Here is a 125,000-nt window from a genome sequence, read left to right as displayed (position 1 = left end):
CCCTCTCTCTCTCTGTGTCTCTCTCTCCCTCTCTCTCTTTCTCCCCCTCCATCCTTCTCACTATCTCTCTGTCTTTATAAAAAAAAAAGCGGGGGGGGGAGGAGGGAGAAAAAAAAGAGAAAAAAATGGACTTATTTATTTTAAAAGGAAAAGCTATAAACGTTTTTTACTATGAATGTCAATGACCATGACCAACTGAGGGGATATTTTGAGAACGACTGAAGAATCTGAAGACATAGTTAAAATTGGAAGCTATGCTGTTTATTGGACACTACAACTTTGAACCTTGACTTCTCCAGTTCCTTCACCTGTGAAATGGATAATTTATAAGGCCAGTCCAACAGTAGCTGTCTTTTGTGATCCTGGGGGACTTGGGAAGATGAGTTATTTTTTTCATGTGTCTGTGACCAGTCCCCCAGCGCTCAGCCCACCCCAGCTGTTTCTAAAGCTCTGGAGGATGAACCAGACATATGTTTCTTTGTTCCAAATTCTTTGTGTTTCATGAGACGTTTTTCTCTGACAGACAGGCTTGTTTCTATGAGCTGGGAGTTTTTTTTTTTCTTTCTTGCATAGCCATTTGTCTGTTCATGGTGGCAGTTACAAAAAACAGGTTTGTTGCATTTTGAAAATCACAATATGTCATCCTTTATTGAAAAGGTGGAGAAGTGGTTTAGACACTGAAATGAAAAGTAAATCTATGCAAGATTGAAACAAAAAGAGATACCTGTTGTTTAAACCCTGCTGTTCTTTTCTTTAATAGGAGCAGATGTCTTTAAGAAGTTCTGTTTATATTAACATATTAAATATTCTTTTATTTTGTTCCAGGTTTTCCATTTTGAATAGTATGCCTTAAAAAAAAAAACAACTAGAATGTTAGAAATGGATGGAACCTGGGGGTGGGCATCCATTTTATCTGTGTTTTGGGATGGGGTGTTTAAAATAAAAGCTTATTCTGAAATCACAGCATCAGAAATTTGCTGAAAATCTTCTACTACAGAACCAGTCAAATACATAGTATAACAACCCAGTGCATGATTACCAGAAATCTATTGTTTACATTTCTAAAACTGGGGGGGGATCTTTCTTCCCAGGAACTAGGGAAGTACGGAGTGCTTTTCTACAATGCCTGCTTCATGATCGTTCCAACTCTTATTATTAGTATCTCTACTGGAGACTTTCAACAGGTAAGCTGGTGAGAGTGTTCCCTTCTTAGCTTCGTAGCCTATAAAAGTCCTAGTATTAAACTTTTGGGGCTCAACTTTAATAAAAGTGTAAAGGTATTTAGGATTACCAGGTGAGTTCACAAAAGCAAGATGTTTGAAGTATCCAGTAATACTTGTGACATTTTTCGTTGGCATTTATCTTTAGACACTTGGGAAAGAGCAGGAGATACTCACAAATCCTCTGCATTAACAGCTTTTTAGATAACAACAGTAAAAATCTGAGTCTGGGTTTTGCTCTCTCCTTTTGCTTATATGGGAACCCTGGGATAGGCATTTAGAATATTTTAGTAGTTTTATAAAAAATAAATTTACATATGGTAACTTACAGTTTAAAAAATGTTTTTATTTTATTTTGTTTTGCTTTGTTTTTGTTTTCTTTGGGTAGATGGATATCCAGAAGTGGATTTTCTAGGTCATATGCTAGTTCCATTTTATTACCTTTTTTTTTTTTTTTTTTTGCCTCCAGGGTTATTGCTAGGGCTCAGTGCCTGCATAGTACCCAGTATCTTGTATATAGCTGTGCTATTGGTTGCTTCTGATCTGCTTGGTCTAGGCTTTTGAGAGAGTCCGCATATCAAATACACAGCCTATATATTAAAAAGACTCAGTCTGTGTTTTAAAAACTTCGAGACATACAATTAATTTCCCCCCTCTCATATTAATTAACTAGTGATTTATATGACTACACTTTACTAGGAGTGTACATAAACACCATTCCCACCACCAAAAAACTGTGTCACATCCCACCCACCCAACCCCACCCCCCACCGGCCCAGGAAGCCGCATGTCTACAAGGGCACAGTTTTTAACTTACTTCCTAAGAAAAGTCATAGTGAGAACTGTCCTCCACTCTAATCTCAGTGATTACACCAAGCCCCACTGATAATTTTTTAAATTTATTTTGCCTGGCAAAAAATATCACTAAGAAGAACAGTTTTCAGCTACCACTGATCAGTTTTGAACCAATCCACTATCAGCAATAAATATTTATATTATTTAAAATATTTAAATTGCTTTTTAAAATGCTATCAGCACAGTCTCATACACATTTGTAACTGTAAGAAAAGGCCTTTTGGGAGTCGGGCGGTAGCGCAGCGGTTAAGGGCAGGTGGCGCAAAACACAAGGACAGGCATAAGGATCTCGGTTCAAGCCCCCGGCTCCCCACCTGCAGGGGAGTCGCTTCACAAGTGGTGAAGCAGGTCTGCAGGTGTCTATCTTTCTCTCTCCCTGTCTCCCCCTCCTCTCTCCATTTCTCTCTGACCTATCCAACAACGAAGGCATCAATAACAACAACAATAATGACTACAACAATAAAAAACAACAAGGGCAAAAACAAAGGGAAAATAAATAAATAAATATTAAAAAAAAAAGAAATGGCCTTTTATAAAACAACAGATAATTAGTAATGTTATAAAATTGAGTGTATTTCAATTTATAGTCATTGTGTGATAAGAAATGTCAAATGATATGGTATACTTAGTATAATCAGTAATAAAAATGCTCTGTAGTGAAAACAATGATATATTTTACTGCTAACTTGCTTCAGTTCAATAAATCAGGACAAACTTCTTTGGTTGGCCAGTTTTAAACATGACAGGACCCGTTTTAAACTGTGAACCAAATGCAATAAGGAAGCAAATATATGTAATTGGGTGTGGTAGCCTGCAATATAACATTGTACTTTATTTGCCAAGTTTGACTCCATTGTACTAAAGGTTCATTGATTTGTTAGAGCAAAATGTTATTTTTTTTCTTGCAAATGGAAGCAGTACTTTAATGAATTCTTCTTTTCTGGTTGACTGAAGAGGGTCAAAGATTGTGGTAAAACTGGTATGTATGACTTTCAGCTCTGGTGGATCATTCTTGGCCTTCAGAATTACATAGTCTACAGATCTAATTCTATCTCTTAGCTATGAAGTCAGTGATACCACTTCCTTTTGTGAACGAGGCCCTAAGCAGTAGATTAACTTTCTTAGTAATTGAAATCATTGCAGTTAAGTTCAAAGTACAAAGTATATTATAATTGATAACTAGGAATAAATAATGGGGAATTTTTTTCCAGTGAAGAAAATCTGTAAATGAACAATGAAAATGATTCATATGCCAACATATTTTTACAACCTTATTGTTGTTTATCTTTATTTCCTGGCTTAAATGTCATGCTTCATTGTGAAAGTACTGCCAGTGCAGTCTTACCATTTTTAAAGAAACAGAGTTGAACTAAAAGTCTTTAAAAATGTAGGCTACCAAGTACTATTATAAAAAAAAAAATAATGATGGAGTCGGGCTGTAGTGCAGCGGGTTAAGCGCAGGTGGCGCAAAGCATAAGGACCGGCATAAGGATCCCGGTTCGAACCCCGGCTCCCCACCTGCAGGGGAGTCACTTCACAGGCGGTGAAGCAGGTCTGCAGGTGTCTGTCTTTCTCTCCTCCTCTCTGTCTTCCCCTCCTCTCTCCATTTCTCTCTGTCCTATCCAACAATGACAACAACAATAATAATAACTACAACAATAAAAAAAACAAGGGCAACAAAAGGGAATAAATAAATAATAAAATAAATATTAAAAAAAAGAAAAAGAAATAATGAAATGCTCTGTAGGTGTCTATCTTAATCTCCCCTCTATGTTCCCTTCCTCTTTCAATTTCTGTCTGTCCTAAAAAAAAAAAAAGATGAACAGAAGAAGCAATGGATTTGCAGTGTAGGCCCCAAGCTCCAGGAGGCAAAAAGAAACAAAGAAAGAAACAAAGAAAGAAAGAGAGAAAGAAAGGAATGCTATGTATCAAAACCTATTGTAAACCATTAGCCCTCTCCTCCCAATAAAATAGAAGAAATTTGCTTTATTTCTGAGAATGTGTCTCCAGTGTTGAGTCAAAGAAATTGGCTTAAAGTGAAATTTTATTAATCTAACCATTACTTTTCCTTCGTTTTCATTATAGGCTATTGAGTTCAACCAGTGGAAGAATGTTCTATTTATCATACAGTTTCTTCTTTCCTGTTTTTTGGGGTAAGAAAACACATATAAGTAAGCAGAAACTTTGCTGTAGACAAGTAAAATCACTAGACATAGTTTATTCTGTCAGAATTTCTTTGTGCTTCTCCAGCTTCCTCTGCTAATTATCCCTGTATCAGAGGAGCAGAGTCGGACATAGGCCATCTGGAAATGCAGCCTGAAACACCAGGAACAAGGACAAAACACCTTTATTTTTTGTCCATTTTGTGTTAGTGATTTACAAGACTATGAGAAAATAGGGGTATATTTTCACACCACTCCCACCACCAAAAGTTCTGTTTTCTCCCACCTCCACCCCCCAGTGACAACCACCACAGTTCTCCTGAAGTCTTAGAGATGGGTTGACTACTTTTTTTTTTCAAAGTTCATGTTTTTCAATTCTCTATATTCCGCATATGAGTGAAACCATTTGATAATTGTCCCTCACTTCCTTGCTTATTTTACTAGGCATAATCACCTCCAGTTCCACCCATTTTGTCCTGAAGGACACAATATTATCTTTTTAAATTGCTGAGTAATACTCCATTGAGTTTATGTCCCATCACTTCTTTATCCAGTCATCTGCCAATGGGCATTTAGGTTGTTTCCATATTTTGGCCACTGTGAATAATGCAGCTGTGAACATGGGAGTGCGTATGTCCCTTTGGATTAGTGTTTTCATGTCTTTTGGATAAATGCTGAAGAGTGGTATTGCTGGATCATAAGGTAACTCCTTTTACTTCTGAAGTCGTATTTATATTATTTCTATTTCAAAATATGTTGCTTATTCACTGCTTGTGAAGCGACTCCCCTGCAGGTGGGGAGCCGGGGGCTCGAACCTGGATTCTTACGCAGGTTCTTGTGCTTTGCGCCACCTGCACTTAACCCGCTGCACTATTGCCCAACTCCCAGAACAGATTTCTTTTCTAAATGAACATATTTTACTAATTTTTCACACTTAAATAATTTTCATTGTAAATATCAAGTAATATAAAAATATAAAAACTGTGGGCTGGGTGGTGGCTCACCCAGTTAAGTTTACATAGTACTAAGCACAAGGACCTGTGCAAGGATCTGGGTTTGAGCCCTCAGCTTCCCACTTGCAAGGGGATGGGGGTGGAGCTTCACAAGCAGCGAAGCAGGTCTGCAGATGTCTGTCTTTCTGTCTACCTATCTCCCCTCCTCTCTGTCCTTCCTATTCAATAAAAGCGGGAATAAATGGCCGCCAGGAGCAGTGGATTTGTAGTGCGGGCAATGAGCCCCAGGAATAACCCTGGACACATTAAATACGTAATAAATAAAACAAAAAATATAAAAACAGGAAATTCTACCTATAATCTCACCTCTTAGAGGAAGCCATTATTAATACTGTTGTATATACTTTCAGATTTTGCCCCCAATTTATGGGGTATACAGATCCTGGTTTGAGTCCCCGGTTCCTTACCTGTGTGTGGGGGGTCCGCTTCACAATCGGTGAAGCAAGTCTGCAGGTGTCTGTCTCCCCTCCTCTCTCCATTTCTCTCTGTCCTATCTGACAACATCAATGGCAACAATAACGACAACAACAAGGGCAACAAAATGGAAAAAATAGCCTCCAGGAGCAGTGGATTAGTGGTTTACAGTACAGCTGTTGACACAGGAAACACTTTCTTATCTCCCTGTGATAGGTATCTGCAAAGCACTGTCATCCCTGACTTAGGCCCTTTTATACTATTCTGCACAAGGACCCCAACACTCCCTCCAGTCCTTTCTTTCCCCAGAGTCCTTTGCTTTGGTGCAGTACACTACCCCTGTCCAAGTTTCACTTTGTCTTTTCCCTTTTTGTCTTTGTTTCTTAAATTCCACCAACGAGTGAGACCATCCAACATTCATCACTTAACAAGATTCTTTAAGTCCTGTCCAAAATGAGTCAAAGGAGATGATTTCATCATTTTAAGAGCCGTGTGGTATTCGGTTGTGTACATATGCTACAACTTTATTAGCCACTATCTGTTGTTGGGATTTTGAAATGTATGTTTTTTTTTTTTTTAATTATTTCACTGTTTTTTCACTAACTTACCTATTCATCCCTAACATTTTCTCATTGGTGGTCTTTGTTTTTTTTTTATATTTTTATTTATTATTGGATGGAGACAGAGAAATTGAGAGGGATGAGGGAGATAGAGAGGAAGAGAGACAGAGAGAGACAGGCAGCCCTGCTTCACCACTTGTGCAACTTTCCCCCTGCAGGTGGGGACCAGGGGCTTGAACCAACATACTGTAATGTGAACTTTAAGCAGGTGCACCACTACCTGGCCCCCTCATTAGTGATCTTTGTGATTGTACTACATTTCAGTTCTTTTTAAAATTTAAAAAAAAATATTTATTTCCTTTTGTTGCCCTTGTGGTTTTATTGTTGTCATCGTTGATGTCATTGTTGTTGGATAGGACAGAGAGAAATGGATATAGGAGGGGAAGACAGAGAAGAAGAGAAAAAGATAGACACCTGCAGACCTGCTTCACTGCTTATGAAGCGACTCCCCTGCAGGTGTGGAGCCGGGGCTCGAACCGGGGTCCTTATGCTAGTCCTTGAACTTTGCACCACCTGTGCTTAACCCGCTGTGCTACAGCTCAACTCCCATACATTTCAGTTCTTTAAATGTTATAAACATAATTGATGATTTTAATATCTGCAGCCACTTGAGAAAATAGGCAATTTGTAACTGTCACTCTGACTTGCTTTCTTGCATGTGGCTGGTGATTGTAAACATAGTGTTTAATCTTACTAAGTCTTGTGCGTTGAAATTGGGAATTTAAGAAATTTCCATTCAGGGAAATTGATTTTGCTCCTGCTGGTAGCCAATTAGTATACACTCTCCCAGAATCTGCACAGTCTCAGGCTTTTCTGAGGCCTGGGCTCAGTGTGCTAGTGTCTTGTTCCAGTTGGAGTCTGGCCCAAGGCTGCTACCAGATGGTGCAGATCTGTTAGTTTCTACCCTGAGGTGACCCATCCTGTTGCTGCAGTCTGCTCTTGTGAATTCTGCCTGCCCTGATTCTTCATCACTCTGTCTCTCAAAGGTAGGGGATTTGGGTGACCTCTTGTGCTTCTTTGAAAACCCACAGTGTCATAAAAAGTGTCCACCAGAAGGGTCAGCTATGTAGCTATCCTCAGAAGCGTTCAGAATGAGTCGGGCGGTAGCATAGTAGGTTGAGCACAGATGGCACGAAGTGCAAGGACTGGCGTAAGGATCCCGGTTTGAGCCCCTGGATCCTTATCTGCAGGGGAGTCGCTTCACAGGCGGTGAAGCAGGTCTGCAGGTGTCTATCTTTCTCTCCCCCTCTCTGTCTTCCCCTCCTCTCTCCATTTCTTTCTGTCCTACCCAACGACAACGACGACAATAAAAAAAAACAAGGGCAACGAAAGTGAATAAATAAACAAAAGAAGCGTTCATTTAGTAAATTACTTGTAGTTTCTTTTTTAAACTTCTTTATTGAGAAATTAATGTTTTACATCTGACAGTAAATACAGTAGTTTGTACATGCATAACATTTCTCAGTTTTCCATATAACAATACAACCCCACTAGGTCCTCTGTCATCCTTCTTGGACATGTATTCCCCCCACCCCAGAGTCTTTTACTTTGGTGCAATATACCAATTCCAGTTCAGGTTCTACTTGTGTTTGCTCTTCTGATCTTGTGTTTCAACTTCTGTGTGAGAGTGAGATCATCCATATTCATCCTTCTTTTTCTGACTTATTTCACTTAACATCAGTTTTTCAAGGTCCATCCAAGATTGGCTGAAAATGGTGAAGTCACCATTTTTTATAGCTGAGTAGTATTCCATTGTGTATGTATACCATAACTTGCTCAGCCACTCATCTGTTGTTGGTTTGCTTCCAGGTTTTGGCTATTACAAATTGTGCTGCCAAGAACATATGTGTACACAGATCTTTTTGGATGGGTGTGTTGGGTTCCTTAGGATAGATCCCCAGGAGAGGAATTGCAGGGTCATACGGTAGGTCCATTTCTAGCCTTCTGAGAATTCTCCAGACTGTTCTCCATAGAGGTTGGACCAATTTACATTCCCACCAACAGTGCAGGAGGGTTCCTTTGACCCCACACCCTCTCCATCATTTGCTGCTGTTACCTTTTCTGATGTATGACATTCTCACAGGAGTGAAGTGGTATTTCATAGTTGTCTTTATTTGCATTTCTCTGACAGTCAAAGACTTGGAGCATTTTTTCATGTGTTTCTCAGCCTTTTGGAAGTTTTCTGTGGTGAATATTCTGTCCAAGTCCTCTCCTCATTTTTCGTTTCTTGTTGTTGAGTTTGGCAAGCTCTTTATATATTCTGGTTATTAGCCTCTTGTCTGATGTATGGCATGTAAAGCTCTTTTCCCATTCTGTGAGGGGTTTCTTGGTTTGGGTAGTGGTTTCTTTTGCTGTGCTTCTTAAGTTGATGTAATCCCATAGGTTTAAGCTTGCCTTAGTCTTCTTTGTAATTGGATTCATTTAATTGAAGATGTCTTTAAAATTTATGTGGAAAAAAGTTCTGCCAATATTTCCCTCTAAGAATCTAATAGTTTCTGGTCTAACATCCAAGTCCTTGATCCACTTGGAATTTACTTTTCTATTTGGTGAAATATAGTTGTTCAGTTACATTCTTCTGTATGTTTCAATCCATTTTTTGTTGAAGAGACTCTGCTTTCCCCATTTAATTGTCTAGGCAGCTTTGTCAAAGATTAGATGTCCATAGGTGTGGAGGCTTACTTCTGGGCTCTCAGTTCTATTCCACTGGTCAGTGTGTCTACTCATGTTCCAGTACCGGCAGTTTTGATTACAATGGCCCTATAATACAATTTGAGATTTGGGAGTGTGATGCCTCCAGTTCTGTTCTTTCTTCTCAAGATTATTTTGGCAATTCTAGGTCTTTTCTGGTTCTAGATAAACATTTGTTCTGTTCTCCTAAAAAATGTGGTTGGGATCCTGATGGGGATAGCATTAAATTTGTATATGGCTCTGGGTAGTATATTCATTTTGAGGATGTTAATTCTTTCAACCCATGAACATGGAATATCTTTCCACTTCTTTGTGTCTTTTTCAATTTCCTTGAGTAGTGACTCATAATTTTCAGTATACAAGTCTTTCACTTCTTTGGATAGGTTTATTCCTACATGCTTTCTTGATTTTATTGCTATAGTAAAAGGAATTGATTTCTGGATTTCAACTTCTTCTAACTTAGTGTTTGCATAGAGGAATGCCACTGACTTTTGAATGTTAATTTTGTATCCTGACACCTTACTGTATTGCCTGATGATTTAAAAAAGCTTCTTGCTGGATTCCTTAGTTTTTTCTATGTATACTATCATGTCATGTGCAAATAGGGAGAGTTTGATTTCTTCTCTTCCAATCTGTATCCCTTTAATTCCTTGTTCCTGCCTGATTGCTATGGCAAGAACTTCCAACACTATGTTGAATAGTAATGGTGTTAGTGGGCATCTCTGTCTAGTACCTGATCTGAGGGGAAATGCTTCCAGTTTCTCATATTGAGTATGGTGTTGGCTGTAGGTTTGCTATATAGAGACTCCACTATCTACAGGAATTTTACATCTATTCACATTTTTGTAGTGTTTTGATCGTAAAGGGATATGGTATTTTGTCAAAGGCTTTCTCTGCATCTATTGATATGACCATGTGGTTTTTGGTCTTGCTTTTGTTGATGTGGTGGATCACATTGATTGATTTACGTATATTAAACCAATCTTGCATGCCTGAGATAAACCCCACTTGGTCATGATGAACAATCTTTTTAATATATTGCTGTATCTGATTGGCTAGAATTTTGTTCAATATTTTTGCATCTATGTTCATCAGAGATATTGGTCTGTAGTTTTCTTTTTTGGTTGTGTCCCTGTCTGCTTTTGGTATCAGGGTGATGTTGGCTTCATAGAAGCTGGAAGGGAGTATTCCAGTGTCTTCAATCTTCTGGAAGACTTTTAAAAGTAGAGGTATTAGTTCTTCTTTGAAGGTTTTGTAGAATTCATTTGTAAAACCATCTGGTCTAGGACTTTTATTTTTGGGGAGATTTTTGATAACTGTTTCAATTTTATTAGCTGTGATGGGCCTGTTCATGTTGTGTACTTCCTCTTTACTTAGTTTTGGAAGTTGGTAGGTATCTAGGAAATCGTCCATTTCTTCCAGGTTCTTTAGCTTGGTGGCATATAGTTGCTCATAGAAGCCTCACCATGATATGTTGAATTTCTGCAGTGTCTGTTGTGATAATTCCTTTTTCATTTAGTATCCAATTTATTTGGGTCTTCTCCCTTTTTTGTTTTGTGAGTCTGGCTAAAGGTTTGTCGATTTTGTTCACTCTTTTGAAGAACCAACATTTACTTTCATTGGTCTTTTGTATGGCATTCTTATTTTCAATGTTATTTATTTCTGCCCTAACTTTAGTGATTTCTGTCCTTCTGGTTGCTTTAGGGTTCCTTTGTTCTTCTTCTTCTAGGTCTTTAAGATGTGCAATCAGACTGTTTATTTGTGCTTTTTCTTGTTTCCTAATGTGTGCTTGTATGGCTATGAACTTCCCCCATAGTACTGCCTTAGCTGTGTCCCAAATATTTTGATAGTTTGTGTCTTCATTTTCATTGAACTTTTGAAACATTTTGATTTTTTTCTTGATTTCCTCTTTGACCCAGTAGTTGTAAAGTAGTGTACTGTTGAGCTTCCACATTTTGGGACTATTACTAATCTTTTGTTGATTGTAAGTGTTAATTTAATTCCACTGTGGTCTGAGAAGATGCTTAGGATGATTTCAATGCTTTTGAATTTGCTTATGCTGTCCTTATGACCTAACATATGGTCTATCCTTAAGAATGTCCCATGTGGTCTTGAGTAAAATGAATATCCCAGTTTATTGGGTGAATGACTCAGAAAATGTCCAATATTTCTAGTTTATTTATCTCCTGATTTATCTCCCTCATATCTTTATTGATTTTCTGCCTGGATGATCTGTCAAGTTGAGAGAGTGGGTTGTTGAAGTCCCCTACTATGACTGTGTTGCTGTTAATATATTGCTGTAGCTCTTTCAGTAGATGTTTGATGTATTTAGATGGCTTCACATTGGGTGCATGGATGTTAATATTTGTTAAGTCCTCTTGATTGACTGATCCACTGAACATTAAGTAGTGTCTATTCCTATCTTTTTAAATTTTATTTATTTTAAAGTCTATCATGTCAGATATGAGAATAGCTGTTCCTGCCCTTTTTTGTGGGCCATTGGCTTGTATGATAGTTTTCTATCCTTCCACTTTGAGTCTGTGTTTGTCTTATTGAATTAGGTGGGTTTCCTGTAGACAGCATATTGTTGGGTTGTGTTTTCTGATCCATCTTCCTACTCTGTGCCTTTTAATAGGTGAATTCAGGCCATTGACATTTATTGATATCAAAGATTAAAGATATTTTAATGCCATTCTTGTAGTTTTTAGAGTGTTCTGATATATGGCATATTTATGGTGGTCTGACTGTTTCTAGGTGACCTTTCAGAACTTCTTTCAGGGCAGGCTTGGTGATAGTTCATTCTTTCAACTGTTGCTTGTCTGAGAAAGTTTTTATGCCTCCATCTAGTCTGAATGACAATCTAGCAGGATACAGTAGTCCTTGTTGAAAGCCTTACTCATTGAGCACTCAGATATCTTGCCATTCTCTTCTGGCCTGTAGTGTTTGTGTTTAGAAGTCTGCTGTTATTCTTATGGGTTTTTCTCTGTAGGTGACTTTTTTTTTTTCTTGCAGCCTTCAGGATCCTTTCTGTATCCTTATTCCTTTCCATTTTAAATATGATGTGTCTTGGTGTCTTTAAGTCTGGGTTAATTCTGTTTGGGACCCTCTGAGCTTCTTGAACCTTTATGTCTCTTATGTTGTCTAGACTAGAGATGTTCTCAGCTATTATGTCCTGAAGAATGCTTTCTTCCCCCTCCCTCTCTTTCTTCCTCTGGTAAGCCAATGATGAGTATATTATTTCTTTTGAAGTCATCCCATAGGTCTCTGTTGTTGTTTTCTGTATCTCCTAATCTCTTTTTGAGATCTCTTACTTCTTTTTTAGTTGTTACTAATTCGTCCTTGATCTTGCTTATTCTGTCTTCAGCTCATTTATTCTATTCTTTCTCCCCTTTACTATTTCCTGAAGAACATCTATTTTGTTACCCTCTTCTGATACTGTTTTAGCTTGTTGAGTTAGTTGTGTTCTTAGCTCAGTTATTTCAGCTTTCAGCTCTCTAATAACCTTGAGATAATTAGTGTTTTATTCCAGGGTCTCATTTGTTGTTTCTGCCTTTTTGATGACAGTTCTTTCAAACTCTTTACGCACTCCTGTGTTTGGATGTTGACCTCATTATTTTGTACTTCAACCTTTGGGGGGCTTTTAGCTGGACTGTTGTCCTGGTTCATTTCTCCGATATTTCTTCTTGTTGGTTTAACCATTTTATATATTATATTATATATTATGAGAGTTCCCTCTCTCAGTACTTCTTAAATTACTGATCACTCTTGCCTGGATTGACTTGCATCTAAGTAAGGCAATTAAAGGGTTAACAGTTCTGGAAATTGATGGTTGTTTCAATATTATTTTAATCCCTGAGTTTGAGCTCAGTGGCTTAAAAGCCTCTTTTGTTCTTTTTCTTTCCTGTAAGATATGGGAGCCTGTGGGCTTTTAAATATAAGTAGGCTTCTTAGCTTAATCACTGACTCCTGACCAAGATATAAAGCAGGGTGGGGCAGAGATAATCCAGTGGTTATGCAAAGAGACTTTCATAGCCCCACCACTAGGCCACTGAGGTAAAGATCTTCTCCTAAGTTTCCTGGTTAGTTCTCTGTCCCCTGGTGCCAGTACAGGGCCTCCCCTCTGCTGCTCCATATTCTGAGGACAGTAGCAATGGAGACTCACAGTTTCATTTGGTGAGTCTCAGGTGAGTCCTCTCCTCCCTTCAGCCATTCCCTTGTTGGTGAAACAGACTGGAGGTGGTGTCTCAACTGGTAACTGCTGGACTGTTACCAGCCACTTAATCTCTCCCTAGTCTTCTCTTTATCCATGAGCCACACATGTTTGTATTCACTGGTGATTTGGTGGGTTCCAGAAATCGTTCTAGTCCTGTTTTGTTGCGGTCCCAGGTGGTCTTCTTTGGTATTCCTCAACTACATGTAGTTTCATAACAAAACCCTAACAGCTTACTTCACAAGGAAGTGGAATATATCCCAAAAGGGACACCTTCATTTAACTGAGGTTAAAGTACACTTTACCTACACTGCATTTGGGGTTTGTAAGGTTCTTTAGTAACAGTTTAAGAACTACTGGATCTTAAGACAATCTTGTGTAATTTATTCTGTGTGGAATAGTAAGGCAGGAATTATTATCATGAACTACAAAAAACCAATAATTCCATGATTATGCCTCATAAGGAAATACTTAAATGTGTGCAACTATTTTCTTATGTTGAAAAGACTTTGAAAGCTTAAAGCATGATAAATTATCACTACTAAAATGATTTGTCCACACTGAGATATGGTGTGTACAAAATGCCTTAATTTTTAAGAAGCCAATGTGTCTGATAATAAAATATGTTACAAAAAATTAAAACCAACTGTGCTTCTGGCATGATGGAATCATAGAATTAAATCAGTGGTTTCATTCACATGGAATGCTATTATTAAAATGATTCCACACCATTCTTAAAAACTCAAGGCTGAGGGTCGGTTAAGCGCACATGACTCAAAGTGTAGGGACCAGCATAAGGATTTCGGTTCAGGCCCCCGGCTCCACACCTGCAGGGGAGTCACTTCACAATCGGTGAAGCAAGTCTATAAGTGTCTATCTTTCTCTCCCCGTCTCTGTCTTCCCCTCCTCTCTCCATTTCTTTCTGTTCTATCCGACAACAATGACATCAATAACAACAACAATAATAACCACACAATGATAAAAAACAACAAGGACAACAAAAAGGGAAAAAAAAAAAGCTTCCAGGAGGAGTGGATTTGTGGTGCAGGCACCAAGCCCCAGCAATAACCCTGGAGGCAAAGAAACTCCAGAAAACAAAACAAAACAAAAATCCCTCAAGGCTAAGCAAAGGTCTGTAGCATCATGGTTATGCAAAGAGATTCTCATGTCTGAAGCTCCAAGTTCCCAGGTTTAGACCTCTACAACACCATAAGTCATAGCTGAGGAGTGCTCTGGTAAAATAAATAAACAAGGGGTCGGGTGGTAGTGCAGTGTGTTAGGCACATGTGTCGTGATGCGCAAGGATTGGCAGAAAGATCCTGGTTTGAGCCCCCGGCTCCCCACCTGCAGGGGGTCCGCTTCACATGCGGTAAAGCAGGTCTGCAGGTATCTCTCTGTCCCCCTCTATCTTCATGTCCTTTCTCAATTCCTCTCTGTCCTATCTAATAAAAAAAGAATAGGAAAGAATAAAAAGGAAAAAATGGCCACCAGAGTGGTGGATTCATAGTGCCAGCATCAAACACCAGCATTAACCCTGGTGGCAAATAAAAAAAAAAAGCCAGAACACCACTCTGTTACTTGTGCTGCTGGGTGTTGAACTGGGAGTCTCAGGCATGCAAGTCCAGTGTTCTACCAGCTGAGCCATTTCCCCAGCCACTTACTTGCACTTTGACATTTAACCAGTCTACAAAAAGAAACATTCTACACAGGAAATCAAGAATGATGCCTCTCCTCTCCGCAGTGAGATAGGTGGACCTGGATGTGAACGGTCACTCTGAGACTTGCCAGTCAGAAGCTGCACCCTATCTTTATCCCACTTCACTCATTTTCTTTTTCCTTTTTAATAATATGCTTCTTAGAAAATGATTGCCTTTTTGATAAAGCTTCCTAATCTATTATTTTATCAAGCCACAGTGAGGTTACAAAGGCATAGTAATTATACATAGGTAAGTAAAAACGATGAAAACATGAATATTTCAGGTTTCACACTATCCAGGGAAGCCATTTTGCTAACCCACATTATTTATTTATTTATATTTACCTTATTTTCAGTTGTGGTAAAATGTATATAGCATGACATTTATACTTATAATCTCTCTCCCTCTCTCTCTCTCTCTTTCTCTCTCTCCCTCTCTCTCTTGTTAGGGCTTTCCTGCTCCAGGGCAACATTTTCAGATAGAAAGAGAAGGAAACAGAGACAAAGGAAGAGAGAAAAATGCCACTGCACTGAAGCTCCCCTGAGTGTGATGGGAGCTGGTCTTGCATCTTAATGATTTTTTTTTTTTGCCTCCAGGGTTATTGCTGGGGCTCGGTGCCTGCACTACGAATCCACTGCTCCTGGAGGCTATTTTTCCCCCTTTTGTTGCCCATGTTGTTTATTGTTGTTGTTGTTATTGCTGTTGGATAGAACAGAGAGAAATTGAGAGAGGATGGGAATACAGAGGGCGAGAGAAAGATAGACACCTGCAGACCTGCTTCACCACTTGTGAAACGACCCTCCTGCAGGTGGGGAGCCGGGGCTCCAACTGGGATTTTTGAGCCGGTCCTTGTGCTTTGAGCCATGTGCACTTAACTCGCTGTGCTACCGCCCGGCCCCTTACATTTTAAAGATTTTTAAATGTACAGTTCAGTATGATTGTTGTGCAATCATAACTACTATCCATCTCCAGAGTTCTGTTCTTTTCCATTTACCCTCTCCCCCTCCCTTTTTATCCTGTAATATTAAAACTTTATGTCCATTAAAAGATAAGTTCCTATCCCTGTCGTATGCTTTACATTGGTTTGTTCTAGCCCTCCCCCGCCAAGAGAATTGGATCAGTCCAGTTAATTTCGCGGCCCGCTTGGCCCCGCCCCAAGGAACCCCGAGAGAGGGTGACGAAGAATTTGCTGCACTGTGTACTCTTCAACTATGGAACTCTCTCTTACTCTGTAACTCTGAAACTCTCGAACTCAGGAACCCTCTCTCGGGGTTCCTTGGGGCGGGGCCAAGTGGGCCGTGAAATTAACTGGACTGATCCAATTCTCTTGGCGAGGGAGGGCTAGAACAAACCAATGTAAAGCATACGACATATCCCCATCCCCTGGAAACTACCATTTTACTTATGTCTCTATGATTTTGAATACTCCAGGTTCTTCATATAAGTGGAATGTGTTTTGAAGAAAAAAGTGAACTGAATCTAGTGGTTTTAAATTGACTCCCTCTGGGGCCACCTAATGGTGATGTGAAGAAGTACATACAGGCTTTCTGTTGGCACAGAAAGGGCTGGTTCTGCCACAGAACCCATCTGTTACTAATGGAGGTTGTTGGAGAAACAGGCCTGGGCATTGTGTGTGTGTGGGGGGGGTGGGGGGTGGGGAATGGAGAGAGTCCCTCCTCCCCCTCAGTTAAGTTTGTGAGTGAGTGTCCTAGTCGTCCACATTTTGATGGGACGACTTGGGTTGTAGAAACAAGGTTATCTTGGGAGTTGGGTAGTAGTGCAGCGGCTTAAGTGCACGTGGCGCAAAGCACCAGGACCAGCATAAGGATCCAGGTTCGAGCTCAGACTCCCCACTTAGGGGAGTCCCTTCACAGGTGATGAAGCAGGTCTGGAGGTGACTATCTTTCTCTCCCCCTCTCTGTCTTCTCCTCCTCTCTCCATTTCTCTGTCCTATCCAACAACAACAACAACAATAATAACTATAACAGTAAAACAACAAGGGCAACCAAAGGGAAGAAAGAAAGAAGGAAAGAGAGAAAGAAAGAAAGAAATCTGATAATTGTGGATATGGGCCAAGGTAGTGCCACTGATACATGTAGGATTATATAGATTAGATTATGTGAATAGATTTCTGTGTGAATAGATTTCTGGAGTTTAAGCAAAAACAAACAAAAAGCCAAAAAGAACGCTAATGATTTGGGGCAGCTTAAGGATACAAGCAACTTTAATAAACCTTTAAGAACTTTGCTGTGTCATTGAAACTGGGTTGGACACTACTTCTCTGAGCTGTAATCTTCTTTATTTAACTGTACTTTGAGCACCATCAGGATAGATGTGGTAGAGTATGTGATTTTTAGACTCAGGATGACAGAGGAAGCATTTAGTAACATCAAGCCGTTTTTTTTTTTTCATTTTTTGTAGGAATAGAATTATATCTCCCCAGAGCTCCAAATTGATATTGAATTTATTAAATTTGTGGAAAATTAAAACAAATGTAATGTAATTCATACATTTAATGTAGTGTAAATTCATACATTTCTCTTTTTTAAATTTTTTTTTGCCTCCAGAGTTATCACTGGAGTTCGGTGCCTGCACTGTGAATCCACTGCTCCTGGAGGTCATTTTTCCCATTTTGTTGCCCTTGTTGTTGTTGTTGTTGCCATTGTCTCTCTCTCTCTTTTTTTTTTTTTAGATAGGACAGAGAAATCAAGAGGGGAGGAGAAGACAGAGGGGGAGAGAAAGACACCTGCAGACCTGCCTCACCGCTTGTGAAGTGATCCCCCTGCAGGTGGGGAGCTGGGGCTCAAACCGGGATTCTTACTCCAGTCCTTGTGCTTCATGCCATGTGCGCTTAACTCACTGCGCTACCGCCCTGCCTCCATATATTTGCTTTTTAAATAAATAGTGATTTTTGTATAAGTGAAAGAACATTTACTTTCATTCTATGGTAATGGCATATTAACTCATTTTAAAAATTCTCCTAAGCACTACTGTACTTTTGTTTAATTTACAATTTAGTGAACTAAAATATTTTAAACATAAACTTCATTTATAAATGTGACTGGCCTGTTTCTTATCTCCAGAAATTCCAAGCCCTAATGACTCCCTGGGAAAAGATAATGAGTTCTGTTTCGTATACATGAGCTACTCTGAAATTTGATTTATCTAACTCAGAACTGTGTGACAAATCAGCTTCTTTCAAACACTCAAATACTTTATAGTGACTCATATTCTCTTACTGCTTTCAATACAAAATCCCAAGTCTAACACCAATTTCGTCTTTTGAATTAAACAACAAAGCCAAGGTGTTGGGTTTCATAATTTGTCAAGTTGTTGTGCCTATTTTAGTAAAATAAACTCATTTTTCTGAAATTTACAGAATTTAAGTTTGTAATTGGTGTAATTCTCCAGCATAAAAGCTTGTTCTTTGCTATAGCTGGTAATATAAACACACACGCGCACACACACACACATACACATGCACACACAAAAACAAACAAAAACCAAAAATGGTTAGGCCAAAAGCAGTTACTTTACTGAAGATATGTGATCCTGATTTTGTTACTAGTCAGAGATTTGAACCAAGACTGGAGACTGTGTTATCAGTCTAGTTAAGATCCAGGGACACAGACCAAATTCTTTCACGGACTCCAGTTCACTCTGCACTGTTAGTGGGGGAATACAAGCTCTCACCTTCTTGGAAAAAAATCTTAACTCTCAGCCTGTTTCAACGAATCTCTGATTTGGATGGATGGAACTTTGTACTCTGCTTACTGCAGATCATTTTCTTCAGTTGATTGAAATAGACACATTCCTTTCCTGTCGATTGAATTCGACATTCTTTTCTGTGTGCTTATATCTTCTTGTCTGGTGCTTGGTCACAATTCTATAGTAGTCATTGTATTGTTAAGTAAATGATATTATGTCCTGGTTAGTGGAGACTATCTGCTGAGTGCTTGGGTTAACTTTGGTCATTTGCACAGGTATCTTGTTGGCATGCGACATTCAGTCTCCTTGCTCAAAGCAATAGCTTAGCTGGAATTATCCTTTTCTTTTTCTTCTTTTTATTATCTATATATTGAGTAGAGACAGCCAGACATCGAAAGGGAAGGGGGTGGTAGAGAGGGAGAAGGACAGAGAGACAACTGCAGCAACACTGCTTCACCACTCAACAAAGCTTTCTCCTGCAGGTTGGAACCAGGGGCTCGAACCCTGGTTCCTGCTCATTGTAACATGTGTGCTTAACTAGGTGTGCCACTACATGGCTCCTGTTATTTCCTTTCGGCGTTGCTGTTGAATCATCTGTGAAGCTTTGTCAGACACAGGTCTGGGGTCCTATTTCAAACCAATTGATGAAGCACTTTTTTTCCAAGTAATTGAACTTTGGTGGTGGGTGTGGTGTAGAACCATACTCTATAATCTTACAGTCTTGTAACCCACTATTAATCACACATTAAAACAAAAAAAAAGGATACCAGGTGGAACCATTATACAGAAGACAATAACCACTGTTGTCACATACTTTTTTTTTTTGCCTCCAGAGTTATCGCTGGGGCTTGGTGCCTGCATTACAAATCCACTGCTCCTGGAGGCCATTTTTTCCCCCATTGGATAGGACAGAGAAATGGAGAGAGGAGGGAGAGGTGGGGGGAGGGAGATAAACACCTACAGACTTGCTTTACTGCTTGTGAAGCGACCCCCTCAACGTGCAAATGAGGAGCCGGGGACCTGAACTGGGATCCTTGCACGTGTCCTTGTGCTTCATTTTTTGTGCTCTTAACCTGGTGCAATACCGCCGAGCTCCCACTTACCGTTCAGTGAAAAACTTTGGGTCATTGAAAAGGTTGAATTGTTGTTACCTCTGCTTTTGAAAAGAGTTAAGGAAAATGCATAAACAAAATGAAAAGGACACTTAAAATAGACAGTTTGACTAAAGCATCATTGACCATTTTTCTGTAATAAATTAGACTTAACAGGGAAGTGATTTAAGATCTAAGTGTATACTATGAACTATGTATAGTGTCCTTTCCCCCCTTTGTCTTACTGTTTCTTTAATTAAAAAATATATATTTATTATTAAATAGAGACAGAGAGGAATTGAAAGGGGAGCAGAAAGGAAAGAAGGAGAGAGACAGACACCTGAAACTCTACTTCACCGCTTGTGAAGCTTTCCCCCTGCAGGTTGGGACCAGGGGCTTGAACCTGGGTCCTTGTGCACTATAATATGTGCACTTAACCAGGTGCGCCACCACCTGCCCTACTTTGTCATACTGGTCTTGCCCAGGACAGTAAGACACACTGTTTGTTTCCTTGCTCAGGTTTCTGTTGATGTATGCCACTGTTTTGTGCAGCTATTACAATTCAGCCCTGACGACAGCAGTGGTTGGAGCCATCAAGGTAAGTGGATGAACTGTGAACTAGGGAGCTGAGTTGGAATCTATTAATTTTTTTTATGGGAGTCAGGCGATAGATAGTGCAGTGGTTAAGCGCACATGGCACAAAGTGCTAGGACTGGACTAAGGATCCCGGTTCGAGCCCCCGGCTCCCCACCTGCAGAGGAGTTGCTTCACAGGTGGTGAAGCAGGTCTGCAGGTATCTTTCTCTCCCCTTCTCTGTCTTCCCCTCCTCTCTCCATTTCTCTCTGTCCAACAACAACAACATCAATAACAATAGCAACAATAAACCCAAAAAACAAGGGCAACAAAAGGGAAAAGAAATAAATATTAAAAAAATTTTTATTAGTGATTTAATATTGATTAATAAAATTATGAGATCACAAGGGTATAATGCCACACTATTCCTACTACCAGAGTTCTGTGTCCCTATACCCTCCACTGGAAACTGCTGTCATTCTCCCAAGGTCACAGATATGGGTTGACTATTATTTCTATAACTATCTATATTTTTATAAATTTGCCCATTTTTTCTATAGTCCTGCCTTCTCCTCATCTCTAAGTCACACCTACACCTGTTACTACTTCCGAATGTCCTTCCTTTTTTTCCTCTTCTCTCTGAGTCCTGATGGAATTGGGGTACAGAGCCTGCTGGTCATTGTTCCCCTCTGGGAACATGTGGGAGGATGCCTGCTTTGACATGTATGTATGTGGCCCACCCCTGGCACAGCACATGGAGTATTATGACACTGGAGGAATTTCCTGTGCTGTGCTGTGTCTCTGTCTGAAAGAGCTCCAGTGATGGCCAATAAAAAAAATTTTAAAAAGTTCTCCTCGGAGGTATAGCTCAGCGGTGCAGTACTTAACTACAAAAAAAGTTCTCCTACTTCCTCTCCACAAGAAAGGAAATCTGATGCTGGGGAGATGGCACAATGGCTATGCAAAAAACCTTTAATGCCTGAGATTTCAAGCTCCTAGGTTCAATCCCCAACACCACCATAAGCCAGAGGTAGTATTCTAGTGCTTCTGTGTTTTTCTCTCTATATCTCTTTCACTAACATAAAATAAATTAAAATATTTAATCCATCACACACACCCAACCAAAAAGATATGTGTACACCTATATTCATAGCACAATTTGTAATAGCCAAAACCTGGAAGCAACCCCGGTGTCCACCAACAGATGAGTGACTGAGAAAGTTGTGGTCTATATACACAATGGAATACTACTCAGCTATTAGGAATAACAAACCCACCTTCTCTGACCCATCTTGGATGGAACTAGAAGGAATTATGTTAAGTGAGATAAGTCAGGAAGACAAAGACAAGTATGGGATGATCCCATTCATAAACAGAAGTGGAGCAAGAAGAACAGAAAGGGAAACTCAAAGCAGAATCTGACTGAGTATGGAGTAGGGCACCAAAGTTAAAAAAAAAAAAATCTCTGGGTGGAGGGTGAGGGTGGATGCTCAGCTTCACTGTGGGGATGAGGGGGGAATAGTGTTAATAGACACTCCTATTAACTTATAGTCTTCCAAATCACTATTTAATCAGCATGAGAGGGGAAAAGTGGATTGAATGTCTCAAATTTCTTGATGTATACACCACAGTTCTGAGTATATTCCTCCAATCGAAGCACTTAAGACTTCAAATTAAAAAAAAAATTTTTTTTTAAAGAATATCCTTGGAAGGACTGTTTTAATCTGTGTATAGTTGAGCCTCGGACAATGCAGAGATTAGGGGACCTGGCCCCCTTATAATACAAAATCTGGGCATTACAGTTAAACTTCCATATTCATGGGTTCCACATTTTTGGAGTCCAACAGCTGTAATCCATGTTTGGTTGACTCTGTGCGCTATAGACATCTACATGAAAGTGGACCTGTACAGTTCAAACTTCAAGTTCAACCAGACATGCTCAGTTATAAGAGAAAAGAAATTGTGGATTGGTATATACATATGGCTCTTGTTCATGCATGGACTCATACACACACTTAGGGAAGGAGCGTTCTGAATCTCTTCTACACTTGTATGATTTGGGGATTCTCATGAATTCCTGGAGTGAGGAGCAACTTCCTGCTTCTCAATAGACCTGACCTGGGCTGCTTAGGAACCTTCTAGAATATCTTGGGAAAAGTACTGGTTGGCATTTATTATATGTGTCTAATCTGGTCAAATTTAGGATTGATGGGATTAAAGTTCATTACCCAATAATGATACAGAGATGGGACTTAGTGAACTGATTGTAACCCAGTTTGGATATCTTTTTCCCGTGCAGTAACTGAAAAAGGTTATGAACAATTCCATGTTTTGTGATGGCCATCCCATAGTTTTACTACATTCTTTTCTAAAGCCATATGCAGTATCTTATTTATTCAGCATTCTGGGGAAACACCTACAAATTACAAATCTCTGTAAAGTTAAACATTTAATTCAAAATTTTTACCTGTATCTATTTCCCCTCTAAATAGTTTATTCATTCATTTTTTTTTTCATTCACTTAGAGAGACAGTGAAAGTCAGAGAGAAGCACCACAGCACTGAAGCTTCCGTCTGTCCGGTGTAATAGCATCTTCCTTACTGGGCTGGGGCCTCAAACCCGGGCAGCAAATACCAAGGCACACACCCTACCCAGTGAGCTTTTTCCTCTGACCCCTTCAATGCTTAACTTTAAAAATGAACAATCTTCTCCCTTTTTCTGCAGAATGTATCTGTTGCCTACATTGGGATGTTAGTTGGTGGAGACTATATTTTCTCTGTGTTAAACTTTATCGGATTAAATATTTGGTAAGTGGGATTTTTTTTTTTCGAGGGAACTTGTTTTAGTAAAATAAGAATTTTAAACTGTATGATTAAGGTGTTTCAAATGAAAGAGCAGGAGGTGTTTTGACATCACTATGTCTAAGATCAGTTTTCCTTCAATCACTCAGTTCATCTATTTTTTTTAAAATCGTTTTTATATTTATTTATTCCCTTTTGTTCTTGTTGGTTTTTTTTATTGTAGTTATTGATGACATTGTTGTTGGATAGGACAGAGAGAAATGGAGAGAGGAGGGGAAGACAGAGAGGGGGAGAAAAAGATAGACACCTGCAGACCTGCTTCATCACCTGTGAATCGACTCCTCTGCAGGTGGGAAGCCGGGGGCTCGAACCAGCATCCTTATGCCTGTCCTTGCGCTTTGCATCACCTGCTGTTAACCCGCTGCGCTACCGCCGCACTCCCCAGTTCACCTATTTTTATGACATCTTTCTCACGTGGATCACGGGATGTGTGGAATAGAAATTCAATGGGGCAGAAATGTGAATTTAGTTCTTGTGACTTCCTCACACAAAAGTCCCCAGTTACCAGTTAACCTCTTGTTAAGTGGGCCTCCTTAGGATTTTTTTTTTCTTTTTTTAGATTTTTTTTTTTTTTTTTGGTCTTTAGGGTTATCGCTGTGGCTTGGTGCTGGCACTACGAATCGACTGCACCTGCAGCCATTCCCCCCCCCCCCATTTTATTGGATAGGGCAGAAGGAAATTGGGGTGGGGGGAGGAACTAGAGAGGGAGAGAGACAGAGACTCCTGCAGACCTGCCTCACCTCTCATGAAGTGTCCCCCCTGCAGGTGGGAAAATGGGAGCTTGAACCTGGATCTTTGCGCGGGACCTTGGGATTCGTACTACGTGCGCCTAACCGGGTGCGCCAGTGCCCAGCCCCCAGCCTCATGAGGCTTTTTCTCCATCAAAGGATCTTGGATGGATTAACTAAAACACTTTTTTTTTTCTTTTACTAAGATACTTTTGGGAGCCTTTGGAAGGTCCCAGATATGGGATGCTATTTTAGAACAGTGGTATAGAGTTTATAACTAATATCCAATCTTTCTCTCCCCCTCTCTGTCTTCCCCTCCTCTCTCCATTTCTCTCTGTCCTAACAACGAGGACATTAATAACAACAATAGTAACTACTACAATAATAAAAAAACAAGGGCAACAAAAGGAAAAATAAATAACTATAAAAAAAAATTCAAGGAGTCCGGCGGTAGTGCAGCGGGTTAAGCACACGTGACGCGAAATGCAAGGACCAGCAGAAGGATGCCGGTTCAAGCCCTGGGCTTCCCACCTGCAGGGGAGTCGTTTCACAGGCGTTTCTCTCCTCCTCTCTGTCTTCTCCTCCTCTCTCCATTTCTCTCTGTCCTAACAATGACGACATTAATAACAACAACAATAATAACTACTACAATAATAAAAAACAACAAGGGCAACAAAAGGGAAAACAAGTAAATATAAAAAAAAATATTCAGATTCTTGAGGTCCAGGTTGTAGTGCAGTGTATAAAGCGCTGAGCTCTGGAGCATGAGGTCCTGAGTTCAATCTTTGGCAGCTCAGGTACCAGAGTGATATCTGGCTCTCTTTCCTCCTAATTCTCATTAATAGGTAAATAAAATCTGAAAAAAAAAGGTTCTTATTTATCTCCAAGGTTCTGTACTGTACTAGACTTGATCTTTTTCCTGCCCCCAAAGACTTGTAAATCAGAGGGATAATTGTCAAGTAATCTATAAACTTGGCAGAGAAAAGTTGAACTGAGTATGTTTATGTGTCCAGAACTGCTGGTGGCATCACTTACAAATTTACTTAAATTTTCTTTAAATAAAATTCCCTTCATTTATTTATTTATTTTTATTTTCCCTTTTGTTGCCCTTGTTTTTATTATTGTTGTAGTTATTATTGTTATTGATGTCATCATTGTTGGATAGGACAGAGAGAAATGGAGAGGAGGGGAAGACAGAGAGGGGGAGAGAAAGATAAACACCTGCAGACCTGCTTCACCACCTGTGGCACCTGCAGACGGGTAGCCGGGTACTCGAACCAGGATCCTTACTCTGGTCCTTGCACTTCGCGTCACGTGTGCTTAACCCACTGCGCTACCACCCGACTCCCAAAAAATTTTTTTAAATTGAAGTAACATTGCATTATAACATTATATAAATTTCAGGTGTGTATCACTGTAAATCAATGTGTGTGTTATACTTTGCAAATTCACTACTTAAAATCCAATTACATCCTTAACTATACGATTCCTTTTAGCTGATTTATCTGCCTCCTTGGCCCCTTCCCATATGGTAACTATTAATTCGGTCTTATAGTCTAAAAGTTTGTTTACTTGTTCATTTTTTGTTGTGTTTGTGGGTGAGATCATACTGTGTGCTTCTTTCTCTAAACATAACAACCAGTTCACCCATGTTGTTACAAATGACAGAATTTGACCTTTTTATAATAGCTGGGTAGTGTTTCATTGTGGGGAGAATTGACTTCCTTTCCCTTTTATTTCTCCTTTTAGCATGGTAGGAGGCCTAAGATACTCATTTTTAACTTTAAGCGGTCACTTAAAACCGAAACAACCTGTGGACATAGAAAACCTCCCTCTGGATTTGAAGAGCTAGAATCTGGAGCTAAATTGTGGACTGGCTTGCAGATTGGGGCTGGGGGCAGCGGGGGAGAAGGCATCCCCAGACTGCAGCGGGGGAGAGGGCATCTCCAGACTAGAAATGTGAAGCTGGACATTTGGGATGTGGAACACCTACTCTCCTGGTTAAAGCACAAATATGATGACTGAAAAAACTCAAAGAGAATCTACCTACCTCACATGCCACCATACATGAGCCATAGTAGGCCCTGAGAACTGTATCTGGGCAAAGCCTTACCTACAGAAATGAATTTTTTCCCTCTAACTAAGCCATTGGGCAAAGGGGTTTCCTTTCCTCCTCTCCCTTCCCTTCACCTCCCCTCCCTTTCCTTCCCCTCCCCCCTCCTCCTCTCCTCCTTTTCCCTCCCCCCTCCCTCCTTCCTTTCTCTTTCCCTCCGCCCTCCTTCCCTTCCCCCTCCTGCTTCTCTCCTCCCTTCCCTTCCTCCTCCTCCCTCTTCTCCCCTCCCCTTTCATTCCCATCCCTCCCCTCTTCTTCCTCTCCCTTCTCCTACCCTTCTCTTTTCTCCTTCCTTCCTTCCTTCTGTCCTTTTATCACTACCAGATATATCAGTGGTGTTTGATGTCTCTGCTATGAATCAGTTGTTCCTGGTGTCCATTATTTTCCTTTAAAAATTTTAATTTTGGGGGAGTCGGCGGTAGCATGGAGGGTTAAGCGCACATGGCGCTAAGCATAAGGACCGGCATAAGGATCCTGGTTCCAGCCCCAGGCTCCCCACCTGCAGGGGGGTTGCTTCACGAGCAGTGTCTGTCTGCAGGTGTCTATCTTTCTCTCTCCCTTTCTGTCTTCCCCTCCTCTCTCCATTTCTCTCTGTCCTATTCAACAACAACAAGAAGAATAAAACAAGAGCGACTAAAGGGAATAAATAAGTAAATAAATATTAAAAGAAAAGAAAAGAAAAGAAAGGCAGAGTGGAGGGGCTGGCTAGAAAACCTAATGGTTGTGAAAAAAAATTAATTTTGGTATGACAAATTGAGAGGGAGAGAGGAAGAGACACACCTGCAGCACTGCTTCACGGATCACGAAGCTTCCCCCTCAGCAGGTTGGGACTGGGGCCTCGAACCTGGATTCTTGCTCATGGTAATGTGTGTACACAACCCAGAGGGCCAATGCCCACCCCTTAAAGGGATTCTTTTCAAGGGCGGAAGCCCCATGGCTTGGTCACACATCCACAGATCTGTCTGTGCTGCTATTTGCAGACACTACGTGTGCTGCTGCTGCTGCCCTGTGAAGTACTTTTCGATTGGTACTGTGGTCCTGATTTCAGGTCCAGCAAAGTGCCGTTTGGAATATTTGTTTTAGTTTAAGCAGACATATTTTTCTCTTCATGAAATAAACCAATGAACTGCAGTTTGTCAGCTCTGATTTGCTTTTACATGTTAATAGCTTTGCCTAATTATTAAAGTAAAATAAAAAATAATTTTTTGTGTGCCTTGTGCCGTGATGCTATTGTTACCAGGCAGAAAAACTGTAAGTGATTTCACTCTACCTTGAAGGATCCTGTTCCCTGGAGAAGATAGCATAGTGGTTATGCAAAAGATTTTCATGCCTAAAGCTCTTAAGTCCCAGGTTCAATTCCCTGTACCACCATAAGCCAGAGCTGTGAGTGCTCTGGTTAAAAAAAAAAAAAAAAAAGTCACATAGGCTCCTAAGCTGAATATGGGCCCCAGATCACATCAAATTGATGAGGTTTACAGTCAACAATATTTATACACCTTTCCCATATTTGGGAGCTACTCTTTTCCCTAATCCAACTTTTTGGTCCTTTTTCCAGCCATGACATCATATCCCCAGACAATAACTTGGATCCACTTGCATATCAGATGTCAGGCTCAGGAAAAAAAAAATCAAACAAACAAAAAGAAAAAAAAAAACTAGTATAGTCATGGGCTCTTTGGAATATAAATAAAATAGGACTACTAACTATCTACAAAATGGAGGATTCCCCCCCCCTTTCATCTGCACTGTTGCAGCCTTTAGGTTCACGATTAGTCAATAATTTGTTTGGCTCTATATGTTAAATCTTTTTTCAGCCACCAGGTTCCAGATGCTAACATGATACCAATCGGACTTCCCTGAGCAGACAACCCACCAGTGTGTCCTGGAGCTCCAATTCCTCAGAACCCCGTCCCACTAGGGAAAGAGAGAGGCAGGCTGGGAGTATGGATCAACCTGTCAATGCTCATGTTCAGTGGGGAAGCAATTACAGAAGCCAGGCCTTCCACCTTCTGCATCCCACAATGACCTTGGGTCCATATTCCCAGAGGGATAAAGAATAGGAAAGCTATCAGGGGAGGGGATGGGATATAGGGTTTTCTGATGGTGGGAATTGTGTGGAGTTGTATCCCTTGTATCCTATGGTTTTTGTCAGTGTTTCCTTTTTATAAATAAAAATAACAAAGAATGACATTAAAGTTAGAACAGGAAAGAAAAACCTCAACAATCTCTTGGGTTGAGAAAAAAAATCACAAAAGTATATAAATACCATTAACTCAATGAAAAAAGTACTTCTGGGCTGAGAATAGGTGCTTGTTGCCTCTCTCAGGTTTGCTCAGGCAGCTTTGAAATGCCAGTTGCACGGGCTTTGGCCACAGATGCATCTGTTTCTAGTCTTGCCTGATCTCCCAGACCGAGAGGTGTGGAGGAGGGGCCCTGAGTGGAAGGGGTTGCTGTCTCTGTCAAGAAATGGGGGCTGGGGGGGGGGGGGGGGGGTCGGGCGGTGGCGCAGCGGGTTAAGCGCATGTGGCGCAAAGCGCAGGGACCAGAGTAAGGATCCCGGTTTGAGCCCCCTGCTCCCCACCTGCAGGGGAGTCGCTTCACAGGCGGTGAAGCAGGTCTGCAGGTGTCTGTCTTTCTCTCCCCCTCTCTGTCTTCCCCTCCACTCTCCATTTCTCTCTGTCCTATCCAACAACGAACAACATCAACAATGGCAATAATAATAACCACAACGAGGCTACAACAACAAGGGCAACAAAAAAGGGGGAAAATGGCCTCCAGGAGCGGTGGATTCATGGTGCAGGCACTGAGCCCAGCAATAACCCTGGAGGGAAAAGAAAAAAAAAAGAAATGGGGGCTGGGGTCTGGGTGGTGGTGCACCCTGATAAGCGCACATAGTACTATGTGCAAGGACCTGGGTTCAAGCCCCCGGCTCCCCACCTGAGGTGGGGGGGCGCTTCACAAGCGGGGAAGCAGATCTGCAGGTTCCTTTCTCTTCCCCTCTCTGTCTCCCCTCCCCTCTCAATCTCTCTCTGTCTTATTGACAAGTGTAGACTTTCTCCCAGTTGTTAAAGCATTGAGTGTCATTGGTTGGATCCAAACCACTATTATGTTTATGGGATCTGACCTCAAACTGGGGAGGAAATAGACCTAAGGTATAAGTAGGTCTAACTTAATCTTAAATTTTACTTTATTTACTTGTTTGATGATTCTAATGAAGGTTGTCATAGAGACAATAATTTTCCTTTAGTTGATATATATATATTTTGCCAGTACATCTCTTGGCCAACTGCATATAGTGTTTCTTCTAAAGATTATCAAGGAGGTAACAAAAAAAAAAAAGGAGGTAACATTAGTGCTATTGCTGTCAAAAAGAGATAGGCGACAAATCTTACTTATTTCTTTTGTTGAGCAGACAGAATGATTAAGGAAAGGGAGGTAGGGGGTATGAGAGGAGGTGTCTCGGCCTAAGTAGTAAATATTTGATTAGTCAGTTTATAGAGCCTTCTTTGGTCTTTCTTGCTTTCTTTTTTCTTTACTTTTCTTTTTTAAATTTTTTAATATTTATTTTCCCTTTTGTTGCCCTTGTTGTTGTAATTATTATTGCTGTTGTTATTGATGTCATCATTGTTGGATAGGACAGAGAGAAATGGAGAGAGGAGGGGAAGACAGAGAGGGGGAGAGAAAGACGGACACCTGCAGACCTGCTTCACCGCCTGTGAAGCGACTCCCCTGCAGGTGGGGAGCTGGGGGCTCGAACTGGGATCCTTACGCTGGTCCTTGTGCTTGGCGTCACGTGCGCTTAACCTGCTGCACTATCTCCTGACTCCTTTTTTTTTTCTTTCTTTCTTTCTATCTTTCTTTCTTATTTCTTTACTAGGGAATTAATGTTTTACATTCGACAGTAAATACAATAGTTTGTACATGTACCACTAGGCCCTCTGTCATCCTTTTTGGAATCTTTAGGTCTTTCTACTTGCTTGCTGAGCTTATTAGGTCTAAGTCTAATCAAGCAGACTATCAAGCAGACTATTAAGACTTTTACTTTAGGATATATAGTTGTCCCTAATTTATGGATACAACTGCACATGTGCCCTGTCCATCTAGGGTCTATAACTTTATTAGAGAATGTGCTATGGGAAGTGGTACTAGTTTGTCCCATGTGTTAGAAAAGGTCTCACTATGTTAGTGGAGCTGGAAAGTTAACATCTCAGGCTTGGCATCTTTGGGTACAATCCAAACAAAAAGACAGTCATAGTATAACATGGCATGGCACATTGATTTAGTTGAGATTAGCAGAGGTAGTATCACAGGGTAGGGGATCAAGAGGAGAGGCATCAAGAAATCCAAGCAAAGTCCCAGAGGTTCCAGGATTGGGATTTTAAAGAGAATAGGGAAGGTTCCTTGCAGTCTTTGAGTCTAAGAAGGCAAAAGATAATTATTATTATAACCAGTTACTTGGGACATTGACTGACTTTGAAAATCCCATAGTTATGATTTACTGTATTGAGGTACCTTTTCAAGTAAACTAAACAATAGATAAAACTCCTGTAACTTCTGAATCCTATTTAAAATTGAGGAAAGAAACTGAACATACATGTCTCTAAGATATGCTAATGGCCAAGAAGCCCGCACATCTACTATGGTATTTTTTTTATATGTATAGTTTACAACTAAAATTTTCTATTTTTAAGAAAACAGAAATATGTCAATGTTATCATCTTGCTTTCTGCCTTACTCCCACAACTGGTTCAGCCTCTAAAAATGGGAAGGATTTCAAGATCTATATCTATTTTATAAGGAAAGTAATAGAGGTTGGGGTCTGGGTGGTATCTCACCCAGTAGTGGGCACATATTAACATGTGAAGATCTGGGTTCAAGCCCCTGGTTCCCACCTGCAAAGGGGAAACGTCACAAGTGGTGGAGCAGTGCTACAGGTGTCCCTCTCCTCTCCTCTCCTCTCCTCTCCTCTCCTCTCCTCTCCTCTCCTCTCCTCTCCTCTCCTCTCCTCTCCTCTCCTCCCCCTCTCCTCCCCTTCTCTTCTCTCTCCTCTCCTGTCTCCTCTCCTTTACTCTATCTCCTCTCCTCTCCTCTCCCTCCTCTGCTCTCTTCTCTCCTTTCCCCTACTCTTCTCTCTCTCTCTCCACCTTTTTTCTCTTCCTTTCTTTGACCCTTTATTTTTTTGTTAAAAAGGCCACTGCTTTACAGGACCTTGCCTCAGTGCGGAACAACAATGGTAGGAACTGCCCTATTCTCCAAAAGGAGGCTGGGTCAACATACTCTGCCACTTGAAGACCAGTTCTGAAATGCACTCATCAGTGCAGCCTAGAATGTTCCTAGCTATGACCATGGAATGCAAGTTTAGACCTACAGGGATGCAGAGGTTCTTATGCTTAATATGGGTCCCAGATCAGATCAATGGGGGTTACAGTTAATGGTATTTATATACTTTCCCCATATTTGGGAGCTACTCTCTTCCCTGATATAGCTTTCTAGTCTTATTTCCAACTCTGACACCATCTCCCCAGACAATACCTTTAGCTCACCTGCATGTTAGCTGTTCATCCCAGGCAAAAATTAGTAAAGTCGTGGGCCCCTTAGAATATACCTAAAATAGACCTACTAGCTTTTTCCAAAATGGAGACCCCAAAATCTCATCTGCAATATTCTTACCTTTAGATTCCTGATTATTAAACAGTTTCTATCCTGCTGCTCAAGGAAGACTGGTCCTGAAATGAGCATACCTAGAATATTCCCAGCTGTGACCATGAACTGCAAGTTCAGCCTGACAGAGATTCAGAGGTTACACAGGTTCCTGTGCTAAATAGGAATCCATACAGATTCTAGGTCAGATCTGAGGGTAATCAGTTAATTGTATTTGTATACTTTCTTAAACTTTGGGAGCTATTCTCTGCCTTAATTCAGCTTTCTAGCTCTATTTTCAACTCTGACACCATCTCCCCAGATAGTATTTTTAGTCCACCTCCATGTTAGCTCTCAAACTCAGGCAAAAATTACTAAAATCATAGAACATAGATCTCTTAGCAGCTTTTTTTTTTCTACTCAAAGACCTCTAATTTTATCTGCTCTATGCTTACTTTTTTGGTTCCTATTTATTAAATAATTTGTCCTCCTTTATGTCTTACTGCCTTTCATCTACCAATTTGCAGATGCTACTATGATTCCATTCTGACTTCCCTGGGCAGACAACCTCACCAATGAGTCCCGAAGTCTTATCTCTCCAGAGCTCCTCATTTTGTGTGTGTGCTTATTTTTATTCTCAGAAATTGCTAAAGAAAGATCATTCTGCCCCCTCCCCATCATCTTAGGGTAGCATCACTCTAAGACAACTTTTTCCCCCCAAAGAGAACAAGACAGAGTGAGCACAGCACCAAAGTGCACCCTTGCAGTATCTCTAATATGTGGTGGACTAGGTGGCTTGAATCTGGTGCATGGTAAAGCAGGACTCCCCCTCCCTCGACCCTCACACACCCAGGTTAGCTACCTACATAGCCTTCATAGCCAGATTGCCTGGTTTGGGTTATTTATTTTCTTGCCAGTTACCAAACTGTCTCAGACTCTGTGAAAACTATTGTGATTATCAGAGGAGGGGACATGGAATAATGGGGGAAGGTGGTGGGGCATAGGAACTCTGGTGATGGGTGTGGTCAGTTGTACACACACAAACAGGCATGAAATGATACTCCTGAAATCTTGTAATTTTTTTTGCCTCCAGGGTTATTGCTGGGGCTCAGTGCCTGCACCATGAATCCACTGCTCCTGGAGGCCATTTTCCCCCCTTTTGTTGCCATTGTTGTAGCCTTGTTGTGGTTATTATTGTTGATATCGCCGTTGTTGGATAGGACAGAGAGAAATGGAGAGAGGAGGGGAAGACAGAGAGGGGGAGAGAAAGACAGACACCTGCAGACCCATTTCACCGCCTGTGAAGTGACTCCTGTGCAGGTGGGGAGTGTGTGGGGGGCTCAAACCTGGATCCTTACAGGTCCTTGTGCTTTGCGACATGTGCTTCGCTACTGCCCAACCCCCCAAATCTTGTTATTTTGCAAATGAAATTTTAATTAGTAATAATAAAATTACTACAAAATAATTATGCTAATATAAGTTCCACACTGCACCCACCACCAAGTTCTGTACCGCACTCTCCTACCTCGTATAGTTCTCAAAATGTCTTAGAAACTGTCGGCTTCTGTATTTGTATTTTGCAAGTTTATGTGCATCAGTTCTAGGTCTCACATATGAGTGAAACCATCTGGTTGTTGTCTTTCATCTCTTTACTTGTTTCACGAATTTTCTTTCTTTTTTCTTTTTGGTTGTAAGCCTCTTTACACTTGTGTAAAAAATAGTATGCTTCCATGTATGGTCAGCAGATGGCGCCCTAAGAGCGCCATAGTAGTCCACCTAATGGGGTTGAAATTTGTCATTTCTGCTGTGCCTCTGAAGAGCCAGATTCCCAAGGTTTGATGGTGAAGGGCTCTCCAATCTGAATATAGCTTGATTGAAGGTGATGGATGCGGAGAAGTGGCATGTAAGGTGATGCTGAACACCAAGGAGGCTGAGAATGAGAAGTATTCCAGTGTTCTAGGTGTCTCTATTATTACTATTATTATTATTATTATTAGCCTCCAGGGTTATTGCTGGGGCTCGGTGCCGGCACCACGAATCCACTGCTCCTGGATGCTATTTTTTTCTCCATTTGTTGCCCTTGTTGTTTAACCGTTGTTGTGGTTATTATTATTATTATTGTTATTGCTGTTGTTGCTGGATAGAACAGAGAGAAATGGGGAGAGGAGGGGAAGACAGAGAGGAGGAGAGAAAGACAGACATACGCAGACCTGCTTCACCATCGTGAATCGATCCCCCTGCAGGTGGGGAGCCGGGGGCTCGAACTGGGATCCTTACCCCGTCCTTGTACTACGCGCCATGTGCACTTAACCGGTGGCGCTACCGCCAGAACCCCGCCTTCAAGATGTTCTTTGACCTTTGTTGTTGGCATTATCTCCTGAATCTGGTACTTGGTTTGGGTGCACATCTGGGCTTGGCCTTACCTGGTGTAATGTGCTTCTTCAACGTGTTACTAGATCTTATTCATATCCACTTTTCATTCTCCTCTGCTCTCCACTGCCAGTGGTGATGGGGAGAGGCCACTGTGCACTAGGTTACCGAGTTCCAGTCACAGTTTCTCTACATAGTCCCAATCCTTTCTCCAACCACCACCAGATAGATACATGTTGCAATTAAACAAATTAATTTCTCAGTTTTTAGCTCATGGTCTAATTCTCCCATAGGTGTTGCTTTTAGTCTGTGAGATATAGATTTTTTTAAAAAATTAATTTGTTGCTTTATATTCCTGGCTGTATCATCTTAATGAAAAATTTTAATGTGGGCCCAGTCCAGGTTGCCCTTGTTAGAGTGCAGATGCTACAATGCTCAAGGGCCTAGATTCAAGTTGCTGGTCCTCTCTTGCAGGGAAGAAGCTTCTCAAGTGGTGAAACAATGCTGTAGGTGTCTTTCTTTTTTTTTATGTTCTTCTTTAAAAAATTTTTTTAAAAATCTTTATTTATTTATTGGATAGAGACAGCCAGAAATTTCGAGGGGAGGGGGTGATAGGAAGAGAGAAAGACAGAGATAACTGCAGCCCTGCTTCACCACTCACAAAGCTTTCCCCTTGCAGATGGGGACCAGGGGCTTGAACCTGGGTCCTTGAGCACTGTAACATGTGCGCTCAACCAGGTGCGCCACCACCCGGCCCCCAGGTGTCTTTCTTTCCCCCCCCTTCTCTCTTATTTTCTATCTCTCTGCAAAATAAATAAATTAAAAAATTTTAAGTAAAAACTGGGAAATTTTACATTAGAAACTGGATGTTGGGTGGGGGGATAGGTAGTATAATGGTTATGCAAAGAGAGTCTCTGCTTGAGGCTCCAGGTTCAATCCCCCACACCACCATAAACCAGAGCTGATCAGTGCTCTGATAAAAAAAAAAGAAACAAACAAATAAGCAACAACAAACAAACAAACAAAAACTCCAAAAAGCTGGATGTTTGGTATAACTTAACAATGTACTGGCTAGACAGAATATCCAGACAGCAATAATCGTATGTAACTGAGGTTAAGTGGATTATTTCTGCTTTTTTCCAAGTTCTCCATCATCTTCTATGATGTTTTTGATGCTGTGACTGAATATCTGTCTTTATTTATCTGTGTGTTTGCAGTATGTTTTTCTAAAGTGTTATTTTTTTCTTTTTAAAAAAATATTTATTGATTGCTTTATTTATTCCCTTTTGTTGCCCTTGTAGTTATTGTTGTCATCGTTGGATAGGACAGAGAGAAATGGAGAGAGGAGGGGAAGACAGAGAGGTGAGATAAAAAGAGACACCTGCAGACCTGCTTCACTGCCTGTGAAGCGACTCCCCTGCAGGTGGGGAGCCGGGGGCTCAAACCCGGATCCTTCCGCTGACCCTTCCGCTTTGGGCCACATGCACTTAACCTGTTGTGCTACCGCCCGACTCCCTCCTATTTATTTCTTAACAACACACACACAGAGAAATAGAACACCACTCTGGCATGTGTGATGCCAGGGACTGAAGTGGGGATCTCTTGCTTGTAAATCTAGCACTCTATCCACTACACCATGAACACGATAATGGCTTTCTCAAGGTTAGGGCCTTAGTCTTGGCAACAGTTAATGTGAGTGAAGTTGAAATAGTTCTTTCTTCTGGAAGTTATTTTTTCAACATTGTTTATTTTTCCCCCTTTATACACATCTGCTCCAGGTAGATGTTTTGGGTCTTCTCTCATAAATAAATCAACTTGATTGTGTATGTTCTTAGGATGAGGATTCCAACACGGAAAGCCTTTACGTTGTCTTTTACTTCCGTCTCTGATCTTTGCTAGCCCATGTTTCTGGAAGTTCTCCCTCACAGTGTATTGTTTTCCTGTGTGCTGGGTTATTTTTGCTTCTTGCGTCTCATTTTTGCCTGGCAAATTTTCCATGATGCTTCCTAATGCAGTTATGATTCTCCACAGAAAATCTGCATTTCTTCCTTCCAAGTGATCAGAGGGACAATCAATTTAAGCTAAACTCTTGACTTGGATTTAATAATATAGATATATTTATTTTTACTGGAGGCAAGTTAGTGGTTTACAGTATGGTTGTTAACATATGGGCACATTAATACCCTATGACCTTTTCACACTTTCCCATCTCCGCCTTCCCCAATATCTTTTGCTCTGATGCAGTACACCTGGCTAAGGACAAGGTTCACTTTCCCTATGTTTTTCTTTCCTGGTTTGTTTCTTAAGTGACTTGAACTTTTATTTATTTATTTATTTTTATTGCCATTAGACTTTTCGCTGGGGCTCGAAGCCTGCAAAACAAATCCACTGCTCCTGCTGATCATCCCCCCCCTTTTTCTTTCTATTTTATTTGATAGTCCAGAGGGAAATTGAGAAGAGGAATATATATATATGGAGAGAGAGAGAGAGAGAAAATAGACATCTGCAGACCTGCTTCACTGCTTGTGGAGCTTTCCTCCAGCATATGGGGACTGGGGGTTTAAACCCAAGTACTTGCACATAGAAACATGTGCTCTTAGCCTGGATGATCTGACTACATCAAGTTGAAAAGCTTCTGTATAGCAAAGGGAGCCATCAACAAAACAAAACAAAACAAAACAAAACAAAACAAAACAAAACAAAACAACAGAAAAAGACACCCTGCAGAATGGGAGATGATCTTTATACAACATGTATCAGTGAAAGGACATATAGAGAACTCATTAAATTCAGTAGCAACAAATACTACTGCTGCTACTGCTACTACTACTGCTACTACTACTGCTACAGCTACTGCTACTATTGCTACTGCTGCTACTACTGCTGCTACTACTGCTACTACTACTGATACAGCTATTGCTACTACTGCTACTGCTGCTACTACAGCTATTGCTACTGCTGCTACTGCTACTACTACTGCTACTACTACTACTACTGCTACAGCTACTGCTACTATTGCTACTGCTGCTACTACTGCTACTGCTGCTACTGCTGCTACTACTGCTACTACTACTACTGATACAGCTATTGATACTACTGCTACTGCTGCTACTACAGCTATTGCTACTGCTGCTACTGCTACTACTACTACTACTACTGCTACTGCTGTTACTACTGCTACTACTACTGCTACTACTGCTACTGCTGCTACTACTGCTACTGCTGCTACTACTGCTACTACTGCTACAGCTATTACTACTGCTGCTACTACTGCTACTACTGCTACTACTGCTACAGCTATTGCTACTGCTGCTACTACTGCTACTGCTGCTACTACTACTGTTGCTACTACTACTGCTGCTACTACTACTGCTGCTACTACTGCTACTACTGCTGCTACTACTGCTACTGCTGCTACTACTACTACTACTACTGCTGCTACTACTACTACTGCTGCTTCTACTGCTGCTGTTGCTGCTATTGATACTACTGCTCCTACTACCACTGTTATTGCTATTGCTACTGTTAGTACTAATAATAAACAATCTCATTAAAAATGTGGTGAGGCTGCCAATGCCCATGTCTAGTGGAGAAGCAATTATAAAAGATTGAACTTTCACCTTCTGCACCCCCAAAAGATTTTTGGTCCATACCTCAGAGGCGGAGAAATGTTAGGGGAAGATGACTAGAAGTTTCCATCAGGACCCAGAGAAAAAAGAGGAGAAAAGGTAGGACACTTGGAAGTAGCAATAAGTGTAGGTGTGACTCAGAAAGAAAGAAAAAAAAATGGACGTGGTGGCCAGGCAGTGGTGCACCTGGTTAAGTGCACACAGTACAGTGTGCAAGGACCCAGGTTCAAACCCTTGGTCCCTAACTGCAGGGGGAAAGCTTCATGAGTGGTAAAACAGGGCTGCAAGTGTCTCTTTCCCTCTCTATCTTCCCCTCCCCTCTAAATCTAATAAATAAATAAGTAAAATATTTTTAAAAAAGAAAAAAAGGGCAAATATATAATAGTCAATCCATATCTGTGACCTTGGGAGAAATACTGCAGTTTCCAATGGAGGGAATGGGGACACAGACCTCTAGTGGTGGCAACAGTGTGGAATTATACCCCTGTGATATTATAATTTTGTCAGTCAACATTAAGTCACTAGTAAAAAATAATAGAAAAAAATGACATGAGGACATGGACAGAATCCTTACCAAAGAGGAGATCCAGAGAACGAACAGATATGTGAAACAGTTCCCCAAGTTACTGATTATCAGAGAAATGCAAATAAAAATAAAGAACTACTTTATACTTGTAAGAATGTGATACATGAACTATATTGAAACAACAATAAATATATTAACTATATTGAAACAAAAGTTTCTGTCAGTAAGGATGTGGGGAAAAGGGACATTTCTACACTACTGGTGTGTGTGGGGATGTAAATGGGTCCAACCCTTGTGGAAAATAGAAGATTTCTCAGAACACTAGAAATGAACTTACCCTCTGGCCCATCAATTTCTGGGAATTTATCCAAAGGAAACAAAAACACCTATCCAAAGAGATATATCATATCTATGTTCATAGCAGCACAATTCATAATAGCCCAAACTTAGAAGCAACTCAGATGCCCAACAACAGAGGAGTGACTGAGAAACTTGTGGTATATATACACAGTGGAATACCATGCAGCTGTTGAAAATGATGAAGTTGGACTGGAGAGACAGCATAATGATTATGTAAAAAATTTTCATGCCTGAGGCTCTGAGGTCCCAGGTTCAATCCCCAGCACAACCCTGAGTCAGAGTTGAGCAGTGCTCAGGCCTCTGTATTTTTCTTTCTGTAGCTCTCATCAAAATAAATAAATATATTTTTCTAAAGTGATGAAGTCAGTTCTTTTGCCTTATCTTGGATGGAACTTGAAGGAGTTACGATGAGCAAGATCAGCCCAAAAGAAGATCCATACTAAATGATGAATCTGAAGAAATGGAACTGAAGAAATGGGAACAAAACAGGAAAACATAAAACAAAACTTGGACTGGGTAAGGGAGGCATAGAGCCCCCATCCCCAATAATCCTAGTGGCAGTAAATAAAATAACAATTTCTACACAAAGCAAAACTTGAACTGGTTATGGTATACCACCAAAGCAAAGGACTCTGGGGAAGAAGGAAAAGAGGGTGAGAAAACTTTGGGGCTGTTGGATGTTGATGAACAAGGGACCTAAGTTGTAGGTTAGAGCATTCTGCAGAGAAATTTCACAGAGAGATAAGGGTCTGTCCCTAGGGGTCAACAACTGTTTTGTAAACCACTGACCCTCCAATAAAAAATTATAAAGAAAGAAGGTTGTGGAATATTGGAATATTATCCAAGCCTCACCAGTTAAAGCTGAGACATCCACGGAAGCACTGCAACCTCAGGTAGGTGCTCAGAGTTTGGTGGTTGTGGTGAGAAGGGGTGCGGGAGTGAAACCAAACACAGCAGTTAAGAGCTTTGGCCATTTCCCTTCTCTGCGTAGTGAAGGCAATTGCACACAGTACTTACTGGCTGTGTGAAAGGAGGAAACTATGAATTTTTAATTGATGACCTCTGGGGTGTTAGTTTACTGAACTACAGGTAAGGATGCAAGACATTTCTGAGCAAAAGCAATCTGGTCTGTTGCCAAACTTAAGGCGGACATACATAAAGGAAATTTGCAGCAATTGGCGACTGAATGGTAAATTGTTACCTGCTTCTCTGAACACAGCAGCCGCCAAGCAGCAACCCCCTAAGGCTTGGTTTCAGAAGGAAATCATACAGAGAAACTATATATACACACCACACAGCTCAAGGAAATAACAAGAAACAGAATCATAGACCCCATCCACACCCCACCCCATAAACAAAGTGAAGCCAAGTGATTACAACAATAGCACCACCTACTGGCCAGAAGGAAGGACATTCAGAAGTAGTAACAGGTGTAGGTGTGACTTAGAAAGGAAGAGAAGGCAGGACTATAGGAAAAAAAATGGGCAAATATTTGTAAATATAGAAATAACAGTCAACTCATATCTGTGACCTTGGGAGAACTACTGCAGTTTCCAATGGAGGGGATGGGGACACAACTCTGGTGGTGGGAACTGTGTGGACTTATACCCCGGTAATCTTATAATTTTGTAAACCAATATTAAGTCACTAATAAAAATCTAATACAAAACTTAAAAAAAATAAAATTCATGATTTAAAAGTCAACTTAAAAAAAAAGAATTTAAGGAAGTTGGGCGGTAGCGCAGCGGGCTAAGCACACATGGCGCAAAGCGCGAGGACCTGGTGTAAGGATCCGGGTTGGAGCCCCGGCTCCCCACCTGCAGGGGGTGCAGCAGCGGTGAAGCAGGTCTGCAGGTGTCTATCTTTCTCTCCCTCTCTTTGTCTTCCCCTTCTCTCTACATTTCTCTGACCTATCCAACAACGACAACAATAACAACTACAACAATAAAACAACAAGGGTAACAAAAGGGGATAAATAAATATTTAAAAAAAGAATATAAACCCTTAGTTTGTCCCAGATAGCCTTGAATGTATATCTATGAAAATCCTCATGCATATGTAATTAAATTTCCTTTTTCCTGTTAAAAGTATTAAAAATAGAATATTAAATTTTAAAATATTCATATGTGATATATCAGGGGGTGATTCACTGTCTTACCATAAGTGAAGCCTTAGGTCCAACTCATGTCGCCACATGAGAGCACTATGCCCAAGGGACTCCATAATTCTAATGAAGGTTGTCATAGAGACAATATTTTTTCTTTTGTTGATATATACTTTTTGCCAGTACATCTCTTGGCCATCTGTATACAGTGTTTCTTTTTAAAATATTTATTTATTAAATATTTTAATATTTATTTATTTTCCTTTTTGTTGCCCTTGTTGTTTATCATTATTGTTGTTATTGCTGTCATTGTTGTTGGATAGGACAAAGAGAAATGGAGAGAGGAGGGAAAGACAGAGAGGGGTAGAGAAAAATAGACACCTGCAGACCTGCTTAAGTCTTATTTATTTATTAATGAGAAAGATAGGAGGAGCAAGAGAAAGAACCATACATCACTCTGGTACATGTACTGCTGGGGATCGAACTCATAACCTAATGTTTGAGAGTCCAGTGCTTTATCCACTGCACTACCTCCCAGACCACTATAGTGTTTCTTCTTCTTTTTCTTTTTTTTTATTTAAGAAAGTATTAATTAACAAAACCATAGAGTAGGAGGGGTACAATTCCACACAATTCCCACCACCCATTCTCCATATCCCACCCTGATAGCTTTCCCATTCTCTATCCCTCTGGGAGCATGGACCCAGGGTCATTGTGGGTTGCAGAAGGTAGAAGGTCTGGCTTCTGTAATTGCTTCCCCGCTGAACATGGGCGTTGACTAGTCGGTCCATACTCCCAGTCTGCCTCTCTCTTTCCCTAGAAGGGTGGGTCTCTGGGGAAGCGGAGCTCCAGGACACATTGGTGGGGTCTTCAGTCCAGGGAAGCCTGACCGGCATCCTGATGACATCTGGAACCTGAAAAGAGAGTTACCATACGAAGCCAAACAAGTTGTTGAGCATATAGTGTTTCTTCTAAAGAGTATCAAGGAGGTAACATTTATGCTCCTGCTGTCAGAAGAAATAGGAGAAAAATCTTTTTTTAAAAATTTTTTAAATATTTATTTATTTTCCCTTTTGTTGTCCTTGTTTTTTATTATCGTTATAGTTATTATTGTTGTTGCTATCGATGTTGTCATTGTTACATAGGACAGAGAGAAATGGAGAGAGGAGGGGAAGACAGAGAGGGGGAGAGAAAGACACCTGCAGACCTGCTTCACCGCCCGTGAAGCGACTCCCCTGCTGGTTGGAGCCCCCTGAAGGCTCCAACCAACATCCTTAAGCTGGTCCTTGCGCTTCTCGCCACCTGTGCTTAACCCGCTGTGCTACCACCAGACTCCCAAGACAAATCTTACTTATTTCTTTTGTGTAGTTAGTTGAGTAGATAGAGTGATTAAGGGTGGGGTAGTGCTATTATCTCTCTTTCTCCGCCTCCCTCTCCCTCTCCTTCTTCCCATCCTCTCTTTAACAATATAAATGAAGCCTGACTTTGTTCCCTGGCATTGCATAAACAAACACGTATCTATATCTATACATCTCTGAGGCTGAGGGAAATTTCAATGCAGATGAAATATTTGTTGCTAAGTTGTAACACTAATATTATATTATTCTTTTCCCCCATTTTTATTGGGGGGTTTAATGATTTACAGTGCAGTCATTGACATTTCATTATGCACCAGGACCCCAAAGTTTCTTCTGCCCCTCCTTCTCCCTCCTTCTCCCTCCTTCTCCCTCCTTCTCCCTCCTTCTCCCTCCTTCTCCCTCCTTCTCCCTCCTTCTCCCTCCTTCTCCCTCCTTCTCCCTCCTTCTCCCTCCTTCTCCCTCCTTCTCCCTCCTTCCTCAGAGTCCTTTGCTTTGGTGCAATACACTTATCAATCCACATTTCACTTGTGTTCTCCTTCGCTGTCCCTGTTTATTAAGTGGATGAGGAAGGTATGTGTATAGAAAATGTGGATGGGCAGGAGATACTAGCAGTTGAAGCTGTATTATGAGTAAATAGGGCTTCATTAAATTATGCTTTCTATATATTGATATATTTTTGATATAGAAATTATTTTAAAAAATATTTATTCCCTTTCTTGTTGCCCTTGTTGTAATTATTATTGTTGTTGATGCCATTGTTGGGTAGGACAGAGAGAAATGGAGAGAGGAGGGGAAGGCAGAGAGGGAGGAGAGAAAGATAGACAGCTGCAGACCTGCTTCACCGCCTGTGAAGCGACTCCCCTGCAGGTGGGGAGCCAGGATTCCAACCCTGATCCTTAAGCCTGGTCCTTGCGCTTTGTGCCACCTGCGCTTAACCCGCTGCGCTACCGCCCAACTCCTTGATATAGAAATTCTAAGTACAATATCTTTTGAGAAATCATTGAGAGACATGATCATGATGAAAACGCCAAAGAAGATATATGAATATATGAAATTGAAAGAAAAATCACCAAGTAACCAAATTATCATTTAGACTTTGTGAAAACTGTGGTGGTTACTGGGGTGGGAGAGTGCAAAGGACTTTGGCTGTGAGTGTGTTGACTTACACAATCATGTGTGTAGGTGTGAAGCTATACACCTGAAATATAATTTTGTAAAGCACTTAAAAATTCCAAGCCCGGGGACACACATGGCGCAAAGTTCAAGGACTGGCTTAGAGATCCTGGTTCGAGCCCCCCCCTCCCCCCCCCCCCCCCCGCCCCAGCTTACCACCTGCAGGGGAGTCGCTTCACAAGTAGTGAATCAGGTCTGCAGGTGTCTTTCCCCTTCTCTGTCTTCCCCTCCTCTCTTGATTTCTCTTTGTCCTATCCACCAACAACAAGGGCAACAAAATAGGGAAAAATAGCCTCCAGAATCCAGTGGATTCTGAATGCAGGTACTGAGTCCTAGCCATAAGCCTAGAGGCAAAAAAAAAAAAAATCCCAAGCCCTTTAAAAAGAGAACCTATGCTACAGTTGATTATAGATTGGAAATGTCAAAATTAATGTCAATTCTTATGATGGCATTATCTGTTTGTTTAATACAATTGAAATAAAACCTCAGTAGGAGTTTTGGTGGAGTTGACAGTATGTATTGGCGCCAAATAAATTTCAAAATTTATGAGTATGGAACAAGCTAGGGATCATTACAATATTCTAAAGAAAAAAACTGAAGGCATGTTAGGATAGCTATTGAGGCTCATAAAAAAGTCAAAGTAATTGAAGCAATGTGTAGGGAGAAACAAATAGAAAAGAATAGGAAATATAGAAAAAGAGCAATAAATACACTGTCACTTAACATAGTTATTACATTTTTATAGCTGTAAATTTTGCAAAGTGACCACAGAGTTCAACTTTCTTCTAGAACAAGTAACAGTGTGACTGTAAGTCATTTACTTGACTCTTACGTGCTTCCATTTCTTCATCCGTGAAGTGAGAATATTAATATTGCCTAACTTATAGGAACACATTTTCATTAAAAGTTCAGATTCTTAATAAAGACATAAAAATACGCACAACCTCATTAATAGCAGGTAACTGAAACCACACAACCTCATTAATAGCAGGTAACTAAAATCATCATGTACTTTTTTTTTTTTAGTTTGTCAAAAACTAGGAAGCCAACATTATCAAGATTTGATTTAAAAAAAAAGAGAAAAATAGACAGTGTCATGTCATGTTTGTGGCAGTCCAAATTGGCCCAACCACTTTGGATAACAGCTGAGATGATCTGGTTATCAATTTGATGCCTCTTTCATTCTTTTTTATTTCTGAACGACTCTTTTTCCTTCTGCTCTTGTGGTGCTCCGTGGGCATGTGGGACACCCAGCGGAGTTCACCCCAGTGAGTTTCAGGGACAGTAGGTAAACTTGAAGTTGTACAATGTGACATGTGTAAGTAACTGTGTGTCTATATGTGTGAGTGCATACATGTGTTTAAGAGGGTAACTTGCACATATATAGCAAGGTGTAAATAAAATAATATCCAGGGAGTCAAGCGGTAGCACAGTGGGTTAAGCTCACGTGTCACGAAGAGCAAGAACTGTTGTTCAGTGCAATCTAAATCTGAAAGCAAATCTGTCTATCCAAGAGAGACGAATTGGCTATGCAAGAAAAGAGGAATCAATGATATTCCCAAGATATTCTTGAGCAACTGGAGTATAAAATATGTCATGTCTTTGATGGGTCTAGACCTCAAATAAATCCCTCTCTCCATTGTTACCAGTCATCTCTATCAGGAACAACAAAATAGACTCCTTTGTGGGCCCCCATAGGATCTTGCCCTCAACTTGGATCAACACTGGTAAAGAATATTCCATCCTCTGAAGGGAGGCTGGACAACATACTCTATGCTACACCTGAAGAAGATGGGTCCTGAAATTGGGGCAGCTTGGAACATTCCTACTCATGACCACAGAATGTGAGCTCAGATCTACAGGGATGCAGAGGTCACATAGGCTCCTAAGCTGAATATGGGTCCCAGATCACATCAAATTGATGGGGTTGACAGTCAACAATATTTATACACCTTTCCCATATTTGGGAGCTACTATTTTCCCTGATGCAGCTTTCTGGTCCTTTTCCAGCCATGACATCATCAGACAATAACTTGGATCCACCTGCATATCAGATTTCAGGCTCAGGGGGAAAAAAAAAAAGAAAAGAAAGGAAAAAAGAAAAAAAATTAGTATAGCCACAGGCCCTTTGGAATCTAACCAAAATATGTCTACTAGCTATTTACAAAACAGAGGACCCCCCCCCAACTCTTCATCTGCACTATTCCTGTCTTTAGGTTCATGATTGGTCAACAATTTGGTTTTGTATGTTAACACTCTTTACAGCCACCAGGTTCCAGATGCTCTCCTCAGCCCCAGGAATCAGTTTATACGAATTAAAGTTTGAGATACTATTTAAATGGAAATGCCAAACAGTTAGTTGGATATGCAAAATCTGCATTACCAGCCTGGGTGGTCCTTGAAGTTACAAATACACTGTGGTTCCTCAGAGTTACACAGAGTTCTTAAGGCTAAAATTATGAATAATTGCATCAGCATTAATGAACACTAGTAGAAAAGAAGAGAGAAGTTAAGGACTGAACCCTGGGCCAGTCCTCCTGAATGATGACCGTGATCTGCTCATTCCTTCCTGATTTGGTTGCCAGGCTCACCCTCCATATCCATAGGGGTCCTCTTCTCTCACCAGTCAGAGTAAGTTTTTTTTTTTTTTTTTTTTTTGCTTCCAGGGTTATTGCTGGGGCTCAGTGCCTGCACCATGAATCCACTGCTCCTGGAGGCCATCCCCCCCTTTTGTTGCCCTTGTTGTTGTAGCCTTGTTATGGTTATTATTGTTGTTGTTGATGTCATTCATTGTTGGATAGGACAGAGAGAAGTGGAGAGAGGAGGAGAAGACAGAGGGGGGATAGAAAGATAGACACCTGCAGACCTGCTTCACCACTTGTGAAGCAACTCCCCTACAAGTGGGGAGCCGGGGGCTCGAACCAGGATCTTTAAACCGGTTCTTGCGCTTAACCTGCTGCGCTACTACCCGACCCCCCCAGAGTAACCTTTTAAAAGCAACTTTCAGATGCTTCGAATCCACTGTCCAGTACCATTGTATTCAGTGGCTTCCTATTGATTGTAGGTTTGAGTTCCAACTTCTTACCAAGACTATCTGGCCGCTTCCTAGGTTTCCCTCCAGCTTATGCTTTCCTCCCTCTGCTTTTCTACAGAGCAATCCTGATACTGTGGGTGCTGTTTTACTTGTTGTTCCCTTAGTTGTAGGGGGAATCTCATATTTGCAGGACTGACTCCTCATTTAAATACCAGCTCAAAATGCCACCCACTCATAGAACATTAAAGACCCATTAGATGCTCATATGGAGAAACATCACACACCATTTAGAGAAAAATTCTCTAAAATATGATCAGGAATCACTCAATTGCACTGTTTCATGGTGCTGCTAGCTGAAGTTCTGTTATTTGTTTGTTTGTTTGTTTATTTTTGCCTCCACAGTCATCACTGGGGCTTGGTGCCTGCACCACGAATCCACTGCTCCTGGAGGTCATTTTTTTTCCTTTTGTTTCCCTTATTGTTTGTCATTGTTGGTATTATTATTGTTGTTATTATTGCTGTCATTGTTGGATAGGACAGAGAGAAATTGGGAGAAGAGGGGAAGACAGAGAGGGAGACAGAAAGATAGACACCTGCAGACCTGCTTCACTGCTTGTGAAGCGACCCCCCTGCAGGTGGGGATGTGGGGGCTCGAACCGGGGTCTCTAAGTGGGTCCTTGAGCTTTGCACCATGTGTGCTTAACCCTCTGCATTACCACTTGGCCCCGAGTTCTGTTTTTTAATTTATTTTTATTATCTTTATTTATTGGATAGAGATAGCCAGAAATCTAGAAGGAAGGGAATGATAGAGGGAGAGAGACAGAGAGACACCTGCAGCACTGTTTCACCACTTATGAAGCTTTCCCCCTGCAGGTAGGGACCGGGACTTGAACCTGGGTCCTTGAGCATTATAATGTGTGCATTCACCCAGGTGTGCCACCATCTGCCCCCACTTCTATTACTTATTTGCATATTGTCTGACTCTCTTACTAGACTCCCAGTTCCCACAGGGAAGTGAAGCTGCCTTGTTTACCATTGTTTTCTCCACAGCCAGGCACAGAACCAATAACTATTTGTTGAACAGATGATAAATGATGATAAATGGATTTTGCATTCTTTGAAAAGATCCCAGGGCTGCCATTTTTATTTCTTCTTCTAGACTTTATGTTTTTGACTGTCTAACTTTTTCTTTTTTAGTGATTCAACATTTACAAAATTACATGTCAACAGGGGTACAATTCCACACCATTCCCATCATCAGAGTTCAGATTTTGATCCTTCCATTGCAGCCCACTGTGGTTCTCCCAAGGTTGCAGACCTGGGTGAATCATCATCTCTATAGCTATCTATCTACATTTAAACATAATTGATCCCCTTTTCTTCCAGGTCCAGTCCTCTCTTCCTCTTCAAGCCACACATAACCCTATTAGTTCATTCAAATGCATCTCTCCCCTTTCTTCCTCTCTCTCTTTCTGGGACCTGATGGAGCTGGAGTTCAGAGACCTTTTATCCTTTTCCTCCTAGCACTTCTCCCCCACTGGAAGTATGGATCAGAATTGTTTTTGGCGTGCAGAAGATAGGACTTCTGGCTTCTGTAATTGCTTCTCTGCTGGACTTGGGCTTTGGTAGATTGATGCATACCTCCAGCCTCTCTCTATCTTCTCCTAGTGGGGTAGAACTCTGGAGAGGCAAGGTTCCCGTACACATCATTGAAATTGTCTACCCAGAGAAGTCAGGATGGAGTCATGATAGCATCTATAACTTGGTGTCTGGAAAGTGGCAGGACATAAAGTGAGACAAAATAGTTAATGAACCAAAACATAGGAACAGAACAGATGAGATTAGGAATCCTAGTGTTGAAGAAAGCTAGGAGATCCACCTTAGGCATGTTTCCAGGAGCTCATGCTTATGGTAGTCCCTGCTTGAGTTTGCTAGCTAGCATGCAGTAGGATAAAAACATTGTCTGAGAAAATGGTGTCAGATTAGAGAAAAGGGTTAGAAAATTGGATTGGGGGAGAAAGTAGCTCCAATTCTTGGAAATATTCTGTAGATAGAATTAACTATTTATCTCCATCCACCTGACTCAGTGTATATATATTAGCACCAGAGCCTGTGTAACCCCTGAATTCTTATTGGTCTGAGCTTGCAGCTTATGGTCACCACTGGGAACAGTGCAGGCTGCACTGGTTTCATGGAGGCAGGGCAGGCTACCAGAGCCTCCCTCCAGAGACTGGGACAATCCCTACCATAGCTGCTCTATGGTGAGGGCAAGGTCCTAGAGGGCCCACATTCCTGATGGAAGTGACCAGTGGTGGTGCAGAGAGGGGTCCTTTAGAGGTCTAGGCCCATCATATTTGTGTGGGAATCGAAAGATTCCCTAACTAGAGCCTCAGATGATGAGGTGGTGTGATATTGACCAAAAAGGCCATTATTAAGTGAGCCAGTCTCTTTCCCTTATCCAACTTTTTCCCCCCAGTTTTTTAAATTCTCTTTATTTATTGGATAGAAATAGCTAGAAATTGAGAGGGAAGGGGGTGATAAAGAGGGAAAGAGATAGACACCTGCAGCTCTGCCTCACCACTCGTGAAGCTTTTCCCCTGCAGGTGGGAACCAGGGGCTCTAACCTGGGTCCTTGTGTGCTGTGACATGTGTGCTCAACCAGGTGCGCCACCACCCAGCCTCCCTTATCCAACTTTTTATAGTCCTCTCTTTATCTGGTACATGTCCAACTTTTATATCTTCACCCATGGTTGCAAAATCCCAACTGTACTGCAAAGATATTAGAAAGAATACTTCCTTCTTTCAATGCCTGTGAATTAAAGGACTGTGCAAAGAAGCTACTTTAATCTAAATGTCCCACAGTGGAATGAAATGTGCCCGTTGATGCAGGAAAGGTGAAGGACATGCCCTAGAGAGCGGGTTGAGGGAGTGAGGCAGATTTGAAGCTGCATCTGCTGTGCTGCAGTCATGGGTGAAGTTCTGGAACAGTTCTTCATTTTAGTAGGGTTGTTGGTGTTTCTGGTTTACCTGATGAAGTATTTGAGATTTTCCAAATTCATTTTTCTGCGGTTCTGGAATATTCTGCCGAGGTTTTTCTTGAAGTCCATGGGACAGTGGGCAGGTAAAGAAAAGTTTTCTATCTCCTGTGTTTTATTATCTCTGCATATATATATATATACATATATATTGTATTTATATGATATCTATATATCTATATATATCCTTTTTGAAGGGTGGTGGTAAAATGAATGAGTGATTAAAATGAAGTGATTCTGCTTGAAGCTTCTACAACTTGGTTTGCTTATGCTTTCAGCTAATCTAAATATGTGTGTATATATATATATATATATATATATATATATATATATACATATATATATTAATACTTGGAAAACACCCTCTTTAATTGTTGGTGCAGAGGTAAATTACAGATATGTAGCTACTGAATTGTAATGCATTTTGAAATTTGATACTCATACAAATGAGGCTCGTCATAGAGCTCAGGGTTAAGTATATACATAAGACTCGATATACTTACTAGAAAGAGAAGAGGGCAAAGGAGTATAATGGTCACGCAAAAAAGACTTCCATGGCTAAGTCTCCAAAGCCCCACGTTTAATCTCCTGCACCACCATGAACCAGAGCCGAGCGAGGCACTCTGGTGAAAATAAATAAATAAATGAATGAATAAATAGATGAAAAAAATTGTTAAAAAAAGGAAAAAAAAAAACCCCAGTTTGATCTATAAGTGAATCAATACAGGTGTTGAGTGCAAAGACCTCAGTACCCTTTTTGCATTTCCCTCTTTACTTTATTTCCAATCATCTATGGCTTTAATGTTTATCTTGTGGGAGACTGAGTAGACTGGGTAGACAATGGAAGGGAATTTAACCTTTAGATGAGACCCAGATATTCCCTGAGAGTGAAAGTTAGGTATGTGGGTAGGAAGCTATCAGTGCCTCCTGCTGACCTATGGTGAATTAGGGTTCACCAATGTCTAATTGTTATTGGGGTGGGGTCCTGAAAGTTCTTTCTGGCTGAGACTTTTGCTTCGTTTTAGAATGTTTTCCCATAGTCTTCTCATCTCCTCAAAAATTTTTTCATTTTGAATGCTTAGTGCGTATGATTCAGGGCTGAAAAACTTGACAGTTGACACAGTTAGGCAGGTTGGACCTGGTTGGGGATGGGGGTTTGGAAGAAACAGGCACATTGCCTCGAATATTATGTCTAGGTATTTTGTCTACAAGAAAATGTAACCAGTGAGAAAGAAAGACTTTAGAGATTAATATTCTGTTTTACGGCCATTTCTGCTTTTTTGCAGTGATCACTGGAGCAGGTGATGGGATTGGGAAAGCTTATTCTTTTGAGGTAAGTAGTATTGGAAACTTGCTCTTCCGGTTTTGAACACATCCCAGTGACTTCATGAAGACCCCAAACAGGATTTTTCTGATAATAAATGCAATTAATGTTTATTTATACAGGAGAATATTTTCTATTGAAAAAGAAATTTAAAACTGGGGTGGAAAAAGAAATTTAAAACTTATAGTCTTATCCCTCTGGACTACTATAAAAATGCAATGATCTTTAAAGATGGCAGTGTCTCTTATTGGGAATTGTTTTAGGAATTTATAGAGCCTTGCAACTAGTCAGTTACATATTAAACACAATTAGAAGTGATAAAAACCTTTATTTTATTTTTTAAAATTTCTTTATTTGGGGATTAATGTTTTACAGTTGACAGTAAATACAATAGTTTGTACATGTATAACATTTCTTAGTTTTCCACATAATAATACAATCCCCAATAGGTCCTTTGCTATGCTGTTCCAGGACCTGAACTCTCCCCCCCAACTGCCCCAGAATCTTTTACTTTAGTGCAATACACCAACTCCAGTCCAAGTTCTGCTTAGTATTTTCTCTTCCGATCTTGTTTTTCAATTTCTGCCTGTGAGTGAGATCATCCCATATTCATCCTTCTGTTTCTGACGTATTTCACTCAACATGATTTCTTCAAGCTCCATCCAAGATGGGCTGAAAATGGTGAAATCACCATTTTTAATACCTGAGTAGTACACCATTGTGCTAAACACTGTTAACATTTATTATTTACATTTTAACTAGAGCATATATTGATTTAAAAAGATATTTATGTAGGCATGACATATTAGCTATACCTGCCATTAATGGGGACAGCAAAATATTGCATAAAAAGAGAAGCCAAACCAATACTCACTGGAGTATGATTATTACCTTTGAATATTTCCAGAGAGAGAGAGAGATAGCATAATGATTATGCAAGATTTTCATGCCTGAGGATCCCAAGTTCAACCCCCCATACCACCATGAATCAGAGCTGAGTAGTGCTCTGGCCTAAGTAAAATGTCTTTGCCTGAGGCCCCAGATGCTACAGGCTCAATCCATGGTACTAATTTATCCCAGAGATGAGCAGTGCTCTGGTTTCTCTGGTCTCATTTTCTTTCTCTTCCTCGTAAAGTAAATACCAAACAAAAACTTAAAAAAAAAATGAAATAGTTAAGCCTTTAATCTCTTACTGCAAAAAAAAAAAAAGCACTTAGAACATACATAGAATGGTATGCTGTTTTTAACATTATAAATACAACATTTTCTTTTTTTTCTTTCTTTTCTTTTTTTTCCTCCTCCAGGGTTATTGCTGGGCTCGGTGCCTGCACCATGAATCCACCGCTCCTGGAGGCCATTTTTCCCCCCTTTTGTTGCCCTTGTTGTAGCTTCGTTGTGGTTATTATTATTGCCCTTGTTGACGCAATTCGTTGTTGGATAGGACAGAGAGAAATGGAGAGAGGAGGGGAAGACAGGGAAGGGGAGAGAAAGATAGACACCTGCAGACCAGTCGCTTCACCACCTGTGAAGCGACTCCCCTGCAGGTGGGGAGCCGGGGGCTTGAACTGGGATCCTTACGCCGGTCCCTGCGCTTTGCGCCACATGCGCTTAACCCACTGCGCCACGGCCCGACCGCCCCTTTTTTTTTTGCCTCCAGGGTTATTGCTGGGGCTCGGTGCTGGCTCGGCTAGGTGCCTACACCATGAATCCACTGCTCCCGGAGGCTATTATTTCCACTTTTTTTGTTGCCCTTGTTGTTGTTATTGTTATTATTATTGTTATTGCTGTCGTTGTTGGGTAGGAGAGAGAGAAATCAAAAGAGGAGGGGGAGACAGAAAGGGGAAGAGAAAGATAGATACCTGTAGATCTGCTTCACCGCTTGTGAAGCGAGCCCTCTGCATGTGGGGAGCCGGGCTCAAATTGGGATCCTTCTGCCAGTCCTTGCACTTCACGTCACGTGCGCTTAACTTGCTGCGCTATCACCCAGCCACCCACATTTTCTTTAATGAAGTATTGTTTCGTGGAATCCATATGTATTTAATTTCTTCTGCATACTGACCTTAGAACCTTTCAAAATGTAATAAGTAGTAGAAGAATATTAAAAATTATAAGATAATGGCTGTTACAAATACTAAACATAATAAGAAATATTTCCATTAAAATAGAAAAAATAGATAACCCTAGAAACAAATTTAATATAAAATTTGCAAGTCTTCTTTCAGAGAAGATGGACGACTGGGTCAGACATGTACTTTGTCATGTGTATGGCCTAGGTTCGAGTCCTGCTACCACATGGAAAAATACAGTGGTGGAGCCCCAGTGGTGCAATCGATTAGCGTGCTGTACTTTTATGGAAAATACAGTGGTATTGTAAGAAGCGTCAGTGATTTGGTGTTACTTCCTCTTTCTCTGAATGAGAAAAATGGTTGGAGCAGTGAGATAGTAAGTGCACAATGCTCTTGCTTGCCATAAATAAATAAACAAATTAATTAATTAATTCAGGTTTTGTACAAAGAAAATGACAAAATCCCATGGAGATATGAGATAACCCGAATTAGAAAAATATCACATTCAGGGTGAAGGTAGATAGCATAATGATTACCCAAAGAAATTCTTATGACTGAGGCTTCAAAGTCCAAGGGTCAGTCACTCATACCACCATATTCACCAGAGGTGACTAATGCTCTAGTAAAAAAAAAAAAAATCATATTCTTAAAGAAAAAGATACTTTGTACTTCCAATTACTCCCAAATTAATCCAAATTCCAGATTATGTACATTTTTTTTTTTTTTTGCCTCCAGGGTTATGGTTGTGTCTCAGTGCCTGCACTACGAATCCACTGCTCCTGGAGGCCATTCCCCCCCCCCCCCCCATTTTTGTTGCCCTTCTTGTTGTTATTATTGTTATTGCTGCTGTTGTTGGATTGGACAGAGAGAAACTGCAAGAGGAAGGGAAGACAGAGGGGGAAAAAAAATAGACAGCTGTAGACCTGCTTCACAGCTTGTGAGGCGACCCCTTTGCAGGTGGGGGCAGGCGGCTTGAGCCGGGATCTTTATGCTGGTCTTTGAGCTTCACTTCATGTGTGCTTAGCCAGCCCCCCTGTAAACTGTTTATTTATTTTATGCCACCAGGATTATTTGCAGGCTCAGTGCCTTCAAGACAAATCTACTGTTCCTGGTGACTATTATTTTTTTTAATTCCTCTTTAATTTGATAGGACAGAAATTGAGAAGGAAAGGGGGAGACAGAGGCAAAGAGAGTGAGAGATACCTACAGCACTGCTCCAGTGAGCATAATGCCCCTCTGCACACACAAAGGTGTTCATAACATAATTCAGCTTTCTGATGACCAGAAGATGAAAGGTCACCTTGACTGCTATGGCTGGAGAGATCTCACAGCACCACTTTTCCGAAAGCAATCTCTCTTTTATAGTCATTGATATTAAGCCTCTATGACCAGTTATATAACTTCTCCCTATCGGAGACCAGGTTCCCAGAAAGTACCTAATATTTTATCCAAAAGAAACTTGGCCTTATTCCTTAGTTAACTGGGTGGTCAAGCAATTCAGATTCTTTCTCTATGATTTTCAAGATTCTTTCCTCAAATTCATACTGACCTGACCTACTTGCAGTCCTTTGTTGTCTTGAGACTCAAATCCTTTTCTTTCTACTGAGACCCATGTGAAAGCTCTTCTTAGTTATTATTATTTTTAAAAAATATTTTATGAGTTGGAAGGTGTGGATTCCATTCCTCACTCTGACACTGTCTGGAAATTTGGGACAAGTTACTCATCCTTTCTGGGTTTCTGTCAGCACCAAAGATACTTTCCAAGAAGTTTCAAGTTCAAAATTATGTGTCTGTTCTAGACTAATCCTTGTTTTCCTCTTCTCTGTGTGCATATCTTTTCTTCATTTTTTGGGTTCTTTTCATGGGCTGTGTCCAAAAATTTTCTGGGCTACCAACCACTCCATGTAGGCTCCCTAGCCTCCCTGCCCCCTGCTTGTAGTGTTTGTAGTGAATTTATTCTCTTCTCACTCAAATGAAAAAAAAAAAATCCAGGTGAGTTTGAGTTATTGTGGGCTGTAGTGGTTAAAAGCCTGAGACTGGGAACTGATTAGAGTCTGGATGTTCAAAGTCTGCCTTGATGTTCATCGTAGAACTATTATATCAAAAAACCAAAGGTGATGACAATCCCTCCTGGGCTTTTGTAAAGAGTAAAGGAGACAAAGTGGGCAAAATGCTTTGAACAGAGTAGCCGTTTCAAGTTTGACCCTATTATCATAGGATGCTTAAGCTATTTCCTCTCCCATAGGCTCCATCTTCTCCTCCTCCTCCTTCTTTTTCCAAAGAACAATGTTTTTTGTGTTAACCTGTGTTACTTTTCACATAATTCTTTCTTCCTTCCTGATATACCAAGATAATTTTTTTTTTAACATTTCCATTTTGTCTAAGAAGCCTCCTTTACTCATTTTTTAGGGCAAGCCTGTGGGTAACAAATTTTCTTTGTATGCTTTGGTGGTGCCTTGGAAAGACAGTCTCATTTGGAAAAGTGGTGCCTTGGAAAGATAGTCTCACTCACTGTAGGATCTGTGGTTGATAATCTGTTTCTTCCAGTGCTTGGAAGGTGCTACTTCCTTCTGACTTCTGTGATTTCTGGTGAGAAGTCTCATATTATTTCAATGTTTGTATTTTTAAAACAATTTTAAAGATTTTTCCCCTTTTGTTGTCCTTATTTATTGTTATTAATGATGTTGTTGTTGTTGGATAGGACAGAAAGAAATCAAGAGAGGAGGGGAAGACAGAGGGGGGAGAGAAAGATAGATGCCTGCAGACCTGCTTTACACCTGCAGGTGGGAAGCGGGGCCGGGGGGTGGCTTAAACAGGGATCTGATGCTGGTCTGTGAGCTTTCTGCCATGTGTGCTTAAGCCTCTGCGCCACCTCCTGGTTCCCCAATGTTTTTAATCTTTTAATTATTTTGTTTGTCTTTTCTCTCTCTCTCTCTCTCTCTCTCTCTCTCTCTATATATATATATATATATATATATATATACATATATATATATATATATACATATACATATACATATACATATACATATACATATACATATATATATGAAAAATAGAGAAAGCAATCATATCACTGAACCTTCCTCCAGTGTGGTGGATAGGCTCAAACCTGGGTCAAATGAATAGTAAAGCAGGTTTACCATCCAAGTAAGTTATACCCCTTCCCCCACCCCGTAGATATAATTTTCTTTCACTTCTTTTAAGACTTTTTTGGTGTAATTTTCAGAAGTTTAGATATATTTTTTAATAGGACAGAGAGAAATGGGGAAAGGAGGGGAAGACAGAGAGGGGGAGAGAAAGATAGACACCTGTAGAACAGGGACCCTTACGCTGGTGCTTAACCCTCTGTGCTACTGTCGGATTCCCTTAGATTTTTTTTTTAGGTGAATTTCTCAAGATATCGTATTTGAAGTTCTCTCAATCCCTTGAATCATATATATATATATATATATATATTCCTTTTTACAAATTTGGAAATTTTAAATCATTGATTTTTAAAGTTTTTCTTTCTAGCTTCCTTCTCTTCTAAGAAATCAATGACCTCAATGAAAGATGTTATATCTTTTTTATAATCCAGTGCATCTCTGAAATGCTATTCATTTTTCCTTTACCTTATTTTTTCTTCTGTTGTTGAGATCAGAGAATTTCTATTGATATACCTTTTTTATATTTATTTATACTTATTTTTCCCTTTTTGTTGCCCTTGTTTTCTATTGCTATTGTAGTTATTATTGTTGTTGATGTCGTCATTGTTGGGTAGGACAGAGAGAAATGGAGAGAGGAGGGGAAGACAGAGGGGGGAGAGAGAGGGACACCTGCAGACCTGCTTCACCTCCTGCGAAGCGACTCCCCTGCAGGTGGGGAGCCGGGGGATCGAACCGGGATCCTTACGCTGGGCTTTGTGCCACCTGCACTTAACCCGATGCGATACTGCCGACTCCCCACTGATTTACCTTTGAGGCTTATTTTTCATAAGTGACCAAAGATTCTTTCTTTGGCCACCTCTATTATACTACTGAACCAACCTAACAAGTTTCAAATTTGGGCTATTGTATTCTTCCCTTCTAAAATCTTTATTATTTTATTTTCGTTCTAAAATCTTTAGTTTTGTTTCTTTATATAATCTGTCTCTTTGCAGAAACATTCTGTCTTTTCATTTTTTAAACTATGTTTCAGATTGACTGTTGAAGCATTTTTATGATGGCTGCTTTAAAATTCTGGACAGATAATTCTAATGTCTGTGTCCTATAATTGCTGGCATTTATTTTTTCTCAACGTGAGGTCTTCCTGGTGTGATCAGAAACACACACACACACACACACACACACACACACACACACACACACACACATATTTTCTATCATTGGGACTTCACTGCTCCAGGAAACCTTTTTCAGATAGAAAAAGAGAAACATGGAGAATCTACCTTCTTCACTTCATCTTGGATGGAGCTTGAAGAAATCGTGTTAAGTAAGATCAGCCTGGAAGAGAAGGGTGAATACAAGACCATCTCACTCATAGAAGCTGAAAAATAAGAACATAAGGGAAACACAAGGCAGAACTTGGACTGGAGTTGGTGTATTGTGCCAAAATAAAGGACTCTGGGGTGGGGGCTGGGGGTGGAGGAGTGCTCAGGTCCTGGAATATGATGGTGGAGGAGGACCTAGCTGGGGGGTTAGAGTGCTATGCAGAAAACTGAGAAATGTTACACAGGTACCAGCTACTGCATTTTACTGTCAACTGTAAACCATTAATTCCCCTCAACAAAATAAAGAAAGAAACAGAGAGAGAGAAAGACACCACAGCAACAACTTGAGTACAGAGGGAGTCAGACTGTCACTGTGGCGGTGCTCCTGGCAAGAGGAACACGCTACCTGAGTGAACTATCTCACCTGTCTGATGAGTGCTTTTCTTTTTTCTTTTCTTTCTTTTTTTTTTTTCTTAATGAGCTCTGGATGTTTTCAGTGTAATGCTCTAAGAATATGGATATTATTTAAGTCTTCTGTTTTGAGTATATGTTGACATTGCTTCAGCAAGGGGATGAGGGAATATTGATTTGTAGGATCAAAGTCCTAGTTCTCTACTTGCCCTTCATTGGGTGAATACTGCCACTTGATTACTTCCGGGTGGAGGTGAGGGTGAGGGCTGCCTCCCTACAAGAGCAGAAACGGTGTTTGGGAGAGGTGGCTTCACCACTCCTAGAGTGATGGCGGAAGTTCTGAGTCTACACTAGGCCTCAGAAATTATCTCTTGGAACGCTGAGAGGGGATGGCTGGGAAGGGCAACTCTGGTATTACTGGCTGGCAGTGGAAGTTCAGGTGTTTGCTGACATGAGGTGCCTGGGATCCTACTCTCTCCCAGGCTTTCTCTGATGCTAACCTGACAAGGGTCAGAGACCTGGTTGGAGCAACCTCATTAGGGTGGAAATTTTTACTCTGTTGGTGAAGCTATAGGATTTAAAAAAAAAATCTTTTAGGAGTTTACAAATTTTCTGCCTTTCAAAACTGCTCTTTTCTGGTTCTTTAGAGAACTGACACCCACTGGTACTATTTTGTCTGCACTGTTAACGTGTCTGAACTGCTAGCTTCTGTAACAGTAAATCTGGAATATATGAGGCAAAAAGAGGACAAAGGAAACTCACTCTTGCACTGTTCTGGTGTTAGACCACCTCCTAATTCTATCCTTTGGACTCTCGTAAGTTTATTTTATGTATTCTGCCCAGGCTGCACATTGTAGTTGCATTTAAAGACAGGAATGGGGAGAAGTACTTGTGTCCTTCTTTCCTATAGCCTATTGTCCTGCTTTGTATTTTAAACCAGTGCGTATTTGTATTTTAGAGTGGACAGAGAGGATTTGCCCTCTTTAAAAAAAAAAAAATCTCAAGTATTATTAGAGGCAGGTGGGAAAAATTTATGACAAGGGGTCATTCTGGGGATGTAGGAGGGGAGTGGGCCAGCTCTTCCAACCTCTTGAAGCCACTCTTGGAATGACCTTTCACACCCTTACTGCTCTGTTAGCACCATTCGCTCATTCACTGCTACACAGAGGAATCCCTGTCTCCCCCCCCCCCCCCCCCCCCCCCCCCGCTTTCCCACCACCTGTTATAGATTAGTGGCGACAAGTACCTTCCTTGACCCAGGCCTTAGTGTACAGTAGAAGGAAAACAGGGCCCATTCATCACAGCAGGGCCATTCTTCAGGACGGTGTCTGGCAATGAGTTCTGGGAAAGGGAGTGCTTCTGTGGCTTAACTCCCTGAAAAGGGGGGCCATCAGACCCCTGTATGGAGCCTGTCAGTTGGAACATTTTGGAAATAAGATTGAGCCCTGTTCAAGTTGACAAAGGGGACAATGCTGACCCAGGCAGCCAAGTGTTCTCTGTGCTTCCCCCTCCTGGCCCAGACCACTTTACATAGAACCTTTACAACATCGATGGCTCTTGAGAGAAGGAGCACATTTCAGGAGAGGCTGGAAGCCCACCAGGCAGAGAGCATCCTTTGTGCTGAAAATGCAAATTGTTTTTCATTTAATGAATAATCCCCTCCCTTCAGGAAACTGATGAAGTGAATTGTCAGACAAAGGTGATTCATTCTTTAGTTTTCCTTTTCATGGATTTCAGACCTCAAAAATGAGTCCTGACGAATGAGGTCTAGAAGTAGGGCTGGGGAATTTTCATGGAAAAGAAGAAAGAAGACTCACTATCTCTGTTAGGGGGTCAGGCTTTGAAATAAGAAGGGTCTTTTTTTTTTTTTGTCTTTTAATTTTCTATCTCTTTAAGAAATTAAGAGACTTTAATTTTTAAAGCAGTTTTAGGTGCATTAGAAACATTGAATTGAGCAGAAGGTCCACCCCCCACCCCCATGCCTGGTCTCCCCCCACTCTGCTGTAGGCATTCCCCCACCCCCCCCAGAAGAATTTGCTACAATCAAAAAGGCTACAGATTTACCAGAGTCCTTTCTTCACCTTGCATTTCAGTCTTGGTGTAGTTTTTTTTTGTGCTGGTGTTTTGTTTTTTTTCAGAGGAAAGTATGAGGCAAATTCAGGGCAAGATATCTTTGTTTTAGGCCATCTCTTTCTCACTTTCCCCTCCTCCTGGCTAGAACAGAGCTTCATTTAGGTCCAGGTAAATCAAAATCATCGCGAGAGTTCTTGTGATTTGATTTTCTTTTAACCGTTGGCATCACATGGAGTACTTCTGACATCTGAAGTTATGGTGCTATGGTCTCTCTTTCTCACACTTTCTTGCTCTCTCCTCTATCAATCTGAATTAAAAAAAAACAGTTTGCAAGCAGTGAAATTATGCATGTGTGAGTCTCTGGTGCCATACACCTAAAAAAAAAAATCATTGTGTTCCAGTTAAACTTTAAGTGAGTGAATAAACGTTTTTGAAAGTCATGTTTAAGGGGAGGTGAGATAGCATAATAGTTATGCAAAAAAACTTTAATGCCAGAGGCACCAAAGTCCCAGGTTCAATCTCCATACCACTATATACCAGAGCTGAGCAGACCCTTAAAACATAGAAACTGTCATTAAATGTCATGGTTAAACATATTCAGAAATTAATTACTTAAAGGCACAGCAAATGCAGAATATCACATAGGAAAAAAAATTGGTGTGTGTGGGGGGAAGTGTCATCACCTACATCACTAGTCCAAATGACTTTTTTAGATAAGAGAGGCAGAGACAAAGACTTAGGGAGAAAGAGACAGAGAGAGAGAGAGAGAGAGAGAGACAGAAACAGACACAGAGATAAATAAAGAGAGATAAAGGGATAAAACACTGAAGCTTTTTCCAACGCAATGGTAGCTGGGTTCAAACCTGGGTTGCACATATTGCAAAACAGCACACTTTCCAAGTGAGCTCTTTTAGACAGCTCCACACTGGAATATTTTTATATGGCTGCTGAATATTAATTATTTGTTTATTTTTATTGCCACCATTTTTATTGCTGGATAGCAGCACTATGGATCCACTGATCCCACTGGCCATTTTTTCTCATTTTTTTCTTTCTGTTTTATTTAATAGGACAGACAGAAATTGAGAGGGGAGCTGGAGATAGGGAGAGAGAAAGATAGACACCTGCAGACCTGCATCACTGCTCCTGAAGAGCCTCCCCTGCAGGTGGGGAGCCGGGGCTAGAACTGAGGTTCCTGTGTATAATAATATATGTACTCAGCTGGGTGTGCTGCTGTCCGGCTCCCCTTAATTATATCTTTGACACTTCCCTGGCCAAGGCTGGGATATGTGACAATATCTTCAGGCTGAAGATCACCTGTTAGATTTACTTCAAAATATTTTAGTACTGATGACATGATATGGGGCCCAGTTAGTATTCATTTTAAACAGTTTCTTGAGATATGATCCCCACACCAAAAAATGTGCATGTTATAATTGTACAATTCAGTGATTTTTAGTGAATTATACAAATTGTTTATCAATCTCATCATCCAGTTTTAGATCAGTTCTATCACCCTAATTAAAACTCTCCAGAGCCCTCGCCCACTAGGGAAAGATAGACACAGACTGGGAATATGGATCAACTCAACAATGCCTATGTCCAATGGAGAAGCAATTACAGAAGCCAGACCTTCCACCTTCTGCACCCCATAATGATCCTGGGTCCATGTTCCCGAGGGATAAAGAACAGGAAAGTTTCCAATGGAGGGACTGGAATATGGAATTCTGGTGGTGGGAACTGTGTGGAACTTATCCTACGGTTTTGTCAATCATTATTAAAAACAAAAAATTAGTAAGTGCTGACCTGCTCCAAGGACTTTCAAGACCTTCCTAGAAATAGGGAAGAGGGAGAGAGGAATGTGAGCTTGGGGACTTTCTAGCATTTTTCTCTATGAGTTACAGAAAGCAGGCTGTGCCCTAGCTGTCTGTCCCTTTTAGTAAACTCTTGGGTTGTTGGAAAAGCCACAATTTATTTTTCTATGCAAAAAAAAAAAAAAGAAAGAAAAGAAAATGCCTCATAACTTTCCTGTTCAATATTTTCAAAGTACCTATTCTGAGTATGTTCTCTTTTTCTGCTGGGACCCTGACTAAATCTACTTTTTAATTAATTTTGAAGGATGCTAAATTGAAGTTCATCGCTTATGCTTTAGCCAGTAGACCTTTTAATCGAGGGTTTGCCCCTTAGTCTAACAGACGCTATAGGTTATTTTCAGAGGAGATGCAGCTGAAGGTAATGTGGATTGGGTAGAAGCATTGTGCGGGCACTTCTTACTTCCTCTGCATAGAGATAAATCTGTGAATGCAGCTGAAGTGCACTTTGGCCTTGAATTGATTTGGTGGTATGTTCTTTCTGGTCCAGTTTTCTCCTACCACCAGGACTTTTATCCCTGAGATAAGACTTCATTCAAGGTCTTCACTGGGTGTTCAAGGGTGCAGAAAGACCTGAGGCTTTCTGGGTTAACAAGAGTTGGCTCATTATTGTTTGGGCTCTGACTTCTAGAGGAATCTTTCTCTTGGTAGGATTTGATCTGAAGCTTGTTTGAACTTTTTAGGATATTACAGGCTAGTTCGATTGCAGTCAGTCCTGTATTGACTGGGGTCCTGTAATTCCTGGAGATTGCAAGAAAAACCCAACAATGACAAAGAATTTAAAGACCGGCTGGGGGGGATAGTGTGATGGTTATGCAAAAGACTTCTAAAGCCTGAGGCGCTGTGGTCTTAAATTCAATCCTCAGTACCACTATGAGCCAGAACTAACTAGTGCACTGGTCTCTCTCTTTGTAACTTTCTTTCAGTCTATCTCCTTCCATATATATGTATATTAAAGAGGCTTAGTTCAGAAGATGACATCAAATTAAGTGCATAGCCAGGGTTTTGGGTACTCAGGATTTCTGTCAGTTCTGCCCCGTGTGACTGCTTCAGCTAGTACAAAAAATAGCTCCCTGGTCCCAAACAGGAGCCACTCTCAGGGCGTCCCAGTTTACCTGCTCTGGATAAGCAACTCCACCCCCAGATGCCACGCCCCTTTAAAGAGTACAGCAGGGAGTGAGTGGAGGCCCACCCAGTCCAGCATTCATGCTACCATGTGTGAGGACCGGGTTCAAACCCTGGTTCTCCCCTGCAGGGAGGAAGTATGTGCAGTGGAGCAGTGTTGTAGATGTCTCTCCTTTTCTCTTGTTTCTCACAAACTGTTAATACATGGCTTCCAGGAGTGGTGCAAGTGTGTAGGCACCAAGCCCCAGCAATAACTCTGGTGGCAAAAAAAAAAAAAAAAAAGAATTGTCATCTAATTTTATGTTTTCATTCTGTTCTCCTTTAGTTTCTAATTAATGAATTAATTAGTTTCTAATTGACTCTTAGTGTTAGGGCCTACTACCTGATTCTACCACTCCTGGGTTGTTGACTTTTTCATTCTTTCAAAAAATAATCTAGGGGTCCAGGTGGTGGCACACTTCACTGAGTGTACATGTTACAGTGTGCGAGGACCCAGGTTCGAGCCTCCAGTATCCAAATGCAGGGTGGAAGTTTCATGAGTAGTGAAGCAGGTCTGCAGGTATCTCTCTGTCTCTGTTTCTCCTTATCTTCCCTTTCCCATTTGATGTCTGGCTGTCTTTATCCAATAAATAAAGATAATAATAATTTTTAAAAATAATAATAATAATCTGGGTAGAGATGAAGAGAAAAAGAGAAGATGCCAAGAGGTGGAGGGAGAGCTACTTTAGCACTGAGCCAATATCCAAGGAACTTTTTTGATGTTGTTCATGGTGCTTGTGGAATCAAGGCTTGAACATGGGCCCTGGGACATGATGATGCATGCTATCTACCATATGCATTGTCTCCTGGCCCCTCCCCTTAATAACTTAAAAATAAACAATTTTGAGTCTGGAGAGCTAGTTTTCTATGTAGGATATATGTCTTGCCGTGTGTGTGTGTGTGTGTGTGTGTGTGTGTGTGTGTACGCCAAGTGCCAGGCCTGGTATTGTACTGGAGTGCCACAGGATTGGGGGCAGCTCTATTGCTATGGTGTCTTCTATTCTCTCTGTCTGAGTGGAAAGATACCTCAGGGGTCATGTATGTGCTAGGTCTCAGCCCAGACTCCACCCAAAATTAAAGTTTTTATCTTGAGGTAAATTTAGATTCGTGTGCAGTTGTAAGCAATATTACATAGAAACTCCATGTACTTTACTCAGTTTACCCCTCAAAGATAGAAATTTGCAGAACTACTGTAAAATATCAGTCAAGAGCTTGGCATTAATATAGTTAAAACACAGAGCAGTTCCCTTACAACAAAGACCCTTCATAATTCTCTCTATAGTCACCCTACTGCTTCCTGCCCTATTCCTTCCTTATTAGATATATTTAATGGCATAACATAATGTCTATGTAAATACTGTATTTTGACTTTTTGCTTCTCTGACATGTGTTCTTGGGTGTTGATGCCTAGAAGATGCTGGAAGCAAAACACATTGCTAAAGGCTATTGGCTTCATTCCTCCACATCTGGGCAGTTCTGGTGTCATTCCTCCCCCATGTGAGACAGTAGTGGGGACAAACACTGCTTCCAGCCCACCCCAGTGCTGTAAGAAAAGTCAGAATTCCTTCCCGGCTCATATTCCAGGCAACTACAGGTGTGACTCTTGGATTAAAATCACTCTGCCTCAGATCAACCCAAGAAAAATAACTGCTTTGCCCTATTCTTAAATATCATCCCACTTGGCAACATCTGATGGTGTCCTGTGCCATTTCAGCAAGGGACCTCTCCTTCCTAATGGTTAAATTACTTGGGTCTAAATTACCCCGGCTACACTCTTAGATTATTCTCTTTCATCTTGCCTTAAATGAAAATAGCAGCTTTTAATCATTTTTATGTTCCCTTGAAATAGCTGCCTTGTTCCTGTGTGGCTTGGTTTCAACCCTATAATTTCTGAGTCAGACATTGGTGACTCTAGATTCTTTGTAGCATATCACACATGTGCATGTGTGCTTGTGTGTCTAAAAAAACAGATAGAGAGACAGAGAGGATGGTGGGAGGGAAACACAGGAGTATATATGACATATAAGGATGGCTAGAAAAACAATAGAATGAGTATTGTGTCTCTTATCACCTGACTTAAATAGATTAGGTTATAGGGAGACAGTATGATGGTTATACAAAAAAATAAAGTCTCATGCCTGAGGCTCTGAGGTCCCAGGTTTAATCTTAGTCACTGCCATAAACTAGAGCTGAGCAGTGCTCTGTTTTTCTCTCTCATTAAAATAACATACAATACAATAAAATAAATATTTAAAAAAAGAGTAAATAGGACAAAACCAGTAATCTCGAAGCCTATCACGTGGGCATATATGTCTTGCCTTCATGTTTCCCCTTCCCCTTTATAGATATAAGCACTACCATAAACATTGAATTAATAATACACTTACTTTAATACCAAGTTCTAGCACCTATGCTTGTGTCCCTAAACAATATTGGTTGCTTTGCTTATTTTGAACTTAATGTGAATCATATTATTTTTTAGTGTTCATATTACTGATTAGTAGTGCTCTCTTGAAATTCATCCTATCTGATATGTATAGTACCTGACTCATTCATTTTCATTGTTATATAGTTGTCCATTCTATAAAGATATTTCAATTTAATTATCCTGTGGACATTTATGTAGGTGGTTTCCATCTTTGCTGATATGAATACTTTGTTTTTGGCTCCCTGAGGACTCATGCAAGAGTAGAGGACTTGTCCCCAAAGCAGATTTACTAGTTCAGAGTTTATGCATAGTCAGAATTATTAGTAACAGCAACTTATTACCCAAGTTTTGATGTCAAGTTTACACCAGTCTTTTAAAAATTTTTTTTTCTTTGTTAGGGGATTAATGTTTTACAGTTGGCAGTAAATATAATAGTTGGTACAGGCATAACATTTCTCATTTTCCACACAACAATGCAACCACCACTAGTTCCTCTGCCATCCTTCCAGGACCTGAACTCCACACACACACACACACACACACACACACACACACACACACACACACACACTCCAGAGTCTTTTACTTTGGTGCAGTACACCACCTCCAGTCCAAGTTCTGCTTAGTGTTTTCTCTTCTGATCTTATTTTTCAACTTCTGCCTGTGAATGAGATCATCCCATATTCATCCTTCTGTTTCTGACTTATTTCACTTAACATGATTTCTTCAGGCTGCATCCAAGATGGACTGAAAATGGTGAAATCACCATTTTTACTCTGAAAATATCCAATAGTTCTAGCTTATCTATTTATTCATTAAGCTCCCTTGTTGTTTTATTGATTTTCTGCCTGGATTATCTGTCAAGTTGAGAGAGTGGGGTGTTTAATTCCCTACTATTACTGTGTTGCTATTAATATATTGCTGTAGTTCTTTCAGTAGATGTTCAATGTATTTAGATGGCTTCACCTTGCGTGCATAGATGTTGATAATCATTAAGTCCTCTTGATTTATTGATCTTCTGAGCACTAGGTAATGCTCATCCCTATCTTTTAAATTTTTATTTGTTTTAAGGTATATCATGTCAGAGATGAGCATAGCTGTTCCTGCCCTTTTTTATGGTTCATTGACTTGTATGATAGTTTTCCATCCTTTCACTTTGAATCTGTGTTTGTCTTGTTGAGTTAGGTGGGATTCCTGCAGACAACTTATGTTGGGGTTGTGTTTTCTGATCCATCTTCCTACTCTGTGCCTTTTAATAGGTGAATTCAGGCCATTGACATTTATTAATATTATAGATTGAAGATATTTTAATGCCATTATTGTAGATTTTTAGAGTGCTCTGATATATGGCAGGTTTTTTTGTGATCTGATTGTTTATAGAAGACCTTTCAGAATTTCTTTCAGGGCAAGCTTGGTGGTAGTTGATTCCTTCAACTGTTGCTTATCTGAGGAGGTTTTTATGCCTCCATCTAGTCTGAATGACACTCTAGCAGCATACAGTAGTCTTGGTTGAAAGCCTTTCTCACTGAGCTTTCTCTTTCTCTCTCTCTCTGCCTCTCTCTCTCTCTCTCTCTCTCTCTCTATATATATATATATATATATATATATATATATATATATATTCCCTTTTGTTGCCCTTGTTGTTTTATTGTTGTAGTTATTATTGTCGTTGTTGATGTCATTGTTGTTGGATAGGACAGACAGAAATGGAGAGAAGAGGGTAAGACAGAGGGGGGAGAGAAAGAGAGACACCTGCAGGCCTGCTTCACCATCTGTGAAGCAACTCCCCTGCAGGTGGGGAGCCGGGGGCTCAAACCGGGATCCTTACATGGGTCCTTGCACTTGGTGCCACCTGCGCTTAACCCGCTGCACTATCACCCGTCTCCAGTCGATAGACATCTTGCCATTCTCCTCTGGCCTGTAGTGTTTGTGTGGAGAAATCTGCTGCTAATCTTGTGGGTTTTCCTCTGTAAGAGACTCTTAGTTTTTCTTTTGCAGCCTTCAGGATCCTTTGTTCTTATTCCTTTTCATTCTACGTATGATGTGTCTTGGTGTCTTTAAGTCTGTGTTAATTCTGTTTGGGACACTCTGGGCTTCTTGAACTTTTATTTCTTTTATGTTGTCTATACTAGAGAAGTTCTCATCTATTATGTTCTGAGGAGTGCTTTCTTCCCCTCCCTCTCTTTCTTCCTCTGAGGCCTAGAATGCCCATGTGGTTTCTTTTGAAGTCATCCCATAGGTCTCTGTTGTTGTTTTCAGTATCTGTTAATCTTTTTTGAGATCTCTCTCATCTTTCTTAGTTCTCTCTAATTCACCCTTAATCTTGCTAATTCTGTTTTCTGCCTCATTTATTCTGTTCTCTCTCCCCTGTTGTTTTCTGTAGCTCAGCTATTTTGTTACCCTGTTCTGATACTGTATTAGCTTGTTCAGCTAGTTGTGCTCTTAGCTCAGCTATTTCAGCTTTCATCTCTCTGATTACAAGGAGAGAGTTAGTGCTTTCTTTCAGAGTCTCATTTATTTTTTCTGCATTTCTGATGACAATTCTTTTAAACTCTTTCCTCACTTCTGTGATTAATTCCTCAGCTAGCATTTGGATGTTGATCTCATTTTTCTGTGCTTCTACCTTTGGGGTCTCTTAGCTGGACTTTTGTCATGGTTTCTCCAATGTTTCTCTTTAGTTAACCATTATTACAGTATGTTATGAGGTCTTTCAGTACTTTTCAGTCCACTGATCACTCTTGCCTAGGTTCACTTGTGTCTAATAAGGTACTTAAAGACTTCATTGTTGTGGAAATTAACAGTTGTTTCAATGTTATCTCAATCCCTGAGTTGGAGCACAGTGGCTTAAAAGCCTCTTTTGTTCTTTTTCTTCCTTGTAGGCTATGGTAGCCTGAGGACTTTTTACCTATAAGTAGGTTTTTTAGCTTAATCAGTCACTCCTGACCAAGAGACCATGGTGGGGGAAGGTAACACAGTGGTTATGCAAAGAGACTCCCACACCCCAAGAATCCAAAGCTCTGGCCTCAATTCAGCTTCTCTGCCAAGCAGGCAGCACTGTTGGGCCCTGTGAGTTTCTAAACAAGTCCAGTTTATAGTCTCTATCTTCTGAGGCAATTATTCACCATGTTCTCATCAGGAGAACCATGTGAAAAGCTCCCACCATACAGCTCCACTGCTAGACCACCAGGGTGTAGATTTTCTCCTGAGATTCCTGGTCAGTTCTCTGCACTCCCTCCCCCCCCCCCCACCATGTCAGCACAGGGCCTTGCTCCTGCTGCACCACCCTCTGAGGCGCAGTAGCAATGAAGACTCACAGTTGCATTTGGTGAGGCTTGGGGAAGTCCTCTCCTTCCTTCAGCCGTCTTTTTGTTGGTAAAACAGACTGGAGGTGGTTCCTCAACTGGCAAACTGCCAACAACCACTTGGGAGTAGATATGAGCTTTCACCCCAAGAATCTCTCCTTAGGCTCCTCTCTGTCCATGAGTCACATGTGTTTTCACTCACTGGTGACTTGGTGGGCTCCCAAAGTAGTTCCAGTCTCGTCTTGTTGCAGTCTCAGGTGATCTTTGATATTCCTTGTTCTTTAGAGAAGTTTCTCAACTGGGGAGAGATGGTGGTCTGGGCAGAGTTTTGGTCTCTGGATGCTTTGGTGATTTGGTGGCTTCCCAAAGTACTTCTAGCCCTGTCTTGTTGTGGTCCCAGGTGGTCTCCTTTGGTATTCCCAGTTTTCCACACCAGTATTATCAGCCTATAAATAGGAGAATTTTATCTCTGAAAAATTTGTACAATAGTGGCTCTTTTTGAATAATAGAATTTATCTTTTTTTTAAAAAAAGGTTATTTATAACATGGAAATATTGATAAGCCCATAGGATAAGAGGGGTACAATTCCACACAATTCCTACCACCAGAACTCTGTATCCCATCCCCTTCCCTGATAGCTTCCCAATTCTTTATCTCTCTGGGAGTATGGACCCAAGATGATTATGGGGTACAGAAGGTGGAAGGTCTGGCTTCTGGAATTTCTTCTTTGCTGAATAGAACTTATCTTTGAGGGGTCCTATAAGGGGAGTCCTGAGATTCCCAAACAGACATGATGGGGCTAGACCTCGAATGAATCCCTCTCTCCATTGTTACAGTCATCTCTTGTTGGAGAATGGGCCCACTGTCCTGGAAAGTCCAACCCATTGTTTCCATGAGGTCTGAGCGGATTGACCCCCAACTCTCCCTTCAGGTTGAGACAAGGGAAGGTTCCCCCATCTCTGGAATTTACGATGGTCTCTGGAATTTATGATGGCTGGATCCCCAGACATGGGCGCCTTTCTACACATTCTGCCTCCCCCTTTCCTTCTTTATTTAAAAGCTATAGATTACTGTGTATGGTTAACCTTAAAACTGCCAGAAAACATCCTGATAGCTCAGCTGCCTCCCCTGCTGCTCTAAAGTGCCTGCAATTTACCTCGGAAAATGTACATTGTAAAGCTTATGATCAAACACTCTGTTGGTCAAAATGTAGCTATGCATTGCGTTACTCTGTGTTTGGGTTAATGGATACCCCAACCTTCTCCCCGAGTTATGGCCTATGTTCACCTGCTTTTGCTTTCAATAAATGAATTGTCCCACTGAGGCTTTTCCAGAGCTGACTGCCCTGTCTCTCTGCACACTTTGCCCTCTGCATGCGGAGCTACCCCTAGGACTCTCAGGGGCCACCCTGACTCTCTCCTCAGCTGGCTGGGGGTGGGGGGGCCAGAGCGAGCCCACAATCTCTATCAGGAACAACAAAATAGACCTCTTTGTGGGCCACTATGGGACCTTGTCCTCAACTTGGATCAACAACGGTAAAGAATATTCCATCCTCCGAAGGGGGGTTGGATAACATACTCTATGCCACACCTGAGGAAGATCGGTCCTGATATTGGGGCAGCTTGGAACGTTGGAAGTGTAAGTGTTTGTCACCAGGAATCTTGTCTTTATACCATATATGGGAAGTGAATCTGGAAAACATCAAGAGGAGGCCAGGTACTATTTCTTTCAGCTGAGAGAGAAGAAGAAAAATGAAAGATACCTAGAAGTAGTAATAAGCGTAGGAGTGATTTAGAAAGGAAATGGAGGCAGGGCCATTGAAAACATTGGAAAAAGGAATATATATATATATATATATATATATATATATATATATATATTACATAGTTGTAGAATCAGCCCATATTTGTGACAATAGATACTGTTCTGTCATATAAAAAAAAAGATGAAGTCATTCCATTTGGGGCAAGCTGAATGGGACTTGAGGTGATTATGCCAATTGAAATGAATCAAAAAGTGAAAGACCATTAACCAGATGGCTTCACTCACAGTTGGACTATCTATCAGTAACCAGAGCAAATGAATTGGTATAACACAACAGAATTCTTTAAAAAAAATTTTTTTTATTGGGGAAATTAATGTTTTACATTCGACAGTAAATACAATAGTTTGCACATGCATAACACTTCTTAGTTTTCCATATAACAATACAACTAGGTCCTCTGTCCCCACTAGGTCCTCTGTCATCCTTCTTGGACCTGTATTCCCCCCACCCCCCGACCCCAGAGTCTTTTACTTTGGTGCAGTACACCGATTCCAGTTCAGGTTCTATTTGTGTTTTCTCTTCTGATCTTGTTTTTCACCTTCTGCCAGAGAGTGAGATCATCCCATATTCATCCTTCTGTTTCTGACTCATTTCACTTAACATGAATTTTTCAAGGTCCATCCAAGATGGGCTGAAAACAGTGAAGTCATCATTTTTTTGTAGCTGAGTGGTATTCCATTGCGTATATATACCACAACTTGCTCAGCGACTCATCTGTCACAACAGAACTCTTAAACCCTGTGGTAAGTATGTTAGATACTGGAGGGGAAGGAGATGGGTTTTGGAAAGAATAGAGGAGATGACCTTGACAGTAAGATGGCACTTTTATGGTAGGTAGGTGGCAGCATATTTATCTACCAAGGTATGAAACTATGCTTTGGAAATTACATAGTATCTCAGTAAAATCTGGCACTTTTGCAACACATACACTGAAGGTGGAACTGTACAGAAAATGTAGTATGATTCCTATTGCCACGTAGTGCACAAAACCTTATTTTCAGAATAATGCACAAATTTGTGAAACATTGTGTTTTTTTTTTTTTTTGCCTCCAGGATTATAGCTGGGGCTCAGTGCCTGCACTATGAATCCACTGCTCCTGGCAGCCATTTTTTCCCCATTTTGTTGTTGTTGTTGTTATTGTTGTCATTGCTATTGTTGTTGGATAGGACAGAGAGAAATGGAGAGAGCAGGGGAAGACAGAGATGGGGGAGAGAAAGAGAGACACTTGCAGACCTGCTTCACTGCTTTTGAAGCGACTCCGCTGCAGGTGTGGAGCCGAGGGCTTGAACCGGGATCCTTACACCAGTCCTTGCACTTTGTGCTACGTGTGCTTAACCCGCTGTGCTACGGTCCGACTCCCCATTGTGTATTTTTTAAAAACAAGTTTTATGTTCTATGTCTTTTGCAATTAAAACGACAATAAAAACAATCTAGGATCAGTGAGAAAAATTTCAATAAACCCGGGCCTTCATCACTAATTCCAGTGCCATCAGTCTCTGTAAATTATTTCTTTAAAAGTCGTTTTCACTTTTGGCTTCAGGGAAAGATCAACTGCTTTTTCATCTATAGTACTTAAAATCATCTATTGATTTATTAATAAGAGGCAGAGAGACTGAGAGAGAATGAACAAATCAGAGCATCACAGTAGCACATGCAGTGCTGGGGATCAAATTCAGGACCTCATGCTTCCAGATCCTGTGCTTTACCATTCTACTTCCCCAGCTGCCATATGTAGCTTTATGTATGTGTCTCCTTGTGCCATGTCAATGCACATATCTTCTGTCCACCATCACTTAAGTCCCAGGAGTCCAGGCAGCACCCTGGACTGTAATTTCATGGAGACATTAAACTCTTGGCCCCTTGGCTCCTTATTCTGCTTCCTGTTATTGGAAGACAAACAAAACAGGTGGAAAAGGCTCAATGAAGTGCTAGAATATGCTTGAGAATAAGACAACTCTCAACTTACTGCATAGATACTGTGATTATGGTGCTGCTGCCCTAGTCCTTATTTTTAAGAAAAGTTGGACAAAATGGATAGATATGTTAAGTTGACCGGAAAGAAAAAATGAGACGAGCTGGACAGAAGGGAGCCAGAAGGAGACCAGAAAGCAGGAAGAAACAGGATGAGCTCACCACAAAGTGGCAGCAACTGTCACACTTACCTGAGGTCTTCTGAGAATTAAAGAGGGCTTTCTGTGTAGTTAGAAGATAAGGGCTGAACATGTGGGGAGAGTTAAAGAAAAAAAAAACCTAACAGTTTTAGCTTCTGTAAAACTTGCTCTTTGCTGGGGTGGCGGGTGGGGCAGGGGAGAACTGGGTCAGGACGTAACATGCCAAAAGCTTGCTTCCACCCAGGCATGTAGGAATGGTGAAACTTCATCCCTTGCTGAAAGCTTCAAGAATGATTTGAGCTTTCAGGCCTGTGCAAATAAAGTTTTCTTTCTCCTTCACCCAGTCCTGGCTATAGTCTCCTCGATTTTTCTGGTGGGATTCCTGGGTTGGTTTCCCTAACACTTATGACATAAATTATAGCATAAAATACCCTAAATTCTGAATTGAATACTTCAGACCTCATTCATTTCTGATAAGTAGGCATTAAGATATTGGATCAGTACAAAACCAGAATTCTTAGAATACACCCTGGCACATAATAAACATATGCAAAGAAACTGTTATTATTATGTCACATTTAACCTGGCTAAGTGCTGTTGTTTTGTTTGTAGCCCAGATGTGGTATCTTGTGTATTTAAAGCCAGGAGAAACAAAATATCTTTCTGTCACCGATTGGGAAATGCTCCAATTCACCTTTAGAGCAAAACTTTCCTGTCTACTGATCATATCTGTCATTTTTGGTTTTCACATCCTGCCAGTTAGCAAGACAAGGACTCAATGTTGTGCTTATTAGTCGGACAATGGAAAAACTACAGGCTGTTGCTGCAGAGATTGGTGAGTGACACTGAGGAACTAGGGACATGTTTGTGGAACCCACCAGCCAGATCACTTCCTGTCTTGACAGTTGAAGCACACCCTGGCCTCACAGTTCCGTCACTGCCTGTCTTCCTGCCAGGTGCCCAGTTCATAAAATTAAGCCCACCAGCAACTCTTTGGGTTAAGTGAAACAGGAAGAGACAAACCAAAAGGTCCACTTTCTATTTTCATCTGCTGCCTTCATCTCTAGAATTAGACCCCTTCATCCAAGAGGCCCAAGCTCTAGTTGCTTCTGCCCTGCACTTCTAAAGCAAAATCTGTGTCTGGGACTTCATTTCCTTATGACTGGCACATAGTAAACACACACTAAGAAAATGCTATTATTATGCTATACTGCTCCTTGCAGGAAGGCAAGAGATGCTGCTCAGAGGTGGCTATCAGATTAAAAATAAGCAAAGCCATCATCCAGTGTATGGTATACAACCCTAGGAGGCATAATTTTTATTGTATTTTATTGTTATTACTCACACCGAAATACTCTTAGTGATGATGACATCATTTTTTGGGGGGGTTAAATTCAAATTTTAACAATTAAATGGCTTATTGATAAATTCCTTAATTGAAAAGAATGAACCTTTTAATCTGAAGACACATGAAGGTCATACAAACAGTCTGGGGTGGGAAATTGGCCTTGTTTCCCTGGGGGGATACTTAGGGTGGGTGGAGTGGGAGGGAGGAGTTGAGGAGCTGAGCAGTTATACTGGGGAGGCTCCGGGTCCTTGAAACAATCTGTTTGGCTTTTTGTTCTGTGCCTGGATAACAAAAGTGACTTTGATTGGGATTAGTGCATTCTTTAGTGTCTCCCTCACAAATGTTGCAAGTGCCTCTCTCCCCCACTGAAAAGCAAGAAGTGTCTTTAGTCTGAAACCTTCTGTCCTTAGATTACACACAGGATCCCTCACTCCAGAAACATTGGGTCCAATCCTGTAGTTAAGCAGGCAGCAGATGGCGCAACCTGCCCGCTGCTGCTTTTGTGTCTCCCTGCAAGGTCCTGCACAAAACAAGTCCACCTCACCTAGCATGCTAGAAAGAGCACCAGCTTAGGGGAGGAAAATGTGGAGGAGGCCCCGAGGCAAGCAAGTTAGATTTTCTGAACTTCAGTTTCCTTTCTTTCTTTCTTTCTTTCTTTCTTTCTTTCTTTCTTTCTTTCTTTCTTTCTTTCTTTCTTTCTTTTTTTTTTTCCTCCTCCAGGGTTATTGCTGGGCTCGGTGCCTGCACCATGAATCCACCGCTCCTGGAGGCCATTCCCCCCCCCCTTTTGTTGCCCTTGTTGTAGCTTCGTTGTGGTTATTATTATTGCCCTTGTTGATGCAATTCGTTGTTGGATAGGACAGAGAGAAATGGAGAGAGGAGGGGAAGACAGAGAAGGGGAGAGAAAAATAGACACCTGCAGCCCTGCTTCACCGCCTGTGAAGCGACTCCCCTGCAGGTGGGGAGCCGGGGGCTGGAACCGGATCCTTACGCTGGTCCCTGCGCTTTGCGCCTCATGCGCTTAACCCATTGCACCACCGCCCGACCCCCTGAACTTCAGTTTTCTAAAGTAGGAGTCATATCTGCTTTCATATCTGTACAGAGAGTTAAAAGAATATATTGTGCAGGTAAATGTTTGAAAAACTTAAATTATTGGGGCCAGGCCTTGGCATAGGAGGTTGAGGAGGGAGACAGCTTTTTGCATAGCCATTCTGCTAGGGAGAAAGCATATTGGTTATGCAAAAGACATTGTCTGAGGCACCAAAGGGCCCAGGTTCAATTCCCAGTACCTCAATAAGCCAGAGCTGAGCAGTCATCTGGTAAAAAATTAAATTTAATTAAATTAAAAATATATATATACATATGTGTGTGTGTGTGTGTGTGTGTGTGTGTGTATGAATAATGAAAACAATGCAGCTGAGCAGATATGCTGCTTTGTGCAAAGACTTGGGCTTATGTCTCTGGTCCCCACCTCCAGGGGAATGGGGAGGGAGTCTTCATAAGTATTGAAACAGGTCTGCAGGTGCCTTTCTCTCTTCTCTGTCTCCTTTAGCTTTTCTCAATCTCTCTTTGTCCTATAAAAAAAAAAAAGAACAAAATAAAATAAGAAGAAAAAAAAGGAAAAGTGGCCTCTGAGAACAGTGGCTTTGACATGCAGGTACCATATTCAGTGGAGAAGCAGTTACAAAAGCCAGACCTTTTACCTTCTGCATCCCATAATGACCCAGGGTCCATATCCTTAGAGGGATAAAGAATAGAAAAAATATCAAGGAAGGGGATGGGATATGGAGTTACAGAGCCCCAGTGATAACACTAGTGGCAAAAGGAAAGGAAATAAAATGAAAGAAAAAAGCCCAAGCTATTAGACAAACACACAGGGTTGCTGTGTCTATGTGATGGAGGCTTGACATTCATTCAGCAGAATCAGCATGAGGTTTTACTCTTTGAATCCTTAGATGAGGACTCGCAAACTTGAGCATGTATCAGGGGAAGAGTGTGAAAACAGATCCCAGGGTTTCTGACTTGGAGGAGCTTGAGGTGGAGCAAAGCTTATTTATTTACTTATATTTTAAAGCAGCATTTTAGAGACATGGAATTTTAAAAAAATATTTATTTATGAGCTAGAAAGGCGACATAATGGTTCTGCAAAAAGATATTCATGTCTGAGACTCTGAGCTGCCAGGTTCAACCCCCAGTGCCATGATACGCCAGAGATAAGCAGTGTTCTGGTATATAAATAAATAAATAAATAAATAAAATATTTATTTAGTGGCTAGAGAGAGAAGTGGAGAGATGGGAGACAGACAGGAAGTGAGAGAAACAGACACTTTCAGCACTGCTTCACCACTCACAAAACTTTCCCTCTGCATGTGGGGACAGGGGTCTTGAACCCAGAAGAATTTTTTAAACAAGTGCGATGGTGTGATCTCGAATCTTCCCCTTTGAGAATCACTACATTAACACACACACACACACACACACACACACACACACACACACACACATTACTTGCGTAACATTTAGAAATGTACAGAAACCGGCCTTCATTAATCTTTAGGCACATTATTTATCTAGAACTATTTATTTCTTTTTTAGAAATCTTATTTATTTTACTTTAGAGAGAGAGAAATACTGGGAGAAAGATACTGAAAGTAAGAGAAAGAAGGAGAGAGGGAAAGAGATCAAGATCAAAGCACTGCTCTGGGGATAGAAGCTGGAAATTCAGAGCCTCAGGCATGAAAGTCTTTTGCAGAACCATTATGCTGCCACCCCTATTTCTTACTTATAATAATGTTATATATATATTTAAGTTGCCACGAGGGTTATAACTGGGGCTTGGTGTCTGTATCACGAATCCACTGCTTTCAGTGTCCATCTCCCTCCTTCTCTCTCTCTTTTTCTGTCATTTTTTTTATAGGACTGAGAGGAATTGAGAGGGAAGGAGATATAGAGGGAGAGAAGGAGAGAGACACCTGCAGCATTGCTTCATCACTTGTGAAGCTTCTCCCCTGCAGATAGGGACTAGGAGCTTGAATCGGTTCCTTGCACATGGTGATATGTCCACTCTTCCTGGTGCATGGCTGCCAGCCCTGAACCCATCTTAAATGTCTGCTCAGGTGGTGCAGCGACACCTGGGGAAGTCCATGGGGAACAAGAGGACTTAGGTTTCTGTTATCAGGGAGTGATTGTTGTCTCTAATGTAGAACAGATGACTGGAAGCAATGTGAAAATTATACAAGCAGATTTTACCAGAGATGACATCTATGAGCATATTGAGGAAAATCTTCAAGGCTTAGAAATCGGAATTTTAGGTAAGTAAATTGCAAAATGCAAATCTTTTAATTGGTGAAATAATTAACTTTCTGACAATTGATTATTCCCCAGTGGCTTATATTGAATTTATGACTGTATTTTAAACTGTAACGCTAAAACTTAACAAATATGTATATGATTTTGGAATGTATCAAAGCTTTGCACTTATATTTTCTAATATTAAGATGACTTTTTTTTTTTTTTTACTGAACTGATAATGACATTTGGCAGGAAAAGGGACGTTCAGAAACAGTGACTTAAAGGAATTAGTTTAATAATGATAATGACATTAGCAGGAAAACGGATGTTCAGAAACATTGACTTAAAGGAATTAGTTTAATAAGCACATGTATTATTAATCCAGGAAATAGCAAGTCATTATTCATATTGAAAATGGACTCTCTTATTTAGAAAACAAGAAAATAATCATTTTGTCATGATTTATAGGCCAGCTATTTTGCTGTCACACACGTAGTTTAATTTTGTATTATATGTGGGTGAATATAAGATTTGTCTTCTGAATTTCCTGTTGAATTTTTTTAAATGATTACATTTTCACTAAAAAAAAAAAGTAACTACACATTACTGCAAAACACTGCAAAGAAGTAGATGAATACAGGAAAGAATTTATTATTATTATTATTATTATTGACCATCACTAGGCTTCACCATCCCATGCATACTTTTTCAGATAGAAAGATGGAGGGGGAGGTAGAGAGAAAGACACCACACGACTAAAGCTTCCTTTGAGCAGTGGAGGCTGGGCTTGGACCCGAGTTATTTATCGGATTAAGCAAGTATACTATCCAAGAGAGCTATCATGTTGACTCAAGAATTATGAATTTCTTAAGTCCCAACAGCCTGCAATAACATCTTGGTTCTTATCATTCCACATATATACACACAAATTTTCTAAGCTAGAAGTATACTTATATATTGCTTTTTAACATAAAAAATATCATGCACTATAAATATTTCCCCTTGTTTTTAAACTTATAAATAGTCATAATTTGGAATGACTGGATTTCACCATATGATGTGTTTAATGCACTTCCTGTCACCATTTTTTCCCTTTCAATTTCTTTAGTGCTGTCAAATGTTACAATGTACAACCTCGCACACAAATCTATTTGCATGTGTTTCCTCAGGAATATATTCCAAGAAAAGAATTGATGGGTTGAATATGAAGATTTTAAGACTTTTAATAAGGGTCTGAATGGTGGTTCACTTGGTTGAACACACATATTATCTTGTGAAAGGATCTGGGTTCAAGCCTCCAGTTCCCATCTGCAGGGGGAAAGCTTCACGAGTGGTGAAGGAGTGCTGCAGGTCTTTCTTTCTCCCTTTCTATTTTCCATTTCCCTCTTAATTTCTCTCTGTATCTGTCCATTAAAATAAATTTAAAAAACAGGGGGTTGGGCGGGTAGCGCAGTGGGTTAAGCGCAAATGGCTTGAAGCACAAGGACCAGTGCAGGGATCTCGGTTCGAGTCCCCGGGTCCCTATCTGCTAGGGGAGAAGTGAGTCTGCAGGTGTCTATCTTTCTCTCCCCCTCTCTGTCTTCCCCTCCTCTCTCGATTTATTTCTGTCCTGTGCAACAATAATGACAGCAACAACAATAATAGCAACAATGATACACAACAAGGGCAACAAAGGGGAAAAAATAGCCTCCAGGAGCAGTGGATTCATGGTGCAGGCACCGAGCCCCAGCAATAACCCTGGAGGCAAATAAATAAATAAATAAATAAATAAATAAAAACTTTAATAAACGTTTACCGCTGGCTTCTTATAACTTCTCTTCATTTTGTCTCTTTATTTCAGTCAACAATGTTGGAATGCTTCCCAACCTTTTCCTAACCAGCTTCCTTGATACAGCAGATCAAATGCAGGTAGGCTTGTGTTTTCAGTGGGTCGTTTCTGTTTAGATGTTGGGCCCACTTGCTGAGTAATCCCATGGCTAGTAAAGAGGGGATGGGAGCGTCCCTACCCCAAATGCTGTATTTTACTGGATGTCTGTACTGGGTGTCTGGAGGACTCTCTCTCTCTCTCTAGTACTTAATTTTGGGGGTCCTCTATTTTACTTTGTAAGTGAATAATTCTGCCTACCAAGATTCACAGTTACTGCTTTAAGTGGGGAGGTTAGTTTTGGTGTTTTTTTTTGTTTGTTTGTTTTCTTTTCTTTTTTGTCTTCTTCCAGTAAAAAGATTTGTTTAACTTCCAGTATGAGGGAAGTCCATGATACAAAAGGGAATTTTTTATATATTTAACAGTCCTTGGAGGCACTGTTTGTTGATTCTTCCCTAGGTTTGGCTAGTCATGAGTTAATACCAGCCATCACTTCCCAGTTGTGGACGCGCTGCTATGATCCTATTTAACTCCCAAATTGACTTCACTGGCATCTAGTGCCAGATTGCTGTAGCACTGCTGTGCATTCTTATCAGATTCTCTGCTTGATAATGTATCTAACCCCACGGTTCCCATTTTCAAAACCCCCTGTTTCTGAAACCAGTGTGTATCTCTCTAAGCAGGTGCCGTTCTTGCTCCTCTTTTGCTATTGTGTCTGTACTTTCCTTGTTCTTGTGTCTTTTCCTATTTATTTGTCCATCATAGAGGATTATAGTCATTTCTTTTTAGGCGCATTGCTAGGGCCTCACGTGTGTGATCTCAATGTCCTGGGATGAAATTTCCAGATAGATAGATAGACAGACAGACATAGAGAATTAAGGAGAGCTAGGACAGCACCAAAGCTTCCCCTGGGGCTGTGGGACTCCACTGTGGGACACTGGAGCACAAACTTGCCGTGCCTTGCACAGGACAAGGCAGGGGTCATGCCTGATGAGCTATCTCCTCCACCTCCTAAGAGTTTCTTTATCTGCCCTCTCTAATAGAGAACCTGTACCTTATGTTATAAAACTCTTTGACTTTCTGTTCTCTATATTATTGTCTTCCAGGCCCACATATGTGAAGTTCTCTTATTGCAGCTGGACATGAATAATTTCCATTTGGAAAACTGTGCTCATACTCTTCCCATATCTTTCTGTGTGATCACTTAAATGACCTCTACTCAAGATCACATTCTGATAGAATCATAGAATGAATGTCAGGTGTTTCCTCTTCTATTGCACATTTATAGAACATTAGTTAGGAGTCTAATTTGTAGATTGCATGAGAGGTAAGTTTTAATTAATTAATTTATTAATCTTTTTGTCAGAGTGCTGATCAGCTCTGGCTTATGGTGATGTGGAGGATTGAACCTGGGACTTTGGAGCCTTAGGCAGGACAGACTGATTGTATAACCTTTATGCACCTACCTGAGTGAGCATTTTTTTAAACAAATATTTTTTTTTTTTTAATTTTATTTTAATGAGAGAGAGAGAGAGGGAGAGGGAGAGGGAGAGGGAGAGAGAGAGAGAGAGAGTGGGAGAGAGAGAGAGAGAGAGAGAGATTCCAGAGCACTGCTCAGCTCTGGCTTATAGTGGTGCTGGGGATTGAACCTGGGGCCTTAGAGTCTCAGGTATAGAAGTCTTTTGCACAACCATTGTGCTGTTGCCCAACCCCCAAGCATCCCCTCCCCCCCTTTATGGTTGGCTACTACTACTTCTAGTGTGGTTTTTGTTGTGCCAGCAGGAGATGCTATGGGTAAGGTGTTAGATTTCCCTGTTTGTATATTTTATGTTTCACCATGCCAGCCCAGTGTCTGTGATGTTAATATAGAGTCTCCTTGCTGTATTTCTAGCCTCTGGGAAGAAATAGCATGGGGGAATTTCTCCCACAGCTTAGTGAGTTTCTGAAGAAATCCCAGTTGTGTTTTGTTGAGTTGTCAGGTGATTTCTTTATCTGCTACATCAGGGGAGAGATGTGAGGCAGTTCTTCCTCCATGGTCAAGCCTTTGGCTCCACTGACTGCTTCTAAAGAGAACTTCTCAAGTGATCTGGCTGACTTATGTTTGTAATTATTTCTTACAGAATCTCATCCACTGTAACATCACCTCCGTAGTGAAGGTATGTGATTTAATATATGTGGTAAACGCGTTACAATGTAGCAGCTCTTGGAATCTGGCAACACAAAACTGTCCCTTTCCATGCAGAGACAGAATTCTTTCAAATTGAACCAGACTTCATTAAGAGGCCGTGAAGTAATCATTTAATTTTCTCCTTCTCCATGTATCCAAAGAACACAGTGGTGGATCCATTTTCCTTATATTCTGAATCCTATTGCTGTATTCAGTTGTGTCACATGTCAGGGTATATTAAGATTAATGATGCTGAAAAGAACTCAACATTCCAAGGCAACTTACAAAAATTAATTGTTTACGGACCTGGTGGTTGGTGGTACACCAGGTAGAGTGCACACATTGTCACGTACAAGGTCTAGGGTTTATATCCTCAGCTCCCAACTGCAGTAGGAAAGCGTCAGGAATGGTGGAGTACTGCCACAGGTGCCTCTCCTTTTCTCTGTGAAAAACACATTTTTATTAGTGATTTAATAATGATTTACAGGCTTATAAAATATTAGTGGTATAGTTTCTCATCACTCCCATCACCAAAGTTTTATGCCTCTCCCTTCTAGCAATAAACACTGTAGTTCTCCCAAGATGTTAGAGGTGTTTCTTCTTTCCTCTCTCGTCTGTCTCTCACACTCTGTCACAAAGAAGAAAAGAACAAGGAAAAAAAAAATAAAAGGCTCTCAGAATTGGTGAAGCCATAAGGGGGTAATGAGACTCAGCAATTAACCCTGGTAGCAAAATAAAATACTACTACTAATAATAATTTACCGTGATTAAATTCTTTGTAAACAGCAGAAAACTTGCGCTCATTGGAAAAGTGACAGGAGTGACTTCAGAGTTTTCTGGACTTTTGTTGCCCAAGAAAAATATTGTTAAAGTTCAGGTTTATATGTATTCTGATGCCAGCTCAACTGCTAATTAGTTGGACAGTATTGGACACGTTATTTGATCCATTTGAACTTCAAATTTAATCTGTTATTAAAGAGCATTGGACTCAATGTCTCAGGTACCATTTGGAACTCAGGCTCTTCGGTGATAACTAACTGCTTCAGTTGTAGAGGGTGATTACCACAATACTAGCTATACTGTACCTTTGTGTGAAGAAGAAAAAGTTGCCCCCTCTGGACAGATTAATTAATTAATTGTCACCAGGGTTTCACTGCTCCGTTTTTTTTTTTTTTTTCAGATAAGAGTCAGAGACAGAGAGACAGGGGTGGGAAGGGGGAGGAAGCAGTGGTGCATGTGGTTAAGTGCACACATTACAGTGCACAAGGACCCAGGTTTAAGTCCCAGGTGGAAACCTGCAGGAGGAAAGCTTCATGAGTGGTGAAGCAGGGCTGCAGGTGTCTCTCTGTCTCTTTCCCTCTCTATCTCCCCCTCTCCTCTCAATTTCTTTCTGTGTCTATCCAATAATAAATAAATAAAAACTAAAAAAAAAAATAAAACAGTATTAAAAAAAAGATAGAGACAAGGAAAAAGAGAGAGAGAGAGAGAGAGAGAGCAGATGGAAAGACACCACAGCATTGAAAGTTCCCCCGTTGCGGTGAAGGCTGGGCTCTAACGTGGTTTGCATGCATGCAAAAGCAGGCATACTCCCAGGAAAATGCTCTGGCTGACCCTGGGCAGACAATTTAGAAAAATTTTCTGCCTGAGAGTAGACATAGTCAGGTGGTGCATGTCTTGGTTAAGTGATATTTTTCTTTGAGCTCAGTGTGTCGCCTCCTCCCCGCCTACCCCCCTTTTTTTGCTTTTAATTTTCCCGAGTTGTGAGAGCCCTTTAATGGTTTGTGAGTGAACCTTGGGCTCTCAACCCATCTAGTGCCTCCACAGATGGATACTATGTTCAATACACACAATTCTCCAGTATGCATCCACCCCGCCCCCACCCCCACCCCTACCCCGACCCCTACCCCCACCCCCACCTCTCACTTCCCGTCCCGTGCCCGCCACTTAACTTTGCTAGGTTCAGGAGAACTTCAGCGATGAATCAGGTGTGATCTGGCTGGAGAACAGTGGGAAGCCAAGTTGGATCTGAACACATGGACTGATCATGGAGGACTGGGATCCCAACAGAAAATAGATTGCTGTCAACATAAAGGGGAGGGCAGGATGGATATTTAGCAAATGATAAATTGGGCTGACAGTTGTTTTCACTATTGGTGTTTTGTTTTGCTTTTTTTTTGTAAGCATATCAGTATTTTATAGTTTCCTGCTCAGTTTTTTTAATAAGCTACACAATTCCTTTTTATGCTGGGCAGTCAGTGACTTTCGAAAGCTCCCAGCTGATGTAAGTTTCCTACATCCAACTGTTGCCTTACTAGTAAAATTCTGCATATTATAGTATGCATTGATCTTTCAGTCTTGATTTGTATGACCACAGGGATTCCTGAACATTATTTGACAATCGTTGGACTTCTGTTTTAACAGGGAAACCCTCTGACTTGATTAAAAAAAAAAGACCTTATTTTACATATTGTTAGATACTGACCTCGTTAAGTAACAAGGAAAAGAAAGGTTAGTTTCTAAGTATGTCATATCCTGGCTAACTATGCTAATGGAAACATGGTTGATATCCCTTAATTATTCTAAAGGAGCTGCCTGGAAATAATAGTGTTCACTGTCAAGATCAGAAATGGGGGAACGAGTTTGAAGATCAAGGGAAAGTAAAACTAGAGACTATTTATTGAAAGTTTTTGTGACAGAGATTCACCGAGTCCAACATAACCTCTAATTGTGATCACTTGCTCAGTAAAGCTAGTGAAAGCATTTGGGAGACTGAGGAATGCTGCTTTCATTCAAAGGTGCTCCAATCATACCATTAATGAAGCCAAGACCGTAAAGGAAAAACTGATTAAGTGATCTAGTTCTCAACTTTCTTTACCTCTCTCAAAATCCAGTGTTTCAGAAGGGCTCTAGTGGGCTCTAGGGAGCCCCTTTCTACTCTTGCTTCACCCCCACTACCATGACAACATGATGGGCAGGCTCCAGGGATGGAGGGTAGAGGCCCGTGGGACACAGGCAGTGGCCGAGATACAAACTACTGAAGAGCTACTGCAGGTGCCTCAGACAACAAGGAGTAAATAGGCAACACTTATTTTCTGGTCCCCAGTCACCCTTGTTTCTCTGCCCTTCCTTTCCATTTGGATTCTTACTGTGTCCAACCAACTGGGCTCTTGAACACTCTTCAGTTCATGGGTTTGTTCCTTATCCCTTAAAATAGGTGCCTTATGACTATGAATTAAAAGGATACTTTTTTCTATTAAGACCTCTCTTTCTGAGACTTTGTGCATGAGCAATTCCATTGCTCCTAGACACTTCTCTCTCTCTCTCCCACTCACCTTCCTTTTTTTCCTTCCAAATAAAGAGCAAGAGTCAGAGAGGGAGTGAGAAGCAGAGAGGAGGAGAGATACCATAGTATCACTCTATAACTTTTGAAACTTCCCTACCATGTAGTGGTGGAGGACTATCGCCAGTTTCCCATAAAGCCATCTTGTAATGAGATATTTAAACTCCAAAAGTGGCAGGGAAGAACTCTTTGGGCAGGTGTAGGAGGGTGGATGGGCAGGAGATTGAATGGGGAAGGGGCTTCTCAATACTTTTGTGATTTCAATGGAGAGAAGGACATGCTCTGTCTATGTAGCCATTTCTCACACCCCCTGCAGATGTGGTTGCTATTAAATTTAAAAGATCATCTTTCCCCTTTCATACTATGTATGTGGCATGCTCAGGGACACTTGGGAAGTGAGTGTTGGTCCTTATGGTCACCTAGTTTTGCTTCCTGTGTGAGATTTCTTATGGCTACCTTACTGTCATTCAGAATAAAGAGTATCTGGGGAAACCTCAGTGTTCATTCCATGGCCTTAAGTCTATTTCCAGTTTTTTTCAGTGATCTCGTTTTTCGAGGAAGACATTAGTTTTTTTGTTTTTTTTTTTTGGAGGGGGTGAGTGGGTGAGTAGGGGGAGAAGCCTGATGGCTCTCAACAGTTTGTCTGGAGTGCATCCTGGGGGTTCCAGTCAGATTCTGGTGTTGCCAAAACCACCTCCAATGAGTAGCAATACATTTTCAAGGACATCTGAGATTAGTTTTTTTTTTTTTTCTAGCTTCCTTCAACACTCATTTCCCATGTTGTCCTACCTTGCTGCTACTCAGTTCCTTTATCAGAATTTAACTTTGGCTTTCTCTTATAGATGACACAAATAGTACTGAAACACATGGTATCAAGGTAAGACCTTGCTTTGAAAAAGCAAGCAAGCAAGCAAACAAACAACAATGACAACAAACATGAAGCAGCCTGGCAGCCAACTGACATGGAGACTGGAAGAATGGGTTCATGTGGCATTAAAGAGTGATACAGCTAGGGTGAAAAGTCATGGAAAGGGAGTCGGGCGGTAACGCACCAGGTTAAGCGCACATAGTGCAAAGGGCAAGGACTGGCTCAAGGATCCCGGTGTGAGCCCCGGGCTCCACACCTGCGAGGCGGTGTGTGTGTGTGTGTGTGTGTGTGTGTGTGTATGTGTGTGTGTGTGTCCTTCACAAGCAGTGAAGCAGGTCAGCCGGTGTCTATCTTTCTCTCCTCCTCTCCTCTCAATTTCTCTTTGTCCTATCCAACAACAACAATAGCAGCAGCAGCAACAACAATAATAGCAACAACAGCAACAATGGGAAAAATATGGCTGCCAGAAGCAGTGGATTTTGTGATGTAGGTACTGACCCCAGCGATAACCTGGAGGCAAAAAAAAAGTCATGGAGAGTTTGGGAGAGAGCATAACAGTATAGATCGGGGAGCTTTGGAAGGAGGTGAGCATTTCTGAGGGTCAAATGTAAGCTATACTGGGGGTGGAAAAGAGTAACAGTTCTGGCACACATTTTATTAAAAAAAATAAAACACTGCATCCTATTGAGTTATAAAGAAACTTCAGGATTTGACTTGATACCATTTCTTTGTTATTAGGAACTTCAGTTCTCCTGAGAGAGAAATTGAGAAGAGTCGGGGAGATAGGGAGAGAGAGAGACACCTGCAGCCCTGCTTTACCAATTGTAAAGTTTTCCCCCTACAGGTGGGGACCAGGGGCTTGAACCTAGGTCCTTGTGCACTGTAATGTGAGTGCTTAATCAGGTGTGCTACCACCTGGCCCTAGTTCTCCTTAGTCTGAATACTCTCATTTAAAGGCAAATATTGTCACCTTGTTGGTGTCTCCATATTTTTACCACACCATTGCAATAATCACTTGAGTGCTGATTTTTCTTATATGACATTCATTAAAGCAAATGTTTGACGGTGTTCTCTTACTTAGAGGAAGAAGGACCTTGGGCTTGTATTTTTTTTGAAGGTTTTACTTATTAATGGAAGAGAGGAGGGAGAGGGAGGAGAGAGAGAGAGAGAGAGAGAGAAAGAGAGAGAGAGAGAGAGAGAGGGAGAGAGAAGCAGAATATCCTTTTTATTTCTTTATTGGGGGATTAATGTTTTACAGTCAGCAGTAAATACAATAGTTGGTACAGGCATAACATTTCTCAGTTTTCCACACAACAATGCAACCACCACTAGTTCCTCTGCCATCCTGTTCTAGGACCTGAACTCCACACACACACACACACACACACACACACACACACACACTCCAGAGTCTTTGACTTTGGTGCAGTACACCACCTCCAGTCCAAGTTCTGCTTAGTGTTTTCTCTTCGATCTTGTTTTTCAACTTCTGCCTGTGAATGAGATCATCCCTATATTTTAATGTGTAGTTTTGTTTTTTTTTAAAATGTATATACAAAAGCCATTAAATTGGGAAGAATTGTGGATATTGAATTTCAGAAGGTTAAGAAAGGGTCATAAAAACTTATGTGAGGCTGTCTGTGTAAGCAGATGATGGAATGTCAGATTCTACCTACAATGTCTATCCTGTTGTGGGTCATCTTTACTCATTAGAAGGGACCTGAGGTTATGTGATCACAGCTGAGAGAGAAGGCTCCCATCCCCCAAGTCTTATCTGAGCTTATATTTTGGTGGTGGTGCCGCCATCTTTGTTATAACAGATCTCCTGTTTCCAGTTAAATGCTCTTAATATCAACTGACCAAAAGTGGCATCATTGTGTGGCATTTTATTGCATGGCAAATGGGAATTTCCACTCAGTTCTTGAAAGCAGAGCACTTAGTGCATGTGGAAGTCTCGAGAAAATGGAGGTTTCCCACTTCTCAGAAGAGTTCTTTGTTTTCTTTTTCTCAATATGTAATCTGTCAATAAAGCAACTGAAACTCTAATTTCATATCTTTTAGGCAGAAAGGGCTCATCCTGAACATTTCTTCAGGTGTGTCCCTCTTTCCCTCGCCTCTGTACTCCATGTATTCATCTTCTAAGGTGAGTGGTAGCAAGCCATCCAAGTCTCCTTCTTTCTCGTATCCCTCATCAGCCGTTTCTGTCAGGCTAACTACAGGCTGACTGAAGGATCTGCCCGAAGGCATCCTTCTGTGCCGAGTGGAGCTAGTCAGCAGATATCTGGGTGCAAATTAGACAGGACTCTTCTCTTGCTGATGAAGCTCTGAAGCATATAGGCAAGCGCATTTCCTGGGGACTTCAGCCCCTTCCCTTCACCCTTCACCTCCCTGTCCGGAAGTCCTGTTCTCTTGCTCCCAGTAAGTAACACATTAAGGCCTAGCCGTGTGTTTCTAGGCTGAAGTCATAAAAACAAACTCTCGGAAGTGGGATGCTCCAGACAAAGGAAGCTTCCTTGGGTAGGTTAATCTATATGCACTGGCTCTTGTAAATATTTATCCTCAAATGTATGTTCCTTCTGATTGAGGGCGCTCTTCTCAAACCAAGAAATGAAGAAATAAAGCCTTTGTTCCCTTCAAAATAAATGCTGCATTTTAGGGGGAGGCAATTTACATAGATTGACAATCTATGTGATTTGTTTTTGAAAAACAAAACAGTCTCTGGGTCCTTAGATATTTCTCCTTCTTGTTCCAGGCATTCATGCGCTCATTTTCCAAAGCACTACAGGTGGAATATAAAGAACAAGGAATAATTATCCAGGTAAGGTCAACAATTCTGATTCCTTAGGGAATAGCAACTATGGCCTCTTAAAATGGGGGGGAGGGTGTTGTCTCCATGTGAAATTCATGGAGGTTCTATGCTGCCTTGTTCTCTGTTTCTGGACCTGACAAGGGAGGAACCACAAGGAATGAAAATGAAATGTTAGTGGAGGACCAACAGTCTCAAGGACTAAAGGCACTTTATTGGATTTTGCTACAGCTTATATAGAGCAAGACTGTTGTGACAAGTAGCATGAAGTGACCTGTAATCAGAACATGTTTTTAGCTGAGCCTTATAAATAACTTATGCTTACAATCAACCCTTACTGTTTCTGCTCTTAAGGACCTTTCTCAGAATAGGTAGAACATTTGTGACTTGCCTGCAGATGACTAGTAATGTTTATTCTCTCTGAGGTTTGCCTCCAGAGAAAGACGTCTATTTGCAGAATGTTGTGAACCAATCTTTCTGGGTATTTCAGTTCTTGACAACATTCAGCTTAAGTCAACAGCACTAAAGGTGCTGTGCTTTTTCCAGTTCAGCCTCCTGCTGCCCTTGCACAAGCTTTGGGGCTGAAGGAAGAAGTGAGGGAAGTGTGAGTGATTGCTCTGAAATGCCATTAGTTTCTTCCTACTGGTATTAGGACAGTAGCTGGGGACTAGTCATAAAGCATCAGATATTCAAAGTCAGCCTTTACCAGCAAGTATCACTTTTGTATGGAAAACTAAAATTTCTTGAGGCCCTAGAGGTCACTAGAGATGTCTGTTACCATTTCTTACATAAATGAAAATTACTTTGAGTTGAGAGTAACTGAAACCTAAAATATGAGTGGAAATTTTTGTCCTTGTCTCAGCTCTGTGGTAGATGAAGCAATTACCCCCCCCCAATTTTTCTGACCCTGAAGAATATCAGTTAGCGGTTGTTATTCAAGTGGAGGTCATCTATCAACAAGGCCTTCATATCCGAGAAATCCAACTTTTACTTTCAGTGTTAAAGTCAAAATCACCTCTTCCTTGAATATGAATATGAAGTTGCATCCATTTCCTCTCTCCTTGGTGCCTCAGTCCTCTCTTTCTGCCTGAAGCAGAAACCTGCATAATTATTATAGACCCCCTTTGCTCCTTTTTGTTTTTGATAGGACAGAGAGAAATTGACAGGGGAGAAGGAAAGGGAAAGACACCTGCAGGCCTGCTTTCCCACTTGTGAAGTGTCTCCCCTGCAGGTGGGGAGTGAGAACTGGAACCTCCTGGGTTCTTGAGTACGGCAACATGCATTTAACTGGGCCTATAACCCCTACCTCTTTCCTTTGTTAATCTATCTTCTGCTATTTAAACTACGTCCCCCATGCAAGAAGAATGCAGAAGCATGGGGGATACTCACCTGTGCTCCAACCCTGCCATCGGTTTCTCTCTGACGCCAAATTCAGGAGGAAGGTCTCCCTGTAGGAGGAAATGTGAAGGAATGGAAGAAAATTAGGCTTCTCTGGGCAGATGACCCCACCATGTGTCGTGGAGACCTGTCTCCCCAGATTCCTACCCCACTAGGGAAAGAGAGAGGCAGGCTGGGAGTCTGGATTGACCTGCCAACACCCATGTTCAGCAGGGAAGCAATTACAGAAGCCAGACCTTCCACCTTCTGCATCCCATAATGACCCTGGGTCTATACTCTCAGAGGGATAAAGAATAGGAAAGCTATCAGGGGAGGGGATGGGATATGGAGTTCTGGTGGTGGGAATTGTGTGGAAATGCACTCCTCTTATCCTATGGTCTTGTCTATATTTCTATTTTATAAATAAAAATAAGAATAAAAAAGAAAATTATGTTTCAAGCCCTGCTGGAAGGAAGGAGGAAGAAGTAATTGTGGAGAGGTCTTCTCTTAGGGGTTGAGCATCTTGTGTCTGGCAACAAATTGTACTGGTTCTTGAACAGCCAGGGAAGAGACGCACACCTCCCTTTTATCTACAATGGCAGAATCTTCATACGATTAGCTTGTGCTGCATATGATGGGAACCTATTGTCCTTAACCAGTGGTGGGCTAAGAAATATGATGCTGGAAGCATCAGTGATTTGAATGTGCTTTGTTTAGCTATAAAGTTAGAATGAAATGGTTTGTGAAAGAGTTTACACACTATGGGAAATGAAAAAGAGACACTCAAAATCGTATTTTTAAAATGTTTATTATACATATTGACTCTCAATTTAAATTTCCATTTGAAAATATCTTGGATCGTTATTTCTGTGAGTTAACTAAGTCTAGCTGATATCATAGATGGATGTTAGTGGAGGGTAGAAATGTAACAAATCACATTGTCTTCCCAGTGGTAGTAGTTGAAAAGCACATCACTATCACAGTCAGTTCTGTTGAATTAAAGTCTTACTTATCAAAGACCCCCCTTTATCCAATCTCCAACTTCTGTCTGAAAGATTCTCTCTGAAATAGTGTTGCCTTATATGTGTTAAGTTTGCCACAGTAAAGAACTCATTTAAAATGTCATTGACTTTCTTAAAAATATATTTTTATTTATTTCCTTTTGTTGCCCTTGTTGTTTTATTGTTGTAGTTATTATTGTTGTTGTTATTGATGTCATTGTTGTTGGATAGGACAGAGAAATGGAGAGAGGAGGGGAAGACAGAGAGGGGGAGAGAAAGAGAGGTACCTGCAAACCTGCTTCACTGCCTGTGAAGTGACTCCCCTGCAGGTGGGGAGCTGGGGGCTGGAATCAGGATCCCTATGCTGGTCCTTGCACTTTGCACCACGTGCGCTTAACCCACTGCACTACCATCTGACTCCCGTCATTGACTTTTTACCACAAAGACTTATTGCTCATTTAGGCTGTAAATTGGTAGAAGGAATGAGCACTTTGAAGGGATTATTGTCAGTTGATAATATTAGAGAAAATGTGATGGGAGTTCTAGTGAATTTTGCTTTGACAATTAAGTATTCTGACACAGGAAGAAAAAAAAATTACCTTCTCATACTCATTCATAGGATCTGCTCACAAGTTCCAATCTAATCTCAGGGAACAAGAAGTACAACCTATCAGTATCATGTATCTTGAAGAAAGAACTAGCAGTAAATCACTGAAATGATTTATAAGAACCATTGACTTTCTAGTTATATGAGAATTTTAGCATCATTTTTAGTTAGTAAATTGTGGGTCAGATGCTGTAGTTGCTAAGTTAGTGAGATCTATGGGTAGGAGAAGGTGAGAGTGAGGGAAGGGAACCCTGTCATCTGTGACGCACAGATGTCCTAATACCCTCTTGCAGATGTCTGGAAGCTGTTCTCCAAGCAAATATAAGAAGGCTAAAAAAACTCTGTTATGGGACTGGGTGGTGATTCACCCAGTTGGGAGCATACATTACCGTGCACAAGAACTTGGGTTTAAGCCCCTGGACCCCACTTGTAGCAAGGAAGCTTCAGGAGCAGTGAATCAGTGCTGCAGGTCTCTATCTCTGTCTGTCTGTCTGTCTGTCTGTCTATCTATAATCTATCAATCATCTTCTTCTTCCATTCCTTTCTTAATTTCTATCCACCTTATCAAAATAAATAAAATAAATTTAAAAGGACTGACATTTTGAAAATCAACTGGCTTCACCAAACATCTGTGCAGCATTCAATAAATATATTTGCCAGATGGCTAAGTAACTGTGTACTATGGTTTTCAAATTCTAGCTCCACTGTATATCATTTGAATAACCCTCATTTGAAACCCTAAGTTTCAGCCTCAGTTTCCTCATCTGTAAAAAGGAATTTATAATACCTGTCTACCTATTATGAAAATGTAGGGTATAAAAAATATGCACGTTCAACTAATATTTGTTGAGTCCCTAGTTGAACTTGATTGCTGAACTAAATGCATGTTGTCAACCAAGATTAACCATAGAAGGAAAATACTTGATTATTTATCTACCTGGAAACTGAGTTTATGTTTCTCAAAAAACAAAAAACAAACACTTTGAAATCTTTTTGAAGAAAAATCTTGTGGAAGCATCCATTTCAACTGATGCAACTGGATTTCTTGATTCATAATCCAGTTTCAATTTCAAGTTGCAAATGACGCATCTGGTTGAGTTCACATGTTACAATTCGTAAGGACCTGAACTTGAGCCCCTGGTCCCCACCTGTAGGGGGAAAACTTTGTGAATGATGAAGCAGTGCTACAGGTATCTCCTTGTCTTTCTCCCTCTTTATCTCTCTTTTCTGGTTGTCTCTCATCAATAATTAAAGATAGTTTAAAAAATTTAAAAAGAAAAGACAAATAAAGCCATGAAAACAAATATGGACCTTTTTTTTTTTCTTTCTAGGGGCTGAGCAGTGATGTCTCAGGTTGAGCATACATACTACTGTGTGCAAGGACTTGAGTTCAAACCCCCAGTCCCCACCTGCAGGGGAAAGTTTCTTGAGTGGTAAAGAATGCTATCAGTTTCTCTTTTTCTCTTTCCCTCTCTATCTTCATTCCCTATCTCAATTTCTCTCTGTACTAGGAAATAAATAAATAAATATTCAGAAAAAAAGATGCCAAAGTCTCTGCATTTGGGAATAATATAACAAACTCCGCAATGAAGCTCATTATGTAGTGAGACCACTGGTGTGGAAACATGGTATCCAATTTTCAGTGTATCATTTTTCTCACCACAATAAGAAGGATTATCAGGGATGTGCTACTTCCGATTTCAAACTGAAGTGGAAAAATGGAAATCCAAATTGATTTCAGTTATTCCAATGTAGGTTTTATATAAAATTATAAATAAACTTTTGAGGAAGGTTTGCTGACTAAAATATAGGGCATCCAGTTACTCCTTCAAACAGCCATTTTTTTCTTTATCTTATAGAGACAGAGAAAAATAGAAATATAAGAGGGGAGAGAATGGGAGAGAGAGAAAAAAAAAAGACAAATGCGGCAATGCTACACCATTTGTAAAGCTTCTCTTCTTAAGGTCGAAGCCTTGATAACTTGGGTCTTTGCACATGATAACCTGTGTATTCAATTGGGTGCACTACTGCCCAGTCCCCTGACCTTTTGTTTTTAAAATTTGACAGCAATAATTTAAAATATGGTTCATGCTGTTAGTGTAGATTTAAGTCAACTGATGTTGTGTGACTAAATTAAGCAAGAAACTAATCGTTGTCATTCCAAGCTCTGTTTCAGTTCCATACCTTTCACTGTCCCACTTTTATTTAGGTTTCCAAAGGCTTTAACCAAAAAAAATAGAGTTGTGTGGTAAGCGAAGAGTTGGTACAGTGTGTGGTCATTTCTTCAGGCTAGGGTGATTGCTATTCAGTCATGCACGATCTTTATTTCCTTTCACAGGTGCTGACTCCATATGCTGTTTCCACCTCAATGACAAAATACCTGAACACTAACATGTTAACCAAGACCGCTGATGAGTTTGTTAAAGAATCACTGAAATATGTCACATTTGGGGATGAAATCTGTGGCTGCCTTGCCTATGAAATCTTGGTAATTGATAACTCTTTCTCCCTTCTCCTCCTCCTCCTTCTTCTCCTTCTTCTCCTCCTTCTCCTCCTTCTCCTTCTCCTCCTCCATCCCCATCACCTCCTCCTCCTCTTTCTTCTTCTTCTTCTTTGCTTCCAGGGTTATCGATGGGGTTCAGGGCTCAGTGCCTGCACTACAAATCCACTGCTCCTGGAGGCTATTTTTTCCCTTTTGTTTATTGTTGCTGTTGTTGTCATTGTTGTTGGATAGGACAGACAGAAATCAAGAGAGGAGGGGAAGACAGAGAGGGGAAAGACAGACACCTGCAGACCTGCTTCACTGCTTGTGAAGCAAACCCCCCTGCAGGTGGGGAGCCAGGGGCTCAAACCTGGTTCCTTACACTGGTCCTTGTGCTTAACCTGCTGTGCTACCACCCAGCCTGCTTTCTTTCTTTCTTTCTTTTCTTTCTTTCTTTCTTTCTTTCTTTCTTTCTTTCTTTCTTTCTTTCTTTCTTTCTTTCTTTCTCTCTCTCCTTTCCTTCCTTCTTCCCTTCCTTCCTTCCTTCTTCCTTCTCTCTCTTTCTTTCCCTCTTTCTTTCTTTCTTTCTTTCTCCCTCCCTCTCTCTCTTTCTTTCTTTCTTTCTTTCTTCCTAATTGCTACACGGGGCTTGGTGCTGGCACTACAAATCCACTGCTCCTGACAGTCATTTTTTCCTTTCCCTCCTATTTTATTTGACAAGACAGAGAAAATTGAGAGGGGAAGGGAGACAGAGAGGGAGAGAGAAAATCAGACATCTGCAGACCTGCCTCACTGCTTGTGAAGTGCCTGCCCTGCAGGTGGGTAGTGGGGACCTTGAGCATGGTGATATATTCTTTTTTTTTAAGTATATATTTTTAATTTTAATTTTATTTTTGAGAGAGATGAAGAGAGAGAGACACACACAGAGAGAAACACCAGAGCACTGCTCAGCTCTGGCTTATGGTGGTGCAGGGGATTGAACCTGGGACTTGGGAGCCTCAGGCATGAGAGTCTGTTTGCATAACCATTATGCTATCTCCCCCGCCCAGTGATATAATCTCTTAACTGGGTGCACCACTGTCTGACCCCTGGTAATTGATAACTTCACTTTCTCTGTCAAGGAGAACAGGTGTGCAAGGGACCTCCAGCAGGATTTATCTAGGTCTCTCTCTCTCTCTCTTTCTCTCACTCCCTCATGGCCAGGCCAAGGATGCCAGGAAGTAGGCTAGTGATGGAAATCCAGGCAAACAGTAAAAAAGGCACCTGGAGCAAGGCAGAAGAGAAACTGAAGGCTTAGGTGCCCAGCCCATAGATGACTTACCCTGACTGTCTCACATTTCTCTCAGAAGTACATTCTTCCAAGAGCCTTGGGACAGGAAGACCAAGACAGGAAATTCTCCTGCGGGGATTGTTGTCTTCCTTGCGCCCCTGTGCCAGTCAGATGTTTAGCTTACCTGCTCTCTAGGAAAAAAAAAATCTGTCCTTGTAGAGTTTGCTGACTTTTATGTTACAGATACGTCCCACAGCTGACTTCAAGCTACTGGCATGTGTAAATACTGGGTCTTGCAAGAGGCTATAAACTTGCTCAGCACACCACAGAAGCCGTCAACAATGGAACTGAGGTCTGATGGCATCTGGCACAAGGAATCTTTGCCATATCTGGGCTGCTTTTTTTTTTTTTTGAAACAAACACAAACTAGAAATAAAGATAGACTTGATGGACAATTAACATTACACAATAATACTGGAAATAAACAACTCTGTTTTTTCCCCCTTCTTTCATTTGGATAGAGAAACAGAGAAAGAGACACACAAGAGAGGGAGAGACAGCACACCAGAGTTTTCTCTGATGACCTGGTGTTCCTCTGTAGTGTCTGGACTCACACCTGGGTCACACATTTGACAAGACACCCACTTTTATCTAATGTAGTATCTTCTGGCTTAGAAAAAAGTATCTTAAAGGTGATGGTTATAAACCGATATATTTTAGATTCCACTTCCTTGCTCTTCTCTCCCAGATGTTCACTTTTTTTTTTTTTTTTAATCTTCTTCTACTTAAGGCAAACTTTCTGAACCTGATGCCATCCTGGGTTCTTTGTAGCAGTCTATTCCAGAAGATGTTCCTGTCATACTATGTCAACTACCTGAAGAAGAACACCAACATGAGTTAATCCAGGGGGCTGAGGCCCCACACACCACTGCCTTTTTCACCAGTTCAGATGGCAACAAAAGACCAGTGAGCTGACCCAGCACCACCCACTTCCTGTAGCTAAAGCCATGGCAACTAGAATACAGCCTTCGGAACATTTCACTGGAGTTTGGAGATCTTTGGAAAACCATGTGCTGTGCAATGATGTTTTCTGGTTTTTGGGTGTGAGAAAGCAAGGGGTGTGTGGGTAAAATTGGAAGAGTTTCTACAGTGGATTATGAGTATATGGTGAAAAGAAAGCCTTTGATTCTTTGAGTACTGAGTGTAATAGACTTGCGAAGCTACTTCTGTACTTAGATGAAAGAATGATTGAGGTAATTAAATTAATCAAAAGCTGTTTTAGTGCTTGACTGGTTTTTAGAGACTCAGGGAACTACCTAGGAGAGAACATGAGGCAATAGCTACATCAAACCAGTTCTGTAACACTCCCCCCCCCCCATTTCAACTCACATAGTGCCAGCTCTGTTTATTCTGCTTGTATTTGGGGTTCTGTGTAAGATTCTGCTTATTAGAATAAAATCATACAACTCTTAGTAGTAAGCTTAATGTAGTATATAAAGATGTTTGCTAAAATTTAAGAAAGAAAGAAAAAAAGAAAGAGAGAAAGAAAATAAGGTTAGGAACAGGGAGTGGATGGTGGTGCATCTGGGTGAGGGCACATGTTATGATGCTCAAGGACCTGAGTTCAAGCCCCCAGTCCCCACCTGCAGGAGGAAAGCTTTACAAATAGTAAAGCTCTCTATTTCCCCCTGCCTCTTAATTTCTGGCTGTCTCTATCAAATAAATATTGTTGATTGACAATAACACATACTTGAAAGTTCTATGACATTATAATGCAATGCTACTTAACTTAAAGAAAAACATTACAAACCATTCTTAAAAACTTTGAGACTGTTGCTCTAATCCAGGAGTTGATCATAACTACGCAAATGAGGGTTTTGCATGTCTCCTTTTCTTGGGGCATTAGATGGAGGGCTTTTCAACACATTGAGGAGAACGACTAACCTTCAACTCTTGAAGGTATTGGAGGAGGCACAGTCCAGCTGGTGCCCCTGTTTGGATTGGCAAGGGCAAGGGTTCTTTCCCAAGACCTCACCATTCTTCAGGCCCCTCATTGCTCGGTGACATCCATCTTTTCTAAGGCCATTATTGGAATTCATTCACATGTGAGCAGAGTTTGTGTGCTGCTGCTTTTGGGTAAAAGGAATCTTTGAGAATTCTTCAGCTTTCACTAATTCAATATTATTTACAAATAGTCTAACTACTAACAACACTATACAGGATTTTTCCCTTTGTTTAACTGATGTCTATGACAAAGGATCATGTGATGATCGATTGTAAGCTTTGATTATATGAGGACTTGAGCACTATAGGACTGTACAGCGAAGCATCTGAAATGAATATTCTAAAAGCCTGAAGAAATAAATCAAAGAAGAATATTAAAAACTTTGTTACGTTTGGCAAGTGTGTACTTAAATAACATAGATCTTATTTAAAAATACGCTCTTGGGAAGAATGGGGAAAGCTTCTCATTCTGTTCTTACATTTTCTTCGTTATGAGTAAGAAGGACAATCATGACACAGAATGTTTTTAATGGTACTCATATAAACTAGTTATTTTATTTACTTGATGTCTTTCCCGGAACTCAACATTCATACTCTGATCTTGGCTGGGAATCCATAGACTCCATAAGTCACTCAGGCCAGAGAACTTCGTGTTAGATCTGCCATTAGGTGGGTTTGCAGCTCTTGTTAGCATCTGTCTGTAGAAAGGACAATGTTAGCCAGACTCAGCAGCCTGCAAGAAAGGGTCTGTGCACCAGCTCCACTCTGCTCCCTGTAGAGAGCTGAGCACTGAACCTGCAGGGCCTCCCCTCTGAGAGCATCCAGTGCCCCAAACACCTCCTCCTCCCTGTGAGTCCAACAGCCCTGTGACTGCAGTAACTAGTATCTTAGTTACTGGGCTTCCTCTTGTTGTTCTTTGATTCTTTCACTCTGCTGTCACTGGTTCCTTCTACTGAATCCCCTGTGGGAATTTTCTTCTTGTGGTTGAACCTAAGACTGACATAGTTAATTATCTTGACTGATCTGGATAATTGTCTGGATGGGTGCAATCTATATATTTTATAAAGAAGAATCAAAAGCTTTTTTATCAGTCACGGCCCAGACAGAAAATAGAGATGTCACTGAGCCACTTTGAGGACTTATTTACAAATGTGTGGGAGGTTGTGGGGAAATCATCAGAGCTGTCATAGAGAGGCGCTTTTACCACCCCACAGTTTGAAGGGGCTGGGCAGGGTGTAACTACCGGGAGAAAAATAAAGAGGAGGGGGCACACTGTTAAGGTATAATACCTCAGCAGTATCTGTGATATATTTTTTGTAATAAGAAATATATATTAGATCTCACCCCCTTTCCTTGGCATTTCCTAAGTGACAAGAGCAGTAGAATGTATCATTTGTTATTCACAATGAGCGCCTTTCATCCACAGGAGCTTATGTTAATAAGGTGACTTATTAACAAAAATACAGGAGTTGGTTGCCATGGAAACCAACAATGATTGCAGGGTTGAAACTTAACGCTGTGCTCTTAGGGGAGGAGGAGGAGGAGGAGGACTAAGAGGAGGAAGAGGAGGAGACTGTGGGTAAAGATTGAGTTCAGTCACCAATGGCCAACGATTTAATCAATCATGACTGTGTAATAAAATTGCCATAAACTATGAAACAGTGAGCTCAGAAAGCCTCCTGGTTGGTTTGGCGCCCTGTAGAGCTGCTGGGAGGATGGCACACCTAGAGGACAGTCACACCCTACATCCCACTCTCATTCCTTGACTGCCATATCAGTTCCAGTCCTGAGTTGTAGACTTTTATCATAAACCACCACACAGTCTGAAAGGGCTGGGAAGGCTGCAACTACCAGGAGAGGGAAAGAGGGAGCGGGACAAGGAGAGAGAGAAAGTAACTTATCAATAAAAAATAAATGCTTTTCCTCCGGAGCCATTCTAGCAAATGTTTAAATCTTGGTGTATTGCACCAAAGTGAAAGACTCTGGGATGGGTGGGATGGAGAATACAGGTCCAAAAAGGATGGCAGAGGATCCAGTGGGGGTTGTATTGTTATATGGAAAACTGGGAAATGTTATGCATGTACAAACTATTGTACTTACTGTCGAATGTAAAACATTAATTCCCCAATAAAGTAATTAAGAAAAATGTTCCAATCTGAGGAGAGAGTCATGGGAACCTCCAATTTGTACATGGTGGGTCAGAGGCCAGGTTAACGACTCAGGCTCTTAACAGTCATGGAAAGAAGGAGCAGTTATTTAGTGCTGAGCTTTTAAGTGATGAGATCTGACACTGGTTTCAAGCAGAGAGTATCATACTTGAGTTAGACTTTAGGAAAAAAAGAAAGAAGGAAAAGAAAATGGCAGAGATTATGATGTTATGAGTGGCTTAGAGGGAAAGAGAGGATTGAATCAGAAAAATAAGGGACAACTATGTATAAATGTGGACAGATAGTTGTAGAGAAGATAGTTGGCCCATGTCTACAACCTTAGTGGGAACTGTGGTGAATTGCAGTGGGGAGAGTGAAGATTCAGAACTCTGGTGGTGGGAATGGTGTGGATTCAAACCCGTTGACATGTAATTCTGTAATATAAAAAAGAAAAAAAAAAAGAAAATGACAAAGATTTTAGAATACCAGTTGTTGTATGAGAATTGCTTGGCGTGGAAAACCTTACAGTGTGCTTGATGACAGGGAGGTGGCGTTTTAAATTTTTTGGAGGCAATGTTTTATTTTTTATGGATTGGCTTACAAAACTAGTATGGAAAATTTGTGAGAGTAGAAACAGCAATCGTGAGACACCAAATTGGGTACATGCAGGTGTAGGGTGTGGGGAGAGCAGAGAGTGCTCATGGAGGGGAGTGGTAAGAAACATGAAATGAAATGAAAAAATCTATAGGCTCCTGGTGGACGTTCACTCTGATATTCCAGCATCCCAGTGGTGGGTTCTGAGTGGCAGACTCTGGTGGTAGCAAACCTGCTCCCATCTTTATTGTCAGCACCTTGATGGACTTTGTTTCTAGACAATCAGCTTGTGCCGCGCCCAGTTTGAAACTGATAAAAGCTGGACGCTGCACCAGTGTGGGCAGGTCTGGTAGGAATCACCTGTAACCCCTTAACTTAAAACAAAGTAACTGCCTGCCCTCCATGTGGCCTCAGGTCTCGTTCTTTGGTTACTTTTTGAGCTATATTATGGATCTTTTTTTATTACAAAACTAAGGGAAGCCAGTGGTGGTACACCTCACAGATGTTACTCTTTTTTCTTATAAGAAGAGAAAGAAAGACAGAGAGAAAAGAGTGATAGAGTCATTGTGCACAGTTTCCCCTATAAGAAAAGAAAGAAAGAAAGAAAGAAAGAAGAGTGATGGAGTCATTGTGCAGGTACCATTTCCCAGAGAAAACCCTGAAGGCATAAAAGAAACAAATAAATAAGAAAGAAATATAATTTGAGAAAACATTATGTGATCTACTCAAAATTATGCTAGTTATAGTTGATAGCTCCTGAATTGGGAGCCTGGGCTTCTTACCTATGATTCCCCCTCACTAGAAGTTTAGGTCAGAAAAGAACGCACTTTAATTTTCCTTGGGAAGACCTTAGAGATAATTTTCACTAACGTGATTTAAGGTGTTTTTCCCTCCACCTCTGGACCCGGCCTCTCCCTACCTCATGGATTTGAATGACAAATCATCAGACTAGCTTCCTGAGAGTCTTTATAAGAACTTCTTCATAGTAAAGAACATTTAGGACATTAAATTGGCTTATGAAATGAGAGTATAAAAGCTCTGTATTCTAAGAGTTTCTCCCCATCACCACTGGCACTAGATTATTGCCAGTGTCTGCTGTACATTAATAAAGTGTCAGGGACTATGTAAACCCTCATAACAATTTTGGAGGTAGGGATTGTTAATTTTAATGACGAGATACAGAAATGTTGATAAATCAAAATACTGAATAGTAAATAGTAGAGCTGGGAGGTAAACGTAGATTAAGCAGCACATATGAGCCCCACCTGCCTTGGATAAGGTCCTTTTATTGGACTTAATGGTGAGGGGTGAACCAATTCCTTCCAACACTGTATTCTTCACTTTTACACATACGGAAAGAGGAGAGGAACTGGGCTTCTGTAGCCAGGTCAATGTGTCTATTTCAACATGGATCATTTTGCAAATTTACCATCGTCTGGGAATCATTTGGAAAGAGGGAAACTTGCCAAATTTCACTGAACTTTTGTTTCTGCTGAGAAAAACTGGGCTGTTGTTTCTCATCTCTCTCTCCCCCTTCCCCCCGGTCCTCTTATTTAGGGTTTGGGACCCCAAGGAACAGCACGGACAGCTGGTCATTTTGATAGAGGCATTCACTTCGCCTTCTTCCAGTCTCCCATCTGTGCTACCTCCCAAGATGCCAAAGGCTGGAGAATCCCTCTGACAATACTTGGAACAGGAAAATGAAGTGATTATGGACTGCTGCTCTGAAAAAAAAAATTGGGAGCTGTTGCTGGGTCAGTTCCCTGGGGTGTGATCCATTTCTTGGTTTTGTAGGCTGGGAACCAGAATGCCCCACTTCAAAAAGACTTCGATAGCCAACACTTGCCAGAGAAAGCTGAAGACGGTCATTCCAGGGTCAGCATTATTTTAATCATGCTTGTCTGCTTCTGATGCCAAAAAAAAGATAATTGTTTTCACTGTAGTTCAGTCATTGTGCTTCCGGTTTAGCAGACTTGACTCGTGACTGCCCCCTAATGGGAAAGAAGCTGTCAGAGATTTCTGTCTAGCCTGTAAGAGAATCCTATTTGGGAAAGTTTTCTAAACAACTTTTTTAAAAGTTACTTTTTAAACTGAGATGTAATCAAGATATATTAGTTCAGATGTACAGTGTATTGGTGTGCTATTTCTATATATTGTGAAATCATATAAAGTCTAATTACCACCTATCATTCTGTAGTTAAAGTATTTTTTTGCCCTTAAAATGAGCACTTTTAAGTTCTATTTTCTTAGCAACTTCCAAATATACAACACAGTAGTGTTAACTATAGTCATCATGCTTTATACCCACCAGGTGTAATCATATAGTTTCGTAGCTGAAAGTGTTTTATCTTTCACCTCTACACTTATTTCATCTATTTCCACCCCTGCCTGCCTTTGACAGCCACAGTCTGCTCTGTTTTCTGTTTTGTTATCATTGGGGCTGGGTGCCTGCACTATAAATCCACTGTTCCTGGTGGCCATTTTTTTCTTTTTCTTTCTTTCTTTTTTTAAAAGTGGATAGGAAAGAGAGAAATTGAGAGTCTTTCTAAATTCTGTATTTGCAAAATAAGGACAGAGAACATGGCTCACGAGTTGCTGTAAGATAATGCAGACAAGAAAGGGCTTAGCTCACTATAGGCATCAGACTAATTCTTTGTCTTGTCACTTGTTTTTCTGTCTGGTTAGAGGCCAGTACACTGAGCTCTTTCCCCTTATGAATGGGTACAGAGCCCACCCGCTTCTATCACCTGCACAGAACATTAGTTCTCCCCTTAGCACTTGATGGATAAGCATATGCTGGATGGAGGAAGATAGAAGAGGAATATATATATTTTTTCCACTGTCAGGCCTTTCTTGGGGGGTGGGGGGTGGGAGGAGAGGGGTCCCACTGGAAACCTATAGCATCACAGAGAGCATCTTGCCCTTATGAAAGCTCAAGTTGGAGACCTTTCCTCAAAGGTTTTATGGTCTTACTGGATCTCTCTCATATGGAATAAGCAAAATAATTTTAAAAATATGAAGTTTTTCCCCCTGGTACCTCCAGTATAAGAGTGCCCTGGCTTCTCTCTCTTTCATATGCAACTCTGTCTCATGTGAAGTAAACAGATTTTTTTTTAAGTGGACCAAAGTGGTGAAATTGTACATATGTGAAACTCTAGTTCCACTAAAGAAAACAGACAAAAATCAACCAACCAATCAACCAAACAAATAAACAAACCACGTGAGGTTGGTCTTCTGCCCTTCTCTCAAAAGGTATCTGTTCCCAGAAGCTCACAGAATTTTTGGAGTAGTACAACTAAATCCCATTTTTAAAGTCATGAAGTTTGGCTTCTGCTTCTGTGTATTTTTGTCACTCCTGAAACTCAAGGAAAACCAAAGACTAAAACATACAATGCCACTATCCAAGAAAGGGCACCGCCTTCCTCCTGATTCCACCTGGGCCTCACTCAAATCACCCTTCTGTCTGACTCATGGCCTGGTAGAAAGGCACTAACATATTTTATGCAAAGTTGTGCCACTTTCCTGGCTCTATGTGTGGTCCATCTGCAGGCTGATCAGAGACCCCAGTGACCTAGCCTAAAAGATGCATAATTCTAATTAGACTCTTCTTTCAGGAGTGTGGGGATGGGAAATGTAGAGGATGGAGCCAAGGCAGTGTTTTGTGAATGTTTGAGTGTGAATAAATAGGATATTTTGAACTGGGGCATAATCTCTTTAAGCCAGAGACCCTGGGCACAACAAAACCATCAGGTGGATGAAGGCCACATGGCAGAAGGGGTGGTGATCACATAGGCAGGGCCACCCTAGATGTGAATGTAGGTTCTTGACCAAGGCTAGACATACAATTGCAGGCTGGCTCTACTCTTGGGGATCTGCTAGTTGCTGTTGGGGTTCTAGCCAGACCTCTGATCTCAAGGGAGTGGGTGGTGAACCTGCTATGCTGGACTGTGTTGAAGATGGATGGGGTACAAGGGAACATTCTCTGGGTTCTTCTTTGTTCTGAAAGAACAAACAGGTTAACAGTAGACAGATCAAGAAGAGGAGAGGCCAATTTTTTTTTTTAATCTAAGAAAGGATTAATTAACAAAACCATAGGGTAGGAGGGGTACAACTCCACACAATTCCCACCACCCAATCTCCATATCCCACCCCCTCCCCTAATAGCTTTCCCATTCTCTATTCCTCTGGGAGCATGGACCCAGGGTCATTGTGGGTTGCAGAAGGTAGAAGGTCTGGCTTCTGTATTTGCTTCCCCGCTGAACATGGACGTTGACTGGTCGGTCCAGGAGAGGCCAAATTTAATAACATGCATGTATATTATTTGCATAGCTACAAATTCTAACATCAATTGGTGGTTTATATACTTTACGTGGGAATGAAATGGGGCTTAAGCCTTCAAGGAGAGGTTTTCACATGATGAAGATGGGATGACTTTATGTGACAAAAAACCTCTAGACGTTTGTCCAGCCTTTTATTTTTTTATTTATTTTTTGCTAGCAGGCTATTTTTTGAGATACCCTATTTGGGGTACCCTGCTTGTTTAATGATCACTATTTTCCCCTGAGACCCATACAACCTTGATTGGTTTTAGTTCCATGTACCCAGCTGGCACGTATTGGGAAAGGCCTACTCTGAACATCTTGATAAAGTTTGTGTGAGCATTTTGGAGAAGACCTGAGTGATACAAGCACTACAAGGTATATAATGAAATTTATTTGATGCCTGACATTCTCACAGGAGTGAAGTGGTATCTATTTGTTGTCTTTATTTGCATTTCTTTGACAATCAAAAACTTGGAGCATTTTTTCATGTGTTTCTCAACCTTTTGGATCTCTTCTGTGGTGAATATTCTGTCCATGTCCTCTACTCATTTTTGGATGGGGTTATTTGTTTTCTTGTTGTTGAGTTTGGCGAGCTCTTTATATATTCTGGTTTTTAGCCTCTTGTCTGATGTATGGCATGTAAAAATCTCCCATTCTGTGAGGGGTTGCTTGGTTTGGGTAGTGGTTTCTTTTGCTGCACAGAAACTTTTTAATTTGATGTAGTCCCATAGGTTAAGCTTGCCTTAGTCTTCTTTGTAATTGGATTCATTTCATTGAAGATATCTTTAAAATTTATGTGGAAAAGAGTTCTGCCAATATTTCCCTCTAAATATCTGATAGTTTCTTGTCTAACATCCAAGTCCTTGATCTACTTGGAATTTACTTTTGTGTTTGGTGAAATAAAGTGGTTCAGTTTCATTCTTCTGCATGTTTCAACCCATTTTTTCTAACACCATTTGTTGAAGAGACTCTGCTTTCCCCATTTAATAGTCTGGGCACCTTTGTCAAAGATTAGATGCCATAGATGTGGGGGCTCACTTCTGGGCTCTCAATTCTATCCCTCTGGTCAGTGTGTCTATTCATGTTCCAGTACCAAGCAGTTTTGATGTCAACAGCCCTATAATACAATCTGAGATCTGGGAGTGTGGTGCCTCTAGTTCTGTTCTTTCTTCTCAAGATTGTTTTGGCAATTCTAGGTCTTTTCTGGTTCCAGATAAACATTTGTAGCATTTGTTCTATTCTCCTTAAAAATGTGGTTAGGATCATGATGAGCATAGCATTAAATTTGTAGATAGCTCTGGGTAGTATATTCATTTTGATGATGTTAATTCTTCCAACCCATGAACATGGAATATCTTTCCACTTCTTTGTGTCTTTTTCAGTTTCCTTGAGGAGTGACTCATAATTTTCAGTATACAAGTCTTTCACTTCTTTGCTTAGGTTTACTCCTAGATATTTTATTGTTTTTGTTGCTACAGTAAAAGGAATTGATTTCTGGGTTTCATCTTCTTCTAACTTAGTGTTTGCATAGAGGAATGCCACTGACTTTTGAATGTTAATTTTGTAGCCTGACACCTTACTGTATTGTCTGACGATTTCCAAAAGGTTCTTGCTGGATTCCTTAGGTTTTTCTATGTACACTATCATGTCATGTGCAAATAGGGAGAGTTTGACTCCTTCTCTTCCAATCTGTATGCCTTCAATTCCTTACTCCTGCCTGATTGCTATGGCAAGAACTTCCAACACTATGTTGAATAGTAATGGTGATAGTGGGCAGCCCTGTCTAGTACCTGATCTGAGGGGAAATGCTTCCAGTTTCCCATATTGAGTATGGTGTTGGCTGTAGGTTTGCCATATATAGACTCCACTATCTTCAGGAATTTTCCATCTATTCCCATTTTTTGTAGTGTTTTGATCATAAAGGGATGTTGTATTTTGTCAAAGGCTTTCTCTGCATCTATTGATATGACCATGTGGTTTTTGGTCTTGCTTTTATTGATGTGGTGGGTCATGTTGATTGAGTTACGTATATTAAACCAACCTTGCATGCCTAGGATAAACCCCACTTGGTCATGATGAACAATCTTTTTAATATACTGCTGTATCCGGTTGGCTAGAATTTTGTTCAATATTTTAGCATTTATGTTCATCAGAGATATTGGTCTGTAGTTTTCTGTTTTGGTTGTGTCCATGTCTGCTTTTGGTATCAGGGTGATGTTGGCTTCATAGAAGCTGGAAGAGAGTATTCCAGTGTCTTCAATCTTCTGGAAGACTTTTCAAAGTAAAGGTATTAGTTCTTTGAAGGTTTTGTAGAATTCATTTGTAAAACCATCTGGTTCAGGACTTTTAATTTTGGGAAGGTTTTTGATAACTTTCAATTTCATTAGCTGTGATGGACCTGTTCATATTATCTAGTTCCTCCTTACTTAATTTTGGAGGTTTATAAGTATCTAGGAAATTGTCCATTTCTTCCAGGTTCTCTATCTTGGTGGCATTAGTTGTTCACGGAAGCCTTCCATGATATGTTGAATTTCTGTGGTGTCTGTTGTGGTATCTCCTCTTTCATTTATGATCCAATTTATTTGGTTCTTCTCCCTTTTTTGTTTTGTGAGTCTGGCTAAAGGTTTGTTGATTTTGTTCACTCTTTTGAAGAACCAGCATTTACTTTCATTGATCTTTTGTATGGTTTTCTTATTTTCAATGTTATTTATTTCTGCCCTAGCTTTAGTGATTTCTGTATGTCTGGCTGCTTTAAGGTTCCTTTGTTCTTCTTCTTCTAGCTCTTTAAAATGTGTAATCAGGCTGTTTATTTGTACTTTTTCTCGTTTCCTAATGTGTGCTTGTATGGCTATGAACTTTCCCCTCAGTACTGCCTTAGCTGTGTCCCAAATATTTTGATAATCTGTGTCTTCATTTTCATTGAACTCTTGAAACATTTTGATTTTTTTCTTGATTTCCTCTTTGTTGACCCAGTAGTTGTTAAGTAGTGTACTGCTGAGCTTCCGCATTTTGGGAGTATTACTAATCTTTTGTTGATTGTTAAGTGTTAGTTTAATTCCGCTGTGGTCTGAGAAGATGCTTGGGATGATTTCAATGCTCTTGAATTTGCTTATGCTGTCCTTATGGCCTAACATCTTGAGAATGTCCCATGTGGACTTGAGTAAAATGTGTATTCCAGTTTCTTGGGGTGAATGACTCAGAAAATGTCCAACATTTCTAGTTTATCTATCTCCTCATTTGTCTCCCTCATATCTTTATTGATTTTCTGCCTGGATGATCTGTCAACTTGAGAGAGTTGGTTGTTGAAGTCCCCTACTATGACTGTGTTGCTGTTAATATATTGCTATAGCTCTTTCAGTAGAAGTTTGATGTATTTAGATGGCTTCTCATTGGGTGCATAGATGTTAATAATTGTTAAGTCCTCTTGATTGACTGATCCATTGTGCATTAAGTATTGTCTATCCCCATATTTTTAAATTTTATTTATTTTAAAGTCTATCATGTCAGATATGAGAATAGCTGTTCCTGCCCTTTTTTGTGGGCCATTGGCTTGTATGATAGTTTTCCATCCTTTCACTTGGAGTCTGTGCTTGTCTTGTTGAGTTAGGTGGGTTTCCTGTAGGCAGCATATTGTTAGGTTGTGTTTTCTGATCCATCTCCCTACTTTGTGCCTTTTAATAGGTGAATTCAGGCCATTGACATTTATTGATAACAAAGATTGAAGATATTTTAATGCCATTCTTGTAGATATTTAGAGTGTTCTGATATATGGCATATTTGTGGTGGTCTGACTGTTATAGGAGACCTTTCTGAATTTCTTTCAGGGCAAGCTTGGTGATAGTTGATTCCTTTAGCTGCTGCTTGTCTGAGAAGGTTTTTATGCCTCCATCTAGTCTGAATGACAGTCTAGCAGGATATAGTATTCTTGGCTGAAAGCCTTTCTCATTGAGCACTCTATAGATATCTTGCCATTCTCTTCTAGCCTGTAGTGTTTGTGTGGAGAAATCTGCTGTTAATCTTATGGGTTTTCCTCTGGAAGAGACTCTTTGTTTTTCTCTTGCAGCCTTCAGGATCCTTTCTTTATCCTTATTCCTTGCTACTCTAAATATGATGTGTCCTTGTGTCTTTAAGTCTGGGTTAATTCTGTTTGGGACCCTCTGGGCTTCTTGAACCTTTATGTCTTTGATGTTGTCTAGACTAGAGATGTTCTCAGCTATTATGTCCTGAAGAGTGCTTTCTTCCTCTCCCTCTCTTTCTTCCTCTGGTAAGCCAATAATGCGTATATTATTCCTTTTGAAGTCATCCCATAGGTCTCTGTTGTTGTTTTCAGTATCTCTTAATCTCTTTTTGAGATCTCTTACTTCTTTTTTTAGTTGTCTCTAATTTGTCCTTGAGCTTGCTAATTCTGTCTTCAGCCTCATCGATTCTATTCTCTCTGCCCTCTACTGTTTTCTGGAGTTCATCTATTTTGTTACCCCATTCTGATACTGTTTTAGCTTGTTCAGTTAGTTATGTTTTTAGCTCAGCTATTTCAACTCTTAGCTGAGCTAAAAACACAACTGCCGGTCTGTTACCAGCCACTTAAACTCTCCCTAGTCTCCTCTCTGTCCACAAGCCACATGTGTTTGCACTCACCGGTGATTTGGTGGGTTCCTGTAGTCATTCTAGTTCTGTCTTGTTGCGGTCCCAGGTGGTATTCCTCGAAATTTATTTGAAACTGGAAAATTATTATTTTTTTGTGTGCGTGTCTGTGTGTATAATGCCTAAGTCATGCACATAACCTCCAGTAATCTGTACAAGAATCCTGTGATTTATACAACACAGATTTTCAATTTTTTTCCTTCCTTTGCAGAATTCCAGTGCCTTGACTAAAGTTTCAGAGTCAGAATTCTAGTCTGAAAGTTTTAAATACCACCGGGGAGGTTCTCCTTCAACCCAAAGATGTCAAACCCGTCTTCACCTGTCCTACATTAAGCAGGGATTGCAATTTAGTGTTCCCAGGTGTGTATATGACGGCCAGGTGCTCTGACGGGAATACTGACTGCGGGTGTAGGGCACAGAACGGCCACTGGAGGGCAGTGTGTCTTCGTGCTGGTAGCAGCCGCCCACCTCTCACCCTGGTTGGGAGTAGAGTCCTCTGTCTCAGAAGAGCCTTCAATTTCCATTTCCTAGAGTGACTAGAAATTTGAAAATGAATTTGATTCCTTGGTGCATCCTCCAGACGTTTAAGAGAAGCTGGTGCCTGGATATTGGGGGTCTTTAATAAAAGCGTGAGTGGAGGGCAGGAGGGAACAACATCTAGCATTATTGTGATCATGACCTCGGTTTGCCCTTCCTTATCCAGCTGGGGTCTGGCCAGAGCTCCAGGAGACACCCTCACCCACAGTCACAGCTTTAGGGCTGGAGTGGGCGAGTCACTCAGGAGCCTAAACCCCAAGTACTAGTTATCTTGGGATAGTGTGGTAAGCCTGACTGGCAAACCCTTTGCAGCTGTTCCTCTGCAGACTCAAGTCCCCACAGACGATCCTCTGCCCTGCCTGAAGCAGCATCACAGGTCAACGGCTGTGGAGTAAACTTGAATGTCTACTCAGGCTCTTCTGGCATTGCTCAAAGCCTGGCAAAGGGCACCTTCCCCCAGATTCATTCTGCACTGAACTTGAGGAGAGAAGTGCGTATTTAGGCCACTGTCATTTTGTTTGCTGGTTTGTTTTTTGCCTTCAGGGTTATCGCTGGTGCTCGGGAGCCTATGTTATTGCTGTTACTGTTGCTGTTGTTAGACAGGACAGAGAGAAATCCAGAGATGAGGGGAAGACAGAGAGACAGGGGGCGGGATACGCCTGCAGACCTGCTTCACTCCTTGTGAGGGGACCCATCCTGCAGGTGGGGAGCTGGGGGCTTGAACTGGGATCCTTGCACTGGACCTTGTGCTTCACTCTATGTGCACTTAGCCTGCTGTACAGCCCCCCACCCCCTACTCCCAGTTTATCCTTTTACCAAGAATGATAGGGACATTTTGTTCTGTTTGTTCCTTTACTAATCCAAACAGAAATGCCATCTCTGGAAATCAGAGGGAGACTTTGGCAGTGACCTCCTGGCCTCTTGGGAAGAGGCCCCGGCAGTGACCCACCACTGGCAGCACTGTGTGTGTGTGTGTGTGCGTGTGTGTGTGTGTGTGTGTGTGGTGCACCAGCCCTGCTTGGACTTGAAAGAAACTTGCAGTGCTCTGGCTTATGTCCTCCAGAGCTCTGGAAGGGCTGGGTTCCTCTTAGCAAGCTGGGGGGCCAGTGGCTGCCGGAAGATGACCTGCAGACCTCCTCAGCACTTATCTCTCAGGAAAGGCCCTCAGAGGCCAAGCCTTGTGTGTGTCTGGAGCTCTGACAGTTGGGGGGTGGAGCAGCGGACAGGGCAGAACATTTGCTCCTCCTCCTTCTTTCTCCCTGGCTGTTGGGAACTATGGAACTATGCTGACAGCAAAAATCTGCTCTTTGGATTCAGTACAGGCTATGAATATAAACACATTTATCTTTCTAAGCCCCCACTCCAATGATAGAATGAATGCACATTTTATTTTTTAATCCATTAAAACATTTATTTATTTATTTATTAATGAGAGGGAGAAGAAACCAGATTACTCTGACATATGTGAGGCTGGGGCTTGGGATTCAGACCTCCTACAAGTTGGGACCTTTATGCACTGTATTCCCTGATGGGTCTCCACTTCTTATTTTCTAACTGTTATTTTGAAATAATTCAGGGCATATAAAAACTATGAAAGTTATACAGAGTTCCATATGCACTTTAATCTAATCTCCTCAATAACACCATTTGAGAGTATGGGGCAGACATGATGACCATTAAGCTCTAAACGTTTCTGTCTGTATACCCTAAAAACAGAACAGAAGTCTAATGATCAAGTCAGGAAAGGAACATGAATACACCACAATGATTTTATTTATATACTTTATTTCTATTTTATCTATTGCTCCAACTAAGGCCAGTTTCTGGATCACACCTGGATTAGTTTCTTCTTTCATCTTTCTTAAATCTGAACTATTTTTCCCCCTAATCATTTTATTTTATCTTATATGACCCGGTAATTTTTGAAGAGTATAGACTAGTTGTTTTGTAGTAAGTCCCTGCATTTGGGTGTCTAATGATCTCTCATTAATTTGGGCGGAATCCCACAGACACTGGGCTCTTCTGGGCATCCTGCTAGAAGGCTGACAGTGCTCAGCTGTACAATCAGTGGCATTGTTATCTGTGTCCCTTGATTAAGTGCCCTCTACCAGACTTTCCCTTTACAGCTAATTGGTATCTTGTGAATATCCTATTTTCTCCGAAACTCGATACATTTGGAAGAATTTGAAAAGGAAAGTAAAGAAGAAGGGGGAGATCACTTATGTTCTTATTTTCAGAGATGACTGTTGACATGGAATATTTACGTACATTCGCAGGAGTCTCTTCTGACCACTGGACATGGCGTAGCCTTGCAGTTGACATGCCTCATCCAATGACATTGCTCTGGATGCACTGCAGAGACACAGCCTGAAGCAGAGATGGGACTCTAACTGACTTCTGTGGCCTTGCAGAGAGGGAGGGAGATGTATTAAGTTGGTGAAGTCCTTTCGCTCTTCCAGAAACCATCACCCTATGGACCTCCCTCCACGTGGAAGAGAGGAATATAAAGGCACTACTGAATCACTAAGGAGAGCAGAGTCTTGATTACTTGAGGATATAAAGAAGGACTTTGGATTGATCTTGAAGTTTCAGCTGCCACCAGAGAACTTAGTTTACTTCTTTCTCAGTCCTGTGGAGAGACCCCAGAGGAAAGAGGGGAAGGTGGCCAATTAAGGCTGAGCTCTGAGTCAGAGTGGGCAGTGGAAACCAGAGAGCAGTCCCAGGAGAGAGCTTGGGGGAACTCACATCTCAGGATTAGCCAATCTAGACTGACTCTTTATTACTACTGTTATTAATTTATTTTTCAATTTAATTTTATCTTTTACCAGAGCACTGCTCAGCTCTGGCTTATGATTGCGCTGGGGATTGAATCTGATACCTTTGGTGCCTCAGTCATGAAAATATTTTTTATAGCCTTATGTTATCACCCCAGTTCCCCCTTCTTGCCACCAGGGTAACCGCTGAGGCTCAGTGCAGGCACAAGGAATCCACCTCTCCTGGCTGCCATTTCCCTCTGCTACTCCTCTTTTCCTCCTCTTCCTTTTGACAGAGACAAAAATTGATAGGAAGTGGACCACCCGAAAGGGAATTAAGGAGTCCTATGAGAAAGGAAAGGTCTCACCTGAGTAATGATGCTGAAGAGTTGACATTCTACGCCTGATGTCTCTGGACACACTCTGCAGTGAAGCATGCTGAGGTGGTACTCATTGCATTGATTGTGTTGGGATCAGCAGATTCAGTATCAGTTGGTATGAATTGAGAGAAGCATTCTGGAAAGTGAGCCCCGCCCTAGAGGTTCCAGGACTGGGCGAAATTTGGGCTCTATAGAGGAAGCAGGAGGGTCCTGCTGTCGCAGGGTTTAAAAAGGCAATAGATGAGAAACACATGAAAAAAATCTTTGATTGTCAGAGAAATGCAAATAAAGACAACAATGAGATACCACTTCACTCCTGTGAGAATGTCATACATCAGGAAAAGTAGCAGCAATAAATACTGGAGAGGTTGTGGGGTCAAAGGAACCCTCCTGCACTGCTGGTGGGGATGTAAATTGGTCCAACCTCTGTGGAGAACAGTCTGAAGAACTCTCAGAAGACTATAAATGGACCTACCTTATGATTCCGCAATTCCTTTCCTGGGGATAGATCCTAAGGAACCCAACAAACCCATCCAAAAAGGTCTGTGTACACCTATGTTCACAGCAGCACAATTTGGAATAGCCAAAACCTGGAAGCAACCCAGGTGTCCAACAACAGATGAGTGGCTGAGCAAGCTGTGGTCTATATACACAATGGAATACTACTCAGCTATTAAAAATGGTGACTTCACCCTTTTCAGCCAATCTTGGATAGAACTTGAAAAAATCATGTTATGTGAAATAAGTCAGAAACAGAAGGATGAATATGGGATGATCTCACTCTCATGCAGAAGTTGAAAAACAAGATCAGAAGAGAAAACACAAGTAGAACCTGAACTGGAATTGGTGTACTGCACCAAAGTAAAAGACTCTGGGGTTGGGGGGAGGGGAAGAGAGTACAGGTCCAAAAAGGATGACAGAGGACCTAGTGGGGGGTTGTATTGTTGTGTTGAAAATTGAGAAATATTATGCATGTACAAATGATTGTATTTAATGTCAAATGTAAAACATTAATCCTCCAATAAAGAAATTAAAAAAAGAAAATAGAAGGTAAAACACAAAGCAGAAAAAAAAAAGAGGAGGCAATAGATAGTTATTGCTATAATCAAATTATTTGGCAATAGGGTTGGCTTTGAAAATCCCATTGTTAGGATTTGCTGTATCATACATGACCTCACCATAATTTGTCCTTTGATGTTTATTAGACACAGAAATTGAAAGAGAAAGGAGAGATAGAGTGGAGAGAAAAACTGACAGCATTGTTTCATCGCTTATGAAGTTTCCCCTGTACAGATGGGGACCTGGGGCTTGAATCTGGGTTCTTGTGCATGGTAATGAGTGTTCTATCAGGTGAGCTATCGTCTGGCCCTGCAAGGGAGTAACTTTTTAGAGGAACTAACTCTGGGAGATTGGTGAGGGCGGCAGAGAATGTTTAATCTCCAGGCCTCCAAACCTGTAGGACCTGGCAGAATGACTTCTGAGTGTGTGTGTGTGTGTGTGTGTGTGTGTGTGTGTGTGTGTGTGTGTGTGTGTGTGTGAGCCTTAGACTGAAGATGCAGATCCTGGTGTGAGCCAGGATTCTGAAACTTAAGATGGTTCGTCAGCAAGTCCGGTGAGCTCTGTATTTAGTGGACATCCCTGTGAATTCATTTCTTCCTAGTTCAACGGCTACTGTGTCCTCTTCTACCTTATCAGAGTAGCTGCCTCCTAACAGCCGCTCCCCCCAGGCACTTCCTGTATGGTAGTCTACCTTGTAAACTACCCTATGTGATAATGATGATTTTTAAAAAAATGATTTAAAAAAAATGATTAAAAAAAATATGATTCAAAGTAGCTATTCACTTGGTTGAAACCTTCCACCAGTTTTTCATGAGGGGTTGAGGTGAAGGCCAGATTTCTTCCCCCCTCTTCTCTCTCAGGGTCTTGATGGAGTTGGAGTTCAGAGCCCACTGGTCATCTTCCTTCTATCATTTTTCCCCCACTGGGAGTATGGGTCAAAAAATTTTTTTCTGGGTGCAAAAGGTGGGAGGTCTGTTTTCTGTAATTGCTTCTCTGCTGGACATGGGCATTGGCAGGTCAATCCATACCCCTCGCCTGTCCCTGTCTTTCCCTAGTATACTAGGCAGGGCTCTGGAGAGGTGGCACTCCAGGACACACTGGTGAGGTTGTCTGCCCAGAGAAGTCAGCATGGAATCATAGTAGCATCCACAACTTGGTGGCTGTGGCTGAGTGAGTTTCTGAAGAAATCCTGGTTGTTTCATTATTTTTTCTAGTTTCACAGGAGAACAGCCCTAGAGTCCTCCTTTCCTGCCTTCCTGCCTCTGAAGACCAAGTCTTTTGGTCTTTTGTAGTCTTTTGTCCCTGCATGATCTCACTTGGCAATGACTGGATACCACTGAACAATTCAGAAGGCTGGCAAACACAGTTTGAACATATGCCCCATGCCAGCCTGGGAGCTTTCCCATCTCTCTCTCTCTCTCTCTCTCTCTCTCTCTCTCTCTCTCTCTCTCACACACACACACACACACACACACACACACACACACACACAATGTATCGTTGCATTCTGTTTTCCTGCCACAACTTTATCAGTCACCCCTATGTGACTGCCTTCCTTTGTGTTTCTTGGACCCTTTAGGCTTGTCCCCACATCTGGGACTTTGTACTTGCCTGGAATGCTCCAGCTTCAGATTTAGCTACTGCTATCTGGCATTCAGCTTCAGCTCAGAGTTAACACAGATACCCTCAGTGGGGCCAGTGTGATAGCCAGGACTCAGGCTTAGGAGAATCAATCAATCAGTCAAGAGAAGGGGAGGGGCAAGGTCATGAAGCTCAAGCTCACTGGAGTGTATAGGCAGTTCAGTGTTTTGGGGAGGTGGGAGGGTGCTGAGTTGTAGGTGAATGGGGAAGCTCTTCACTACTTCAGAAGTTCAGAGCTCCAGGGAAGAGACTAGGGTGAACTTCTTGGTTCTGGAGGAAGTGAAGTAGTGGTGCTGGGGGTGGCTGACCAGAGTGCTTGTGAAGGTTGTAGGAGTCACTATGACTTCCCTGGGCAGACAGTCTCACCAGTGTGTCCCAGAACATCACCTCTCCAGACCCCTATCCAACTAGGGAAAGATAGAAACAGCCTGGAGGTATGGATCGACCTGTCAATGCCCATGTCCAGTAGAGAAGCAATTACAGAAGCCAGACCTTCCACCTTCTGCATCCCACAAAGAATTTTGGCTCATAGTCTCAGAGGGATAAAGAACAGGAAATCTTCCAATGGAAGGGATGGGACATGGAACTCTGGTGGTGGGAACTGTTTAGAATTGTACCCCTGTTATCTTATAATCTTATTAATCATTATAAATCATTAGTAAAAAAAAAGTTGTAGATAGATAATATCTGGACCTCAGGGGGGTCATGAATACTGTGCTAGCTTGGAAAAATGATTGTTTCAGAAAAGAGTATAAAGATCTCTGAAGCAGATGAAAATGGGTTTGATTATTGCTAACCAAAGTGGTCAGACTAGTAGGAACTCATTAACTTCCATGGGGTGAATTTAGGTCATATTTGCTATGAAGGAATTATAAGTTAGAAAAGCAGTTTACCTCTCTAGGGACAGGATTAGTGGGTTCCTCAGTGAGAGGCAGGGGTCGGGGGAGATTCCTCAGGGAGCAGCAGAAGGTCCTTGAGGTTGGAAATGGAAATGTGACAACTGTGATGCAGGTGATAGTGGAGCAGCAGGGAAAGGACAGCAAAACAACCAAAGTGTAATTTTTCCTCAGAATTGTACATGACAGGAAATTAAGCTATCAGTGGACCAGCTTGCATTTGCACTAATACTCTTGTTTTTTTTTTTTTTTCTAAAATGTTCTCATATTAGAAGACATGTGTGTATACCTATGTTCATAGCAGCACAATTTGTAGTAGCCAAAACTTGGGAGCAAACCAGATGTCAAAGGACAGATTAGGAGCTAAGGAGTTGGTGGTGTATGGACATAATGGATTACTAGTAAGCAGTTAAAAATAATGAAGTCGAGAGTCAGGAGGTAGTGCAGTGGGTTAAGCGCACATGGTGCAAAGCACAAGGACTGGAGAAAGTATCTCGGTTCGAGTCCCCGGCTCCCCACCTGCAGGGGAGTCGCTTCACAGTCGCTTTCTCTCCCCCTGTCTTCCCCTCCTCTCTCCATTTCTCTCTGTCCTATCCAATAATGATGACAATTACAACAATAAAAAAATAGGCAACAAAAGGGAATACATAATTAAATATTTAGAAAAATTTAAAAAATGATGAAGTCATCTTGGATGAAACTTAAAGACATCATGTTAAGTGAAATACATTAAAAAGAGAGGGACAAATACCAAATGATCTCACTTATAGGTGCAACTGAAGAAATAAAGACAGAGAGGGAAATCACAAGATGAAACTTGGATTGGGTGTGTTGTATTTCACCAAAGCAAAGGCCTTTGGGAAAGTATGAGAGAGGCAAGAGGTGGAGGGAACCTTGAGATCCTGTTGAATTATGCATAGAAAGATGAGAAATTGTATCCAGGTATCAATAGCTGCACTGTAAAACATTAATCCCCTGATAAAAAAATTTAAAAAAAAGAAAAAAATGATCACTTTGTCTTTTCTTCTCCTGCCTTTCCCTTCATATTCTTGATTCTTTCTTACTTGTTGCCCTAGAAAATTATTTATGGGAATTCTCTGAGACTTGGGACAGTGGAGTATCTTTTTTTTTTTTTCCTCCAGGGTTATTGTTGGGACTTGGTGCCTATGTTATGAATTCACTGCTCCCAGAGTCCATCTTTCATTGTTGTTATTGCTGTTATTATTATTGTTGCTGTTGTTGTTGGAAAGGACAGAGAGATACTGAGGAGGGGAAGACAGGGAGAGAAAGATAGACACTTGCAGATCTGCTTCACTGCTTGGGAGGTGATCCCCCCTACAGGTGGGGATCTGGGGGCTGGAACTGGGATCCTTGTGCTAGTAAGCCAGGTGTGCACTAGAGCCAGGACGCCTGGTGAACTATCTTCAGAGCACACCTATATTTTCCTCTGCTACCTGAGACCACTGTCCATTTGGAACTTTTTTTTTTTTTTTTGCCTCCAGGGTTATTGATGAGGCTTGGTGCCTGCACCAGAAATCCACTGCTCCTGGAGGCCATTTTTTCCACCTTTTGTTGCCCTGGTTGCTTTTATCATTGTTTATTGTTGTTGATGTCGGATAGGACAGAAAGAAATCGAGAGAGAAGGGGAAGACAGGGGGAGTGTGTTGGTCTGCTTCTAAATTCTGCTTCTAAGACCCCTTCTGTTGTACTGCTTAATCACTGTGGTCTATTTACATAATCACTGTGTTACCTGGGAACCACCCTGCCTGCAGGGCATAGGTTTAATCCCCACTGGTTCATACTCCCTTTTTGCTCCACCCCCTCTCCTAGACACACCCTGATTTCCACCACTCTCTCGCTCCAAGCTCTCTATGTCACATCCTGTTTCCACCCTATTTGGTGAGTATATATAGCTGCTCTTCTGTTTGAACACACAGTGGAATTGCCTTCCAACTCCAAGAGTCCCAGAGTCACTCTCCTGTGAAGCTAGTCTGGCAATAAAGATTGAACTGGGTCCCACTCAGCCATGAGTCCCTGGTTGTCTGTCTCCCGCCTGCAAAGCTAGATCATCAGGAGAGAAAGACAGACACCTGCAGACCTGCTTCCCCACTCGTGAGGCAACCCCCCTACAGGTGGGGAGCCGGGGGCTTGAACTGGGATCCTTGTGCTGGTCCTTGGTGCTTTGTGCCACTGTGCGCTTAACCCGCTGCACTACTGCCCAACTCCCTCCATTTGGAACTTTTTTTTTTTTTTTTTTTGCCAGAACAGTGCTTAGCTCTGGCTTTTGGTGGTATTGGGGATTGAACCTGGGACTTCAGAGCCTCAGGCATGAGAGTCTCTTTTCATAATCATTATGTTATCTACCCCCACCCCATTTGGAACTTTAAAAACTAAATTTAGAACTTGAGGTTTGTATACATAGTTGCAAGATTTTTTTTTTTTTATATACTTGGTGCAGTCAGGCCTGTTTTCATCGGTGGTTTTTCTTTCTCCCTCTGTGCTGTCAGGAACCCAGGCAAACTTTTTTTTTTTTTTTAATAGTTACTGAGGGTGGGAATGGTGGTGGGGATGGGGTGGATCTGCCTGTCGGTTACACTTTCTGTGAGACTTCCCACCTTGGGTGGTCCCTTCAAGTGTCATCTTTTTCCCCACAAGGGAAGGTGTTCGAGAGAGGTAGTAAATATTGGAGCTCAGTTGTGCCAAGTTCAGCTAATGCCCCCTGGGACAAACGAACTTCAAACCACAGCTATCTCTTTGGGGTTCTGCTTTCATTTAGATTTGACCTGATAACGATCAATTCTTTGAAACATTTTAAAAAGGCTATAAAAAAAATAAGTTTCAGCATTTTTTTTTGCTTGCTTTCATTGGGAGGGTTTGCTTAAATACTAGATAATCATAGACTTAGCAACTCTGAGTTGAAACCTCCATGCTGGTCACAGGGTGGCTCTTGCACCCCATCAGTCATACAAGTACTGGAAAAGAAGCAAACTCACGTCTTCCCAAGTGCATTTTGCCTTCTACCCTCCACTGCTTGCTGCCTATCATGGTGATCCATTAATTGAGTGACTCCTGAGTGTCTGGCAGGCAACAAGTTGGGATATTTCAGATTTGGGTAGCTGAGAGAAAGCAACTTTTTTTCACCCCTACCCTAAGATGTTTCAAGTGGTTTGTTTTAGAGAAGAAGGGTTTTTATTCTAGGGATTTTAAATGAAGCTTAAGAGAAATAATTTCTCCTCCACCCCTTAGTGGAAACAGATTCTAGATAAAGGACTTTCTACACCAAGGTCTTAAACAAAGATCTCATGAAGCATCTTTCCCTCTTATAGCTTTAAACCAGATTTAAAGAACTTACTCAGCTCAGCCCCAGAAGTGGATTTCATTTTTATTTTTTACTATTTGATGTTTGCCACACAATTATCCCTAAACCCACTGGTCTTAATATGTCTTTTGTGTGTGTGTGTGTGTGTGTGTGTGTGTGTATGTGTGTGTGTGTGTGTGTGTGTGTGTGTGTATGTATGTGTGTGTTTGTATGTGTACTACAATCAAGGGGGACTCAGAAGTCCCTTGTCCATTTAATGTGTCACTATAGACCCTGATGGTGTTTTTGAACAATTCATTTAACTACTTAATAAATTGAGTGTAGCGACACACACCTCATTAGGTTGTTGTTGGCATCTAATGAGTATAAGCAAGAGCTTTGAAACGATCTGTCCTTATACCATTGTCATAGTGACCGACTCTGCCTGCAATGAGCATCTGCTATGTTAGCTTCTCTGTTCCAAGCTCAAGGCATTCACTACTGAATGGGAGCTGACTTTGTATCTCAGGTCACAGGTCAAGCTGCTGCAGAGTTTCCTAGTGTGTCATGGTTTTGACCTCTTCAGTCATGTAAGGTTTGACAGTACAGCTGCCTTCATGGATAGTTTAGATGTCAGAAAAAAAATCATAAACATAAGACAGTACATTGTGTTTTTGTGCTATTAAGTATTTTTAACTGAGAGGCTAATGGTTTATAGTGAAGTTAGCACATGGGTGCTGTCTCTCATCTTGTCATGATAGGTGTCTGCAAAACACTCTCACCCCCAACTTAGGTCCTTTTTTGTCATCATGTACCAGGGCCCTAAAGGTTCCCCCTTGGTCCCCTGTCCTTCTTCAAAGTCTTTTGCTTGGTACAACACATTAAGCTGTTTTAATTTTTTTAAAAAAATAGTATCTGAGTAGTACCTCTTATTAGTCATGAGCAGTGCTCAGGTAAAATATACCTCCATTTTACAAGGAAAGATACTGGAATTCAGGTATGCATGTGAGAAATGATCAGCTGAGTCTATAAAAAAAAAACTTAGATGCTGAGTGGCCCAGGAGCTGGTGAAACAGGCAGATCACTAGAATTATGAACATGAGGTCCTGAGTTTGAACTCTGGTGCTGCATGTGTCAAAGTAACGCTACAATCTTTCTCTTTTTCTCTTCTTCTTTTTCTAGTGTTTGCCCTCTTTTTCTCTCATGAAATAAGTTTAAAAGAATGCCCATGAAACACTTTGGGTTTCTGTGAAACTATCACCTTGGATAAACTGATTTGTCCAGTGTCCTGTATCTGTCAATGGTATACATGCTTGGTTTTGTTTGCATTCTTTTCTTCAGGGTTATTTCTGGGGGCTCTGTGCCAGCACTATGAATCCACTGCTTCTGGGGGTCATTTTCCCCCCATTTTATAGGGTAGAACAGAGACAAAATGATAGAGGAGGGGGCAATAGAGAGGGAGAGAGAAAGAGTGACACTCTCAGATCCACTTTTCTGCTTGTGAAGTGTCCCCCCTCCTGCAGGTGAGGAGCTGGTTGTTGTGCTTCATACTATGTGTGCTTACCAGGGTGTGCCACCACCCAAGACCCTAAATATTCTTTGATGAAAACATGGTAGTTTTATTCTGTTGTGCTAGGTATAAAGACTCAGTGGCCCTTTCACATAATCATATGGGTTTTGTCATGGTTATCCTCAGATGGTAGGGCTCAGAAGCTGTTTATTTTATGACCCAGATCTCCTTCATGAAAATCTCCAGGTATTAGCAATTATTTTCCTGAGTAGTGGACAGAGGCTGGAATCTAACTTTCTTGTGGGGGATTCTGTCATGTTGGGTATTCAATGTAAGTGAAAGATCAACTTGCCTCATTTATTTGGCTGCTAGAAAACTGAAAGGTGATTTTTAAAATTATCTTTATTTACTTATTGGATAGAGACAGTCATAAATTGAGAGGGAAGGGGGAGATAGAAAAGGAGAGAGGCAAAGAGACACCTGCAGCCCTGCTTCACCACTCGCAAAGCTTTCCCCCTGCAGGTGAAGACTGGGGGCTCAAACCCAGGTCCTTGTGCACTGTAACATGTGTGCTCAACCAGGTGCGCCACCATCTGGCCCTGATAGCTGATTTTAAGGTGTGTCTATCAAGAGTATGGAAGGTGGTGATTCATCAAAGTGCCCATCTTTTTGGTTCCATTTCACGTTCTTCTCTGACGTTTGCTCTTTCCCACACACTTCTGTGTTTGTTATAGTATTGTTTTATACACCCTGCTAAGCCATCTAAAGGGCTTTTAGAAATAAGTACCTAACTAATTACTAAAGAAATGAGTGCATAAATTAGGTTAGAGTATATGCTTCAAACTTTAGAAGTTAAAAGAATTTGAGATTAAAAATGTTTTTCTGGGCTGAACTGGCTATTGAATGCTTCATGGAAACAGTTTTGAGTCTGTATTTGAGGTCTAACTAACTCAAAGTAAAGATGCTACTCAGTGGAAATTGATGCCAAATGAGGAAAACAATGTGAACAAAAGAATAAAGCTGGGAATGGGTGTGGAATTTGATTAGAGAGAAAGGTCTGTATGAACAAATAACAGGGAGAGTTAAGTGAAGATGGAAACAGGGTCAACTGATAGATAAAAGCTGTGTAGAGAACTTGAATTTGATTTTTTTAAAAAAAGAAATCTTTTAATTGAACACAATGGATTGGTCAGCTGTGTCTAACTTTGCTCTGTTAGTGCTCCAGATCCAGGTTCGTGCTCTGATAACCCAGGAGGTGAGATGGGTGTGGAGGAAGCAAAAAGTGCTGTTATCTCTCCCTCTCTCTGTCTCTCTATTTGAATGAAGAAGTGACCCAGAGTAGTGATATTGCACACATGCAGTGTCTTGGTTCCAAAAAAAAAAGTCACAAAGAAAAGAGCTCTTGATGCTAATGTGAAGAAGTCTTACTGTTTCCACTATTGAGCTTACAGAAGGAATTCTTTTTCTCTTTTATTCTTTTCTTTTCTTTTCTTTTCTTTTTTTTATTTAAGAAAGGAGACATTAACAAAATCATAGGAATTCTTAAAGCCAAGTTCTATTTTAATCACAGGGGTCCCTAGCTGTGGCATCTGAATGTGAGATAAACAAACCTCATGGGAAGTTTTAATGTTTTTGCAAGCCGTCACTGTGTATGGCCTACACACTTCTCCTTCTCCTTCTCCTTCTCCTTCTCCTTCTCCTTCTCCTTCTCCTTCTCCTTCTCCTTCTCCTTCTCCTTCTCCTTCTTCTTCTTTCCTCCAGGGTTATTGCTGGGGCTTGGTGCCTGCACTATGAATCCACTGCCCTGGAGGCCATTTATTCTTTTGTTGCCCTTGTTTATCGTTGTTATTATTGTTGTTATTAGGACAGAGAGAAATCGAGAAAGGAGGGTAAGACAGAGAGGGGGAGAGAAAGATAAACACCTGCAGACCTGCTTCACTTCTTGTGAAGCGACCCCCCCTGCAGGTGGGGGGGGGGCTCGAACCGGAATCTTTATGCGGGTCCTTGGCGCTTTGCGCCACCTGTGCTTAACACTCTGGGGTCCTGCCCGGCCCCATCACCTTCTCTTCAATTCTTCATTTATTTGTACTTTAATCTCAGTTATTGAAAAGTGTGGAGCTAGTGCACAACAGAAGAGTCTCTATACGTGCACCTAGGACTCTGGCGGTAGCGCAGCGGGTTAAGCGCGCAAGGAACGGAAGGATCCCGGCTTGCAGGGGAGTCCCTTCACAGGCGGTGAAGCAGGTCTGCAGGTGTCTACCTTTCTCTCCCCCTCTCTGTCTTCCCCTCCTCTTTCCATTTCTCTCTGTCCTATCCAACAACAACGACATCAATAACAACAACAATAATAATAACTACAACAACAATAAAAAACAAGGGCAACAAAAGGGAAAATAAATAAATATAAAATTTTTTTAAAAGGCATGCACCTTTGCATATTGCTATTAACTCATTTCAAATACAACAGTAAATTTTGATATGACTAATTTATTATTTTATTTTTAGTGCTGTGGGATTAAGTGTTATTTGTAGGCAAGCAGAACAAGACCCTTGGTTCTAGCTGTTCCAACCAGAGGAGGCATGAAGATGCCTTGAATGTGTGTCTAGGGAAAAAATGGAAGCAGGGAGGGCACAACATGGCATTAAGTGCCAAATACTAGGAAAGAAGGAAAAGGAAGGGAGGAAGGAAAGAAGGACGGGGGTACAGAGCATAATGGTTATGCAAAGAGACTCTCATGCCTGAAACTCCAAAATCCCAGTTCAGTCCCCTTGTACCACCATAAACCAGAGCTGAGCAGCTAGGATTTTGGGTTTGAGAACTGCTCACATTTCTCAGAAGTGTTGCTGAGAGCAGTGAGACATATCCACAGCCTGAATGGATCTCTTCTGGTCACCAAGACCCTTCCAGCTCAGCAGAGAAGAGCTGAACATTTTTCTGGTGAGCAGTTTCCCTGAGATGCCTGGGTTGGATCCCAAAGCGGGGGGATGAAGGAAGGAAGGAAGAAAGAAGAGAAAGCAAAAGAATGATCGTACTGTCAACCTGTAGTTTTATAGCAAAGCAAGAATCTCCCCTTTTTTTTTTCCTTTCCTTAAGATGTTTATTGGTTCGTATTGGATAGAGATTTTCAAATGAGAGAGAAAGGTGTCATAATGCTAGAGCACAAATAGTGCTGGGTATTGAGCTGGGAGTTCCAGGCATGCAAGTCCCGTGCTCTACCTACTGAACTATCCCCAGCCTTAAGAAAAATATGTCCTTATTTCAGAGTCACTTGTCACTCATACGGGTCATCTCAGCCACCTTCACGGAATGCTGCCATGGAGTGGACACTCTTACATCAGGGTGGGTGTCTCAAAGGATCAAGAAAGAGCTCTTCTTTTGGCAGAGGAAGTTGCTGCCATTTGATACTCATCTCCATGTGCTTTTGTGTAAACAGCACGTGACTCATATGACTTCAACCTGTTCAGAGTGCTGAGTTGTCAGCGAGACATTAAATCAGAAGCAGGTTTTCTAGAGCCTCTTTTAGATGCGGGCAAGTCTCCCCTTGGGTAACTGACAACACCATGGAAAATGTAAAGTTGAGCTTTGAGAGCCAACCCAGGCATCTCAGGGAAACTGCTCACCAGAAAAATGTTCAGCTCTTCTCTGCCGAGCTGGAAGAGTCTTGGTGACCAGAAGAGATCCATTCAGGCTGCAGATATGTCTCACTGTTCTCAGCAACACTTCTGAGGAGTGTGAGCAGCTCTCAAACCCAAAAGCCTGGCTGACAAACTCGGAGCTGATTCAAAGGCTACATTAACCAAAAAAGCACTATATATGGTTTGATTTTTTCACCAGTTCACCTGAATGGGGACTAGATGAAATACCAAGATGATAGTGTAGAGATCTAGGCAGAACACAAATAGGAGCCTATGTGTGTAAGAAGCAGAGATTTATTTATTTATTTTCATATTTAAAATATATTTATTTTGGTGCAAAAAAATCATTCTGGTGTGAGTTTCCATTTAACAGGATCCAATCTTCCCTAAGGGTCACTATCACTTTAAAAAAAAATTTTTTTTTATTGGGGGATTAATGTTTTACAATCAACAGTAAATACAATAGTTTGTATATGCACAACATTTCTTAGTTTTCCACATAACAATACAACCCCCACTAGGTCCTCTGTCATCCTTTTTGGACCTGTACTCAGAGAGACAAACACAAATGCTCCTCTTATTCTGGGCCTAAATTGTCATTATATCCTTATACATGGGCATCACTGGTCATTAGACTTAATTCTTATTTATTTACTTATTATTTAATTAATTTCTATTTCTTTGCCTTCAGGGTTATCGCTGAGGCTCTCGTCTGGCATTACGAATCCGCTGCTCCTGGAGGTCATTTTTTCCATTTTTTTTATTGGATAGAGCAGGGAGAAATGGAGAGGGGAGAGGAAGACAAAGAGGGAGAAAGACACCTGAAGACCTGCGTCACTGCTTGCGAAGTGTCCCCCTCCATACTGCTCCACCTCCTGCAGGTAGGGAGCTGGGGGCTCAAACTAGGATCCTTGCATGGGTCCTTGCACTTT

At 41.1% G+C, this 125,000-nt stretch overlaps 2 protein-coding genes and 1 long non-coding RNA gene across 6 annotated transcripts in view; all 3 read left to right on the top strand.

Annotated features, from left to right (window-relative positions):
* LOC132540935 (uncharacterized) overlaps nt 1-27,164 on the top strand; it is a 148,371-nt gene extending 121,207 nt beyond the window's left edge. The window contains exon 2 of the long non-coding RNA XR_009552135.1: nt 26,492-27,164. This is a non-coding gene — a long non-coding RNA (uncharacterized LOC132540935). The remainder of the gene's footprint in view (nt 1-26,491) is intronic.
* The window catches only part of SLC35D2 (solute carrier family 35 member D2), a 55,090-nt gene extending 27,926 nt beyond the window's left edge, over nt 1-27,164 (top strand). For 2 of the 4 annotated variants that reach the window (XM_060200500.1, XM_060200503.1), the window contains exons 8-11: nt 1,092-1,184; nt 20,198-20,276; nt 22,976-23,058; nt 25,590-27,164. In XM_060200500.1, the coding sequence (XP_060056483.1) occupies nt 1,092-1,184; nt 20,198-20,276; nt 22,976-23,058; nt 25,590-25,865 (531 nt within the window). In that variant the 3' untranslated portion in view covers nt 25,866-27,164. Of the gene's footprint in view, nt 1-1,091; nt 1,185-4,160; nt 4,229-17,446; nt 18,731-20,197; nt 20,277-22,975; nt 23,059-25,589 lie in introns of those variants that run through there. The other 2 variants (XM_007539876.3, XM_060200501.1) reach the window with 2 other exon arrangements.
* Nucleotides 27,165-49,103: 21,939 nt separating this feature from the next.
* On the top strand, nt 49,104-95,926 carry HSD17B3 (hydroxysteroid 17-beta dehydrogenase 3). The gene is made up of 11 exons (XM_007539899.2): nt 49,104-49,268; nt 50,469-50,515; nt 72,989-73,064; nt 76,781-76,888; nt 78,709-78,776; nt 80,853-80,888; nt 85,082-85,116; nt 87,169-87,250; nt 87,860-87,925; nt 93,237-93,386; nt 95,441-95,926. The coding sequence occupies exons 1-11, from the start codon at nt 49,115-49,117 to the stop codon at nt 95,549-95,551; spliced, it is 933 nt and encodes a 310-aa protein (XP_007539961.1). The 5' UTR covers nt 49,104-49,114; the 3' UTR covers nt 95,552-95,926.
* Nucleotides 95,927-125,000: the final 29,074 nt, after the last annotated feature.

Source organism: Erinaceus europaeus, chromosome 10 (assembly GCF_950295315.1).
Source record: "Erinaceus europaeus chromosome 10, mEriEur2.1, whole genome shotgun sequence".
Taxonomy (NCBI): domain Eukaryota; kingdom Metazoa; phylum Chordata; class Mammalia; order Eulipotyphla; family Erinaceidae; genus Erinaceus; species Erinaceus europaeus.
The sequence above is the reverse complement of the archived record's forward strand: the minus strand, read 5'-3'. Positions and strand labels throughout refer to the sequence as shown.

Excerpts from the sequence above, each read along its gene's own strand:
- HSD17B3 (XM_007539899.2), top strand. The coding sequence starts at position 49,115 with ATGGGTGAAGTTCTGGAACAGTTCTTCATTTTAGTAGGGTTGTTGGTG. Across the intron at positions 73,065-76,780 it reads GGCTGTTGCTGCAGAGATTG|AACAGATGACTGGAAGCAAT; the intron begins GTGAGTGACACT and ends TCTCTAATGTAG. Across the intron at positions 87,926-93,236 it reads AACAAGGAATAATTATCCAG|GTGCTGACTCCATATGCTGT; the intron begins GTAAGGTCAACA and ends TTCCTTTCACAG.